This window comes from Pipistrellus hanaki (assembly GCF_964339955.1).
Source record: "Pipistrellus hanaki genome assembly, chromosome: 5".
In the NCBI taxonomy this organism is placed as follows: domain Eukaryota; kingdom Metazoa; phylum Chordata; class Mammalia; order Chiroptera; family Vespertilionidae; genus Pipistrellus; species Pipistrellus hanaki.
In genome coordinates this window covers 27,904,023-28,018,430 of record NC_140507.1, presented here as the reverse complement: position 1 = coordinate 28,018,430, position 114,408 = coordinate 27,904,023, and the positions used below count along the sequence as shown (strand labels likewise).

The 114,408-nt window shown below is 38.1% G+C and overlaps 3 protein-coding genes and 1 pseudogene across 14 annotated transcripts; 3 read left to right on the top strand and 1 right to left on the bottom strand.

Annotated features, from left to right (window-relative positions):
- Positions 1-3,428: 3,428 nt before the first annotated feature.
- On the top strand, positions 3,429-20,595 carry MYOT (myotilin). Of its 5 annotated transcripts, XM_084884541.1 has the most exons (11): positions 3,431-3,562; positions 6,160-6,232; positions 6,593-6,723; positions 11,534-11,708; positions 12,573-12,677; positions 14,609-14,655; positions 15,908-16,040; positions 17,257-17,464; positions 19,024-19,189; positions 19,624-19,757; positions 19,966-20,595. In XM_084884541.1, the coding sequence occupies exons 5-11, from the start codon at positions 12,594-12,596 to the stop codon at positions 20,136-20,138; spliced, it is 945 nt and encodes a 314-aa protein (XP_084740667.1). In that variant the 5' UTR covers positions 3,431-3,562; positions 6,160-6,232; positions 6,593-6,723; positions 11,534-11,708; positions 12,573-12,593; the 3' UTR covers positions 20,139-20,595. The 5 variants fall into 5 exon arrangements, with proteins under 5 accessions (XP_084740666.1, XP_084740665.1, XP_084740667.1 ...); XM_084884540.1 differs by having other exon boundaries at positions 3,429-3,562; positions 6,160-6,723; XM_084884539.1 differs by having other exon boundaries at positions 3,429-3,562; positions 6,160-6,723; positions 14,606-14,655.
- Positions 20,596-25,320: 4,725 nt separating this feature from the next.
- Positions 25,321-52,743, top strand: PKD2L2 (polycystin 2 like 2, transient receptor potential cation channel). The gene is made up of 13 exons (XM_084883898.1): positions 25,321-25,479; positions 27,476-27,732; positions 29,355-29,576; positions 31,612-31,840; positions 34,329-34,499; positions 34,778-34,959; positions 38,053-38,173; positions 38,529-38,630; positions 39,047-39,151; positions 40,893-41,068; positions 41,880-41,934; positions 50,801-50,913; positions 51,501-52,743. Exons 1-13 carry the CDS (start codon positions 25,357-25,359, stop codon positions 51,595-51,597), a joined length of 1,953 nt encoding a protein of 650 aa, XP_084740024.1. The 5' UTR covers positions 25,321-25,356; the 3' UTR covers positions 51,598-52,743.
- Positions 52,744-52,883: 140 nt separating this feature from the next.
- Positions 52,884-112,200, bottom strand: FAM13B (family with sequence similarity 13 member B). Of its 7 annotated transcripts, XM_084884517.1 has the most exons (24): positions 111,883-112,200; positions 100,959-101,125; positions 99,045-99,235; positions 98,169-98,381; positions 94,258-94,435; positions 93,823-93,964; positions 88,555-88,715; positions 87,641-87,682; positions 86,699-86,851; positions 85,084-85,216; positions 81,694-81,758; positions 78,863-78,911; positions 78,311-78,455; positions 73,900-73,965; positions 72,269-72,479; positions 71,539-71,668; positions 70,696-70,777; positions 68,291-68,520; positions 66,314-66,397; positions 65,983-66,078; positions 58,812-58,895; positions 58,553-58,716; positions 57,173-57,274; positions 52,884-55,187 (listed from the first exon to the last, which is right to left on the bottom strand). In XM_084884517.1, the coding sequence occupies exons 3-24, from the start codon at positions 99,199-99,201 to the stop codon at positions 55,064-55,066; spliced, it is 2,811 nt and encodes a 936-aa protein (XP_084740643.1). In that variant the 5' UTR covers positions 99,202-99,235; positions 100,959-101,125; positions 111,883-112,200; the 3' UTR covers positions 52,884-55,063. The 7 variants fall into 7 exon arrangements, with proteins under 7 accessions (XP_084740643.1, XP_084740644.1, XP_084740645.1 ...); XM_084884518.1 differs by lacking the exon at positions 73,900-73,965; XM_084884519.1 differs by lacking the exon at positions 86,699-86,851.
- Positions 57,283-58,223, top strand: LOC311622987 (elongation factor 1-beta-like; annotated as a pseudogene). Its single transcript has one exon. The product of its transcript is annotated as an elongation factor 1-beta-like (transcript).
- Positions 112,201-114,408: the final 2,208 nt, after the last annotated feature.

Below are 114,408 nucleotides of genomic sequence, written 5' to 3'. Positions count from 1 at the left end.
ACTTTTGTTTGTTAATTTGAGACACCCAAATATTCTGGTCATGTTGAATCTCTTCCCTTTTCAGAGGAAGTCTGCACCTTGATTATTACAGAAGTATTTCCTGAAGACTCTGGGGAATTCAAGTGCATTGCAGAAAACGAGGTTGGGTCTGCAGTCTCCACAGCAAGACTCATGGTTTCCCCAGGTAATTATTCTCAGGATCTCCTTGATCCTTTTCAACCCTGAGCCAAGAGGAAGGTCCTCTGCTCTATCTGAACTGGTGACTAATTATGCTTTTCAGAAGGAAAAGAAGTGGAAAAATCAGAGAATTCTCCAAAGTTATTGATCAGGAAATGTTCTCCAAAACTGGCCTCCTTTCCTTGGAGCAGTAACAGCTACAAAAAGAACAAAAATCCAGACAATGCCTTAATAAGCCATATGCCAACTACTCCTGAAACAGCCAGTCCCGCTGAATATGAGATTCAGATTCCAAAGGAGAATTTCTGCACCATCGATGAAAATTCCTCTGAGCTACCACCACTATGGTAAGGCCAGAGAGACCTAACATTCACTCATTCAACAGATGTTCTCGGTTCTGTAGCTAGAACAGTAAACATTATAAAGCTCCTGCCCTCAGGTAGCTTGCATGCCAGATGAATCACTTTTTATTTTATTTTATTTTATTTTATTTTATTTTATTTTATTTTATACTGTACTAGGATAGCATGGACCACCTCAGTAGCTTCTGAGGCTAATTCATTTCTATCACAATTACTTTAGCAAACCTGGTTCCCCTTACTTCTGCAACATCATGCAGTCAGTGACCAAGTTCCCACTAGGATGAATCATTTTAACTGTCATTTCTCTCTTGCCCTCCATCACCATGGATGCAATAGTAAGTCATGTGTTTTGATTCATATTTAAGCGTTTGTTACAGAAACTTAATGGGGGGGAAATCAACAATGCTCAAATGGCACAAGATTTTGAAGAAGTGGAATCTTTTTCCAAAACAGAATTCAGTGTCATATCTCAATATAAATAGGTGCACAGGTTTCTTCACGGTCAGTCTCAGAATAAAGACAGAATTGTCCTATATTGTATTGAGAGAACAAATGTATAAATGTAAAGAAAATTAAGTAAGTGAATTTGCCAGTCAGGTTATGTTTAAAACAACACCATCTACTACCATCCCTACCCCTCAAACAAATTATTGATTAAAAAACAACCTAAGGTCTAGCCAGCATGGTTCAGTGGTTGAGCATCAACCTATGAACCAAAAGATCATGTCTCAATCCCCAGTAGGGGGCATGTAGGAAGCAGTTGATCAATGATTCTCATCATTGATGTTTCTATCTCTTTCCCTCTCACTTCCTCTCTGAAACCAATAAAAATATATTTAAAAACAAAAACAAAAAAAGACCTAAGCCCTGGCCAGTGTTTCTGTGTTCTCAGTGGTTAGAGCATTGGCCCATATACCAAGGGGTCGCAGGTTTATTCCTGATCAACTTACCTGGGTTGCAGGTTCAACCCTTGGCCCCGGTTGGAGCATATACAGGAGGCAGCCAACTGATGTGTCTCTCTCACTTTGATATCCCTATCTCTCTCTCTCTCTCTCTCTCTCTCTCTCTCTCTCTCTCTCTCTCTCTCTCTCCCCCCCCCCCCAAAAAAAAAACAATGGAGGATTAACGGGGGGGTAGGGGGACCCTAAAAATTGATACTTAAAAGTCGTTTAATTTTTTTTTTTTTAAGAATGCCTAACATAGTCCACTAAGTATTTTATCAGCATGGTTAATTTTAGGTAAATTTAGATTAAATACCTTTAATAAAACTTAAACAGCATCCTTAACTAGATACCTAGTACTACTAAATATAGTCTGTTAATTACAAAATAAAAGGATATTGGAATCTCTTTTAAGATGAGATTTCTTGCATAATATTTGGGTCTATGAAGTGAGAGAAATATATCATGTTAGAGATGGAAGGAATCATAGGTCATCTACTGTGTTTCCCCGAAAATAAGACATCCTCCAAAAATAAGACCTAGCGCATGGAAAGATAAGACATCCCCTAAAAATAAGACCTAGCACAACTTTGGGAGAAAAAATTAATATAAGACACTGTCTTATTTTCGGGGAAACAGGGTACATAAAGTTCCTCATTCTGCAAATGACTAAATTATAGATGGTCGGCTCACATTGTTAAGGGATGGTTCTTCATGCTTCCAAGACCTTGGATACTTCCAAGAGTTTCTTGCAATGATGAGAGTGAGGAAAAGAGTTTAGACTTAACAGACCTGGAACAATATATGTGAATTACATAGTAGGAATTCAATAAATAGTAGCTAGCACTTCCCTGCATTGCTTTTTTGTCAGGCTCAGTATATCTCCAATATGTTTATGACTGTGATTTCTGTTGGTTTCCTGGAATCCCTTTAAGCTTCTAGGATCACTAGTTGCCTGATCAGTAGTTACCTCTATAAATAAATATTTCTCATGGGATCAAGTAAGAATGGGTGTGTAGGGCAATAAATAACACTGCAACTTATTCAACAAACATTTGTTAAACACTTTCTATGTGTTCATCAGTTTCTGTGCTGGACTTGTCTTGGGAAGATGGCCAATACTGATATCTAAATTTTTTCTACATGAGTACTTTTTTAGCTATGAGCCTTTAGGTCTTAAAAAGACCTTGAATTTGTAATATATTACTTTTCATAGGAGTTTACCAACTTTATCATTAACAACATCTTTTGTGGGGAAAATTACTGGGTAAAAGTTCCATAAAAGTTAAGTTTTTATAGGGTCTATTCTGAGCTACACTGTCCTAGGCAAGATAAATAATAAACAGTCCCTCCTACATTAGGTTAACAGGAAAAAGGTTAACCTAATGTAGGAGATATATCACAATATAGTCCACTGTATGATTTCCCATTTCATTTGAGTCTCTCAGCAACCTCTGATTTAGATTAGTATAGCAGATACTATCTTTGTTTGCCATTTAATTATTAAAGCTCAGAGAGTTTAAGCAGCTTGTCTAAGGTTACTCAGTAAGTAGGTGGTAGAGTGGGCATTAAAAATAAGGCTCATTCATCACTGGCCTTGTTTCTAGAGAAGCCTTACAAGATAGAACGTCAGCCTTAAAATCTATGAAGAGGGGATTTAGTCCTTCTTTCTTCAACAGGGAAGATTCACAAAGCCCCCACCATGAAAAAAAATTGAGTTTTCTTTATACTTTTCTATTTCCAAATTCATTGCTCTTCCCTGTATAGGAGTTTGCTAAAGATCATAGTCAACATTCACATCTAAAATAAAGAGGCCCGAGAGAAAAGCTCATGTAATCCCACTCCTTAAATATCACTAAGACATCTGAGATATTGTTTAGATTGTGGACTCTTACTTTGACATGCCAGCATAGGTAGATGGACAGACAAGCACATCAGATGTCACTGTTTGGCAGCTGATAAAAGTCAGTGGTGCTATAATACTAAGCACAGAGCCACTAGATTAGTCTGTGAGGGAAGGGGATGCCTCTTCCTTCCCTGCAATAGGGGGTTAAACCCAGCTGGCAACCTCCAGAATTACGGGTAAGTCCCTTCTTTATTCCTGCTGCCGTTTTGGGTATTGTTTTTGTTTTTTGTCCAAATCAGAGGAGCATGTACAGAAGTGATCTTCAGATAAAAGTTTGAAAGCCACAATGGTATTACAAAGATTTGAAGAGAAAGTGCTCTATTCATTCCACTGAAACTGGCAGAGATTAGAGAAAGGGTAGAAGAAAAAGTAGTTATGTGTTATTATTTTTAAGACATGATTTTTCCTTGAAAGGAGACACTTGAACTGACTAACTGTGGTGATATGCTTCAAAATATCCTCAATCAGTTTTTTCTGCAAGTTTGTGCTGTACTAGAGATAAGGAAAAATGTTAAGATTTTTTAAAATAGGAGACTAATATTTTATTTATGAAATATTTTATATTTATTTAACATAATTTAGAATAAAATGATAACTTTCATGTAATAGAATAGATTCTAGAATTGAATTGTTGAACAGTAATTACAAACATGAAGAAAAAGCCTTTTAGAATTACCTGTGGAAACATCTGTATAAAATGTAGTGAGATATAAACAAAATAAAACTTTTGAAAGGAAAAAATTGAGCTTAAAAAAATAAGTAATTTTTAACTGTATAGACTGATACAAAAATAAACAAGATAGTTGACATTAAGAAATATATATGAAGAAAAATAGGGGACTTTTTGGAAAAAACCTGCTGGCTATTAAACAGTTTATTCTTTGCTATTTGAAATGAATCTGAATCACGTGCCTGCCCAAAAAGGAGTTTAGAAATCAAACTGGATTCAATTCTGCAAGGTAATAAATAAATCGATAACTACAAAACTACTTACCTTGAAATAGCCTCGTATTTTCTTTTTTTGAAAATCTAATTAAAGCCTCCTTTGGGTGTTTTTCTTCAACAATTTAAAGGCCTAATATAGTTAATTACTAAAATGGAATTTAGTTTAATATACTTGTGTTCAGAAACTTGAAGTTAAGGAATATATGAAATTTTAAGTCTTTTCAATAGGATCTTTCTCTTAGCTGTGTAGTTGCATTTTTGTTCTTTCCCAAAACTGCTAGTTTTAATTTAAATTATATACACAATTAGGATGACGTTGTCTGGAATTTTTTCATTAAAAATACTTTTTTCAAGATAGGAAATTAAATAAGATTTTGTTTCAATAATGACAATTTGGCTAATTTTTAATCAGCTAAAGTTTGATTTAGCATTATCTCAGTATTGGTTTAAACTATGTGAAACAAACTAAATGTGTTTTGAACTAAATTACCTGATATTTTTAGTGAAAACAGAATTAATGCTACAATTTACAGGACTAGTCTTTGTAATGTCTATATATAGTCTTGCTTAGATATACCATACTAATGGAAGAAATCAGAGGCAAATATAATTCCTTAAGGTGATTTTAGTGACAAATAATTTCTCTAAGCCTTAGAGTCTAAGGAAAAATGGGGATCTACTATAGAAAGTCAGGTGAACCATCGTAGAGCTAAGAGAAATAGCACCTATCTTTTTTTGGTAAGGTAGAGGCTAGCTTCACAGTTGTCTAACTTCCTTCTGTACATCCTGTTTATCATTTCTAAAAAAAATAAAAGGAGCTAAAAATAATGTTTAAATTAATCTAAAATACATATTAAACAGGTAAAAAAATAAAAAGTAAAAATAAACAATTAAAAGAACATCAAGCCGAGACCGGTTTGGCTCAATGGATAGAGTCTCGGCTTGGGGACTGAAGGGTCCCAGGTTCGATTCCGGTCAAGGGCATGTACCTTGGTTGCGGGCATATCCCCAGTAGGGGGTGTGCAAGAGGCAGCTGATCGATGACTCTCTCTCATCGATGTTTCTAACTCTTTATCTCTCTCCCTTCCTCTCTGAACAAAATCAATAAAAAATAAAAAAATATATTTAAAAAAAAGAACATCAAGATCAATAACTAGATAGAATAATCTGAAAATAACAGAAAAAATCACAAATGGCTTTGAAATGCAGTTAGTGACATATATTATATACATACAAAGAGACACAAACACGTAGTAACTCCCTAATTATTGTCTACTTTGTACAATGGTCAATTTGAAATCAAGGGAAGAAAAAGAGGCAGTGAATTGTAAGGTTAAAAAAATCACTCAAAGTTGTTAATAGTGAATTATAGATGTTCACTCTACATTGTGAAATTGTGAAAGGGCAAAGGAATAAATATGGACATTAGACTAACATTCTTACAAAATAAGCATACAGTTCCCTTCGATTTACCAAGACATCATTCATCCCAGATCACCAGGATATGAATTAACTGGTGTATCATTGGTTTTGATGAGCAATGGGAAGGATTCAAACTGAATGAAAGCTGCCATGCTATATATTTAACTGCTAATAATTTTTAAATAATTAATTTCTGTGGTTAATGAAACAGTAACCTCTGGACAATAAATAATCATGAGACATGGGAAAAGTCATTTGTGCAATGACAGAGAAAAAGGAAGTGTAGAAACCAGGAAAGTTCTACTCAGAGATAACCTTGAAAAGCACATAAGCTTCTAAAGATGTTAAATAAACAGTACTGTTCTTTATGCAAATATTGTAACTGAATTATTTTCTCCTTTTGAAGGAAAGACATTCTTCAAGAGAAGGCCCCTCCATCAAAGCCAGGAACACAATATTCCCAGGATCTCATCAAGAAGGTGCAGACCAAGGTTGCTTCTGATTCCTTGCAACCTTCTATAATTCCAGGCTTACAGTCCCAAATTCAGGACCCCAACTCTTCAGGAGCAAATCATCATAGTAATAAATTGCCTTCGTCTCCCGTAAACCAACTAAGCATGTTTAACTACGAACGGCCAAAACACTTCATCCAATCCCAAAATCCATGTGGCTCCAGACTGCAGCCTCCTGGACCGGAAACCTCCAGCTACTCTAGCCAGACCAAACAGTCTTCCATTATCATCCAGCCCCGCCAGTGCACAGAGCAAAGATTTTCTGCTTCATCATCAGTGAGCTCTCACATCACCATGTCCTCTGCTTTCCCTGCTTCTCCCCAGCAGCCTGCTGGCTTCAACCCGGGCCAAAGGGTTACAGCCACATATAACCAGTCCCCAGCCAGCTTCCTCAGCTCCATATTACCATCACAGCCTGATTACAGTAGCAGTAAAATCCCTTCCACTGTGGACTCCAAGTAAGTGAGTTTTTTAAATATATGCATATGGATATATACTGCATATACAGTGTCCAAAGATGGTGGGGGCAGAGGAAAGTAATGTAGTCATTCTTCACTATCTAAAAAGGCAATGTGACCTCAATGTCTCATCCCAAAATTCTCCTAGAACACCTTGAACCAGGGTACTGGCAATAAGAGGTCACCTGACCCATTATGCAGTGTCCAGGCTGAGCTGAATCAAATCATCTATGAACCCATACAATTACCCATTATTTTCCACCTTCAAAAAATATTTCTAATATATCAACCACAGTGACTATTGCCCCATCCTAAGCTAAGTTCCTTATGCTGCAAATTTAATTGCTCTGGTTCTGGGCTCAGCTGAGATGAACACCTGCCTGCTCATCTTCAGATAGGATTTCCTCTCATATAAGCAAAGGCTATTAAATTTCTTCTCAGTATCTATCTTTCTTCCTATCCATTTTCCCCTCTGTTGAATATTCAATTGGCTAAAAAGAAAATCTGGGATTCAGACACTAAAATGTATGACTTTTCCTTATTATGATCAGAAAAAAAGGCTTGAATAGATACAAGTTTACAACCTTAAGGTTTCCTTAGATGATTAAAACCACACTTTGTTCAAATTGGTTAGGCTGATCTAAACACAGGGAAGAATACCTGCAGCCTTATGCAAGCATGTACTATTTTCACAGTCCTAAAACTGTAGTAGAACCTGATACGAAGGACATAGTGGTTGTGCTTTTTTTAAAACATGAACTGAATACTTTGTGCTTATGTAAAGTTAGGGCTATCAGTTTTCCTATTCCTTGGCTGGCTAGAACATTAGAGAATTAAATCAGAGGCATCTGAAAAAATTGTCTGATGGAATGTGTTTGTTGCAGGCTTACTGGCAAATTTGCAGACACTCTTGCTAATTTCTCTCAGTAGAGGCTAATTTTTTTCCTAGATATTCCTATTGTTGATGACTATTCTGGAAACCTAGTTGAACTGACTATAGCATTCAATCTGCAAATAAAACTTTTTAATATTTTTAAGAATAAAAACCAAAAATATTTGTTAAAATCCTGTCTACTAGGCTGAACTATTTGAAATGGCTAATAGTCTGTTTTAACCTACAAAAATGGTGTGTCATATGTTTGATCTAATATATTTATTTATTTTAGTGTGGGGGGGGAGAAATATCAATTTATTGTTCCACTCATGTATGCATTCATTGGTTGCTTCCTGTATGTGCCCTAACTGGGAATTGAACCCACAAATTGGTGTTATTAGGATGATGCTCTAACCAACTGATAATCTATCCAGCCAGGGCTCAACCTAATAATTTTAAAAGGTGTATTCAAGAATTAAAAGCCCTTTCTTTCTTTTCCCTATCAAATTTCCAATATGTCAATTATAACATATGGTAGATTTTCCTTGGTAATATTTTATCCAGATTATCTTTTTCCATCTAACTTTCAGTGATTTCCACATTTCTTATATGAGCATTTTAAAATCTGAAATAATCTTTTCCAACTATATTTTTCTTAATAAAGTCCTATTCCAAATTCCTGCCCAGAAAAGAAAGCCATCAAATAAATATTACTGAGCCTCAACCATGTGTTCAAAACAAGAGACAAAGAAAGGCAAAAATGGAGAGGATAAGAAATAAAATATAGGAGGTCCCCAAACCAGAGATCAAAGATCCAGCTTTAGCTGTTCCATTTTCAGCAACCACAGATAACCCTTTTAATCTGCCCACAGCCACTTGATACTCATTCTATGCCCAGCTGCACGGGGTGGAAAGCTCTGGGCCTTTGAACATTTGTGCGCAACTCCCTCATTGTTATGCTGTGCTTAAGTTTGCCATGTCTTCTAAAATAATCTCTTGGATTCTGACCTAGAGAAGTTTGAAAGTTTTACTTAGCTTTTCATCAGTAGGAAACCCTTAAGTTGATCAAACCACCAACTAGAAACTGAGAGGAACTCTTGAATTCTAATTATTCCTTCCAAAAACTATGCTGTGTGATATTCAGCAACTTTACCTTACCCACTCAGTGATTCAATTTTCTGATTCATAACAAAATTAAGGATTTGGGTGATAACAATAGGAAAAAAGACCTATACAGCAGTGTGCAAGTATAAATTTATAAATATAAGTAAATATAAAATCCTAACACTTAAGCCATCTGAACTGGTAATAATGGATGTATTCAGTGAATAAAGTGACTGATTCTCGGGCTTGGTTTTGATAATCCCTCAAGATTTCTCAGAGATATTATATGATGAGAGTCTGAAAAAAGAATTATTTAATATTAATTCACTCTAACAAATGTGTGACTTGTATAAAAATGATAGGTTAGCATTTTTAAAAAATAGGCTATTTTAACTTCATACATGGGAGGAACAGATCTATAAAACCAAAGGAATTTTACTACTGCAACCTGAGAATTCAATCACAAAACAAACAAATGAACAAAGAACAAAAACAAAAACACTATTTATTTAAACACTTGGTTTGGCTATTTACTTTTCTTTAATTAAGGATTAATATAGACAACCTTAAAGATCTGAAATGTAAGAAGGGGAAATATGTACCACCAACTTTCATTAGAGCATCTTGAATACAATGAAAAATATTCATTCATTCAACTGATAATATTACCTACTGTATACCCAAGCTCTGTTAGTGGATATAAATGATACGATAATGAGCAATAAGACTTTTTTTTTCAGTTATGTTTACAATATAGAGATTACTAACCAAGTTCCCAAAGCCTACAAAAATTAAAATTATGGCTCCATTCAGAGAAGATACATTTCCACTTAGCTTACAAATTCTTTGTTTTTCTTTTTGTTAATCCTCCGACTAGGATATTTTTTCCATTGTTTTTCAGAGAGAGGTAAAAGGGAAGATGGAAGGGGAGAGAGAGAATGAGAGAAACATCAATGTGAGAAAGATACATCGACTGGTTGCCTCCTGAAGGCACCCCTACCAGGGGTGGGGAGTGAACAAGCAACCCTGATATGTGCCCTTGACCAGGAATCCAACTGGCCACCCTTCAGTGTAAGGGCTAATACTCCAACCACTGAACTATACCCGGCCAGGGCACAAATTCTTTTAATGATCATTGAGAATATTTGAATAAGAATATGCCACAAAATAGAGCAAGTTTGCCTCATCTGGGTACTTGGAGAATGTTTATTATACTAATGGTAAACATTCATTGAAGGCTGTTTTTCCCACATTAAATAGATATAAGATAGCACTTATATGGCCCTAAGTGAATAAACTATGTGAAATATGAACATAGCACTGTGAAAACTGTACCTAACAATCTAATAATATAGAAGTCTCTAAATACTACCTCTGCTCTCCATCAGAATCAACAAGGGAACTCTCGGAGAAGCAAGAACATCTTAGAAGGAAATTTAGGATCAGAACTTAAAATAAGAATTTAAACCAAACTCTTCAACTGCTATTCAAATTTGCTTGCTTCCTTTTTCTCCAAATCTCCCCCTTTTTTATCTTACATTTCTTTCTCCTTCCTCCCCTAGTCATTCCTTTCTTTCTCCAAATATCATTTCAGCAACATTAAAGAAACTGTCATTACTGTAGAAACTATTTGTTATATAGTGCCATATTTGCATTTTCTAGAATAAGAAATTAATAGGAGTCCTGGCCAGTGTGGATTTGTTGTTTGGGCATCATCCCATGCACTGAAAGGTCACCGGTTCAATTCCAGGTCAGGGCACATACATGCCTGGGTTGCTGGTTTGCTTCCCAATAGAGAGCATGCAAGAGACAACCAATCGAAGTTGCATTCTCACATGGATGTTTCTTCCTCTCTCTTCCTCTCTAAAAATCGATTTTAAAAAATATTTAAAAAAAGAAAGAAATAGGAATTGGAAATTAATAGGAAATAGGAAATCCAATGGCTATGTAAACTGTACCCTCCATTTAGCAACAGAATAGTCACTAAAGATCAGTGGTTATACTGGTAAATGTGTAACAGTGAGCTGGAGGAAAGAGCCATTATCTGTGGTACTTACCAATTTCCCTGGTGTAGATATTCCCACAACCACTAATTCAACCACATCATGAGATCACAGGGAGCTGGGAAGAGATGCTAAAAATCAGCCCTCTTGAGCCCATATGAGTCAAGCACATCAATGCTTAATATCCACCTATAAATCAAATTTAGGAAATTCAGTTTGAAGATTAGAAGTACTCTCAAGTTACAAGTAACTACTTACTCTCACTTCTTAGGGAAGATCTTCAAGGAAGGACATGCTCCTTGCATCTAATCTAAATTATCCTTTCTGCTACTTAATTTTCTTGCCAAAACTTAAAGAAACAAAAAAGCTGGTAACAACTCTTATAAAATCCTTCTTGTTACTAGGGGAATTGGTGTTTGTATTAACACTAGTAGTACTAAGTGGTAGATTCAATGTATTTAAAGGTAACTGACAAAATAAGGCCAAATCTTTTTTAGATACACCTCTTCCCCCCCCCCCCCATCTCTCTCTCTCTCTCTCAGTAATGTATTTTGAAGGGAATAAACAAAAACAAAAACAAGCCGCATAGACAACAGTACGACATTACTAGAGGGAAATGGGGTGGTGGGAAGCAGGAGAGAGTAAAGGAGGAATAAATGGTGATGGAGAGACATGAATTGGGATAGTACAATATACAGATGATGTATTATAGAATTATAAACCTTAAACGTATATAGTTTTATTAACCAATGTAATCCAAATAATTCAATTTTAAAAATACACATCTTAAATATTTTCTTTTTTAAAAAATATTTTTTTATTTTTAAAGCTATCAACAACCCTCAGTTGGCCAATCTGTGAATGCTAAGCCATACCAAAGTACAAATGCTAAGCCCACACCAAGGACTCCTGACCACGAAATACAAGGATCAAAAGAAGCTCTGATTCAAGATTTGGAAAGAAAGCTAAAATGCAAGGACAGCCTTCTTCATAATGGAAATCAAGTGAGCAAGAAGTCTATTTTATACAAAAAGCCAATTAAACTAAAAAATCTAATCTCAATAAGAAAGGTCTTTCTGTCTCACATATCTATGACTGTATAAGCAGCAAGAAATAGGATAATCTTTTTTTTAAGAAATATTTGGGTCTTATTTAATATTTCTGTGCATGAAATCACCTCTTTGGTGTGTAGTAGTAAAAAATGAAGCAAATGAAAAATCAATCTGAATGATTTAATAAATATTTTCTGTTTTAAGCATTACCTCTCATAAAATATGTCTAATGACCAAAAAGGAAATACTATCAACCTGACTTCTTCATATATTTAGTATATATTATTGATGGACAAATAGGTATAATTTTTTATTACGTAACTCTTACTGTGTACATTGTATTTAGTTGCCTATCTTTGAAACAGTACTATATGCCTTTAACCCAAACACATTTAACATACCAGTTGCACTGTTTTCAGCCAGAAGTTAGTAAGTCAAATATTCAGTGTTCACTTAATACAAGTTATTTCTGAAAGTGAGGACATGCAGTACTATATTCAAAGACAGAGATGATTGGAACATACACAAGAAGGAAGGGAAAGAATTTCCCTTGCCTTGGGAGAGCCATATTCAAGAGTGATTATGCCTGCTGTTCCAAGGAGCAAAAAGAAAAGCGAATATCACAGATAAGAGAAGTGGCACTAGAGTAAAAGGAAAGGCTTTGAATGAAAGAAAATACTTTTTAAATCATAGCATCTACTTATAATTCTAAACACAGAACTACAGTTTTTTGGTAAAATTAGTAGTGGATTTAAATTAAACAAACAACTTATATTAAATCTCATTGCCATTCTCCTTAATGACATTTCTTTAAAGAGGCTAACATATGAGGAGAAGATGGCTCGCAGATTGCTAGGACCACAGAATGCAGCTGCTGTGTTTCAAGCTCAAAATGACAGTGAGGCACAAGATTCACCACAGGTAAATTAAAATAATCTTTATCTAACTGGAGTCCTTTTTGTGTGTATGATTTTTCAATATCTGCTTTCTAAATGTTTATAAATAGCATTCAAAGTAAAAATGGGAGAGGCCGTGATAGGCTAAATATATGTATCAAGTTTTAATTTTCCCCATTTTCTGGTGATTCTAATATCTCCACAAGAAATGTCACATGCCCAGCCGGCATGGCTCAGTGATTGAGTGTCGACCTGTGAACCGGGAGGTCACGGTTCAATTCCCATTCAGAGCACATGCCTAGGTTGCGAGCTCAATCCCCATTAGGAGGAGTACAGGAGACAGCTGACCAATGATTCCTTCTCAGCATTGCTGTTTCTATCTCTCTCTCCCTCTCCCTTTCTCTCTCTGAAATCAATAAAAATATATTTGTTTTAAAAACACTTTAAAATGAAGGTGGTGGTACCAAAAAAAAGAGACAGCAGCAAAATATATCATTATGAAATCAGAAAATACAAATCCTACATTTTTGTACACTTCAAACAAAATATCATCAAACTATGTATAATTGAAGTATAGCATCTACAAATACAAATATATACATATTCAAACCATCTTAAAAGGACAAAGTAAAAAACTTACTAAAATGTTTTCAGCTTAAAAATGTAATACTTATAAACCCCTCAAGCTCCCACATACCTTTAAAAAAAACAAACAAAAAAAAACTATGTGAATATTCTAATGTCAGAGATGATGACCCAAATTTTTGGAAATTTTGAATTTAACTAAATTATTTCTTAAAATTTTTACAAAAAAAATAGTTGATTTGCTTGATCACTGAATTGTTTTGATATTTTGCTTAGAAAATCTTACACCCAGCCAAAAATTATGAGTTTTAAGAATTTTGTTTTAAAATGACAAAATACATTAAACATATTCATCCAAAAATAAATTATTTGTAATGATCTGCTGTGTGTGCAGATGTTTTTCATATTTTTGAGTAGAAACTATATTTTTCACTTCTTTGTATCTCCCACTATGAACAGTGAAATATACAAATAGGCATGAAATATTTAATCAATTTATTAATTCTATTTTAATTTTCATCAATTCCTAACTTTACTTTCAAATAGAAGTAATCTTCTGGTGCTCAGACAATAAATTCTAAAAGATGTTTGTTAAATATATCTTTATTAAGCAGGAAGGGAAGTAACTAATATTGTTTTTCAAAGACTTTTCATAGCTCTACACATGTCTTCCATGATGTCCATCAGGATTTTGTGTCATGAGCTAAAAAGAGAAGTATTTTCCAGTCTAATATGTGTTTACTGCTGTTGGTGCCACTTTCGAGCAGCAGGTATAATACCCTGCATCCACTGCCAACAAAACTGACTTCATGTCTATTCTTGTTTTACTAAAGGACAATCTGTACTATGTGCTCCCATTTCAAATATACCAGAGGGACACATCATCCTTTGTCAAAAAAATAGTCATCTAGCCTAGCTGGCATGGCTCAGTGGTTGAGTGTCGACCTATGAACCAGGAGGTAACAGATCAATTCCTGATCAGGGCATTGCCTGGGTTGCAGGCTCAATCCCCAGGCAGCCAATCAATGAGTCTCTCCCATCCTTGGTGTTTCTCTCTCTCTCTCCCTTCCTCTTTGAAATCCATAAAAAATATTTATTTAAATAGTCTTCTGAAAAATGAACCACTATCAACTCAGTCTCATAAATCATGCCTGTGGAACAGTCTTATTAATTCTTGGGATTTCTTGCTAGAATATTATAAGGTTAGTGCAGTATGTTTTAAACGTTTAAAAGCTAAATATATAGAACTGACCATAACTGTAAAAATACAGCCAACAGAGAAATGTTCCTCTCAACTACAACTATTTAGTTCTGCTTCATTTCAAGCTAACAATTGTATGTTAACATTATCACTCTTTTAATTTCAAGCAGCACAATTCAGAACATGCACGGTTGCAGGTTCCTACATCACATGTAAGGTAAAAAATAATTTAATTTTAAATATATTATTTGCTATCGAAAATTTTTTAGCTTAAAAATGTAATACTTGCCTAATCCGGTTTGGCTCAGTGGATAGAGCATCAGCCTGTGGGCTGAAGGGTCCCGGGTTCGATTCTGGTCAAGGGCATGTACATTGGTTGTGGGCACATCTCCAGTAGGGGGCGTGCAGGAGGCAGCTGATTGATGACTCTCATCAATGTTTCTAGCTCTCTATTCCTCTCCCTTCCTCTCTGAGAAGAATCAATAAAATATATTTTTAAAAAATGTAATACTTATCAAGGTCTCAAGCTTCTCACTTATCTTTTATAAAAACAATATGAATTTTCTAATGTCAGAGATGGTGACCAAAATTTTATCTGGTCTTGGCCGATGTGCTCAATGATTAGAGCATCAGTCCATACACCAAATGGTCATGGGCTCAATTCTCAGTCAAGGGCATACTCCTGGGTTGCAGGTTCGATCCCCAGCCCCTGTTGGGGTTCATGTGGGAGGCAATCAATGGACTTGTCTCTCTCACATCAATGTCCCTCCCCCTCTATCTCCCTCTCTCATTCTTTCTCCTTCTCTCTCCCTTTTCCTCCCTTCCACTCTCCAAAAACCAATGAAAAAATATCCTTGGGTGAGGATTAACAACAACAACAACAACATTTTTTTATCTGTTAAGGCCCTGGCTGGGTAGCTTAGGCAGCCATTGCCAACCGGTGCTCCGCAGACCACTGGTGGTCCATTAGGTCCGAAAGGTTGGTGACCGCTGGTTTAGAGCATCATCCTGATATGCCAAGTTTGCAGGTTCCATCACCATTCATGGTACTAATTACTAGAACTATCTTAGAGGACGTTTTAAAATGTTTTCGTCAAATAAGCCATGACCATGTTTCCATGTTAAACAACTTTTTCATGATAATGGAAACCCAATTCTAACAATCTTTGCATGTGATAAGAATTATCCATGGGGTACTCTGTTTTTTAGTAAACCAGTTTCTTCACCAATTCATGCCACTATAAAAAAGAAAGAGTGCAATTTGTACCAAATGTTTCTAAACTGCTACCATTTCTAACAGTTATCAAATATTCCTCAGCTAAATACAGCCCTAAGGCCTTTCTCCATTGTTATTATACTATCAAACAGTATAGACTCTGGGGTTTCAAATTTGTTGGCTAAACTATGTTTGTGTGAAAGTAAGAACAATGACAACTTCTTACATAGTAGTTATTAAAATACTTTTGTAGAAGTAGATCATCTTCAAGGGGAGGCGTGAATGATGAGGATGCAATCCAGGAGAAATTTTACCCGCCTCGTTTCATTCAAGTGCCAGAGAATATGTCAATTGAAGAAGGAAGATTCTGCAGAATGGACTTCAAAGTAAGTTTCAAACTATTGGAAGAAAATTAACAATGGGATACTAAGTTTTTAAAAATGTTCTCTTCCTCTTCATAGCTTACTACACAGCTTGAGAAATAGTATGTATAATGGATAAGAACACAGTGCTGGAGCCAAGCTTACCTGGGTTTGAATCCTGGCTCTGCCACTTTTCAGCTATGTAACCTTAGACAAGTCATTTAACCTCTCTGTGCTTTTGCCTCATCTGTAAAATGAGAATAACAAATGTACCTACTTCATAAAGTTGTTTGAGTATTAACTAAGTAACCAGGTATAAGGTATTCACAATAGTGCCAACCACCTAATGAATACTCTAAGTGAATCTATAATAATAGGATTTCAAGTGTAGAGTGCCTCTTTAGTTCTCCATTAAGAAATTCTAGCAAACCTGCTTTCTCTCTGCCAAGAAGAGTTCTTCAAGCTAGACCAGCTTTCCTACAATTTCATTATCCTCATTTTGGAGAATTTTTTCTTATGTTTTTCTGGATTGAAAAACATTTTATAAGAATGAAAGTCAGACGAAACCGGTTTGACTCAGTGGATAGAGCATCGGCCTGTGGACTGAAGGGTCCCGGGTTTGATTCCGGTCAAGGGCATGTACTACCTTGGTTGCGGGCACATCCCCAGTAGCGAGTGTGCAAGAGGCAACTGATCGATGATTCTGTCTCATGGATGTTTCTAACTCTCTATCCCTCTCTGTAAAAAATCAATAAAATATATTTAAAAAATTTAAAAAAAGAGTGAAAGTCAGTGTGTAGACTTAATTGTTAAGGCTTATATAAGAACACTTAACAAACTGCCACTCATATACCAGTAGTACAGCTCGAGAACACCTTTTTGGAAAGGTTATTCATTAGATCAGCAAGCCTCACATATATGTGCTTCTGGGACTGCTTTTGCAGTCACTATTAGCCAGAAAAGACATATGACTTCCATATTCTTTAATTAAAAGATCTTAAAGAGCCTGAGGTTGCACATGAAAGAACTAGATGTGGTTTAAGATATTCATAAAATACTATATTAATTTGAAGAGTTTTCATTTATACTGTTCTATTAAAAATATTGAAAGTAAATACCTTTTTAAGCTCTTGTTTAGCATCTTCAATCATAAACCCACTCGGGTTAAAATTCATAGACAAATGGGTTCCAATGATGCTATCATTTAAAATTGCTGTCTCCCTTACATTTTCATTTCTAGGTGAGCGGACTGCCAGCTCCTGATGTGTCATGGTATCTGAATGGAAGGCCAGTTCAATCAGATGAATTTCATAAAATGATAGTGTCTGAGAAGGGTTTTCATTCACTCATCTTTGAAGTGGTCAGAGTTTCAGATGCAGGGGCTTATGTGTGTGTGGCTAAGAACAGAGCAGGAGAAGCCACCTTTACTGTGCAGCTGGACGTCCTAGGTAAGCCCTCTGAGAGATCACAAAGTGTCTTTAAACCTGCAGTATTAAAAAAGAAAGTATTAAAAAGAAAATCCTAGAGGACTTCGTAGTTAAGGTTAATGTCCACACTATACAATCCAGTAGAACCCCAGTTTTTTACCCAAAAGCCACGAATGAGGTGGAAGTATGAGGAGGGGATAATATTCTTGAGGAAAACTCAGTGAAATTAGAATAATAGATCTACCACCAGAGCTTTTCTGGAAAAGAAATAAAGAAGTGGTATAATTTCAGACAGACCAAATAAGATAGTAGAAGCATTTCTCTAGATGTAACTAACAGGTTTTAAAGTGAAAAATGTTAGTCTAATCATTTGTCTGGTCTACAATCTAAAATAATCAATCTGACACATTTTCACAGAATTGTCATAATCATGCATAGCTTAAAACTGAAGAGTAAATATCAACTTTTACCTTAGACTGTGTTCCTTTTACTAGGACACTCAATTTGTAATTATGATAACAAAAACATGCCTACCAGTTTTAGAAAACATATATGGCAAAACTCCTATCTTAAATGTTCTTTGTAAGGCTGTTCTCATAAAGTTGATGTTCTATTTTAAATTATTATAATTTAAGTGCTTTAAATATATCACATTTGTAATGGTTTGAGCCATGGTTTATCACTTAGAAGAATTTGCTATTACTCATTTTTTTGTTATATAAAAGCTTGACAACTTGAAAATTTTTTTTTCAGTTTGTATTCTACCCAGATCAATGAAAACTCTATAAAATTATTCTATGATATAATAAGGGACCTCAGTCTAAGAGAAAAAATGGGTGATCTTGAAATCAAAAAGCAAAAAGTCAAGTGATTAAGTTTTGAGCAAATCTTCCTTGTGCTAATAGTTCCAGAAATACCATAATGTTAGAGCTGAAAGAGACCTTAGCAGGCATCTGTCCAATCTCCTCATTTCTCCTTCAGAAAAACTAGGGTTGTGGTATTATAGTATCATTTCCTCTTATCCCTCAGGTATTTGAAGAAAAGACTTATTAATTATTGACATTTGTATATTATTTTATTGTTTACAAAGTGCTTCTTCACTCATTATCTTAATTGATCCTCACAATAATTTTGTATGGTAGCACAGCAGTCACTATTACTTGGGTATTGTATTATTTTACAATAGATAACACTGAGCCTCAGAGAAACTAAACAAAATTTTTCAGAAGTTGGCACAGCTAGTGGAGCAAATAGAGAATTTGAACCCAAGTTGATGGTACTCTTTTGTACCACTCATGCTGCCTCTCTATAGGTGACATGATAAAAAACAATAAGAGTTAAATTCTTTGAATGAAACATGATTATAAATTCAATGCATCATTACCTTATTATTTTAGAACTCTGAATTGTATAATACAATGGTATTGTATATTATTTTAGCTAAAGCTAAAACATGAAGCTTCCAATCCTTTCTACTTTTAAAAACTTTCATTTCAACATACAAGTTTCATAATACTTTGGCTTGACTTAATATCTTTTTTATAATATTTGAAATATTTGTTTTTTTAATTAATATTTAGCAAAAGAACATAGAAGAGCACCAATGTTTATCTATAAACCACAGAGCAAAAAAGTTTTTGAGGGAGACTCAGTGAAGCTAGAATGCCAAGTCTCAGCTGTACCTCCACCAAAACTTTTCTGGAAAAGAAATAATGAAATGGTACAATTCAACACTGATCGAATAAGGTAGGATAAGTATTTCAAGATTTAACTGTAATTTACTTTAGTCAATCCAGTTATACTTTGAAAAGCATTATAAATGGCATGAATGTGATCTCAATTTGTCTCGTTTTTAAAACATCTATAGAAATATAAACTTTATTAAGCCATAATCCACTAATTAGAAATTTAAAGCATAAAGTAAGCTAGTATTTACCTTGTTACTAACAATAAACAAAGATGGCTCAAAGAAATAGATGATATAAATAAGATTTGCTGTGGGGATATTTAATTCAAGAAAACTTAGCTATTAATAGCTATTTGGCAAAGACTAAATATAGCCTCAGAATTCCCAAAAGCTTCTTTTTCTTATTAGTCTGACTTTATAGATCATGAACATCATAAATAAAACATTCACAGGAAAATTAACTCCTATATTTTCATTCTTTGTTTCTTTTCAGTTTATATCATGATAACTCTGGAAGAATTACTTTACTGATAAAAGATGTAAACAAGAAAGATGCTGGGTGGTATACTGTGTCTGCAGTTAATGAAGCCGGAGTGATCACATGTAACACAAGATTAGATGTTACAGGTATGCCACACTGATATAAAGCATTAAATCAAGTGTTATAAATGACTTTACCCGGAAGTCACAAATCCCAGCACAGCTCAAAATCTGAGGGATTTTTCCTATATGTAATCAGTTTTGGTTTCTTTTTCTTTTCCTAGTCTGATGTGAATGCCTGGTGCAACCCATTTGTTTAGATTTTCTAAATTAATTTTTATTTGCTCTATTTTAGCCCGTCCAAACCAAACTCTTCCAGCTCCTAAACAGTTACGTGTTCGGCCAACTTTCAGCAAGTATTTAGCACTTAATGGAAAAGGTTTGGATGTGAAACAAGCTTTTAACCCTGAAGGAGAGTTTCAGCGTCTGGCAGCTCAATCTGGACTCTATGAAAGTGAAGAACTTTAGTGACTTCACCAACATGGGAAAGCACAGCTACACTATTAGTAATATATTCAATTAAAGTTTTGAAATAAATCCATAGCTGTATTAACAGATTATGGCTTTCATTAGGCAATAAAACTAATATACATTTATAATATTATTTATCCTTTGACTCTTCCACATTCTATCTACTTCTCTGGCTTGTGAAGCCAACAGAAAATCCGGGTACATGGTTTCTAATTGTAGAAGACTATCTTAAAATGTGGGATTTTAAACATTTGAGTCATACATTTAACAATTATAGGTTATGAATTAATATCAACTTTTTAGACACAACTATTGCTAATAATAAGATTTACTGGTACTTCTTTCTAAATACTGTTTTACCCATTTTCTCTTCTATGAATACTAACATGGTATTAGATTATCTGAGTGTTCCAAAGTTTTATGTCAAAAAGAATAAAATTTCAATTACTTAAAACGGACTGTCTTCTCTTCACAAAAAGTCTAGAACTTTAACATAAAACTTCTGGTTTTTTATTTATCAAACAACTAGCAAACCTTAAGAATAACAAGTTCCAAAAGAACAACATTATATTCCAGAATGGTGTGTCTTCTTGGTAAAAACTCACGGCTCAATTTTTCCTGAAACGGGGCTAGATTTTCCAAGGCTTTACACTTCAAAAGCATGAGGAAATCTCTCCTGAAATTCTCACTGTTTTAACCAAATAAGTAGCTAATTCTTCAAGATCTTTGAGACTACTGAACTCAATAGAATAAGAACAGTTTGTAGTCAGCTGCTTAATTCTTATATTTAATGAAAATCTGTATAGCTGTATTTTGAGTGGTATTATTTTTTCCTCCTACATTTCAAGTTCAGATAACCTGTTACATTAAAAAGCATACTTCTGTAAGCATCTGAGTTTAGTCTAAGCACAGGAAAGGGCAAATCCTTTCATCAAACTATACCTAAGCTAGGACAGCAGCCTTTTCTTTCTCAGGCCCCTGTCCACGGCTGTCAGGCCTCCCCTGATCCTTTTATCATCCGTAGCCTCTGACCCTCCCCGCTGTGTGGCCTAGTTTTGCTTTTTATCTGCACATAAAACAGCGTTTATCAACATCAGACTACATCTCTTTCAGGAAAATAACAAACAAAAAAAATGGCTTTATTTCTTTACTTTCAAAACAGCTAGCTGGTTTTCTTTGCTGGCTGCCCTAGGGCCCTTCACCTGACTTCCGTCGTGTTTTCCTTTTACCCACGTGAGAGTCCTGTCCCTTCGGTCTCACAGCCCGCTGGCTTTGGACGCCTTCATTTACAGCCACATCTGTGTGGCCTTTTCTACAGCTGGTTTTCAAAGCGTCCACATCTTTGCAAAGCTTCAGGGACAGGTGTGAGTCTGGGCTCCCAAGGAGTACTGTTTTCTGGCCTTCTACATGATCACTGCAAAGCTGGGTTGTTATTATTAATTTGTTTATTTATTTTAACGTTCCGTTTAGCCATGCCGAGAGGGAAAGGAGGGTGGAAGCTATTTCTGGCAACATCTCTCGGCTAATTCTTTCCAAACATTGGGACTTTTTAAAAACGCTTCAGGACGCGGGACAAATTGTTAAAAATCGGGACGCCTGGTCACCTTAGCTAAGAAATGCCGTTTCTAACGGGAGCAGCGGCAGCAGGGGGTCGTGGTTCTGCATGGGGCCCAGGCGTAGGGACCTGGCCCTGCCTGCACTTTGGGGAACTGGCCTCTCAGCACCCGCGGTTTCCTCAGACCTAAAACGAGGACGAAACACCTACCTTTCAAGAAGGGGTGTGTGAAGGCCAAACGAGCCAATAAACACTAAAAAGTATTCAACAAGGAGTAGCCCGTTACAATTAGTTACTTCTACTTTTAGGACTAGCCGCGGGAGCCAGGTTGGCCCCGGCAGTCGCCCTCCCGCTGGAGGCGAACGGCGCGGCCTCCGACCCCCGCCTCGGCCGAAGCCCTTCCAGAAGGTCCTCGGCGCGCACGCGCGCTGCCCACCCGGAGCGCGGCCGGCGCCCCCCGCGGAGCTGCCGGCTCGCGCAGGCGCAGGAGCGAGGCGGCTCGCGCAGGCGCGGCGGGCCGGGGAGGTTGGGCCGGCGCCTCTCCCGGGTCCGCCATGCCTGTGGCATCGCGTTGGCACCGAGGCGGTGAGGGATGCTTCTGCGGGGGGGGGGGTTTGTAACTCCGTATCTGTTCCTGGGAGAGAGGTGACCCCCAGCACGTTTAGCGCTCACGCCCTCCACTGAAGCGGATGGGGACGGAGGGCCCATGTTACAGGCTGGGAAACGGAAACGCCGCAGGGGCCGGGCGCTCGCCCCTTGCGGGGTCCCGGCGCTGGATTCCGGCATTTGCTGTACCAGGACCGTCGCCACAACAGCTGGGAGTCGTGATCTTGGCTGAATCCCAGGCCGAGTCCTCTTCCCTCCCAGGCTTCCCAAGAAACTGGTGGAGGAAACAATTAAGGGCAGATATGGGGGTTTTATTTTCTATTTTGCTTTTTTTCATTTTACAACAGGACTGGTCTTTTCCTGTACATCCGTTTTATGTTATAAAATTCATGAGTATAGAGTCACAAAATGACTGCCCACTTTACCCCCAAGGGAAAATGTTAGAAATGATTGCTCCCTTATAAAAAGTGGGGAGAAACACATAATCAGAAGCCACAGACCCTGTCCTTCACACAGCATAGAATTAAAAGTGGCTGGTTTTATATCATTGATATCTATACACATTAGGAAGTACATAATAATGTAAGGAAATTTTTGTTTTATATTTCACAGGGACTCCAAAACATAACCTGCATTTCAGAAATGAAGTACAACAAAGTAGAGGCATACTTCTGGAGTTATTAATCTACCTTATTTTTTTAATAATCCTATGTATATGTAAGTACACAGATGTAGATAAAATGCTACTTGAACTAAAGTTATGTGGAGATGAGAAATAAAACGTGGACTTTATAAGCCAGAGGCTTTCAGAATACTAAAACACACTAGTGACGTTTCAGACTATCTCAAATTCATTTACATTGGCACTATTTCCAATTCTTAAGGGACAAAACTTTAGATCACAGAAGTAAAGCTTTCATAGTCAGCATTGACTGAGTTAGTTATTCCTTTCAGTTGGCATTTCTGTTTTGAATGTAAATTGAGTTGGCAATCCTAACTTCATTTCTTTTAGAGCCATGTAGATACACTAAAAGCCTGGTGCTTGAAAATCGTGTCCTGGAAGGTGGAGGGGAGGGTCCCCTCAGCCTGGCCCGTGCCCTCTTGCAGTCCAGGAGCCCTTAGGGGATGTCCAACTGACAGCTTAGGCCTGCTTTGAGTTGGCCTAAGCTGGCAATCGGACATCCTTAGCGCTGCCACAGAGGCAGAGAGGCTCCCGCCACCACTGCCCTCGCCAGCCATGAGCCAGGCTTCTGCTGAGCAGTGGGCTCCAATGACCACCAGGGAGCAGCTCCTGTATTGAGTGTCTGCCCCCTGGTGGTCGGTCAGTGCACATCATCATAGTGACTGGTGGTTCTGTCATTCAATCGATTTGTATGTTAGCCTTTTATTATATATTATAAGTCAAACTACAAATGAGGCCAAAGGAGTTAATTTTAGTCTCTGCTTTGTTCTTTTCCCTGTTCTGTTGCACAATTAATAGTAAAAAATGCTTGTGCTGAGTCACAAAACTTGGATCAATACAGATCTGTTAAGGACTGAGAAAACTTCTCAACCTACATTCCTCCTATGTAGGTCAATGTCATTGATTTCAGTTATAAAGAACATTTTTTTAAAATTTATTTATTTGTTTGTTTGTTTATTTGAGAGAGGGGAGAAACTTCTAATCTGCTGCCTCCTTCATTACCCCCATAACCCAGATGTGTACTGACTGGGAATTGAACCGGTGATCTCTTGGTTCATGGACTGACACTCAACCACTGAGCCACACCAGCATTTTGTCTTTAAAGTGCCTAACATAGAGTAGATGTAATCTCACCGGCCTGACTGACTTCATTTTGGTATGGACTAACACTGGTAATCATATATCAATTAATTAATAGGTTTGTAGGTGTGAGCTTGACTTGCTTGGATCTTGATTTAAAAGGCAACTACAGCCAACCTTATAAATTAAGATGTCTTAGGCTTTTTTTTTTTTTTAAACTTCCACATTTAGGGAACAGAAAAATATAAAAATATAATTCCATTATTCAGGGATCAAAAACCTTTATATAATTAGAATTGAAAACAATTTAAGTCTCCATCAATGGAAGATTTATTTAACATTACAGTGAAATAATGCAACATTAAAGAAAGGCATAGGCTCATGTGTGCTATGGAATGATGTTGAAGATACATGATCTGTAAAAACTAAAGGGCTTATAGCAAAAAAAAAAAAAAAAAAAAAAAAAAAAAAAAAAAAAAAAAAAAAATTCCACACTCCACTCTAAAACGCACCCACCCACCCCTAGAAAGAGAAAAAATTCTAGTTAATACTTGTTAAAATTCTTACGAAGTGCCATAACATAGTTTTAAATGTTCCACATGCATTTTCTCACTTCTCATAACAAAACTATGAGGTAAGAAATACTATTTCTATGATAGGACTCAAACCATTTGTCTATAGTCAAAGCCTATAGTCTTTTTTTTTAATAGTTTTTTTTTATTATTATTATTGATTTCAGAGAGGAAGGGAGAGAGAGAAACATCAATGAGAAAGAATCGTTAATTGGCCAGCTCCTGCACGCCCCTCCACAGCCCAAGCATGTGTACTCAACCGACATAAAACCCAGGACCCTTCAGTCCACAGGCCAACACTGTATCTACTGAGCTGAACCAGCCAGGGCCAAGTCCATAGTCTTGACTACTCGCCATAGTATACTGCCTGCTGTCAATATACGTAGAAAAAAAAAAAAAAGCCAAATTGCAGAATAGTATGTATAATGAGGTCTCATTTTTATAAAAATAATTTTCTTTATAAATGTGTGTGTATAGAAAAATCTGGAGAGTATATGCTGAATCTAACTCTAGCAGTGGGAGTACAGGAATCTTCTTCCTGCTTTATATGTTTTTATTTTAGCTTTATTATTATTATTACTTTTATAATTAGACAAAAATTAAAATTGAATTTAAAAAAAAATTGGGGACAAATTATAAATGCATATTTAATCCAGATAAACTCAGTTTTTAAAAATAAGTTTTAAAACAAAAAATTTCTTCTTCTTAGTGACTTTTGGGATGGTGAACCCACATATGTATTACTTAAACAAACTTATGTCATCTGTATTTTTGGACACTTCTGTGCCTGGTGAAGAAAGGACCAGCTTTAAGTCTATTTGCAGCATCCCTGATTTTTGGAAGGTAAGGTAGCATGTGATTGTGGATAAAGTAGCGTTAGGTAATGCATAAACCTTTGGCACATGTAGTAGGCACTTGATACAGTGCATATTTGATGAAGGAATGAGTAAAAGTTAATGTAATTTCTTTATATTACAGTCAACCAACCAGTGAGTGTTTATTGAGGAGTTATGTTCCCAGCGTGAGTGCTTATAATTAAAAAATAATAATAATAATTACTGTCCTAGCCAGTTTGGCTTAGTGGATAGAGTGTCGACCCCCAGACTGAAGGGTCCTGGGTTCAATTCCCAGTAAAAGGCACGTACTTGGATTGCAGGCTTGATCTCTGGCCCTGGTGGGGGCACCTGTAGGAGGCAACCAATCAATGTATCTCTCTCACACTGATGTTTCTCTCTCTGTCTCTCCCTCTCCCGTCCACTCTCTCTAAAGGTCAATGGAAAAATATCCTCAAATGAGGATTAAAAAAATTTTTTTTAATGTCTTATTTATTGCATTTAGAAAATAAAAAACTTGCTTCTTATGTGGTAGGATCCAAAGTCAGTCTATAATTGTGTATAGTGAAAATTGCTCTTTTTAAAAATCCTTAAATTGCCCATAAAATGAAACATATGCCATGTGGGTATACTATACAACCCTATACTGTGTGAGAGTTACAGTAGCATACAGTATATAATAAAGAGTATATATAGCCGAGACCAGTTTGGCTCAGTGGATAGAGCGTCGGTCTGTGGACTGAAGGGTCCCAGGTTCGATTCCGGTGAAGGGCATGGACATTGGTTGCAGGGACAAACCCAGTGGGGGGTGTGCAGGAGGCAGCTGATTGATGACTCTCTCTCATCGATGTTTCTAATTCTCTATCCCTCTCCTTTCCTCTATGTGAAAAATCAATAAAATATATATTAAAAAAAGTATATATATATATATATATATATATATATACACACAAAATATAATTTTATAGTGTTTTTAATTGCATAAGAGAATCATTGCTTCAACATTTGAAAGATTTATCTTTTTTCTTTTTATTTATTTATTTTTAAATAAATCTTTATTGCTCAGATTATTACAATTGTTTCTCCTTTTTCCCCTCATAGCTCCCTTCCACCCGGTTCCAGCCCCCCCGTCTGCCCTTACCTCCCCTTCACCCCCCACCCCCCGCCATTGTCCCCATCCATAGGTGTACGATTTTAATCCAGTCTCTTTCTGCACCCCCCACACCCCTAGATTTGTTTTGTTTTTTTCATTACACTTAGCAAAATGCTTACATTGTGAGGAAAGAACAACTAAGAAAACAGTAGTTTCAGGTTCCCATGTCATAACCATTGGAGCATGCTCGAAGAGGTAGGAGAGGTTTTCAAGAGGTGATGACTAATCATTTGAGCTTTAAAGGATTAGGAACGCAAGGGCATTCTAGGAAGAATTTTCTTTGAAAATTCTACATATGGGGCTATATTTGACATTAGAGGCAAACTAGAGGCCCAGTGCACAAAACTCGTGTACTTGGAGAAGTCCCTCAGAACTGCCTGTGCTCTGTCCCAGTCCGGGAGCCCTTGAGAGATAACTGACTGCTGGCTCACCAGCCATGAGCCCAGCTTCTGGCTGAGCAGCACTCCCCCTATGGGAGCACACTGACCACCAGGGGCAGCTCCTATGATGAGCATCTGTCCCTGGTGGTCAGTGCACATCATAACAACTGATCATTTGGCTATTTGTTCTATTTGCATATTAGCCTTTTATTTTATAGGATAGAAGATGAGGTAGAAAAGGCCAAACTATGAATTAGGTCAAATCATGAAAGCCATGCTAGGAATTTGGATCTTATCAAAGAGACAAGGTCATCATTATCATTAATATTAATGTTGGCTTAGTCAATAATTTTCATCCTCATCCTCAAAATCACTGGTTTTTATATTCTGATGGGTAACATTATGAATGTAGAGTCTGTTATACAGTTGACATGAAAATACTTTTCCCATAACATTTGTTTTTCCATGTGAAGTTTATGAAAGGACCCCTTTTGGAAGGTCTATACTGGGACTCATGGTACAGTAACAGCCAGTTGTATAATTCAAAGAACAGCAGCCGCATCTACTCTGAGAACATACTCTTAGGAGTCCCCAGAGTCCGTCAACTAAAAGTCCGAAACAACACATGCAAGGTCTATTCATCCCTTCAGTTTCTGATGAGGGAATGTTATGCCAAATACACTTCTAAAAATGAAGACATGTCTGATTTTGGGCTTCAGGTTGAGACTGAGTAAGTAGTATAAAATTACACATAACATTTTCTAGCAGCTAACCATTGTATCTTTAAACAGTTGTGAAAATATGTGTATTTTCCAAATAATACCAACAGGGGCCTTGTTCCAATAATAGTATCAAAGGACAACTCAGCATTGCAGTGTATAAAAAAAGAAAGAGCTGAACCTGTTATTTGTTTTGTCTGCCAAATGGCATATGAAGTGCTAACTCATTGGACACAAGGGAAAGTGTCCATTTTTGCTCTTACAAGACTCAATGAGCTCTTCTGGCAATGGCCAGGCTCACTTCAAACACATCCCAAATGCTTCTTGGGATCCTACGGAGTATCCTAGGTGTCCTGGGCAACCTTCCTTCTTTCCCACTGCAGCTTACTTCAGTGATGTCTCTATTGTTGCTAACATAAAAAAGGGACAGTTATGCTCTAGGGGTACTGCATCCGCTGATGCCTGCCAAAGATGTTATGACCATTGTTCTTTAAAACGGCTGAGGCTACTGCTGGTGTAGACTCCTGTTTATATATAAAAAATGTGTGCCCTAGCTGGTTTGGCTCAGTGAACAGAGCGTTGGTCTATGGACCAAAAGGTCCCGGGTTCAACTCCAGTCAAGGGCACACACCTTGGTTGAAGGCTCCTCCCCCCGCCCAGGCCCTGTTTTCTCTGTCCCTCTCTTCCACTCTCTCTAAAAATCAATGGACAAATATGCTCAGGAGAGAATTAAAAAAAAAACAACAAAAAAAAAACACACACACACACACAATCCAAACCCAGTGATACTACCTCCCGTTAGCACAAAAGCTGCTGGCATCATTGCTTTTAGGGTCCTATGAAAATGTTAGGGGGCAGATAATCTTTTCTGTGGAATTTTCATTAAATATGAGTATTTTTTTTCTTAGTGGTGTCATTTTTATCCCCCTATAAACAAACATAGTATCATAAATAGAAATACAATTTAAGTGGTACAATTTTGGATAATCGTTTCAATCTATTTTGGGTAGATAGAATGACTAAAATAAGGAATCAAGGCTTTATTATTATTATTTTTAAATATTTTACAATTAAGTTAAAAGAAAAAGTGGAAATAAAATTTAGTTACACACATTTTACTTTGATATATGTAATTTCATTAAAATAACATACCTATATAACAATATTTACATTATAACAAAGTCCTATGTACTGGGTGTTTTATAAATGGTGTACGACCTTTAGAAGACACACCATGAAGCACCTTTTTTTCCCATGCTGAGACAGGTATTTCTGAATCAAAACCTTTGGTATTCTTGTTCTAGTCAAAGACTTAAGAGCTAATACAACAAGAATAAAGTCAGTCATAGTTTTCCAGTGTTTAAGCTCCTTGAGGCAAAAATAGATTTAAAAATATTTTATGGTAGTCCAGTGTCTTGTCCACAATAAGCATTAAAAAATGAAAACATATTTAATATTAATTCTTTTAACTTCATCCTCAACTCATTGTTTTGCTTCAAAATTACTATAATACTTATGAACTTAGTGCTATTCTTTTAACAACTACTTCTGAACCAAAGTTTAGCTGAAATTCTTAGAATGCTTCCAATTCAGGTCCTTCTCATCTCTCCACTATTCTTTTTATATCTAACAGATGGAAGTATTCTACTCCTACTAGCAACGCCCCTTGGCACTGGGGATTTGTTGGTGTTTACAGAAATGGGGGATATATTTTCACTTTATCAAAATCAAAATCTGAAACCAAAGACAAGTTCAGTAACCTTCAAAAGAACGACTGGATCACTAGAGGGACTCGAGTTGTTTTTATTGATTTTACGTTATACAATGCTAACGTAAACCTGTTTTGCATCATCAGGTGAGTGATTCAAAACCTGTTAAGAAATTTAAAAAACATCCAGAGCCCTGGCCAGGTGGCTCAGTTGTTTAGAGCATGGTCCCATGTACAAAAGATTGCAGGTTTGATTCCAGTTGGCATGTACAGGAGACAATCAATCAATGTTTTTCTCTAAAAAAATAAAATAAACGAAAAACATTCAGAACTCTTATTAGGGTTTCCAGTTTTTGCATGACTGTACTGAGATTAAAATTATAAGCTTAAAAATATAACGTCATTTTGCTAATAATGAAAAAGAAGATTAAGCAACATCAGAGAATATATTCAAGAACTTGGAGAATTACATACAATATGTTGGTTTTATATTACTAAAGGATATATAATTTTATTGTCACCCTGCAAGTCAGAGGTCTAACATTTAGTCTTGATGATTTCTTCTTCTATTCCAGTCATTCAAATAGTTACAGTGAAACACAATCATGGCCTTTAAAACTTGTAAAAATGAATAAAGCAAGTGAATTACCTTAAGCAGCCAATGGATAGTATACCTATTATTTTACAGTTCTTCTCTTTAAGGAATCAGAGGTGTTGGGTTTTTTTTGTTGTTTTTTTTTTTTTTTTTTTTAATATGTGTATGTGGTTTTTTTTTAGAGAGTGAGGGAGGAAAAGGAAGAGAGGAGAAATAAAAACATCAATGAGAGAGTAACATCAATAGGCTGCCTCCAGCAGGACCACTGCTGGGCATCGAGCCGACAACCTGGGCATGTGCCCTGACCAGGAATATAACCAGATGACAATCAACCAAGCCACACGAGCTGATCAAGGAATCAAGAGCTTTTTTATCACCATTGTTCACCTTTCCTACTAGTCCTTATCAGGATAAAGTGAAGAGTACAAATCACTTCTATGTCCTAAACAAGAGTAGAAACATTGGAGTAATTGCCTTAAAGGCATATGAAGAACTCTGTAATACTAGATTAAATCCAGATTTCCTTTCTCTAGGTTTAATGCTTATTCCTTGTTATCTTTTAAAATGTTATTTTTTTAAAAACCAGCAATCAGTAGTTGTATGTTACTTTCACCAAGACCTCACCTACTTGTTTTCTTTTTTGTACACTGTGTCTGGAAAAGTAAATGCAGTCCTTTTTCTCTCTTTTTGCTTCTCTGTTTACACTTCAGATCAAAATACTGAGATTCTTTCACTGATTCACTTATCCAACACTGCACATCTACTATATGCAAAGTGGAACCAATAGTTCTCCTTTCCACTTGTTAACTGGCTATTTTGTTTTTGTTCTTGTTTTGGCAGCATCTTATTCCAGTACCAATAAGACATGCTAATATCTTTAGGTAGAAATAATGACTTTGTGACATGGTGATAGAGATGCTTGTTCCTTAAAGTACTGCCAATTCTTAATTATCTGAAGTTGTGGCGAACATTAGAAGTACCGTGAACAACCTCAAAATCATATTATATTTAGTGATGGAATTCATTTTAATACTTATATTTACATAATAGATCTTCATATCCAACATCAGTGCCGAAAGTAAACATACACTTGCTTTAGTAGAATATGTGATCTTGACATTTAGAAACAAGAACTATCTCTGATAAGGTAAAGAAAGAGAGTGTATTTCCCTTCTCTGAAGTATTCAAGAATTACGTATTTTGGGGTGAGTCCTGACTAATAATAGTACATAACTGACAGTATAGTATTTTCTTGAACATCATCTCATTCTCCTGTGGAGATAAATTAGTATTCCCAGTTGTGAACAAACAATCTATACGTAGCATAAAATGAATGTCTGGCTAAAATCACATCTCATTTTCTTATTTATCTATTGGAAATATGCAAAGTACATAAAGAGTACAGTCATTAAAAAAATAAGTAAATCCACTAGAAATTTCTCAAATTGAATCCATGACCTCAAGAAAACATATTTTGTATAAAATAATTGGTTATCACTAAATTACACATCAGCACCAATTAGAAATTTCACATTGAGTTACGTACTGAAATATAAATGCCTGAAATGCACAAATCTAATTTTACAGGTTGGTGGCAGAATTCCCTGCAACTGGAGGAATACTTACTTCATGGCAGATTTACTCAGTGAAATTCCTCAGATATGTTAGCAACTATGATTATTTTATTGCTGCCTGTCAAATCGCATTTTTAATTTTTTTTATTATCTTCATAATACAAGAAGGCATAAAAATGATAAAATTTAAGTTTGCCTATTTCAAAAGTATTGGGAACTGGCTAGAATTACTACTTTTGGTGGTAAGTATATATTCAAATGTATCGTTGAAGGAACTCACATATGAATCAATAAGAGGTGCAAAAAGCAGAAATTTTTATTCATTGGGACTTATTTTAAAAACTTAAAATATCAAATCATAAAATGAACAGTTACAGTACATTCTAATGGTGTGCTTCCAAAAGGGAATAGTCTTTTTTTTTTTTTTTCCTTGTTTGATTCTTGGACCAGGGTAAACCTAGAGGAATAGTAATTCCATAGGTATTAGGATTTAATATGCACAATAGGTCTCACCTACCCCCACTCAAAAATCTATTTTTTACAATCATGTTGAAAATCATGGATCTTTTCTCCGTTGCCTAAATCTGCTTTCCTCCTCGCATTGAATTTTGAAAGAATAGCTAAAAGACAAGCCTACACAAATACTGAAGGGGGAGGAGGTTTGAACAGCCAGAGGGTAGCCTGTGGGCACAGAGGACACCAGTATGCAGAAACAGTCTCTGAAAGAAACTCCAAAGACTGCCAGTCCTGGTCACTAGAACATCCTACCTAATAAAAGAGTAATATGCAAATTAAACATCAATCCACTACACCTATGAGCCATGCCCACCATCCACACCCACCAGCCAATCAGAGTATACAAATAGACCCAACAAGATGGCCACAGAGAACAGGAAGGAGGCTTGGGTTTCCCAGGCAATGGAAGAAGCCAAGCTTTCCGCCTGCCCTAGCCAGCCTAAGCCTCCACTCAAGGCTACAAAGTTTCAATTATAGAAGGTAAACAGATCCAAACAGAAACGGCAGCAGCCACGGAGCAAGCAGAAGGCTTGGCTCCACTCCAGGCTACAAAGTTTCAATTGTAGAAGGTAAATTCCAGATACCAGGGCCTCCGCTTGGGTCACCAGGAGGCGTGACTGGCCTACAAACCACCAAAGGCCTCTCGCTCAGGCCATCCCGCGCCCCAAGGGAACCTCCACCCTGATCCGGGACACCCTTCAGGGCAAACCAGCTGGCCCCCACCCATGCACCAGGCCTCTATCCTATCTAATAATCTAATAAAAGAGTAATATGCAGATTGACCATCACTCCAACACACAATAGCTGCTCCCATGTAGTCAAAGATTCTGCCCCCAGGTGGACACAAGATGCCCACCACAGGATGGCCAGCAAGGGAGAGCAGTTGGGAGGCACCAGGCCTTCAAAGGAGGGCAGTTGAGAGGGACCAGGCCTGCAAGGGCAGTTGGAGGCAATCAACCCTGCAGGGGAGGGCAGTTAGGGGTGATCAGGCAGGCAGAGGATGGAAGTTGGGGGCAAACAGGATGGCAGGGGAGCAGTTAGACATCAATAAGGCTGGAATGGGAATGGTTAGGGGTGATAGGCTGGCAGGCAGAAGCGGTTAGGGGCAATCAGGAAGGCAGGCAGGCGAGCAGTTGGGAGCCAGGCAGTCGGACATCCCTCAAGGGGTCCCAGATTGGAGAAGGTGCAGGCTGGGCTGAGAGACACCTCCCCTCCCCACCCTGTGCACGAATTTCGTGCACCAGGTCTCTAGTAATAAAATAAACAGGGATGTAGGTAGGGTGTGGCAAGTGGTAAGAGCATGGTTTAGGAACAATGAACAAACACTTCTGATGCATACAACCTGATTTTTCACCCCTATTGACCAAGTTAATAGATAAGCCTTATTTCCCAAAACCAGATTGAAAGTTTATGAGAGTCAGAAAGTGTGCCATCTACCTTTCTATATCCCTAATAATGTTTAACATATGGCAGGCATGGTGTTAAGTGTTTAATGATTTGACTATTTCAGGCAAGGGTAATCAAAAGGAAATTTTCATGATAGTTATAAAGCTCTGATATCTAGTCCTGAAATCTTCTAAAGAAGTGGCTAAAGGGTTCCAATGGGGCTTCTTTTTTTGAAACTGTAAAATTTTGTCCTTTTAGTGCTATATGGTGGAAATATAAAATTTTTAGGTATCATGCAGTTACATGAAGCAGAAATCCTTACAGCCTAGTCAGAATTATATAGGCATTGTATATATTTGTGTTTTAGGACTCAAAGAAACAAGCAGGCAGATAGATTAGGATGGTCAGGTTGATATTTTTTTAAAAATATATTTTATTGATTTTTTTACAGAGAGGAAAGGAGAGGGACAGAGAGCTAGAAACATCGATGAGAGAGAATCATTGATCAGCTGCCTCCTGCACACCTCCCACCGGGGATGCGCCGGCAACCCAAGTACATGCCCCCGACCGGAATCCAACCCGGACCCTTCAGTCTACAGGCTGACGCTCTATCCTCTGAGCCAAACCGGTTTCGGCAATATTTTTCTACATTATGATTAAACATCTATAAATTGAGGCTTACTTCCACTTACTGAAACCCTACGTTTTATCTCTCCCTCCCTTTTGTTGAACTTTTGATTAACTTTTCCATGTGCTTCTTCATAGAGTGCAGGAGATTTAGAGGTAGAAATAGCCTCTAATTTAACTCTTCTTTTTCCCCCCATATAGTTGTATTTCTTTACAATTTTCTTCAACTTATACAGTAAAATGAAAATTTCCCTCATACTTGAACAGCTGTTAAAACGTACTGACCAATATTCAGACTTCTATTTGCTCACATATTGGCTCATTTTTTACAACAATATACTTGCTATTACCGTCTTTTTTGCATGGATAAAGGTATTTATATTTTATTATATTAGATACAACAGAATAGATATATTTTTATATTAGATATCAAAATGGAAACTTAAACTACAAAGCATGAAAAAATAAAAGGATATTCTTAACTATAAAATAATTTTAAAAGTAGTTTGGCCATGTAATGATTGCTGACACATCCTTAAATATCCCTATCATTAAGCATCTCTTTGAAATTAAATCAGATTTCTTCTGAAGTTATTTTAAGTAATTATAATCTTTAATATTCTATTTCAATTAATTTTGTTCTTTTTCAGATATTAAAATTCATAAGCTTTAATAACACAATGTCTCAGCTGTCATCAACCTTATCCTGCTGTATCAAAGACATAGTAGGATTTACCATCATGTTTTTTATAATACTCCTTGCTTATGCAAAGTTAGGATTTCTTCTTTTTGGATCACAGGTTGACGACTTCTCTACTTTTCAAAATTCCATGTAAGCTCTTAGTATAAATGTAATTATATTTCCAGTTTATAACAAAAAAAAATCACAAAAAGATCTATGGTAAGTAGTAACATAAGCTCTAATAACTTTAAACTTGGTTTTATATTTTCACTATTAGCTAAGTATGTCACACTCAAAGCATGGTTAGGCATTGAAGGATCCAAATGGATGGTGATATCAGTTTTTTAAGAGTTACCAGGAAAAGTTGGAAAATAAATTTCATTTCTCACTAGAAGTGAAAATTTTATCTAAGATAAAAGAAATTGGCTTCATGTCTCTGAGCAAAAGAAATCGTGTTTTCTTTAGAGGTCTCCATCTTTAGAATCCTTTTGTTATTGACCTGATTGCCCTTTGCTACTCTGGTAAAGCTGTGTTTTAAAAAATAATAATAATTAATTAAAATAGCTTTATACATATAAAGCAATCAGCAGGTAACAAGCTTATAAAACTAATTAGAATCCCTAAAAAAGTATTCAGGCTTTTTTTTAAAAGTTAATAATTTTAATAAATTTACTCCCCTTTTCAAGTAGGTAAGCAAGCTCTGTCTGTATAAGTAAACTATGATATTGTAAAATAGCAATTTTCAAAACACACCCTGTGGACTCTAGACCAAGATTGTCTGGGGGGAAATGGCCTCAGATTTAAGTAAGATTGGGAAATTTTGCAGTGCATAGTAATATATGGCTATGAGAGAAAAAAAACATATTAACTTTCTTTAGTTAAGAACATATTTGTCCTTGACCCTTTTTGTTGATTTTGGGGACATCTGGTCTAAAAAATTGTCTTAGGTTGCCCTCTTTTCACCATCCACATCTAGAGAATTGAAATACCAATGTTATAAAATGTAATGACATTTTTCTGAAATAAACCTTTACTAAGTCAGTAGTGGGAAGAGTAGACTAGGAACCAAGAGGATTTGACTCTACTTTTCCAATTCTACCATTTGCTATTTGTCATTTCTAGACCCTAATTTCTTTATCTATAAATGAAGGGAATGAACTAAATCACTTCCAAAGGTCCTCAACTTCAAACAACCTATAATTTAAGAAGTCTAATTAGCCCGACCAGTGTGGCTCAATGGTTGGGTGTCAATCCATGAACCAGGAGATCTCTTTGCAATCAGCATTTCACTTTTTACCTTGTGTAGAAGAGGATTACAAACCAGTATTAAAAGTTGGATAAATACATGACTTAATAAGGTTTTGGGCACTAGGAATGAAATTCTAGTCCCAGTCCTAGGACTCTAAATAGCCGATTTCTTCAAAAGCATTTTCTTCCTTCTTGGTGGATAGCCCTATGCTCCTTTGTGTGATTGGCTAAAGCAACACGGAATAAGAAGCACTCTCCCTTTTGACTGACTGACCAATCATGCCAAATGTCTACATACTTTCAAAAATTCCTTAAAATTTCCCCCTTATAAAATAAAGAACTCACATAATTTATAACATACCCCTGATGTGTCTGGCAATGCCACTGCAAATTAATGATGAGAATAATAAGACCTCAGATTAAGAAATTCTAATTCTACAACTAGAGCTATTCGCATTCCAAACCTTAATTTCTTAATTTTCCATCTTTAATAAGTGCTCGCTTCGGCAGCACATATACTAAAATTGGAATGATACAGAGAAGATTATCACACTGTCAAACCTCAGAGGGAAGGTAGGGGAGGGTGAGGGTAAGAGGGTGAGATCAACCAAAGGACTTGTATGCATGCATGTAAGCCTAACCAATGGACACAGACACCAGGGGTGGGGGTAGAGGTTGGGGGGAATAATGAGGGAATGAGGACACATATGTAATGCCTTAATCAATAAAGAAATTAAAAATAAATAAATATAAAATTAAGAAATTGAAGACTTTAAAAATATTTCAAATGCTACCGTGTTTCCCCGAAAATAAAACATCCTCCGAAAATAAGACCTACTTACAGGTTTCCTTCTGAGTGAAATATAAGGAATCCCCCCAAAAATAAGGCCCCCCCTAGGCTAAACATGAGAAATTTGGTCCACTGATTCTGAAAGAAATGGAGGCACAAGAAATTCACCAGGAAATTCAGGAATTAGATTGTTATGATGATGTTCCAGAAGATGATGACATGATTGTCATTGAATAAATGAGTAAATTCTTGATACTGTAGGATTCACAGTTTGTCTGGTTTGTGTTGACAACTACTGTACTACCGTACCGTATGCAGGTAATAAATCTCCTTTATTTTCATTTAACAATAAATGTGTACCGTATTCTTCTTCATGGAAAAATAAGACATCCCCTGAAAATAAGACCTAGCGCATCTTTGGGAGCAAAAATTAATATAAGACACTGTCTTATTTTCGGGGAAACAGGATATTTCATATCAAAACCAAGTTTTTATTGTTATTGAAGAGAATAAACCTCAGGATCATGTTTGAGACTTAGCATTGACTAATTATTGGCTATTTTAAAAGAAGAGCAAAAATTAAACATATCATTGATATTAGAAGACATTGTATGGCTCTTGGGTCTAGGTACAGGTTGAAAATCACTTGAACAGCCCAAACTGGTTTGGCTCAGTGGTAGAGCGTCGGCCTGCAGACTGAAAGGTCCCGGGTTCGATTCCGGTCAAGGGCATGTACCTTGGTTGTGGGCGCATCCCCGGTGGGGGTGTGCAAGAGGCAACTGGTTGATGTTTCTCTCTCATCGACATTTCTAGTTCTCTATCCCTCTCTCTTCCTCTCTATAAAAAAAAAAGAAAGAAAGAAAGAAAGAAAGAAAGAAAGAAAGAAAGAAAGAAAGAAAGTCACTTGAACAAAGTGAAAGTATTTTAAGCTTTAGAAAGGCACAGGAATAGCTAAGGAGGCCACTGTGAAGATAGTTGGTAAAAAGGTAGCCTGGGAAAAGGTTCAGATCTTACAATTAAACATTGGGTTGACATTAGTTAAATAAATTGAAGCACATTACCTGTTCAGCTATTGAGGTACCTCAAGTCTTGCCTTCAGGGGAATTTTCTACATTCAGTTTTCTAGAACTCAACCTGTAACATAACTAAAGCCATACCGCATATGCCATAATATTGTCTAATCTTTTTCTTTCTTCTCATCAAAGATTTACACAGTTTCGAATTATTCTCGGGGATTTTAATTTTGCTGCTATTCAGCAAGCCAGTCCTATCTTGGGACCTATTTACTTCATCACCTTCATCTTATTCATATTCCTTGTCCTGCTGGTAAGAATAACCATATGTTTCCTTTTTTGTATACATATTTTTAAGTGAAAATTGAAATGAACAACTTAGAAGAAATTATAGTATCACTGTTTAGCTGTCAGAACACTTTGCATATATAAGTAACCACTCATATGCACTATTTAAAATTTTATTTTCCATAAACATGTCTGCCTAGTTCTACAAACTACACATTACCCAGTCTGCTGTATTTTAGTCTTCAGAGCAATTTCTCTATTACTATATGAGTTACTTTTAAAATTTAAATCTAATTTTACAAATCCCAGCACTTGCCAAAATCACTAACATTTATACTAAGTTTTTATTGAAATAATTTATTTTGAATATTTCTGTCCAGAACATGTTCTTGGCAATAATTATTTTTACCTATTCGGAAGTGCAAGATGATTATTCAATAGGCAGAAGATCATCGTTTAAACTTTGTAAACCGATTAAGGAGGTATGTCAAATTATTTTCCTAATTAGAATTCTAAGACAAATGTTGCTCAGTTTATACACTTGTAGTTTGAATAACACTTAAACCCAAAAGTGGGTTCTGGTTTGGGTGTGATTTTGAGGGGAGTGCGTGTGTTTTTTCATTTTGGCCCAGTGAAAATCATTTTTGTATTATTTCACTACCAGGGCAGTGAAATAAACTCTCTGGCTTTTTAAAAAAGCGTGACCAAAATTATTTCAGAGTTTAATGTATCAAGTAGTAATTGGGCTATTTACTAAATGCAAAGTACTGAATAAACTTTTCTCTTCAAAAGTTTTCCATTTAGATGCCAGCTAATTTCTAGAAACAATCTAAACTCAGAATCCCATGTCTTACCTTCCTCACTTTCCTATTCCCATTAATGACTACACTCTTCTCAGGTGCCCCGGGCTCAAATATCTTGGACTTATTTCCTCGTCCCTTATACAATCTGCTGCCAAGGTTTGTCTAAAGTTTTTGTTCATGCGTGTGGAACTCAAGGACACTCTTAATTCTGTCACCTTATCAGGGCCCTCAGTACTTTCCACCCAGCCTTTTGTATAGTAGCACCTTACCTGTTCTAGCCTCTTTCCTGTGCCAGGCCAGCTCTGAGCATATTATTTCTCTGCTCAAAATTCTTCAGTTCCCCTGGGCCTATCAAAATAAGTTCAAATTTTTACTATTCTTTTTATTAACCTTCACCCAAGAATATTTTCCCATTGATTTTTAGAGAGTGAAAGAAATGAAGACACAGAGAAACGTCAATGAGAGAGAGACATCAACTGGTTGCTTCCTACATGCGCCCTGACCTGGCAGGAATCGAGCCTGCAGCCCAGGTATCTGCCCCTGACCAGAACCAAATCTGCGACTGCTTCAGTCCATAGGCCGATGCTCTAGCCACTGAACCAAAGGGGCCAGGGCTAAGTTCAAATTCTTTACTCAAACATTCAGGGCCCTTCTAAAGTCTCACAGCCCCAAATTATCTTTCTTTACTATCATCTAACTATCGCATTTTTACCTCCTATGCCTCCATTTCCAGCATGGTAGGGCCCAATGTTGTAAGCACAGTGCTGTTTACCACGCTTCCTCTCACTCTCTCCTCTGCTCATGTCATTCTCTGACCCCAAGTATATGCCCTGTGCTCTCTCACCAGCATTCTATTTTTTCCAACAAAGGAATCTTCTTTGTCCTCTATTTCTTTTTAAAATATGTTTTTATTGGTTTTTAGAGAGGGAGAGGGAAACATCAATGAGAAGCATCATTGATCGGCTACCTCCTGCATGGCCCCCAACTAGGGATCAAGCCCACAACCTGGGCATGTACTATGACTGGGAATTGAACCATGACCTCTTGGTTCCTGGGTCAATGCTCAACCTCTAAGCCACACAAGCCGGGCCTTCTCTGTCCTTTTGACACCACCTCACTTTGGATGGTAGCAACGTCACGTGTGTACAGATCATCTTGCCTACCTCTGCTTAGCCATACCTTTAACTAAGACACTTAACATGGAAAAGGTCCTAATAGCTGTAGGGTTAGTGGGATTTAAGATCTGTATCCAAGAACTTATATGTAAAATAAAACTATTAATATATCCACCATTGAACTTCCTGTTGTTTCATCATTTATCTTATGATATTGGTTATATGCATTAAAGTGTTAACTTTTTTTTTATTATTATTGATTTGAGAGAAAAAGAGGGAGAGAAATATTGACTGGCTGCCTCCTGCATGCCCCCTCCTGGGGATCGAGCCTGAAACCCAGGCATGTGCCCTGACCAGGAACCAAACAGGCATTTTTATTGTTGACACCATTACAGATGTTTGCCTTTCCTCCCCTTTGCCCACCTATCTCCCAGTCCCACCGTTGTCTGTGACCATGGGCTATGCATATATGTTCTTTGTTAATAGTACTTTTTAAAGAAGTTTTTTTTTTCCAAGTGCAGGTCTGATGTCCACAGGAGAACCTTTTTCTTTGCACCAACAGGCAGAAACCATAGTGCTGACAAACTGAAACCGTATCATTTGCCTCTACCTTTCTTTAGTGTAGCAATTCCTAGAGACAAGCATTCCATATTTCTGTTACCTGGACCAAAAATTAACAAAACAGGTGCCAAAACCGGTTTGGCTCAGTGGATAGAGCGTCGGTCTGTGGACTGAATGGTCCCAGGTTCAATTCTGGTCAAGGGCATGTACCTTGGTTGTGGGCACATCCCCAGTAGGGGGTGTGCAGGAGGCAGCTGGTTGATGTTTCTCTCTCATCGATGTTTCTAGCTCTCTATCCCTCTCCATTCCTCTCTGTAAAAAGTCCATAAAATATATTTTAAAAATACAGGTGTTTTTAATTTTTAATTATATCCAGATTTGCAATAATATTCTTGAAAAACTCAAGCTAAAGAAACCTCAAGAAGGTGAAGACGATAAAAGGTAAGATGATTTAAAATTTTTAATTTACAATTTAAAATCTCTATATTGTACGAGAAACTTATGGGTAAGGTTTTGATAGCAAAACCACTACCATCCAAAGTGCTGACTCTAAATATGTTAATAAACCCAGTAGTGCTTAACTTCTAAGAGTGTCTTGAAACTCTAAGCTAATCTAAAAGTAATATAAGGTATGCCATACCACTAATAAAACAGAAGCTGGACAGGAGGGTGAAATTCCTCTATAAAGATAGGAAACAATTTTAGTCTACATTTAATGCATTTATTTAGCTATTGAAATAAAAAACATTTACACAAAACATTAATACACATACATTTATTGAGTAACTTTGTCATTAAAATGCTTTCCAAACCCATACCTCTTGACAATGGGACATAAACACTTTTTTATAGTTAGAAATGTAATTCTCTGGGTAACTTTTTTTTTAAAATATATTTTATTGTTTTTTTACAGAGAGGAAGAGACAGGGATAGAGAGTTAGAAACATCGATGAGAGAGAATCATTGATCAGTTGCCTCTTGCACACCCCCTACTGAGGATGTTCCCGCAACCAAGGTATATGCCCTTGACCGGAATCGAACCCGGTACCTTTCAGTCCCTAGGCTGACGCTCTATCCACTGAGCCAAACCGGTTTCGGCTCTGGGTAACTTCTTAATGACATTTTCCAAAAAGTCAAATATCAGAAAGAATAGAAATGCAATTCAGAACCTTTATATAAACCTGCTTATATTTTATGCTGGCATTTCCCTATTTACTGACATGTGCCTCTAATTTTTCTTTTATATTTCCAGTAAGAAAAACAAAGATTTGGCTGAAGAAGCCAGAAAAAAAGGCTTCGACGAAAATGTAAGATTTTAATTTTCTCATAAAGAAGTTATAGCTTTATTAGAAATACGATAACATAAATGTCCCAATTTAGAAATGAAATGATTTTTTTCAGAGCAGTAGTTGCTGCCTCCAAATATTTCTCCCAGAATCTATGCTCTTATTTAGGACAAATCATTTGGATTCCAAATGCACCCTCTTTCTTATTGGTGCTCTCAGCCAGATACCCTGGTCCCATAGCTGTGCTCTCACTATGGGATAATTACGAGAGGTTTAGTATACTCAATTGAGATGATTATGTAATCATCTAGTAATCAATATGAGAAATCACTTTAATGATTTTTTATATTTCAGAACTATAACATATTCAATAAATAGCTCAGTATATATACACGTATGCTTAAGAAATAATTATAGAGCATACAATATATGCAAGGAAAGAAAATGTAAGTCAAGGATTTTTATATCTACCAAAATGCTCTCAAAGAGTTTTGAACATGGAGGAATTCAGGTAATACTGTTGTATTCCTGAGGATTCTACAAGGATCAGCTTCTGCCAACCAAGAGATGATGGAGAAATTTTGGAAAAAGGAAGGAGGGACAGAGAAGGAATAAGCAGAAAAAGCTGACTGACTGGTTCACATACTAGTGTAATAGTTGAAATTATCTTTTAGAGTTAACCAAGAAGAAAACACTTTAGCATATTTAAGAGTACAATAGTGAATAAGAAAAATTGTTTTAATTATTTTAAAGCTCCTTTATCACATTTTAATATCTCTGAAATCAAGATGTGCCTTATGGTTGACATAGTGTCATTCTTTAATTGGCAGCATTTTTCATAAGTGGTACATTAAAAAAAAAGGATGTCTTACAGTAGACTCCACTTCTCAAATACAAGGAAATATAGAAACATAATTTAAAATGTAACTTGGCAGTAGAGAGGAAGAAGATGAGGAAGAAATTACAAGTTAATTTTCTTCTCAAACTTGTTTAATTCCTTATAGAGGAAACCAAAGCAAGAAAGTGAAGTCTCAGGGTGTATAAAAAGTTACATGACTAAAAACAAACCACTGAGCCCAGCCAGCATGGCTCAGTGGCTGAGTGTCAATCTTTGAACCAGGAAGTTACGGTTTGATTCCTGGTGAGGGCACATGCCTGGGCTGCAGGCTCAATCCCCAGTGTGAAGGCTCCCCAGTATGGGGCATGCAGGAGGCAGCTGATTAATGATCTCTCACCCTCTCCCTTCCTCTCTGAAATCAACAAAAATATAGTAAAAACATACACTGAAACAAAAATACCTAAATGGCAAAAGTACAAAACCAAAAAAGAGAACAGAAAATATAACACATGGCAAAAGATTTAAAATATAACCCTAAGACACATGTGTCAAACACAAGGCCCGCGGGCCAAATCCAGCCCGCCAGGCCTTGCAATGTGGCCAGCACCGCGGTGTCATCACTGCACTCCGCTGTCAGTTTATGACATTGTCAATTTATGACTGTTCAGTAAACCATTCGGCCCGCGATTTAGGCTGGATTTTAGATTTTGGCCCCTTCTCTGATTGAGTTCGACACCCCTACGCCTAAGACAATATAATTGTGACCAAATATAACACACCTATCAGTAATGGCAAAAAGTATAATCTAGTTAAAAAGAAAAAGAACATTTTTTCAGATTGAATCACAAAGCAATACCCAATTCTATGCTATATCCTAAAATATACACCTAAAATAAAGTAATTCAGAAAAGTTAAACATAAAAACATGAACTAAAGTATAATAGGCAAGGAAAAGATATAACGGAACACAATTTAACTAAAGATAGAATTTAAGACAAAAAGCTCTGAATGAGATGAAGGGCTTTATAAAGCTAAGATTAGCTCTAATAGTCATGATTATCGATGCACCAGATAGCATGTCATCAACTTCCATAAAACTACTGGACTTAGGTAATAGGAACACACAAAAAATAGACAACAGATCAAGAAAAATAAAAGGATTTTTAAAAGACAATATAGCCAAAACCAGTTTGGCTCAGTGGATAGAGTGTCGGCCTGCAGACTGGGGGGTCCCGGGTTCGATTCGGGTCAAGGGCATGTACCTTGGCTGCGGGCACATCCCCAGTGCAGGATGTGCAGGAGGCAGCTGATAGATGCTTCTCTCTCATCGATGTTTCTAACTCTCTGTCCCTCTCCCTTCCTCTCTATGAAAAATCAATAAAATATAAAAATAAATAAAATAAAAAGACAGCATAATAAACAGGCAATATTACAGTTATGTATTAAATTCTGTACTCTCAGAAGATATTTTTCAAAAACCCATTCATTAAAACTGATCATATATTGGGCCACAAAGAAAAGCTCAATAAATTTCAAAAAGTAGTTAATACAGAAAAATCTTCTTGCCCTGGCCTGTGTAGCTCGGTTTGTTGAAAGTTATAGTTTTCAAAACAGTATGGTACTGGTATAAAGACAACTAGACTAATGATCAGAATTGAGAACCCAAAAATCAACCAATTTTCATTCTCACATCGATGTTTCTCTCTTTCCCTATCCCTTCCTCTTTCTCTAAAATCAGTAAAAACATTTTATTGATAAAAAGAAAAAAAATCTGAAAACTACATAAAAATATATTAATGAAATTATAAAATAAAAATTATTTAACCTAGAAAAAATGTAATTATTAGTAAACAATTTTTAATCAAAGAGAAAATACAAAATGAAATTGTAGACTTCCCAGAAAACAAAATGATAAAAACACTATATAACAGAATCTATAAGATAAAGTCAAATTATTTACCCAGAGGGAAAATTAATAGCCTTAAGTTTATCAATAAAAATCAAAGACAGAAAACATATTAATTTTAGCATGTGACTCAAAAAGTTAGAAAATAGACAATAAGAAATAAAGATAAAAGCAGAATTGAGTTACAAACAAAAATTAGTATACTAATAAATAAAAGGCTGGTTCTTTGAAAAGATCGGTGAAAAGAAGTCACTAAACAACAAATGGAATAAGAGGGAGAAAGCATAAACATACAAAGTAAAAAACAACAATGTGGAAATAATCAAGAAACAAAAGAAATTTTTAAATTTCACCAAAAGAAATAGAAGATAACACAAACAAATGGGAAGACATTCTGTGCTCATGGAGTGGAAAATTAATATTGTTAAAATGTCCCCACCACATGAACCCATAAACAGATTCAATGCAATCCATATTAAAATTCCAATGGCACTTATTATAGAAATAAAAAAAATTCTTAAATTTGTATGAAATCACAACAGACCCTGAATAGCCAAAACAATTTTGAGGAAGAACGGAATCATGCTCCTTGATTTCAAACTATTACAAAGCTATAATTTTCAAAACAGAATATACTTGCAAGTCATATATCTGGTAAGGGGTTAATCTCCAAAATATATACAGAACTCATATAACTCAATAACAACAACAACAATAAATAAATGGGCAGAAGACCTGCATAAACATTTTTCATGTAAGACATACAGATGGTCATCAGCAGGTAATAATAAAGATGCTCACATAATCATCAGAAAGTTGCAAATCAAAACCACAGTGAGATTGCACCTCACACCTGTGAGAATGGCTATCATAAAACAACAAGAAATAACAAGTGTTGGCAAGGATTTGGAGAAAAGGGAACCCTTGTGCACTCCAAGGGGGGCAATGTAAACTGCTTCAGTCATGAAAAATATGAAACTTCCTCAAAAATTAAAAATAGAACTACCATATGATTTGGCAATTCGACTTCTGGGATTTTATCTGAAGGAAATGAAAGCACTAACTCAAAAAGATACCTGCACCCACAAATCCACTGCAGCATTTTCAATAGCCAATACATGGAAGTGTCCATCAACGGAAAAATGGGTAAAGAAATGTGGTTTATATACACAATGGAATATTACTCATCCATAAAAAAAAGAAAATCCTGCCATTTGTGACAACGTTGATAGCATTATGTTAAGTGAAATAAGTCAAAGAGAAGTACTACATGGTTTCACTTGTATGTGGAATATGTTTTTAAAAATTCACAGATACAGAGAACAGATTGGTGTTTGCCAGGGTGTGGGTGGGGGGTCAGCTAAATGGGTAAATGTGGTCAAAAGGTACAAACTTCCAGTTTTAAGACATGGGGATATAATATTCAGCAGGGTGGCTATAGTTAATAACTGTGCTGTATATTTGAAAGCTGCTAAGAGATCTTAAAAGTTCTTATCACAATAAAAAAAATCTGTAACGGTATGTTTGAGGGATGTTAACTAAACTTATTGTGATCATTTCACAATATGTGAAGAGTGAAGCAAAATAAGTTTACCATTGTGAGTGCACAAAACAGTTTATTCACTTTTTTTTTTTTTTTTTTTAATCCTCACCAAAGGACATGCTTTTATTGATTTGAGAGAGAGAGCAAAGGAGAGGGAAAGAGAAACATTGACCGGTTACTTCCTACATATGCCCTGACCAGTAATCGACCCCACTCCTGCCAGGGCTACAGAGTTTACTCTTATTATTTTTTTATACAAACAACTATAAACCTATTTTTGCCTCACCCTGATTTATCAAATTATTATGTTGTACACCTGAAATAAGTCACTAAGAGATTTTTATTAAAATTTCATGCAAATAACATGAAATTTTAATAACAAGTTAATTTCAAAACTATTTGTAAAAACTGAATGTAATGAATTTTTCTATAACTTGATCAAAACTGAGCATAGAAGAGACTTTTTTTAAATATGTATTTTATTGATTTTACACAGAGAGGAATTGAGAGAGATAGAGAGTTAGAAACATCGATGAGAGAGAAACATCGATCAGCTGCCTCTTGTACACCCCCCAGTGGGGATGTGCCCACAACCAAGGTATGTGCCCTTGACCGGAATCGAACCCGGGACCTTCCAGTCCGCAGGCCGACGCTCTATCCACTGAGCCAAACCGGTTTCGGCAGAAGAGACTTTTTAAAGCCTAAACAAATCTCTACTGTAGAAGAAATCAAGTCATCAAAGAGCTACCTTCAAAAGAAATCAGGCCCACTGGGTTTCACAAGGGAATTTTACCAGATTTTTAAAAATTGATTTTTAGGGAAAGAAGGGAGAGAAACATCGAAGTAAGAACAGAACATCATTGCCCGGCCAACATGGCTCCGTAACTGTGCATCAACCCATGAGCCAGGACACAGGTGGATTCTCGGTCAGGGTACATGCCTGGGCTGCAGGCTCAATCCCCAGTAGAAGGCGTACAATATGCAACCAATTGATGATTCTCTCTCATCATTGACAGTTCTCTCTCCCTCTCCTTTCCTCTCTGAAATCAATAAGAATGTATATTTTTAAAAAGAGCAGAACATCAATTGGCTGCCTCTGTCTGACCCCCACTGAGAATCAAGCCTGAAATATGGGTATGTGCCCTGACCAAGAATTGAACTGGAAACCTTTTGGTGCATGGGATAATGTTGAACCAACCAGGGTGTATTTTACGGAACAAGTTAATTTCAAAACTATTTAAGTTGTTCCAGAGCAAATGGAAAACATTCAAATTATTTTTACAAAGTGTTTATATAGTGATTCTAAAATCTGGCAAAGATCATACCAAAAATAAATAAATAGTAATAATAAAATTTATCACATAAATAATAAATTTATCACCTAAATAATATATTATCAAACAATCTAACAGAACAAAATTATGTATCACTAGAGGCCCAGAGCACGCATTCGTGCACCACTGGGGGTCCCTTGGCCTGGCCTGCACCCTCTCGCAATCCAGGACCCGTCAGGGGATGCCAGAGTGCCAGTTTCGGCCCGATCCCCAAAGGTCTCTACTATGCATATACAATCTTTGGTTAATCTCTTCCTGCCCTCACCCGCCCCCATTCCCTTTAAGATTCATCAGTCTATTCCATGTTTCCATGCCTGTGCATTGAGCATCTGCCCCCTGGTGGTCAGTGCATGTCATAGCTATCGGTCCAATAGTCGAACAGTTGCTTAGGCTTTTATATATACCGATGATTTTGACAGAATTTATTCTAAGATGGAATGATATTTCAAAATTGGGTAATAATTCATTCTATTAATAGACTCTAAAAGGAAAATTACATGATCATTTTCCATAGATGTTGGATATTTGATAAGTTTCAACATTCAATCTTGAGGGGGAAAATAAAGCAAAATAGGAAGCAATGGATACTTCCTTGATATAATAAAAACATATTGGGAGGAAGGGGGGGGGGAAACATATTTATTCACCCCTAATCTAGCACTTTGCTTAACTCGGAGAAACACTGGACCTATCAGAAACAAGACAAAGAGGTACTGGAGGGATCAGCCAAAACAATTAATAAATTAGAAGAATAAAAATTACCTCTTTGATTCCCTTAAGTTTTCTAGATATACAAATGAACTGAAAATTTATAACAAATTCCATAAAGTAGTAGGAAAAATGGTTCACATACATACAACCATGTTATATATGTAAATATCAATTGTTTGTTTAAAAAATGTAATAGAAGACTTCATTTATAAAAGCAACAATGTAGAAAATGCCAAGGAATTACTAAAAAGTGTTTAAAACCAAAATGAGGGAAAATTTTAAACATTCCTTAAAGACACAAAAATTCACTTAAAAAAATGAAAATATATACTTACTAATGTATCAGTCACGACCTAGTAAGGAAAATGGAAATCACATTATATATTTCAAATACAGAAAATTTACCACAGGGAATTTGGTTAAGGAAGTACTGGAAGACAAAAAAGGTAAAAACATGAGGCAATAAATAACCACTGTAGGATGATGCTACCTCTCCAGGGTGAAGGTACAAAGGTGGGGTTATCAGAACCTACTATCATAGGTGTTGCTCAGACCTCTAACCGCACCCAGCCCACTCTGAGGGGTGTGGAGTCTTATTCTGGATATGCCAAAAAGTGCTAGTAGCAAGTCTGGGAATGAGTTTCAAAGCCTAAGACAAAGCATCACAGAGAATAGTATGAGGATTAAGTTTTTAGTTGGGCAACTTTAGCTAAATAGTTGGCACAGTTCATCCTACAGGCTGTTTAGTTACACACATTTGAATTTCCATAAAACAACAGTAAATACTTCAAGCTTCCATCTGATAAGATGAAACTATCCTTTATACAAATAAAGGTACTTTTATCCTCACTCCCAAAAGGGAGAAGCAAAGTCCCAAACGTAATTGTATCCATCCTGTTAGTGACTTTAAGGCCTTTTTTTAATTCAAATCAAAATCCCTTAAAAATATGATTAAACTACAAAGCTTATTTTGGGACATGTTAGTATTGAAAGCACTTGTCCACTCAAGAATTCCTAGGCCCCAAGGATAGCCCTCTCGGCTCTCATTTTGTAGTTGCAACAAATTTCCTCTTGATAATTAGGATCAATCACCAAAGTCAGTTGAATCTTTGCCTAAAGGATTCCAAATGGCCAGGTGGAAGGCTCAAATTCTCGTCACTTGTTGTGTCCCTTGATGGAAGCATGCTGTTTAGACCTCCCCTGACACCAACTACTCAATGGTTAGGATCCAATCAGAAAAATAGAAACACACTAGGTAGTTCAAAAGGAGGTTTACTACAGAGAATTCATTTCTGAGCTTTTAGGATGACTATAAGAATTAATGTGGAACACCAAATTAATCCAGAAACAACTATAAAGGGCAGCTACCACGTACAGGGAAGAGGTGGGATGACCAAAACCTAGGAACTTGGAGGAAATGTCCCTACTGAGTTGCTGCTCTGCCTTTGATTTCCCTCTGACAAGGAAGGCTGCATGGGAAAAAGTGATGGCTGAGACGGGTTTTTTGAAAGGTGAGTCAAGTTTATCGGGCATAGTCTATTTAACCCATATTACTAATATCTCCACATTATTATAGGCCTGGTCACTTAGAAATAGTTATGGGACCTACCACTTTTTAAACAACACATCAAAAGCATTTAGTAAATATGTCAAAACGTGGGTGCTGTCCTGTGGCCAAAATAAAACTAGAAATATTAAAAGCAATCCTTTCCTACTTCAAATACTATCTGATAAGTTTCTCTAACCAGAACAGCACACATTTATTAGGTGAACAGTGCATAAACATACACAGGCATCATCATTCTAAGGAAGGTAATCAAGAACCCTTGTAACAGAGATCCACTTTGCTACTTACTGATATTGCTGGAGCGGGACAAAATCATACTCATTTACTGACAAGTATTTGAGTCACAGCTAAACGCATTTTCCTCTTTTTCTAGAGCTGTCCTTATTTTCCACAATGTACAAGGAAGTTTTCCCAAAGTTTGGGAAAAGGCATTTGCACACTAAAGGAAAGTGGGTGGTAGTGAGGACAAAGCACAGGAGGGACTCCTTAGAATCAGAGGATGTAGCAACAGGAACTTGCGGGTACGAGGAACTAGTAGACAGACTGGAGTACACAAATTGATGCAATAATTATGAAGAGGGGATTGGGATGGTTATGTAAGGCTGCAGGAATGTGGCTGAGAAGCAGCTGTGCAGGCAAAGAATACACACAGATATACTTTGAAGTATAGTTGCAAGAACAGAGGTACAAAAATATCTCAGCTTTGGCCAAGTGAAGAATGAAGAAAATCATGAGGGGGAAAAATGAGCTGGAGATGCAGTGTGGAAGAGGCAATGGAATAAGTTGAGAATTTTAATTTAAAAATTCCCCAACTCTACCAACAGTTCTAACACTAGGTCCTCTGAAGTACCCTAATGCAAAGAACTAAAACTGCCAAGGCAAAAAGGCAGTGGGGCTCACACCTCAACCCTGTGATGCTTGTAAGACAAAGACTTGAAATGGAGAAAAACTTAAGATTGCAGACTAGGCTTTTCCTCTAACTTGACAGGAGATTCAAAGTGCAGAGCAGATGAAGAAATGGAAAGAGAGGCTTGAGAAAAAGTATTATTCTACAGAAATTCAAGATGACTACCAGCCTGTCACTCAACAAGAATTTAAAGAGTAAGTATTTGTTCCCACCAGGGTACGACGGGATTATCATGACATGGGGGTTGGGGACATGGGTTACACACATTATTTTCCCGAACCCAAAACCTATTCTGCTAAGATGTCACTTTTTCCCAATTTCTTTTACCCAAATTTACCTTGCATTTCTTTTTTCTTTTTTTTTTAATATATTTTATTGATTTTTTTACAGAGAGGAAGGGAGAGAGATAGAGAGTTAGAAACATCGATGAGAGAGAAACATCGAATAGTTGCCTCTTGCACACCCCCTACTGGGGATGTGCCCGCCGGAATCGAACCTGGGACCTTTCAGTCCGCAGACAGATGCTCTACCACTGAGCCAAACCGGTTTCGGCTATCCTTGCATTTCTAAAAAGGAACTGCCATTTATACTTTATGTGTAGCAGATACTGTTCATTCTCCACACAGCTTTAGATTAGATGCATAACTGACCATACTAAACATGTTTTAGTTTAAATAATCCCTCACTCAAAGAACTTCACAATAAGCACTAATAATTGGCTCTCTTTATGCACAAAAGTGTTACTAATTCATTCTCTACTGCCTTCTAAATTATCTCATAGCCTCTTTTTATATACTGTGGAGCTGGAGAAAGAATTACACTACATCAGTTTAAAACTAAACCGAGTGATGAGAAAAATTTCAGCGCTATCCTACTGAGACAAGTGGAGGTGAGAATCTGTGATGCAATCATTGTACATTTCTAACGAAGATTCATTTCTGTATTGAATTATTTCCTAAACTTGTCCCCATTTCCAATATACTTTAAAAGCACTAAACCACCTATCATCCAACGATTGCCAGAGTCAATGATAATCATCAAATGATTTCTGGAACTTAAGTGCCCAATATGCCTCCAAAGTATATACACACTGGTTCACATAGAGAATTCTATATTATTATTATTAAATTCTATGAATGTGAAAGGAGAAGTACAACTAATGCTGCTTATAGTTCATGGTGCAGGTCTCTAATTAACAGTTCAGTAAGTAGGTAAAGGTGGTTTCTCAATGTTCCACAACTATAAGAACTGCTGGTGCTCTCATCATGTACCATGTTCCAACTTCCTCTAACCAGATAATAAACACATAGTACTCTGCAAAGCTATCACACAATGGCTCAAGTAAAATAATCTCTCATCTCCATTCTTCCCAATTTGAAATCTCCTATAAAAAGCTAAAGTGTTAAAGAATAAACTTTCTAACCACCTATAGAAATTTTACTAATACTTTTTCAGACTAGAAACTCATCTAAACAATTTCTATAGCGACAGCTTAGTTTCCCAAAAGTGCTTCCTCAACTACTTTAAAAAGCAAAATACACTTTAAAAAATAAAAAGTGAAGTAGGAGTATACGGTGATAAAGTCACGTTTGAAAAGCGTAAACGAGGGTACTCCCAAAGCCCTGTTTGGATGGTTGCAAAGTTTTGTGTGGCTGACAATTTGGAAACTAGAAGGAAACTCCTCTAATTTGTTTAGATTACATAAACCCTCACAGAAAAACCTTTTGTTCTCTTAGCCCAAGCAACAGCATTTTGACCATAGTACTCAACTTCCACATTGCTACTCGATAGTCCCTGGATTTTAAAATCTGAATAAAGGACATTTTAAATCTACCCACATTCTTCGGGCCAACCTCGCCACGTTTTCTTAATAGGATAATTCACTGCAACAAGAAATGCTGACTATTCTCTCTGCATCTTCTCCCTACAGTCCCACAAGGGAATCAACAACATGGCCTTTCCCTGTTTTACCACTTCTCAGAGCTGTAGCCAACCAGACAGTTCACTAACCCTGTTGTGTGTCCCCCGCCCCCATATGATCCCGGGTTAGGGTAATTCAAAGCCTCAGAACATTAAGACAAGGGAACACTTGAGATCTCTCTTTTTCACTTTTCAACATCTGGTAGGGGTGGAGGGGGGGGAAGCAAACAACATTTACAATGACTTAGAACATCAAAGTTCTTTTATTACAAAAGTCTATACAATGAAGTGCCAGACACAGCAATGCAATTATATGGGTAGTCATGTATATATCTATATATTGTTTATATATAGATATACAGTTTTAACTTGTGCCAAAGTAAAACTATGACAAACTGCCTTATTCTACCACCTACAGCTCAACTATGACACACAATATTGTCACACATCATAAGTGCTGCCATGCCACTTTTATCTATTCTATTCACAGCCAAACAGTAACAGCGAATAACCAATATCATGAAGCAGCTGTTAATTTTAAAATGAAACCAGTCAGGCCACTGACTTATAAAAATATGGTACTCATATAGATTTAGCATTACAAAGAAGGAATATATTATTTAAAACATTTAAATAGTGCATATGGACATTTTTGCATGTGGTATATAAAACATTCATATAAAATATACAGTGCACATTAAATTAGATGTTTGGATATACTCCTGTCTGGGGAGTGGTAGAAATTAACTAAATGCACACTGCATGATGGATTCAAATCAAAGGGATCTTTTGGCATTCTCAATTTCTCTTGTCTAGGTATACATTATGAATGAATAACCTAGCTGTATCAAAAGGAAAGGACATGCAAAGGGCAGGATTTAGTGTAGTCCTTAACTACCAATGAATATTCCCTCCCTGCAAAAAAGGCATTGCACACAAAGGTGAAATATGAAGCACTAGAAATGCTACTTATTATCAAGCTACTTCATGGGCTTACTATGCAATAGTGCCAGCAGACTGAGGTCCATGCTTCCCTCATCTTATTAAAGGATGTTGCAAAAGTCCATTTTTGTATGGAACAAATTTTTAATATTAACTAGTTAAGAAAACCTAGCACGAGTCATTACATGCAAAACATGGGCACAATCAAAGTGAGATATTCATCATTCCAAAAAAGCACCAGAAAAAAAAAAAAGAACACTTAGATTGAGCCTGACCAGAAGATGCTATTAATGACTGTTACAATATTAGCACAAATAAAGTCCATTCTGTGAAAATGATTAGCAGAATGATACCTCGTGGGTACCCAAAGAAAAAGCCATGCAAAGACAAAGAAAACAAGATATGCTTAGAGTATGTGACTTGGGGCATACCACTATACATCTTTTGACCAGCGCTTTAAACAACATGTGATTAAGCAAAAAGTAGTCCTTTTAAAAGATGTTTTCTTTATGGATTTTGATTAAGAGAAAAAAGGATGCAATCTCCTAAAGGTACATGTAAAAATGCAGTGGTATAGCCCTTGTTAAGAAAAGATTTACTTCAGGCATAATGATTCTTTTGCCAATTTAGGCTCATTTAATTGAACACACAAATCTGAGTACCATCAGAGTTCCTACATACTGACATGGCTCTTTACTCATATTATCTGGAGGTCGGTGGGGAGAAAAAATGGAGGATCTGATCCAGACAAATCACATCATCACCAGTTGATGAACAGTAGCTGAGAAAACAAACAGTAATTTAAGTCCCATAGGCAGCATGTGGTATGATTCAGTTGTGTGTGTTTTCACTATATGAATGAGCAAAGTCACTTTTTGGTCTAACCTCTCTTATCTTGATCCAGGAGCTGTGTGACCACTGAATTGCAAAATTTTGTTAACATACTACCTGTGAAAAAGGGAATTAAACAGAAATATGTTCCACAGAAGGACTTGAAATTTCAGTTTTCGGAGAAAACAGAACATAAGAGTATATGTGCACAGTTATATGCTTTTCTTTCAAATTTTCTGTCATTCTGTAAGAAAAAGACAACCAAAATAATTCAATGTGAAGATTTTCCTCTTAATTTTCTTCAGTAATGAAAAAAACAATAAAGTTGGTAGTAACAAAAAGCTTGTACTTCCAAAGTCCTTGAGGTTGAAAGGATAAAATACCAGTCTTTTACTAATAGGATGTATCTGAAGTATAAAACAATGAAGAAACGGGGTGTTTGGTAAAGGTGGCGCGGACAGTCTGGTTAATATGGAACATTGTGCTCCCTATAGAGGGTCTACTTACCCTACCCCATCATTTCTCTAGTGGCACCACAACCAAATTACAAAATGAGACTGAGTGCCTGACAAAAAGAACTCAAGAACCAGCCAAGTACACATGATAATAGTTTTAGGGAATACAACTGATTTTATGATGTCTCAAGCATTTTTATATGGATTTTGAAGAATCTTGCTTGCTGATAAGAACTTCAAGAAGCCTAAGCTTGGCTTTAATTTTCTTGTACTCCCTGTACTCCTCAAGTACTGGAACACGATCCTCTTTCTGGGCATTCCTAGGGGAGAAAAAAAACATGTAATATTCTAGAGATCATCTGGAAATAAAGTTCCAGAGTTATCCTAATGTGAAACAGTGTTACCAAATATAAATTCAAACAAAAAATTGCTCCGTAAGGAAAATGTATTATTGGATTAATTCCTCCATCCCCAAGGAACATTCCTGAAATACTTCTATTTTTTTATGGATTTTTCTATTGATAGATTAAATGATACTGTACTTACCAATGATCACTGTAAATAACTAGAGATAATCTTTGTTTTACTTTTTTATAGGTAATATTTTAATAAGACATACACTGCTAATCTCTTTCAGGTCTGGAGTGTACATATTAAGTGCCAAAGGGCTACAATGAGTCATTTCAGACATAACTCTGGCTTCAGTGAATTGAGATGTAAAAGCAAAACATCTTACTTACAGTAGCAAATAAGTAAATTACTAACTTTATATCCTATATAATAAAAACCCAATATGCTAAGTGTCTAGTCATCCATTCAACCAATTAAAGCATAATATGCTAATGATATGCTAAGGCCACTCAACTGCTTGCTATGACATGCACTGACCACCAAGCGGCAGATGCTCCAATCAATAGGTTACCTTGTTGCTGGGGTCTGGCCAAGTGAGACAGGCTGGACACACCCTGGAGCCCTCCTGTGGCCCCTCCCCAGCTCCAATTGTGCACCAGTGGGGTCCCTCGGCCTGACCTGCGCCCTCTCACAATCCGGGACCCCTTAGGAGATATCAGAGAGCCAATTTTGGCTCGATCTTGCATGAATTCATGCACCTGGCTCTAATTATTAATGACCCAATACAATCCAGGCAAAGCACTCGATATAATAATTATAAGCAAAATTTACTTCCAATAAGACAAAGAATGAAAGGATACTTGGAAAATTCATTCTTGTACTTGAGATTTTTTTTTTAAACTATTTTTGCTAACCTGTATAGAGAACTCTCAAATTATTTAAAGTAAACACATTTTAGCCCTAGCCAGTTTTGCTCAATGGATAGTGCACCGGCCTGCAGAATGAAGGGTCCCAGGTTTGATTCTGGTCAAGAGCATGTACCCTGATTGCAGGCACATCCCCAGTAGGGGGTGTGCAGGAGGCAGCTGATTGACCCTTGCCCTTCCTCTCTGTAAAAAATCAATAAAATATATTTATAAAGTAAACACATTTTACAATTTGTAATATATGCATTGGCTGGTAAGACCACCGTTACATGGTAAGACTTTCTGAAACTTGAGATAGCCCTCATTTCTGGGTACCATTTGAATTAGGATGTATTTTTCTTACTCGAAAAAGAGTCTGAGTCAACTGCACATTATGCAGTTAAATAAAGCCAACTGTCATATTGAATTACAGGAGCCACATGACTGCCACCCTGTGACAACCTTGGAATGGGCAGCCTGGAAGGAACATGCAACCTAAGCAACAATGGCTTCAATGTAAGAAGCCAAACCAACTGCAGATGCCACTCATGTTCTAATACATCTTGTTTCACCAACACTTCCAAAGGGTGAGAGTGTAGTATAAAAGAACAAAAAATTGACACTCAACCAAGCCTCTCTAGGACAACATTAGATGTTTATTCCAGCTTTTTTTTTATTTTAATTTTTTTTATAATATGTATTTTCACTGGTCTCAGAGAGGAAGGGAGAGGGAGAATCACTGATCGGCTGCCTCCTGCATAATCCCCACTGGGGATCAAGCCCACAACCCTGTGCCCTTGACTGGAATTGAACCCAGGACCCCCCACAGGCTGACGCTCTATTCACTGAGCCAAACCAGCTAGAGCCCTCTGACATTTACTTGCCATTATGTATAAAAAAATGTTCTCAGGGCTTCAATGTATTAAAAAAAAGTTTACTTTTATTGTCAGTGCTAATATCCTTATATGCACAATTTATTTCTGATCCTCTATATTTAACGTGAGCACTTGCGAGTTTAAAAAGGCTCAATTTTGTGATGCTCAACAAACCTTCCGTTTTGTTGATAAAATGCTTCTTCAAATTCCCGTAATGTTTTACGTAGTTTCTTTTTTTCAGCTCTGGCTTTCCAAAGTTGTTCCAGTAATTCAGGCCTAAATTGAAATAGGAAGAAAACATTACTAAAAGGACACTGTTGATTCTTATGTTTTCAACAGTGGTTTGAACCCTGGCTTCATCCCAGACCAACTAAATCAGAATAGTTGCCGGTAGGGCTCTGCAGCAATAGTTAAAACATTATATATTTATATAATCTCCTGCCCTTTCTTTCCTCTTAGCCCTAGCTAGCAATAGCCCGAGGCCCAGCTCCCGGGTCAGCCAACACCATGGGCTTTGGAGACCTGAAAAGCCCTTCCAGCCTCCAGGTGCTCAACAACCACCTGGAGGACAAGAGCTAAATCGAGGGGTATGTACCATCACAAGCAGATGTGGCTGTATCTGAAGCAGTCTCCAGCCAACCACCTGCCAACTTGTACCATGCCCTTCGTTGGTACAATCACATCAAGTCTTACAAAAAGGAGCAGGCCAGCCTGCCCGTAGTGAAGAAAAGCTTTGGACAAGGATGGCCCTACTAATGTGGAAGACACCACAGGAGTGGAGCTACTGATAGTAAAGACAATGACTATGACATTGATCTCTTTGGGTCTGATGAGGAGGAGGAAAGCAAAGAGGCTAAGAGAATGCCTTGCACAGTATTAAAGAAAGGCAAAAAACCTACACTTGTTGACAAGTCTTCCATCTTCTTAAATATGAAACCTTGGGATGATGAGACAAGTATGGCAAAACTAGAGGAATGTGTCAGGAGCATTCAAGCAGATGGCTTGATCTGGGGCTCTTCTAAACTGGTTCCAGTGGGGTATGGAATTAAAAAACTTAAATAGTGTGTAGTGGGAGATGATAAAATTGGAACAGACATGCTGGAGGAGCAGTTCACTGCTTTTGAGGACTATGTGTAGTCCATGGACATGCTGCTTTCAACAAGATCTAAAATCCATCCTGAATCAGTGCCCTTTAAATAAAAGCTTGAAAGATTAAAAAAAAAAATCCTCCCAGGTGACCCTAAGAACCAAAGTCAGACACCATATCAGGTAAGAAGCTGACAGAGAACTTAACAAATAACTATCAGCTGTTTCTGGCACTTTGTTAGGAAGCAAATATAGAATTTTAGTTTTTAAATTTTTCAACACACTAATATTTCATTTAAAAATTGTGAACTGGACAACATGTATTTGTAAATCACGTTTTTTTTTAAAGGATGTATCTCCTAAGTACTGTATTAATTCCTGCCAAGTGCTCAATTATTTAACATTACATTTCTTGTCATATAATTTTTATTATACCAATAGGCTAAAATCACAAACTAGCCGACATACATAGATGCTGCTCGAGTACTTGACAATCGGAGATCCAGAGCCAGTTTTTCTTGATTTTCCTCCACATCAGATTCTGAGTTTTCTAATGAAGACTGTGCCTGTACAGCAGTTTGCAATATATCAGTTAACTCAGAGGACAGACTAACACCATCTTCTTCTTCTTCCTAAAAAGATATTCAAAAACAAGGAATCAAACAGGTATGACTTTCAACTTTTCTTTTAGAAAAGAGATCAGAGAATAATTTCTTTTAAAGATTACCTTGATTTCTTCAAAAAAATGTGCAGTTTCGCCTTCTATGATTGGCTGTAACATCTGACCCCTTCGCTTGGTGGATGGAGATCCCTGCAACAATCAACATACAAATGATTAAATTTTAAATATTTATTCATTGAGGCTTCACTTAATAATGGTGAACTTTATTTTCAAAATCCTAATCATTTATGCTATTAATTATTTAGGAATTTCTTAGTAAAGGAAATGTTCTTGCTTATATTTATTTTCTAGTTGTGTGTACACAACAGTGACAAATTATATTTTATGTACAAATAATTATAGCCTTAACCAGTCAGCTCCAGTCAAGGACACACACCTGGGTTGCAGTTTCCTCCCCAGCTTGGGCCCTGGTCAGGGTGTCTGTGGGAGGCAACCAATCGATGTATTTCTTTCTTTTCTTTTTTTAAAAATATATTTTGATTTTTTAGAGAGAGAGATAGAAACATCGATGAGAGAGAATCATTGATGAGAGAGAATCATCGATCAGCTGCCTCTTGCACACCCCCTACTGGGGATGTGCCCGCAACCAAGGTACATGCCCTTGACCGGAATCAAACCCAGGACCCTTCAGTCCACAGGCCAACGCTCTATCCACTGAGCCAAACCGGTTTCCGCTCAATGTATTTCTTTCACATCAGTATTTCTATTTTTCCCTCTCTCTTCCACTCTCTCTAAAAATTAATGGGCCCGAAACCAGTTTGGCTCAGTGGATAGAGCGTCGGCCTGCAGACTGAAAGGTCCCGGGTTCGATTCTGGTCAAGGGCATGTACCTTGGTTGCGGGCACATCCCTGGTGGGGGGTGTGCAAGAGGCAGCTGATAGATGATTCTCTCTCATCGATGTTTCTAACTCTCTTCCTCTCTGTAAAAAATCAATGGAAAAAATATCCTTGGGTGAGGATTAAAACAAAATAAATAATTCTAAAAAGGGCTCATTCACACGGACACCGGTTTGGCTCAGTGGATAGAGCGTCAGTTTGCGGACTGAAGGGTCCAAGGTTCGATTCCGGTCAAGTGCATGTACATTGATAGCGGGCACATCCCCAGTGTGGGTTGTGCAGGAGGCAGGTGATCGATGTTTCTCTCTCATCGATGTTTCTGGCTATCTGTCCCTCTCTCTTCCTCTCTGTGAAAAATCAATAAAATATATATTTTTTTAAGAAGGGCTCATTCAGTAAATACTTTAAAAATTCTAAGTAAAAGAAATGACAATTTATTAGAAAAATGATCCTTTATAAGAATAGCTGTTAACCATTTTGGTCTGAGGAACACTTCATACTTCTTTTAAAAAGCAACAGCTTTAGCCGTAGTCTGTATGTCTCATTGCCTAGAGCAGTGGTCGGCAAACTCATTAGTCAACAGAGCCAAATATCAACAGTACAGCAATTAAAATTTCTTTTGAGAGCCAAAAAAATTTTTTAATACATTTTATTATTTTTTTAAAAGAGAGGAAGGGAGAGGGATAGAAAGTCAGAAACATCAAAGAGAGAGAAACATCGATCAGCTGCCTCCTGCACACACCCCACTGGGGATATGCCCGCAACTGAGGTACATGCCCTTGACCGGAATCGAACCCAGCACCCTTCAGTCCGCAGGCCAACACTCTATCCACTGAGCCAAACCAGTTTTGACAAGAGCCAAATTTTTTAAACTTAAACTTGTTTTTTTTTTTGTTTTTTTTTTTAAATATATTTTATTAATATTTTACAGAGAGGAAGGGAGAGAGATAGAGAGCTAGAAATGTCGATGAGAGAGAAACATCGACCAGCTGCCTCTTACACACCCCCTACCGGGGATGTGCCCGCAACCAAGGTACATGCCCTTGACCGGAATCGAACCCGGGACCTTATAGTCCGCAGACCGACGCTCTACCAGAGCCAAACCGGTTTTGGCCTAAACTTAAACTTGTAACACCATTTCTTCAAAATAGACTCGCCCAGGCCGTGGTATTTTGTAGAAGAGCTACACTCAAGGGGCCAAAGAGCCGTATGTGACTCGAGCTTCAGTTTGCAGACCTCGGGCCTAGAGCTCAGGTTTGATTCAGGTCAAGGGCATGTACCTCGGTTACAGGCTCGAATCCCAGAGCATACAGAAGGCAACCAATGGGTGTATGTCGCTTATATCGATGTTTCTCTCTATCTCCAACCCCTCACCCCCCACCTCTCTCTAAGGCAATGGAAAAAATATATTCTCAAGTAAGGATTAACAACAACAAAAACATTAAAAAGTAACAGTGTCAGCGTAAACTAGGAGATCATGGTTCCAGGTTGCAGGCTCAATCCCCAGAAGGTGATGTTTCAATCTCTCCTTCTCCCTATTTCTCTCAAATCAATAAAAATATATTTTTGAGAGGAGAAACCAGCATGGCAGCATAAGATATACACCTGTACATGCTGCCTCTCACAACCAGATCAAAACTACAACTAAAAGACAAAATCACTATCATCCAGAACCATGGGAAGTTCTACAACTAAAAGGGCAAGAAAAAAGCGCATTGAGACTGGTTAAGAGGTGCAGAGGAAAAGCAAAGGTACAGAGACACACGAACTGGGCTGGCAACTGGGTGAGCTGTTTTTTTCAATTGGAAGGGAGTTCACGTCCCAACTGCTCTAAACTCCAGTTTCCGGTGAGACTCTGGGGACCCAGACTCCTAACATCGGATCAGAAAGTGAGGGTGGCTTTCACACAGAGGTGCTCACAGGGATTTGTTATTGTGTGGGGATGCAAGACATGATGACACAGAGATGCGGGGACACTGAGACACAGAGATGGCTGACTGGCAGCCATCACTGATTGCTCTGCCCTGGTGACTCCCTAAGCCCTGCCCCACCCAATTTTCAACCCTACCCAAGCTGTGTGCAGCGGCTTTTGCATATAAATAGCCTGTCCTTTCGCTGCCTAATCTAACAAACTGCAGCTGGGTCAGAGAGCCCCAAAAATTCCAAACCCCAAACAAAGAGGAGAAATCTACAGATTTTGCCATAGCTCCTGCTGGATGGCCTCAGGTAGTGGTTGACTTTGCACTCCTTGGAGATCCAGGAGCCAGTGTACCAGTGGTCAGTGTGAGATGATACCAGATTGCAACTCCTCATATCCATAAGATACACACTCAAGAGGTAGACCCAGTAAGCACCAAAGCCCCACTGAAGCAAGTCCAGCCCCATAAGGGTGTCTCCTGCACAACAGTTCTTCCATTTTAGACACAGTGGGTCCTCACAGCCAATTAGCCTGCAGGTCAATTCCTCCCAGTGTACCAACAGCAATCAAGGTTTCACTACAAGAAGACTGTATCCAGCCCACAAAGGGGTGTATCAAGAGTGTCCACCTCAGGTGATTGGGGAGGCTGAACCACTATGTCCTATAGGACACCTACCACACAAGGTCTTCTATTAATACAGAGAAGCAGCCAAAATGCGGAGACAAATATGTCACGAATGAAAGAAATGAAGAAAACTACTATAGAGTTCAAAACCACATTTATAAGGTTACTCAAGAATATTCTAGAAACCTCAGAGGACCTTAGTGAGAATTTCAAGGATCTTAATGAGAATGCCAAATATATGGAAAAGAACGAGTCAGAAATTAAGCATACACTGTCTGAAATAAAGAATAATATATCGAAATTCAACAGTAGACCAGAGGATCCCAAGAATCATGTCAAAGATTTGAAATACGAGGAAGCAAAAAACACCCAACCAGAAAAGCAAAAAGCAAAAAGAATCCAAAAATATGAACATAGTGTAAGGAGCCTCTGGGACAACTTCAAGCGTACCAACATCAGAATTATGGGAGTGCCAGAAGAAGAGAGAGAGCAAGATACTGAAAACCTATTTGAAGAAATAATGACAGAAAACTTCCCCTACCTGGTGAAAGAAATAGACTTACAAGTCCAGGAAATGCAGAGACTCCCAAACAAGAGGAATCCAAAAAGAACCACACCAAAACACAACATAATGAAAATACCAAGGGCAAAAGACAAAGAGAGAATCATAAAAGCACCAAGAGAAAAATAGTCAGTTACATACAAGAGAGTTCCCATATGACTGTCAGCTGATTTCTCAACAGAAACTATGCCGGCCAAATGGGAGTGGCAAGAAATATTCAAAGTGATGAATAGCAAGAACCTACAACCAAGATTACTTGACCCAGCAAAGCCATCATTCAGAATTGAAGATCAGATAAAGAGCTTCACAGATAAGAAAAAGCTAAAGGAGTTCAGCACCACCAAACCTCAATTATATGAAATGCTGAAGGGTATTCTTTAAGAAGCAGAAGAAGAAAAAGGTAAAGATAAAAATTATGAATAACCAAGTGACAACAAATACAGATCTATCAACAAGTGAATCCAAAAATCAAGTGAATAAAAAAATCTGATGAACAGAATAAACTGGTGAATATACTAGAATCAGGAACATAGAAAGGGAGTGGACCGACAATTCTCAAGGGGAAGGGGGAGTGAGGGATACAGGAAGAGATTGGACAAAAATCTTACTCCTATGGATGAGGACAGTGACAGGGGTAAGGGCATGGGGTGGAGGGGGAAACCGGGTAGAAGGGAGCTATGGGGGTGAAAAAAGAGGAACATCTGTAATAATCTGAATAAAGATTTATTTAAAAAAAAAAAAAATATATATATATATATATTTATTTATTTATAAAAAAGTAACAGCTTCATTATGTCACATACCATAAAATTCACCCTTTTTTAAGTGAGTTTTAGTATACTGAATTAACAAGTTGTACAATCATCACCACTAGAACATTTCATCACTACCCTTAACCCCCAAAATCGTATGTTCATCAGCTGTTATTCAGATGCCCTCTACCCGAAACCCTTGGCAAACACTAATCTACATTCTGTACCTATGAGCTGGCCTATTCTAGATATTTCATATAAATAGAATCATATAATTTGTGGCCTTTTGAATTTGGCTTCTTTTATTTTGCATAAATATTTTCAAGGTTCATCCATGTTGTTTTATGTACAAGTACTCCATTCCTTTTAATGGCTAAGTAATATTCCATCAACTGGATACACTTATTTTTAAAATCCTCACCCAAAGGATAGGTTATTGACTTTAGAGACGAAGGGGAAGAGAGAAACAGACAGAGAAACTCAATTGGTTGCCTCCCATCCACACCCCAACTAGGGATAGAACACACAATTTAGGTATGTCCCATGACCGAAAATCAAACTGGCAACCTTTTGATGTCACAGGACTACACTCCAGCCAACTAAGCAGTCAGTCAGGGCGATACAATACTTCTGTTTATTCATCAGTCACTGGACAATTTGAGTTGTATTAAATATACTTATATGGCCCTAGTTGATGTGGCTCAGTTGGTTGGAATATCATCCCATAGACAAAAGGTGGCAAGTTCGGTTCTCAGTGAAGGCACATACCCAGGTTTCAGGTTCAGTCCTCAGTTGGGACTCGTACAAGAGGCCACCTATCGATGTTTCTTAATCTCTATCTCTTTAAAAAAAAAATCAGTAATAATTAAATTAACTTTTATATACAAAGAATATAAACTGTATAAGTTTTTCCCACCTTGTTGAAAGAAAGCTGACTATCTACACCACATGTGTCAAACACAAGGCCCGCGGGCCAAATCCAGCCTGCCAGGCCTTGCAATGTGGCCCGCACCGCGCTGTCATCACTGCACTCCGCTGTCAGTTTATGACATTGTCAGTTTATGACTGTTCAGTAAACCATTCGGCCCGCGATTTAGGCTGGATTTTAGATTTTGGCCCCTTCTCTGATTGAGTTCGACACCCCTAATCTACACCGATAAAAGAGATACAAATTGACCATACGTTCGCAACACCCACCAACCAATCAGGAGTGTGTGTGCAAATTAACCCAACAAAGATTGCAGGTTAATTTGCGTACACATGGGCGGAGCTGCTGGGGGTGGGGCGGGATGCAGGCATTTTGCCCCAACCCAGCAGCCCTGGGCGTCTGGGCAGCATGGGAAGGCAGAAAGGTGGCTTCGGGACAGAGTGAAGAGGGTGCTGGCAGCCAGGGTAAAGAAGGCCCCATTCTTGCACGAATCTTCATGCATTGGGCCTCTAGTATCTAAATAAAAGTGTTGAGATGACCAACTTGAAAACAACAACAGCAGCCAATTCAAAAAGAATCAGGGCCACCTAGCCAGTGGTTAGTGTCATCCTGATATGCCAAGTTAAGGGTTTAATCTCTAGTCAGGGCACAAACAAGAAGTAATCAATGAATGTGTAAGTAAACAGAACAAAAAATTGATGTTTATGTCTCTCTTTCCCTTCCCTCTAAGTATAAAAAAAAAAAAAAATTTAAATTACAAAAGAATCAGTTTCTATGAAGGCTAAATAAAAAGTGGTCAGAAGACGAATGTGAACCTTCTAATGAGTAGTCAGGGGGCGAGAGCCTGAAGGAAACCACCATGAAAGCGGCTACCACCATAAAAATGGCCTGCAAGCCTAAGCAAATCATAAGCTCTGGTAAATTAATTCCTATGAGATGATACATAATGGGCTAGGTGCTGTTTTCCACTTGAGCCTGAGAGAAATCTAAAGCCATACTATCTAATGGTTAATTTGGGAATAACACTTAATTTACACATTAGTATTAGAGTTACAATCCTCTAAAATTGGACATGAATATAAATAAGCATTATTTTAGCAAACTTTTTCATTTAAAAAGATAAACTTAAAAAAATCAGTTGATATTATTGTGCAAATAAAAAAAAACATAATCATGATGGACATCCCAAAACTAATGTAATTTCAAAGACATTAAATTAAATGGGGGAAAAAACTAGGTAAGAGTTTGAAATATAGATTAATTTCACAAAGTAGGTGGCCCTGGGCATATCGCTCCTGAGCCTCAGTTTCATCATCTGTGAAATGAGGATATAAGGCTATCTTCTGTTACCTGTTGAAATTTCTCAGGATGTAATGATATAATCATGCATAAAAATGCTTTACAAAAATGACTAGTAGTAGGAGATAATAGTAAGTACTTCTTATTAATTTCCTAATTTTTTTAAAGCAGTAACCACCTTACAATATATAATTCATGCTACCAAGCCTGTGTCTTTCTCCCACATATTACCATAACTTTTTAAGAGTAGGTCTTGGCAAAATTAATTAGATAAATTTTTGCATATTTTACTTACAAGGATAGGAGTGATGCTAGCTCTTGTCAACATCTGTTTTACAAGTCTGTATCTATCATAGAGAGGTTTAACAATGTGCCTTTCTTCCCTGGTCACCTGAAGCAAAAACAATGGAAATTATCTGGTCATAAGAAATCTAAAATGTCCACAATATTAAGCATACTGTCTTTCCCCCCAATTCTTAAAAGTTATTTTAAATAAGTAGTTAATTTCCCAAGTGAAGGGAACAATGCTCTATAATATAGCTCTGAAGATGTGGGCCACAAATGTGGTTCATCCTCTTTTTTAAGATAGATATCAACTTTATTTTTTTAAGCAAGAGAAGCATTACCGGCCTTCCATGTTGACTTTCATAGTAAAGAAGACTTTTCTGGAGAGAAGTTTTCTCTTCTGCCAAATGATCTTTTGTCATTTTCTAGGAAAAAACAAAAACAAAACAAAACACTCCCTTTTGTACCATCATTACTGTCCTCACTCCCAATGTAAATAATTAGAGTGAAAGGGCAGCTCATCACCTCTCTAACCGAGGCTAATAAGAATACATCTTTGCATGTGAATTTATAGCAACATTTCTCAATCACCTGCAGAATCTGGTCTCCTGATATTTAGGTATCAGTCTTCTTTGGTGGTTTAATTTATATTTTATCTTAATAAGTTATGAACACCAGCTTAGTGGTCTTATTTTATTTAATCTCTTTTTGTTCAATATCTTAATCTATAAAAGGGGAAACTTCACCTGTCTCATAGGGCTCTAATAAGTTAGTATGCTGTAAAGGTATACAATAAGCACACATAAATGCCTATTAATTTATTTAAATTTACATAGTTTTATTGACATTTAACTATATATAGGCCTTATAATCTAATATTTCTCCTAAAAAAAAAAAAAAAAATCTAGAAGCAGATCAGTGGAAAGAATGTGAATAAAAACAATGTCAATTTGTGACTTGAGACTTTACAACCTCCGTATCTCTTCATCTGGAACTTACTTTTCACTATAATCCTCTTGTCATAACTTTTAGTACTCTAAATTATACTAGAGTAGGCAAGACACCCCAAATTTATTTGCCTATAGAACCTTCCAGCTTTGTTCCATAGGATCTTTTAACGTATCAGCAAACTAACGTATCAGTTCCACAGACTACCCTTTAACACCACACCAAATAAACTCTCTACTTAATCCCAGAAAGTTGATACTATATATCCTGATTCTCACCAGAGTAAAATTAGAGGTAAAAAAAAAAAACTCCACTGGATATCTTCCTCTAACAAATTATCACTTTAGATTATATGCTTTTTGTAGAGGACAGCTGGGTATAGACTCTATAATAATATGAACAATGTAATTTCAACCTCAAGCCTAATTTTTAAACCTGAATGTGAAAAGCTAATCCAATCAAAATAACTTAAAGGGCGTTGGTTGGTCTAACACAAGACCAAAAAAACTAAAGTTGGAGAAAAGGAGCAATTAGAATTCTAAACCAGCTCTGTTCAAAGGAAAGCAACTCCAATACTTATATAATGAAAGAGAAATAATTCTTTTGTCAAGGTAGTGTGGACAAAAGTTCACTTGGGACCATCTATTATCTCTGTACTCTCCCAGCAATTCTCATGATAAATAATTTGGGTTGCCAAGTGGTTTGACCAGGACAGCCTGAGGCATGAGCTTAGTAAGTAATGGTTTGCTTCAAAAAATCCTTTCATTTAGCCCTAACAGGTTTGGCTCAGTGGATAGAGCGTCTGCCTGCGGACTGAAGGGTCCCAGGTTTGATTCCGATCAAGGGCATATACCTTGGTTGCAGGCACATCCCCAGTGGGGAGTGTGCAGGAGGCAGCTGATTGATGTTTCTCTCTCATTGATGTTTCTAACGCTCTATACTTCTCCCTTCCTTTCTGTAAAAAAAAAATTCATTCATTTAATCCTTATAATAACCCTTAGTATTTTAATGGGCATCATCATATCCATGTAAGTTATAGGGCTAAGACAACCTATACACATACTATAATCAGTCAGGGCCATGCATAAAAATTCAATACATATAAGTGTTAAGATACAAAGCCAAAATTCAAACTGAGATTGTTTCATGCTCTTTACTCATCTTACCAACTGCCTCCAATATAAATGAACAGATCCCTAAATGATCGGGCACTTTTGGTGTGCTGATAAAAACATATATCTATATCTGAAAACTTGGGGAGCAGACTCTGGCCAGTCAGACTACCTAGATATATCTATGTCACTGTGGTAATTACTTTGTTTTAAAGACTCTAAAGTCTAGTCTAGGCAAACACCATAGATCAAGATTACTTTGATATCTTCTGGAAGACACCTCTCAACACGTTTTTCCTTCAGTCTTTTCATAATAAGTTCCAGTGTTGCTTCCTTAGATGGCTTCTTCTCCTTATGAATGACCCTGGATTCATCTTCATTCTCTTCATCCTCATGGTCTAGAGAAGAGCCAAAGCTTTTTGGAAGAGTATTACTACGTGGACGTGTCTGAGGTACCAATTCTCCATCAGAGCTTCTGTGTTTTGCATCTACATTTCAGAACCAAGAAGACAGATCAGAGATTTTAACTAAAATGCAACTAAGTCAAAAGAGTAAGCAATAAACAAGATATAAAAAGAGGAAAATATACATTAACAGCACCCAGGCTCAGATATTTCAAGGTTACATGACATATTTAAATTATATATAGCAACCAATATTCACAGACATTGTAAGATGCTCTTACTATAATTTAAGATACTCTGATAAGAATTAGAAAAACACATATGTCCCTATTTTCATGTAGCATATAATTCGGGAAGGAAAAACAAAAACTTAGTAATCAAATTCATAAACCAAATAATTTCAGAGTGCTAAGTGCTATAAAGAAGACAAGATAGCCGAAACCGGTTTGGCTCAGTGGACAGAGCGTCAGCCTGCGGACTGAAAAGTCTCAGGTTCGATTCCGTTCAAGGGAATGTACCTCGGTTGCAGGCACATCCCCATTGGGGGGTGTGCAAGAGGCAGCTGATCGATGACTCTCTTTCATCAATGTTTCTAACTCTCTATCCCTCTCTATAAAAAAATCAATAAAATATATTTTTTTTAAAGAAAAAAGACAAGATAGGATGGTTTCACAGTGCTGAAAGGAACAGAGCAGTGATTGTGGAAGAACAGCTACATTGGATGGGATTGACAATGAAGACCTTTCTGAGATAGTGACATCCTCGTTGAACATGGAAAAAGATAACCTAGTATAAAAGATTTAGGGGAGAACATTCCTTCCCAATTGAGGCAATAGCCAACAGTGCATAGGCCCTAAAGTGTGCCATGTGCAAGGAACAGAAAATGAGAAAAGAAAGTGACAAAATGAGCAGAGTATGCAAGGCTATGAAACCCATGGCAAGAAATCTGGACTTTATCTAAGTGGGAAAGAAAGCCTAATGGAGGGCTTTGAACAAGATTAGTAACAGTTTTTGAAAAGATAATTCTGGCTGCTATGAAGAGAATGGACTATAGGACAAGAGTGGGGGGGAAATTAAAAATTACTTGGAAAACGCCGAAACGGGTTTGGCTCAGTAATAGAGCATTGGCTTGCGGAGTGAAAGGTCCCGGGTTCGATTCCGGTCAAGGGCATGTACCTTGGTTGAGGGCACATCCCCAGTGCAGGAGGCAGCTAATCGATGTTTCTCTTTCATCGATGTTTCTAACTCTCTATCCCTCTCTCTTCCTCTCTGTGAAAAATGAATAAAATATATATTTTTAAAATTACTTGGAAATCAATTTTCCTTATTTAAAGTCAATATGGTTAGAAATTGGCATTAAACAAGGAAATGCTTAACAGAGTTGTAGGAAACAATTCTAATGAAGAGATATGAGAACTTATTGACAAAAATGTAAACTCAATGACAATAGGGACACTATCTTGTTCCATGCTATAACCTCACGTCTACAAGTACTTTCTACCTAAAGATACTAAAAATTTGGTTGAATTCAAATGAATAAACCAAAACATGATAGTCCAGGTTATAAGCCTTTACTTGGTACAGATAAAATTCTTAAGTATTAACAATTATTTTAAAACATGCCAACTACCCTGACCAAACTTGACTTTAACAATTGGTTAAAGTCAAGTTTGTGGGTCCGATCTCAGATCAGGCACGTACAAGAAACAACCAATGAATGCATAAGCAAGTGGAACAACAAATCAATGTCTCTGTCTCTCTCTCTCTCTCTGTCCCCTTCTTCTCCCTTCTTAAAATCAATAAATGAAAAAAAAAAAAATTTAAACATGCTCATAAACATACAAAGTAATTATATCTTAGCAACTGCTATTCTGGGTTAACAGTAACACAACACCTAGTTTTGGACTCAAGACTTAGTTTTTGTAGTAAAAACAGTTTACTGATTAAATATTCTTAGTCTAAGATGAAATACCAGACACCAAAACTGCTTAGTGTTTGAAATACACTTCAGATAAACTTTATAATATCACCTATGAATTTACAATCAAGGGCACCTTTCCAAAGAACACTACTCATTAAAACAGGAAAGACATTTGGAAGAACTGTATAGTGCCATAACTGACCATAATAAGAAAACTTTTACTTTGGTGATTAGTGTCCAAGATTTAAAATTATCAAAATTATAACTATAATTCTCATAAACATTATAAAGAATATTTTAAAAATGAAAATATATTACAGAAGTGACACATTTAATACCTTTAATTTGCTTCCGCAGTTTAGTAAGCTCTGTCATCCATTTTAATACCTTTGGGTTAGCTGCAATATCACTGTAAGAAGGCTGGAAAATTAAGAAACAGAATCACTGACACTTTTGTGGTAAACAATAGTTACATTAATTTATGCCAAAGTAATATTTTATAGTTTCCACAGCAGAGATTTCACTCGATTTTTCAGTTTATTTTAAGAGGATATGAAAGCTCTCACAACAGTATTTTGCAACTGGCAGGAGCCAGATTTAAATATGGATCTTCTTTCCACTTCACATTCTGATTATTAAATTAAATTTTATTATATTTAAAATTATTAAACTCTCTCTCCACTTCCTACCCTTGGTACTTGTGGTTTTGGAGGGGGAACAGAAATAATATTAACGTGATTTGTCAATGTAAAGTATTTACTTTAAAAATTCTATAGCCCAGCTGGCATGGCGCAGTGGTTGAACGTCGACCTATGTACCAGGAGGTCACAGTTTGATTCTCAAACAGGGCATATGCCTGGGTTGCGGGATTCAACCCCAGTGTGGGACATGCAGGAGGCAGCTGATCAATGATTCTTTCTCACCAGTGATATTTCTCTCTCTCTCTGTCCCTTTTCTGAAATCAATAAAAATATGTATTTTTTTAAAAACTCCATAAGCTATTTTGCCAATGGAAATATCTGGCATGAAAACCAGGACACTAAGGATCTACATAATTTCAGATCTGTATGATGTCTGGGCATCTCAGATTCTCTTTCCCAGGAAGAGATGGACTAATGCTCTCCAAATACATTCTCCCAGTTCCAATAGATGTACCTCACATGGAAATATTACAAACTTACCTTGCTATTTCTTTCCCTTTCAAACTGTTCTTCAAATTGTCTGATTTTTTTCTGAAGTTTCCTGACTAACTGATATGGTGTTCTGTCTTCTCTTTTTTCATCTTTTGAACTAAAGGATGATCTTCGAATCCTGAATTAAAACAAGAGGCAAACACAGTGTTTTAAAATTTTAAGTTAACACCTAATCTCTTATTGCCCTTATAAAAATGATACTATAACCAAGAAGTATATCCCTAATACTAAAAAACAGAAAAAGAAACTTACGCTGTAGTGTTCTAGGCCATAAAATTAGCTAATGCAAGCATTGATTAAAACAATTTTAAATCATTCAAAAGTTGTTTGGGCAAAGGCAAAACAAAGATACTTGGCAGCTCAAAGCTCTCTTTGTGTTCTGCAAAGGAAAGACTTTGACATTAACAATCACTTAAAAAAAAAAAAAAGAATTTAATGCAAAATTTTGACAAGCTCTGTTTGCTGCTTCCCTTCCAGGTATCTGTATTTCAACTATAAATGATTAAATGAATAAATACACCGTGAGAAAATTTCTATTAGAGAACAAATCCCAAATGGTATTCCCCAATGAATCCAGAATTTAGGAATCCAAAAAATTAAGTTACAAAAATGTGCTTCATGATATATGAGAGAAAGCTTTGAACTTCACTGCCTGAGTTTCAAAGGACCAGGGTAAATAATAGGAATCACCTCTCATAAGTACATAAAAATCATATACCTAGCAAAAGACATTGCTTTAGATGAGGAAGTCAATGTTTCTGGATCATGTAAGAAACGCTGGCTTTGCCCAAAATCTAAACTACGGTGTGATAATACTGGAGGACAGTCCTCTTCCAGGGGGTGATGATTCATTCTTCCAGCTTGTGGAGAAAGTTGAGCTTCCCCAGACTCAGAGTCTTCCTGCCAAGACTTAAAAGCAGGAAATGGCTCTGTAAAACAAACACAAAGAACAGTGCCATGGGTCTCTTGGTTCCACATGGAAAAGAAGTCACACAACATCAGCTATATGTCTTTTAGATCAGATCATTATGTGGTGATTCATATAATATTTATGATAGTTTAAAAAAAACAAGGAATACTAGTATCTTCATAAAGCCTACTGTGGTTTAAAATTGCCTGAGTTTCATTTTTAAGCCTAGAGTTCTATTTTCATATAAGGAATCATACTTTAAATTTTTGAACCCAGTCACAAAGTAAGAAAGGACACTGTAAAGCTCATTAAAATTACAGAAATGTTATTTTTCAAGTATGGCAAAGTCTTCATTTAGAAACACTCAGAAGTCCTCAGGCAGGAATTTATCTTAGCCAAATGCTGCCAGGTGAATACACTGTCCCTCACTGTGCCAAGCGGCTAGGTGAAGAAGTGGAAGCTATTCCCCAAGCTATACAGAACACTCCCCAAATGGAGTTCTCGGACTCCAAATGAATTCTAACATTTCCAAACAAGCAGCTAACTCACCTAATAGCACCTAGCCTAATATTAAACTGTGGTGGCTATTTTCTGTTACAGGATTCCGATGCATAATATATATTTTAATAATTAAACACCCAACAGTATTATCAAGACATAATTTAATAGCACTAGTCTTTCTTAATCGCATGTATTTTATTGGTTACCCAGTGTTTTCAAATAAAACTACAATGACATTTAATATCTTTGCATATATAAGGCTTAATAACATATAAATACAGAGATAAATATACGGTCCATAAATATATTACAAATATAAAATCAACTTTCAAGTATTACTGAAATCTGTGGGGAAGGGGAGATACTTTTCTATCTACACATTAACTTCATTTAAAACTACAATCTAAAACTTTTATGCCATGGTTATTAACAACAACGAGTTTTAAAGTATTTTGGGATGCAAAGATGGCTTGACAGTGTCAAAAATCAAGAATGACGTTTTCTTTTTCTTCACTCAATAGCTAAGGATTGCTATTTTAGTAATTTAGTTTCTAATTTTATGTATTAGCAATTTAAAGCATTACAGTTTTTTCAGGGCAATAAAAACATAATTTTGTTAGTTTTTAAAGCTAAGATCAACCTGATCACTAAAAAGATACAAAGTGTGCCTTTCCACAAGAAACCCAGCAATTAAGTGATTTTCAAAACAACCCTTGTACCTGCTTCCCAGCATATAAGAAACTGGCAAACATTTTACAGGAAATCTCCTATTTTAAGAAAAGATAGAAATAATAGAAACCATTTTTTCTGGGTACCATTTTTAACCCAGAACCGTTTTTCCAACCATATGGGGGCAGCAGGAGAAGGGCTAATAAAAAAGGCAAACAAAGTGAACCATAAAAAGGCATAAAAACTAAACTATGGTGAACCATACTTACCCTCCCCATCTCTCTGCAGATGCATTGTTTTGAAATCAATGAGGGGGAAAGTGATAGGGCATGACGCTAATAAAATGGAAAAAAAATGGCAAAAAATACTAAAGTGAACACAGCACAGTCAGAACAAACCATACACATAACTAACACAAGCCAAAGATACTAAAAATATTTCCCTAAAACCAGTTAGGCATTCCATTCAAAAACTTTATCCAAAGAAATTACTAACCAAACTTTAAAAACAAACACAAACATACATTTGCATTTCAGCAAGCAAGGCAAAAAAAATCAAAGAGTACTGTTTAATTAAAACTCAAACATAAAACTCTTAACCAGGTACTATTTGAAGCTTTTTTTAGTATAATTGATTTAATACAAAAAATATCTTTGATTGCTGTTTTCCACTCAAGAGTTAGCTGAAGAGAATCTAAAGGAAAAATGTTATCCACTTCCATTAAAAGCCAAGACCTTTTGAACAGCTGCTACAAATTCATACCAGTGGGTAGATATGTGCTACCTCTTACCAGCTGCATTCTGTTGACTATACATACTTGGAGCAATACAAAAAAGAAACACACACACAGGAAGAGGTGGACTTCTATCTGAAGTCACCCCACTTCTCTATTAAGAGTTACACTAGCCGGGACCGGTTTGGCTCAGTGGATAGAGCGTCGGCCTGCGGACTGAAAGGTCCCGGGTTCGATTCCGGGCAAGGGCATGTACCTTGGTTGCAGGCACATCCCCAGTGGGGGGTGTGCAAGAGGCAGCTGATCGATGATTCTCTCTCATCGATGTTTCTAACTCTCTATCTCTCTCTTCCTCTCTGTGAAAAATCAATAAAAAATATATTAAAAAAAAAAAAAAAGTTACACTAGACAAGGTTTGTCTCTGATTCTAAGGTTTCTAGGGTCTAAAATAATTCCGCCTCTTCACAAAGACATTTAGAACTAGAGGCCTGGTGCACAAATTTTTACACCAGTGGGGTCCCTCAGCCTGGCCTGTGAGATCAGGCCGAAACCAGCTCTCTGACATCCTCCTAGGATTCCTGGATTGCAAGAGGGTGCAGGCCAGGCTGAGGGACCTCACTGGTGTGTGATTGGGGCTAGGGAGGGACTCGGGATGTTGGCCAGCAGGTGAGGGACTATGGGGGGGCTCCGGGGCATGTCTGGCCTTTCTCACTCGGCCGGACCCCAGCAGCAAGCTAACCTACTGGTCGGAGCATCTGCCCCCTGGTATCAATGCACATCATAGCGAGCAGTTGAGTGGCCTTAGCATATAATTAGCATATTACACTTTGATTGGTTGAACGTCCTACCGGCCAACCAAACATTTAGCATAGCCAACTGGACATTTAGCATATTAGGCTTTTATTATAGTCCTTGGGTTATGTCAGACTCTACATATGTCATTTCGTGGTTATGTCACCATCTCCCATTTATTTGTAAAAAAAAAAAAAAAAAAAAAAAAAAAAAAGTTCCATCATTTTGATATATGTACATATGTGCTTTACGTTTTTATTATTTATTTACCACAAGTAAAGGTCAGGAATTGTTATCTTTCTTTTAAATTTTTTTTTTATTGTTTCACTTCATTACTGCTGTGTATGTGCTCCATATGAGTGACGTAGGTGCTTATGTAGGTGGGTTCCGACGGCGAAAATCACATTACATAGTGCCGTAGGAACTCCGACGTAACCCAAGGACCTACTGTATAGGATATCCTAACTTTACACAGAAAATCAATCTTTGTGTTGGTGGCAAAGTTGGAAAAAACAACATGGTGTGCTAATGGCCACTCTTCCAAGTACATACAGGGTTCATAAATGAGACGTTCACTCAGATATCTGAAAAATCACTGACTCCTATTCCTGGAAGTGCCAGGAGGAGAACTACATAGATTTCTCAAGGCTATAACTCAGGTAGATAATAGGGCACCTTGGGCACTGAAAATCGGGGATCGGTAGTCCATATGTTACCCCCCTTCCATAACACCAGCTGTTAAGCGGCAGATTCTGACACAGAAACAAAAAGAGGCCAGCATTAGGTTTTCTTTGGGAAATCCCCAGGTAGTAGCTGAAGCTAGACAATGTCCTATTTCTTCAGATGATGAAAAATAATTGCTCTTTTATGCTTAATACTTAAGAGGAGGACCTTCAGCATTGGATTGTAAAGGGCTGCATTCTCCATGAGGAAGAAGCCTAAGTCGCGTGTCAGAATCCCAGGCTCATCTTTCAGAGACTCCTTTCCTACTGTGGCTTGTGGGATGCTCTACTGACCATCAATCCATTTCAGTGACTATGCCAGGATAAGTAACTAAGAAAGACATTTGATTTTCACTGCCACCAGGATGCTAACATATCCCCTAACTCTGAGGAACATCTTCATAAATTCTAAACATCCTGAATAACCCAGAATATAGCAAATGAAAGACAACTTCCCTATTTGTGTATTAGTCTAAGTTAAGAAACATAATGTACCACTGGGGGGCATACAAAACATCTAAACAAAAAAATAAGAAGGGGAGTGGGAGACAGCAGTAAAAGTTGGCACAGACAATGACGTGGCTGGGGCTTTAAAAATTGGCTATATCTTAAAAATAAATACATAAAAACACTCCAAATGTGATCAGGTGAATTGACTTGAGGAGGCAAAAGGATTGGTAAAGGCATTGCAATTCCTCTTGTCATTGCCACTGTATGTTATTAGCTAACTTGCCAAAGGTGAGATAACCAAGTGATCTTCATCCAAGTGAACAAATATGTAACTTTATTTAAGATTTTTGAGTTGTCTCACTGTCTCTTTATCAAGGAAGGTGTATGATCCAAAAGGACTCCTGGATCCAAAATTGTTGCTTGCTAGCACTCCCCACCCCAATATTTTATTTTAAAGTTTACAAATATACAGTCAAGTTTGAAGAATTTTACAATGAACACCCATATCAATTACCTAGATTCCACCATTAGCATTTGACTATATATGCTTTATATCATTTATCTACCCCATTAACCATCTTATTTTTTCATGAATGTCAAAGTAAAATGCAAATATTAGTGTATATCCCCTTAAACATGCAAATCAATCATTTGAATTCCATATTAACTTTTGCTTTTTTTTTTTTAATAAAAAAACAAACTCATATATAATGAAATAGAAGTACCCAGATGTTTTGTTTTTTTAATTTAAATTCAAACTTTTCCCCTTTATAAAAATTGCTGGGGCCCTAACTGGTTTGTATCCGTAGATAGAGCATTGGCCTGTGGACTGAAAGGTCAAGGGCATGTACCTTGGTTATAGGTACATCCCCAGTTAGGGGGTGTTCAGGAGGCAGATGATCAATATTTCTCTCTCATTGATGTTTCTAACTTTCTATTCCTTTCCCTTCCTCTCTGTAGAAAAATCAATAAAATATATATATTTTAAAATTGCTAGGACCTAGCTCCCGAACTTTATAACCAAACTTAACAGGGATATGGTACAGTATTTGCACAGAAATGCCCTTGAAGATTTTTTTTTTAATGATCATAAAGAACAGGAAGCCATATATATATATATATATATATATATATATATATATATATATATATAATACCCCCCTCTTTAATATGGCGAAATTCCCCAAGACCTCAAGATACTGGGCTTTAAGACTGGTCAATATTATCTAATTTAACAATTAACAAAAGCCTATTCTGAGTGATTTTATATTTTTCACTCTGTTTTAACATTTATCTTCAAAGCTAATGGATCAGATAAGATTGTCTAGCTCAGTGGTGGTCAGCAAACTCATTAGTCAACAGAGCCAAATATCAACAGTAAAACGATTGAAATTTCTTTTGAGAGCCAAATTTTTTATTTTTAAAAAATATATATTTTATTGATTTTTTTACAGAGAGAAAGGGAGAGGGATAAAGAGTCAGAAACATCGATGAGAGAGAAACACTGATCAGCCGCTGCCTGCACGCCCCCACTGGGTATGTGCCCGCAACCAAGGTACATGCCCCTGACCAGAATCGAATCTGGGACCCTGGTCTGCAGGCCGATGCTCTATCCACTGTGCCAAACCAGTTAGGGTGAGAGCCAAATTTTTTAAACTTAAACTTCTTCTAATGCCACTTCTTCAAAATAGACTTGCCAGGCCGTGGTATTTTGTGGAGGAGCCACACTCAAGGGGCCAAAGAGCCGCATTTGGCTCGTGAGCTGCAGTTTGCCGACCACTGGTCTAGCTCATAAGAGATAGTTGCCCCATAATCTCATTAATGCATCTGAGTAAAACCATTCACTCTTCTTATATGAAAAAGAAAACAGAAAATAAAAATCAATAAGATTGTCCAGAAAAATGCTAGTAATCTCATAACTGCTTGGAAAACTTCATTTACAAAGAACATTATCAGAAAAATAATTAGTGTGGGTAAAATTACCTTCCCATTTATCACCATCAGAAATATTCTTCAGATCTAAATGTGGAATTTGGACACATGCTGCTTCTCCTTGAACACCACTTTGATTTCCTGGCACTTCTGATTCAGTGTTGGCATTCAAATCACATATCTTGCTACAAGAGTCCTATATTTTAAAATAAAGAACACATTTCTCATCTAGGAAGCTTTTTATACCCAGCTTACAGACAACCAGCATATATCCTGTGTAATATTCATTAGTTTACTGTGCTTATACAATAAGCTGCCCCATTCCCACCATCCACAATATTTTCAAATATAAATTGGCAGTTTTATATGTCTTACTGGGAAACAATGTTTGGACCCCAAATTCAGGAAAGTATTTTCATAACTAAGTTTCTTATAACCAAAAGTGGCATATTAAGTGCTACTTTAACTGTAAAACATTTGGTCAGAGTATATTTTAAATCTCCTTGAAATCTATACAACTCAAAAGTTAAAAGCCAGATATAATAACTGGTAGCTTAAGCCTAGTCAAATTTCTAAGAAACATAAAAGAAAAAGAATTCTTACCAGAATTAAGTGCGACAATTTATCACTGTCAAATGACAAATGTTCTTTCCTAAAAATACAAATAAAGTTATTAGTCTTTTAAGAATAAATAGGTTACTATCACTGCATATTTCTTACCTAGATTCATCTCTTCCCCATAGAGTTAGCATTTACAATGTGACAGAAGAATGACAACTAGACACATTCCCATTCTTTGGAGCCCTATATCTGAAAATCACACACTACTGAAAAGATCCACAGAATCACTTCAGGTTAGAATAATTAAGTAACACTCACCACCTTCCCATACAACCACACATACCCCCCAAAATTTCTTTTAAACTTAAAAGAAAAATAAGCCTGGTCAGAGTGGCTTAGTTGATTGAGCGTATTTTGTGCACCAAAGGGCTGCCGTTCAGGGCACATGCCTGGACTGTGGGTTTGATCCCCAGCGGGAGCACATGTGGAAAGCAACTAACCAATCAATGTTTCTCTCTCTGTCTTCCTCTCTCTCAGCATGTCCTCTGGTGAGGATTAAAAAAAAGAAAGAAAGAAAATCCAAAATATTAGGACTAAATGTATAATACAAAAGATTTTGTAAAATAAATATTAGTTTTAACCAAACAGCTCTATATTCCCTCACTCTGAGATATATTTTTCTTTTAAAGATGATTTTTGAAAGGTATAGCTATGTCCTATTTTAAGTCTGATTATGTTCTATCACAATGAAAACTTCTAAACCTCTCCTTCCTAAAAATATCATAACATTTAATAGGAAATTTTATTTCAATTCACTTCTTATTTCCCCACAAAAACCACCCCTATTTAGAACAAGTGTAACAGCAAACTATCACAAATGACCTCTACCTAAATAACCTGTCAACAGAGCAACTAGTATCGTACTAGGTTAAAAATATAGTTACTGAGGGAAAGTTCTTCTCCCCAAAGACACTGTGGCAATTTACAATGATATGCAAAGGTGCTACTTCTACCCTGCCATACCAGGGTAAGCACTCAGAAAACAGGTCTTGATCTAAATATGGCAAGTCATCTCCTCATATACCTAATTAATTTCCTTATTCTTGCTGAACATGTAAACAACTAAATTCCCTGGCAAGCTCAAAGGCCTTCCTTTGCTTAGAGTGGGAACAAGTGGTAGGATAAGCTAAATTCTACCCTAACAGACTAAATTCGAGAAACATGTGTTAAACATACAGAATGTAAAATCCACCTAACCAAGAAACTCTTTGATCTAAAAACAAGTTTGCTAACCTATACACAAGTTGAAGAGGAAAGAGCTTTTTCCAAAAAGATTGAGTCCTCACTAAATGGATCCTTATTGTTCTACCAAATCCAGATGTCATCATTCTGGGGATGCCTGTCAATGCTGTTAATCTTATATCTTCAGCCCATAGCTCCAATACTCCCTGGGCTGGAAGAGGATCATTCCTGCCTCCTGAAAGGAAGCACAAGGAACTGCTGTAAGCAGGAAATCTGTGGACCTTCAGAGTATGGGGACACTCCAGAGACATGGCTCCAAAGAATTTACTTACCCTCAGAGAACAGGTTTCCTACTCACAATTAAAAGAGACAATGGCATTAAGTTTTTCCTTGCCAACAGGCTATCACCAAATTAATAATGCTATTTGGAATTTCTCAGTATTTACAATCTAGTCTGCATCTTTATTACTGATTTGTTTTCAGAATATCAATTATCTTTCCTAAGAAAGTTATAATACACTTCTTAGCAACATCTTAAAGAATCACAAAAAGGGTAACAAAATCCAAAACCTATGTGGTGACTTAAAACATTCTAGAAATCTTCTTTCTGTTCAAAGAGCCTCTTATGGATTATTCTGGAGACTACATTTGGCTGAAATATTCACTGCCTCAAGGAATCCCCTTCCCATTACTGCTAGTAAACAAGGAGGGAAACAAGCACCAACTGCATGAAATGGTTAAGCTAAGTGAAGTAAGTCAGATGAAAAAGATCCCCCCCAAAAATATAATTCAAACAACTAACAAAACAACCTAAGACAGACTCATAGATAGAAAGAACAGAATGGTGGCTACCAGAGGGGAAGGAGGGTGGGGGACAGCAAATTAGGTAAAGGGGTCAAATATCGGTATACAGATACTGAATTATATAATATTATACACCTGAATCTTATATATTAATGATGTTATCTCGGTATGTTATTTATTTATTTATTTTTTAAAGAGACAGTCCTGGGCCCTGGCTGCTTTGGCTCAGTGAATAGAGTGTCAGCCTGTGGACTGAAAGGTCCTGGGTTCGGTTCCGGTCAAGGGCACATGCCCAGGCTGCGGGCTCAATCCCCAGTGGGGGATGTGCAAGAGGCAGCCAATCAATGATTCCCTGTCATCATTAATGTTTCTATCTCTCTCTCCCTCTCCCTTCCTCCCTGAAATCAACAAAAATATGTAAAAAAATAAAAGAGATAGTCCTGGGACACACCAAGGAGAAGAGGAACAAAAACATCCTAAACGTATTTGTTGAAGCAAATATACTACAATCTTTCAGTTAGAGATGCATAGTTACAAGACTATGATACACTGAAAGGTATATTCAGAGTATCAATAAATTCCTAATTGTTCTACAAATCAACTGAGTTTTAAGTTTCTCTAAGGTGGCTTTATTCATTCCTCTGAATGTTTCCCAAGTTATAACTGTCTGAACCTATACCCCTTACCATTAAAATAAGAAGCTTGGTTCTTTAGATTATCTAAAATATATGATACAAAAGAGTCATCTAAAAATTCCACCCACAAATTTAAGAACTCCAAATCTCAAAATGATTAATTAATTAGCAACAATAAGAAAAAATGCTTACCTCTCAAGACAGCCATCTTCACTATCACCATGGTCACCACATGGCTCTAACAGTATACCTACAGACTGATAAAAAAGAAGACCACCACTGTATTAATGGAGCTCGCAATTGGAGTTTCCAATCTTAAGAGTAATAGACACAAGTTAGTCAAATGCCCCTCTTTAGCTCAGTACCTTATTATGGAATTAATAGGTACTACTACCACCATCACAATCCTTTTCCTTCCTTATAATTCTCTCCTCCAAAAAAGATGATTTTGTGGTCCCACTTGCCAACTCTGCTTCTCCTGAGTCTCAAATATAGAAGTTGGTATTTGAAATACAACTGTGAATCTCAAAAACGTAAGAACAATCCTCCATTTCCTAATGGGTTTAGTGACACCATCCCATTCCTATTACTTCCCATAATAAATATCTACCAAGTCTAACCCAAATGTCCTGTGCATTCCTACAAATTATGTAAACTTCCTAGTGTTTTTTATCACCACCTCTGAAATCAACAAAAGGTTCAATTCAAGTTTCTTAAGAAACTGACCCAATTTTGTTTAATATGAAAGACAGTCCATAATTATCTGAAAGAGCTATTAAAATAGTTATCCTTTTCCAACTACTTATCTCTGTAAGGCTAAATTGTCTTCATACACCTCATATAAAAGAATTTATAGCAACAACCATGACACTCCTCAAAATAAAAAAATTTAAATAGCTGCTTATCATTAAGGAAAAAAAAGTAATTTTCTTACTTATGTTACCTTGAATGAGTGTATTATTGTTTTGTTCGAGTTAAGAAACATTTTTATATTTCTGTTTTAATTTCTAATATACTAAATACTGATAAATATACCTATGTAAGTAATAGCTTTATGGGATCCTCAATAACTTTTTGTTATTGTTGTTAATCCTTACCAGAGGATTTATTCCCATTGATAATTAGAGAATGAAAGAGGGGAGGACATCAATGTGAGAGAGACACATCAATTGATTGCCTCCCACACGTACCCCAACCTGGGGTGGGGATCGAACCTACAACCTAGGTACATGCCCTTAACTGGGAATCAAGCCCTCAACCCTTCGGTCCTCAGGTCAACACTCTAACCACTGAACAAAATATTCCACTGAACCAAGGATCCTCAATAACATCTATAATAATAAAAGCCTAAGCAACCATCACAACCAAATGGATCGTATGGGGCAACTAGGCCAATCGTGGGGTTAGTGAGGGAACAACCAAATGACTGAGCGGCAGGCTGGGTGGGGCGACCAGGCCGGCAGGGGGGTTAGTAAGAGGCGACCGAACGACTGAGCGGCAGGCTGGATGGGGCGACCAGGCCAGCAGGCAGGTTAGTGAGGGGGTGACCAAACAACCAAACAGCAGGCTGGTGAGGGTGGGGGGAGAGAGTTGGGGGAGATCAAGAAGGCAGGCAGGTGAGCAGTTAGGAGCCAGTGGTCCCGGATTGTGAGAGGCATGTCCAACTGCCGGTTTAGGCCCAATTCCCTCCCCACATGCACAAATTTTGTGCACCGGGCCTCTAGTCTATATAAAACCCTAATCCTATCTAATAAAAGAGTAATACGCAAATTAACCATCATTCCAACACATAAGATGGCCATAAGGTCTAAGATGGCCACCCCCATGTGGACACAAGATGGACGCCACAAGATGGCCGGCAGGGGTTGGCAGTTGTGGGTGATCAGGCCATCAGGGGAGGGCAGCTGGGAGGGATGAAGCCTGCAGAGAAGGACAGTTAGGGGGTACAAGGCCATCAGGGGAGGGCAGTTAGGGGTCACTAGGCTGGCAAGGGAGTGCAGTTAGGGGCAATCAGGCTGGCAGGGAAGCTGTTAGGTATCAATCAGGCTAATAGGAGAGTGGTTAGGGGGTGATCGGGCTGGCAGGCAGCAGTTAGGGACAATCAGGCAGGTGAGCAGCTGGAAGCCAGCAGTCCTGGATTGTGAGAGGGATGTCAGGCAGCCAGACATCCCATGAGGGATCCCAGATTAGAGAGGGTGCAGACTGGGCTGAGGGACCACCCCCCACATGCACAAATTTCAATATGCAAATAAACCGAATGGTGGAACAACTGAACAGGTTAGTATGACATGCACTGACCACCAGGGGGCGTGTGCAGAACAAGGTGGGCATCGGCAGCATAAAACATGGTGGGCATCAGCCATGGCGGGATGGTGGAGCAGGTGAGCAGGGGTGCCAGACCAAGGCAGGGCACCGCACCAGTCGCTGTCATTGGGGCAAGCCTCTGGTAGGGCAAGCCTAATGAAAATTCTTTGCTCCCATACACTACAGTCCTGCCCGGTGCTCTCACCTGCTGCTGGTGCTGGTTCTGATTACCCCTCAGGGCTTCTCCACCTCCCCCCTGCTCCTGAGGGGCAATTGGGGCCGGCAACCACCTCTCACACCTGCTGCCAGCGCCAGAGCCACTGCTCACACCCACTGCCGGCGCCGGCCCCACTCACACCTACAGCCATTGCCAGAGCTGCTGCTCGCACCCACTGCCAGCGCCCGGTGCTGGTCCTGATCACTCAGCACTGTCAGCAGATGCAAGCAACAGCTGCTGGCCCCGATTGCCCTGAAGGCTTCTCTTAACTCCCCTTGCTCCTGAGGGGCAATCGGAGGCCACCATGAGGGGCCGGGCAGAGACACAGAATATGGGCCGAGACCTGCCTCTGTGCCCACTGCAGCCTTGTGGCCCAGTTTCTTTCAAGATGCACAAATTCATGCACTGGACCCCTAGTCAGTATAAATAAAAGTCTAAGCAACCAGCCAGCTGGTAGCTATGACACGCACTGACCACCAGGGGGCATACAATGCATGAGTAGAAACCACAAGCATGGAAACATGGAACAGACTGATGAATCTCAGAGGGAAGGAAGGATGGGGGAGAGTTGGAAGAGATTAACCAAACATCTTAAATGCATACTAGAGGCCAGTGGCCTGAGCCCTCTAGCAATCTGGGAGCCCTCGGGGAATGTCGGAGAACCTGTTTTGGCCCCACCAGTACACTAATCCATGCACCAGACCTCTAGTGTAAGAATATAAAGAGGTCCTGAGATCCAAAGTGTGAGAAGCACTGATCTATAAACAGACTTCAGCAACCTTTGTTTTCTAAAACATGATGAAATCATTTAATTGGATCCTGACAAGACATTAAGGGTGAGTTAATTAAATTTTTGACCAAATATAGCAGGTTAATTTTTAAGTTGAAAATTTTGTATGGCCCTCAAATGATGTTATAAATATCCAAATGGCCCTTGGCAGAAAAAAAGATTCCCTACCCCTGCTCTAGATGGCTTCTGCTATCAAAGGAATAATGAAACAATCAGAATTGTATGTTTACCACACCTAACAATTTATTTTTTAAGTCTTTGCATTTCTTACCTGGTTATTTTCTTCATCATCAAATACAAAATCTTGCTGCATAACTTCATTGTCTAAATTAGTGCTGGCCACAGGTTCTGAGCAGTCTCTGCTTCTTTCACTGGCATTAATAACATCATCAGCAATATTAACCCTAGAAATGAAGATTAAAAAATCAGATCAGGTCAAATGTTGAATATGTAATGCCTTTAAAATAAACAATGATCTGAAACTTTTACTTATTAAAGAAAATACACCCTTTCCATAAAAATCCACTCTCTTTATCCTGCCCAAATTTCATTAAATGCTGAGCTTTTGTCTCTCCATGAGATGTTGTAAGGAATCTACCTTGTTTGTTATCCCTTTTGAAAATGAATGGTGCCCTTGCCAGTGTGGCTCATTTGGTAGGAGCATTGTTTCATGCACCTAAAGGTCACAGATTCAATTCCTGGTCAATGATCACATGCACAAGGACTGATATCAACCTCCTATCTCTGTAACCTATCTGTCTAGATCTCTGCTTGTTTCTCCTGGTGTGATCCTGCTGCAAAGAGGTCTAACTTTTTAAAAGTATTTTTCATGTAACATAGTCTGTAAAGGTAAGCTAACTACTTTATCTGATGTTCTGGGAGGAAAACCTGGCTGTGTTGGACTTAATAAACAATTTCAGAGATTTTCTATGTACATACATATATATAATACTAGAGACCCTGTGCCAAAATTCGTGCACAGTCCCTAGGCCTGGCTGGCAATCAAAGCACGAGCATCTGGCATGGAAGGGCAGGTCCATCTGACCTCTGGGCCCTGGGCAGCACCTGGGCCCCCACACACCTCCCTCCTCCTGAGTCCCCACACAGAGAAGCGGTGAGCATGACCGGCCACAGGACAGGGTTCAGTGTGGGCCTCTTGGCCACCCAGCAGCACCGCACAGAAGCCGCGAGGGCAGTGCACTCTCTCCCATCTGGCCTCGCAGACCAGCTACTGTGTGAACCCACGGGAGGCAGCGGCGGTCCAGCTCACCCAGAAGAGGCCACGCGGGTGCAGGGCGGGCTCCTCATGGGCGCCCAGCACCTGAGCACGGAGGTTCCCCAGTGCGCAAGGCCTGGCATCCAGAGGAGAGTAGCAGGTGCAGTGAGAGCGAGCTAGGCAGACAGCCTGTATTCTCACCACACCTCCGTCCCGTCACCCCACCCCCAGGTAGCTGGTGAGAGGTTGCAGCCCCCAGCCCAGACACTGCAGGAGGTTGGTCACTGCCACCCACCCCAGTTCCCTGTCCTAGCCTGGGGCCCAGCCCCGATCAGGCAATCAGGGCCTGTCGGCCTGGGGAAGGACTGGAAAGTTGCCCAGCAGGCCCCATCCGGCAATCAGGGCCTGCGGGCCAGAAGCTCCTGCTTTAAGCGTCTGCTCCCTAGTGGTTAGTGTGTGTCATAGCAACCAGTCATACTGTCTAACAGTCGCTTAGGGTTTTATATGTACTAGTATAGACTAGTATAGATAATTTACATACAGTCACTTTTCACACAAACTTCCAGAAATCTCTATGATAAGACCCCATTATTTAAATACAGTTTTTTAAAGATAACAAAACAACTTTATAACTCATAATAGCAGTAAAATGTTTTTTAAAATTTCTTACTGGTTATTAGATCCTTCCCCATCACAATTAATACTTCCTGCTTCATTATTACACACCATACTTTGCTGTTGTAAATTAAGATCATGATCTATGCTGCTCTGCAGATCAAAAAGGTGCTTTTCCACAGCTGTTCTAATTGTTCTGTCTAAAATGCTACAAAACAGAGCACATTTTAGTGAGATGCAGTCATCCTAACTACATATTTCATCACATAAACATAAATGTTAATGTGACCATTAAAACAAATTATTATGAATTTTAATGAGTAAGCAAGAGTGTAAAAAGAAATACATAGAAGGAATAAACAACATAGGATCAAATTTTAAAATGAACTTTGCCCAAATAGATATTATACAGGTCAATCTTAATGTCACTATTACCACTGAGGTGGGAAGGACCAGTGTCAATAATTTATCCTCACTACTATATAGTCACTTAAATAGACTTTTCAAAACTATGTTTATAAAGCAAAATAATTTACCTTGCTCAGTTAAATAAAAGAAAATGTAAGGGAATTGTTCCTATTTTTTATGTGAAGTCTATTTCTTTTTTTTTTCTTTTTTCTTTTTTCTTTTTTTTTTTTAAACACTGATTTGTTGTTCCACTTATTTATGCACTCATTGGCTGATTCTTATATGTTCCCTGAATGGGGATTGAACCTGCAACCTTGGTGTTCCAGATGATGCTCTAACCAACTGAGCTTACCTGGCTAGGGCCAAAGTCTACTTCCTCAAGAAAATAATAAAAAAGCTCTAACAGTTTTCTATCTTAGTGCCTTCTTCATTTGTTTCTACTACAGTACATAAACTACTAACTAGTTTCATTGTGTTATGTACAATCCTTCCTCTAAAGGAAGCACAATAAATACATGATTTTCATTTCTACAATTCAGCAATTTCTTTTTTAACTTTTGAATTGTCTTCTTTAAGTATAACTACTTACTCTGCAGAGGCTGGTAAGACGCTGGTGGGAGATATACGGGCACTGTAATCAAAGAAAGAAATTAGCTATAAAATTTTAAAATACTAAATGACTTCAAAATATGCTGAAAACTGCCACATTTGTACTACATTGACACAACCAGAAGAGCATGCAGTTAGTTTTATGTTCATCTCTAGCAGAGTATGATACTAAAAGATCCTTAAAAACATTCTCCTTCCTGTGTGTGTGTGGGGGGGGGGGGGGGGGAGGGAGGGGGGGGGGAGATGCCAGCTACTTCATCTGATACTCACTTGGAGAAACACTGACTTATTCCAAATCTTGAGGAAAAATTGACTACTGGCCCAATAAAAGTACCCATGTAGGATAGTGTGATGGTCTCAATACTGGCCCTATACACCTTGCCAGAAGTAATAGTATTTGCTATTTCTCAGAGGATGTTCTCAAGCAACAATCAGGAAAGGCAAAACCTAGCCGTTTTTACCTAAGTGGTTATCGAGTGTCGGCTCTCGGACTGAAGGGTTCTAAGTGTGATTCCGGTCAAGGGCATGTACCTTGGTTGCAGACTCGATCCCTGGCCCCAGTTGGGGCATTTGCAGGAAGCAACCAATGGATGTCTTTCTCATATCGATGTTTCTCTGTGTGTGTGTCTCTCCCTCTCCCTTGCAATTGTTAAAAAAAAAAAAAAAAAAAAAAAAAAATCCTCTAGTGAGGAATAATAAAAATAAATAAATTTGTGTTTTTAAAAAGAAATATATGTAAGAGGTTGCATTTTTTTTAAAAAAAGGTATCTATGCTGTAACTGAAATTTTCTTAGCAAGATTATTTTAAGTTTTCTTGTTTGATTTCATGGTTGAGTGAATCTACATCTAGAATAAAATGCTCAAAAGCTAAAGTTCTTTCAAATGAAATACTACCTTGTTGATGATGTAACACTATTTGTTTCCAGGATGTTTTCAGTCATCCTTAATTGTACCACCTCTGGCATGTCATTCGATTTTTCTGCTCCCTCTTCTGGAAGTTCTTCTATATGTTCCAGCTTTTCATCTTCCTCTTCCTCCTCAGAAAGTTCATTAACCTATAAAAGGAAACAGAGAATTAAAATTTCATGAAACTAGAAAAGAATAAAAAAGAAAATAAAAATTCATGAAACTGTTAATTAACATTATCTAAGATGTACTATTCTAAGAAAATTTTAAACAAAACTCACTTTTTACTTCATTTCCTAGGGCCAAAGATCAATGGAAAAATCCTTTGGTAGGGATTCACAAAAAAAAGCTTTCTCTCACCCCACACTTAACCTCAAAAGTTCTTCTGATTCTTGCCTTGTCAATTTGACCTTCCACTTATCAAGAGTCTATTCTGTTCATAAGTTATTCTGAACCTGCCCAATATATATGCAGCTACTTCGACTCCACTTAAGGAAAACCCTCGTCCATACTTCCGTCTCTTCTTTCTTTGACTGCTATCATTCCCCTCTCTCGGGTCTTATGAAATGCCTGCTCTCCATACTCCGGCTTATGGAGAATGCTGCTCCCTGCCTTCCCAAATGTATACAGAAACATAATTATCACCTACATCTTCAAAGCATTCTACTGGATTCGCATTCATTTAAGGACCCCACGTCTACTGACTCTGGGCCATTTTTCAAATACACCCTATTCATCATATCCAGTCCTCTCTTCTCTCTCTCTCTCTCTCTCGTCTCATACTATTACTAAAAGTATCTACTACGTTAAAAAGACTCTAACAGCCAACTAGTTTCATTAATAGGCTGAAACTCCAAAAGAAGAGAGCACTAGACAAACTTTCTTCCTTCCCTCTTTTCCTCCTTCCCCTCTTTCTCTCTCTCTCCCACACCCACATCTCTCTTAAAAAAAAAAAAAAAAAACTGCCCCAGCTGGTTTGGCTCAGTGGATAGAGTTGGCCTGGGGACTGAGAAGGCCTGGGTTCAATTTCAACCAAGGGCACATGCCCAAGTTGCAGGCTCAATGCCCAGTAGGGGCATGCAGGAGGCAGCCAATCAATTATTCTCTCTCACCACTGATGTTCCTATTGCTTCCCTCTCTCCTTTCCTCTCTGAAATCAATAAAAATATATTTTAAAACTTTTTTAATCAATAAATATATTTTTAAAAATACAAAAATACTAATGCCATACATGTGAGATAGATATATTTCAGTATACATTAGGAAACTGCAGAAAAGAAATATCAGAGAACTACCCTATATAATAAAAGCCTAATATGCTAAGTGTCCAGTCGTCCAATCAGCCATTCAACCAATCAAAGTGTAATATGCAAATGATATGCTAATGTCGCTCAACAGCTCCTAATGACGTGCACTGACCACCAGGGGGCAGACAACCAGTCAATCAGTTGTTATGACGGGCATTGACCACCAGGGGGGCAGACACTGATGATTGGGACTGAGCGAGACAGGCCAGACACACCCTGGAGCCCTCCCACAGTCCCTCTCCAGCTGGCCAACCTCCCAACTGACCACCATGGGGCAGATGCTCAACGCAGGAGCTGCACTCTACTTTGGTGGTTAGTGCACTCCCACAGCCAACCTTCTGTGATCTCGTGCCCCCACCCTCCCACTCCCAGGCAGTCCCCTGATAGGCCTCAATTGCTGATCAGGCCAAGGGACCCCACATGTACAAATTCATGCACCAGGCCTCTAGTACCACAATATAGAGCATAATTAAGGATACCCTGAAGACTTCATAGTCAAGATAAACATTAGGTCAAATTGGCATCATCTTTTATTGATTGGAGAGAGAGAGAGAGAGAGGAGGGATAGAGAGAGAGAGAAACATCAATTTATTCCACATATTTATGCATTCATTCATTCATTCTCATATATCCCTAACTGGGGGGTCAAACCCGCAACCTTAGCATATTCTAATTAACTGAACTATCCAGCCATCATATCACATCAATGTTTCTCTCTCTCCCTTCCTCTCTAACATTCAACAAAAATATTCACCCTGGCTGGTGTTCTCAACAGTTAAGAGCATAGGGCATAGGCCATGCACTGAAGGGTCACAGGTTCCACTATCTGAGTTGCAGATTTGATCCCTGTCTTGGTCAGGGCATGTGAGAGGGGGAACCAATTGATATGTCTGTCTCTCTCTCCCCCCATCCTTACCTCCCTTTTACTCTCTCTGAAAATCAATGGAAAAAACACTCGGGTGAGTTTTAACAAAAAATAATTATTTTTTTAAAACTTTTTAAAGAGTCTTGGTTCTTTAAAAAAAAAAATGCTTACATGAAAAAAACATGAAAAACTAAGGAAAATATAAACCCCAAATATTAATTAAACTTATCCATAAAAGCTCACAAAAGTATAGGAACTCTTTTAAATAAAAGCTGGGCTAAAATAAAATTCCTAATTCATAAGAAAATGAGAGACATCTGTAATACTGTTAACAATAAAATAAAATTTAAAAGTTAAATAAAAACAGAACAAAACAAGCATCTTAATTCATATAATCAGAGCCAAGACCTATAAAAATTAATGAAAATCTGTATGATTTTCAAGAGATGCTGCTTGCCCTAGCTAGTTTGGCTGAGTGGATAGAGTGTCAGCCTGCATATTGAAGGGTCCCAGGTTCGATTTCAATCAAGGGCAATGCCCCAGTTGTGGGCTTGATTCCCAGTAAGGGATATACAGGAGGCAGCTGATCAATGATTCTCTCTTATCATTGATGTTTCTATTTCTCTCTCCCTCTCCAAAATCAATAAAATGTTTTGTTTTTAAATAAATGCTTCTTTATAATCTAAGAGCAAATAGAACAACCCAAATGTTCACCATGGGTGGGAAGTTATCAACCACAGACCTTGTATGCATAGATACATAAGCCATGGACCCAGACAACAGGGTGGTGAAGAACTGGGGCGGGGGCAGCCAGGGGCTGGCTGGAGGGGGTCAATGGGGGAAACAGGGAACTTATTGTACTTTCAACAGTAAGGAATTACTTTTTTAAAAATAATGATCCTATATAATAAAAAGCTAACATGCAAATTGAACAAAGGGCAGAATGACCAGTCGCTATGACATGCACTGTCCACCAGGGTGCAGGAGTTCAATGCAAACGCTGCCCCCGGTGGTCAGTGCGCTGCCCGGGGGGTGGGGGGGAGTTGGCACTGCTCAGCCAGAAGCTGGGCTCATGCTGGTGAGTGCAGCGGTGGTGGCAGGAGCATCTCCCATCTCTGCAGCAGCGCTAAGGATGTCCAAGGGCTCCTGGACTGCAACAGAGCACAGGCTGGGCTGAGGGGGACAACCGCCCCCCCCTGCTAGTGCACAATTTTCGTGCACCAGGCCTCTAGTAATAAATGAAAATAATGTGACCATATAATTTATTATCTAATCCTGGATATATTAATAAAACTAAAAATAATAAAATGAAATAAACTTGAATATATTTTAAAGTAAAAAGAGAAGCTACTAAATAATATTACATCAGAAAGCAGATATAAACCAGGACTATTCTGAAAAAACTGGGATGTACAGTCACCTTTGAAGTGGGCACTGGCACTATAAGTCAAATATGATATCTTATATACTCACACAATAGGAAAGTACACAGATATAAAAAATATATATATGTTCTCTATATTCCAATAGAAAAGATCTCCAAGGTATACTGTTATCTAGTTCAAAAAACCAAAAAACCAACAAGGTACAGAATAGTGTGTATGGTATGCTACTTTCCTGTTTAAAAAAACTGCAAAATAAAAATATTTACTTATATTTGCATGAAGAAATTCTGGAAAAATACTTTTTTTTTTTAAATGAGGGAAAGGGGCTGAAACCGGTTTGGCTCAATGGATAGAGCGTCGGCTTGGGGACTGAAAGGTCCCGAGTTCGATTCCGGTCAAGGGCATGTACCTTGGTTGCGGGCATATCCCCAGTAGGGGGTGTGCAAGAGGCAGCTGATCGATGACTCTCTCTCATCGATGTTTCTAACTCTCTATTCCTCTCTCTTCCTCTCTGTACAAAATCAATAAAAATATATTTTTTAAAAAAATAAATAAATGAGGGAAAGGGGTGAGTATGGGTTAGAGAAATATATTTTACTTTTTTTTTTTAACCAATTGGACAATTATTCATTGAAAAAAAATATATATATAACAGCCCCAACCCATACCCAAATAACTTAATAAAGGCTTGCTTAATAAATAATTTCACTGAAATGCAAAAGAAAAATTTCCACATAGAATTAAATAATAAATTCTAAATCTAAGTCTGAATTAATGTGACTTTAAAATAAATTACAATTACTCAGCATCGATATTCTCATTTCATAAAGGAGAAAGATATTTGTACAATCTCAACCAAGGCATAGCAGTAACAACAAAATAAAAGGTAGCCTGAGAAACAGATTTTAATGTTCAAGTTACAAACAAAGTAAAAAATTTATCTGCAACCTAAACTTACTCTAACGCTTCTCAATGACAATGATTGTACTGCTATACTGAGTTGCTACTTTAACCAAGAAAAACTTTATTTACTTAAGAGTTTGAATGAACTTTGTATTGAATCTTTGTCTACCTTCTACTTCTTACCCTCTGCCTACATTCCTCTATGCTAGCAGTTTCTTTGCAAAGACAAACACACACACACACACACACACACACACACACACACAAAACCATTATTCTTACAAAATACACAAAGCTTAAGTTAACAGAAGAAAAAACACAAAGAAAAAATAAACATACAAAATCTCTATATATTCTGGTTTCAATGCCTTTCCCATATTACCCAAATTAAGAACAAGTTGTTCAGAAAAAATATCACATTCAGCTATTACTTAGATGTAGATGATTCCATATAATAACCAAGTGCAGATCTTCCAATTTAGTCCTTAAAATTCCACCAGCCCTAACCAGTTTGGCTCAGTGGATAGAGCGTAGGCCTGCAGACTCAAGGGTCCCAGGTTCAATTCTGGTCAAGGGCATGTACCTTGAATGCGGGCACATACCCAGTAGGGAGTGTGTAGGAGGCAGCTGATCAATGTTTCTCTTTCATTGATGTTTCTAACTCTCTATCCCTTTCCCTTCCTCTCTGTAAGAAATAAAATTTTAAAAAATTCCACCAAAGTTTGTACCAAGCCTTTGAGAGCAATTATTTTTTTTAAAATTCTTCCTCCAAGTAGAATATTTAAAATATTCTTACCTGTTCAGTAATTGAACTCAAATCATTAGATGAAAAGTCTTCCTCTTCATTTTCAAAAAACTCATAGTAATTTTCCAGAAGTCCAGCCATTATCCTGCTCATTATTTCTTGTTCTTTCAGATCTTCCACATCTGTGTAAATGCTAAGAATAAAAGTCCAAACTGAATTGAGAGTTCTTAAATCAATCACAGGTAAAAAGTCAGAAGACAACCAATGAGTCATTTTATAATCTTGAGCAATGTCATCATTCTGTGCCTCAGTTTTCCCATCTGTAAAGCCTACCTAATTTGTACCCTGTTCAAAAAATGCTAGGAAGATTAACCAGATCTAGTATAAAAATAATGGTGCATCAAGCAACCCATGATTCTTGGGAGACAGCATAATGATTCTATTCCACAAACTTTTTAATTAAACAAAAATGATGAAAGAACTTACTGGAAGACATCTGGACCAAAGACAGCAGCCAAAGAGTTTGCAGACCAAATTTCTTCATGATGTGATGCTACATTGGCTAAAAATCTACACAGAAACTTTAACAAACTGTAATTAACAGATGGAAGCTGTTGCAAGAGGAACCTCAACTTTCTTCCAAATTCATCTTCGTTATTATAATCTATAAAACATAATGACAGGTGTTTTCAATGAAGCAAAAGCAACGCTCAAACACTGTGCCAGGTTCACATTACTCCACCCACATCACCTTTTTTCTGTTAACAATTCAAAACCTCTTCACTTCCTCTACTAGAGGCCAAATGCCCTCAGGGTTTGCATTTCACTTATTAAGTGGAAAAGAGGAGTGGAGAAGGAACTCAAGCCTTTAATTGTTGAAGGATGTTTTCCTCATCTATTACTCACTGGCCCCAATTCTCTAATTTTTTTTTAATTCTCATCATATTGTCTCTTGCATGGCTGTACCAATATTTCCAAACTAGTGTCAATTATAAATCAAAATACACTGACCAATACCAGTCAAGTACTAGTGAGTACTAGTCAAGTACTAGTGAGCAAAGAGAAGCAATTTAACCCTAGCTGGTTTGGCTCAGTGGATAGAGTGTTAGTCTGTGGAATGAAGGGTTCCAGGCTCAATTTCGGTCAAGGGCACACGTCCAGATTGCAAGTGCGATGCACACAGGAGACAGTCAATCAATGATTATCTCTCTCTCTCTCTCCCTCTGCTTTTCTTTCTGAAATCAATAAAATATATTTTTATTTTATAAAAAGAGAGAAGCAATCTAACCCGATGATAATGTCATACTTTTGACTTGAACAAACGGGGAAACAAAGGAGTGACTTTCTTCTCCCTTGACATCCCAAAATGAACAATCAACATCTTTGGGAACACTAACAGAACTAAATAAAAAGGAATTCCATTTCTCATGTGTTTTTCTCCTCTGAGCTGGTGTTGGTTTCTGTTATGCAAGTGAATTTTCAACTAACAGAAGTAGGCCGTTTTTATCATGTCAAACATGCCAGGGTTGCGGGCTTGTTGCCTGATGTGGGTGGGGCATGCAAAATGCAGCTGATCAATGGTTCTCTCTCATCATTAATGATTCTGTCTCTCTCTCCCTCTCCCTTACTCTATGAAATCCATAAAAGTTCATATTTTTAAAGTAAATAAAAATAAACCCAATTTAAAAAAATATTTTTCTTCAGGTTAAAATTAATTTTAAAATTCTTGGTTGAAAAACTCTTAATAGGTTATGATCACGATAGCAATTCTGTGGGGTGATTGATCACAGGGGCCCCAGATCGATAGCCTGCAGAGGGAGGCCCTACCCACCTGCCACAGTGCTGCCAGCCAGGTGGCCTGGGCCTCCCCCTGCGGGATGATCGTGGGGCGATGGTTGGGCCCCCCAACCAATCACATCACACCTGCCGTGGCTGGCCTGGTGCCAATGTATGTCATAGTGTGGTCATCTGGAAGATCGTCCAGATGGTCGTTCTGCTGTTTGGTCGTTCAGTTGATTGCATATTATACTTTTATTATTATAAATGTTACTGTCATACTTTTAAATGAATATCAATTAAAATGACAATCCTAGTGACAAACAGCCTCTGATAGTCTCAATGAGTCAATGACTGTATTACCATTTATGATGGGGTCTCTCTTTTCCCAATCCAACAAGGAAAGAGAGATGATCCGGTTCTTCGAGTAGAGGGGCTGGGGATTGAGGAAATATGAAAGAAAGAAACAAGATACAAAATGGAAGGGAAAAGCTGAGAACCGGGTAGATGGCAGTCTTCTGAGGGAAAGACAGAGACCCAGAGCCCATACAGCTCTGGGTCATTTATATCCCAAACACCAAAAGATAAAGGGAGCTTGGGTGGACCCAGGTCCTATTGACTCCCTCATTCCTGATGCTAGCCTAAATTTACATATCAAAGTCCACTCATAAAGGTAAGAGTCAGTGCTGATAACACATCTGCCTTTTTGCTAAGATGTGTATCCAAGATGTGGCTTTGCCTGTCGCCAGGGTTTCAGCTGACAATAATTAAAGAATGCCCATGTGCCTTTCCAGGGGGCCCTCTGCACCATTAAATTTCATTCCAATTATTCTTTTATAAATTTTCATTCAAGACTTAATATTATCTGATTCTTGAAACTTTGAAGACTTGTTTACAATTCAACTAAAACAGGGAACATAAAACCCTATCACTATAAAGCAAAAATGACTCTGAAGTCATAAAAAGAGCTTAGAAAATTCTTAACACATCAGTCACGAAGGATAATATTTTCTTCCTTTTTACAGCAGAATAATATTCCATTGTGTAAATGTACCACAGCTTTTTTTATCCACTCATCTAGTATTTATAACTTCTTTTGTTTTGTTTTTTTGTTTTGTTAATCCTCACCCAAAGATGTTTTTTCATTGATTTTTAGGGCGAGTGGAAGAGAGGGGAAAAACAGAAACATCGATGTGAGAGAAACACATTGCTTAGTTGCCTCCTGTGCACACCCCGACCAAGGCCCAGGCCAGGGAGGAGCCTGCAACCAAGGTATATGCCCTTGACTAGAATCAAACCCGGGACCCTTTGGTCCAACAGGCTCTATCCACTGAGCCAAATCAGCTATGGCTATAATTTCTTAACATCACAGAATTTCTGTAGAAGCTCCAATTCTAAGAAATAAAGAGATTCCATTACACAGAGAGAAAAGCCAGAAAAAATTTTTTTTAATATTCAAGAAATATATAATACTAAATGCCATCTTTATAAAGTTTCCTATATAACCAAACATATCACTCATTATGTACACATGAATACCGCTTGGCTATAGGAACACAAGCATTTCCTCACTTCTTGGTTCTTTTACCTTTCTGCCTATCACCACCTTTACTTTTCTTGTCCCTATTCCTTTCCAGCTGGGCCCTACTTTTAGTCACCACCAAAAAACGCACCCAACAAGCACAAATTTTTTTTTCTTTATTTAGCTTGGAGCCTAATGTACAATTTGGTATTTTCTTTCTTTCAGGCATATTTTAAACCTAGAATCAAAGTTGTCTTCTGATTTTTGCTAGAAAGTTCTTTTTTTTTTTTTTTTTAATATATTTTATTGATTTTTTACAGAAAGGGAGAGAGAGAGAGCTAGAAAGGTCAATGAGAGAGAAACATCGACCAGCTGCCTCTTGCACACCCCCTACCGGGATGTGCCCGCAGTCAATGTACATGCCCTTGACCGGAATCGAACCTGAGACCTTTCAGTCCGCAGACCGACGCTCTACCACTGAGCCAAACCGGTTTCGGCAAGATTTTTGCTAGAAAGTTCTATCAAGCCAGGAATAAATATCCTGTAATAACATCACCATTAAGCAATACCACTGGCTATTATTGGACACTCTGCTACACTTATCACCTTAAATGTTATTTTTTCTTTCTTCTTTCCCTATCCTCTTACTCCTTGTTCTTATCTCCTGCCTTTCCTCCTCTTAAACCAGGGGTCCTCAAACTTTTTAAAGTGGGGGCCAGATCACGGTCCCTCAGAGAGCTGGAGGGCCAGACTATATGAACTACTAATTCCTACGGTAACACCTCGGCTGCGCTCACTGCCCAAAAAACCTGGCGGGCCGGATCAGACTCCTCTGCGGGCCGCATGTGGCCAGCGGGCCGTAGTTTGAAGACCCCTGTCTTAAACCATTATCTTAGACCAATTATAAAAAGTAAATGTTCCACGGGAATCTGATAAGTTGCCATTCTTGACTAGACCAAAAAGCCCACATCCCCAAATGGGCACATAAGAAATGAATCTTAGAACTACTATAATTACTGCTTATACATCAAGATTTCTAAAGATAAGGACTTTGAAATTAATGTTAAATGGCTGGTTGATAAGAATCAAATTTTGTTACCTTGAGAAAGCTGCATCAAGTGAATATGCAAACTGCCAGGGATAACAGGTTCAGGAAGTTCTTGAAGGAAAAACCTAAGAAGACTAATAGCTGAGGGAACATCTGCTTCCTTAACCAAATCCACTTCTTCTCCACTGTCGTATCTCTGCCGAAGCCACTCCACTGTCTCAGCATTTCCATTGACTTGAAAAAGTCCTCGTTGCTCCAGACCTCCTACATTAGTTCAAGACAAAATTAAATAAGCTTCAACTTCAATTACTTGATCATATATTCTCCAATCAACTGAAAATATTCAGACTTTTGGAAAGCCATTCTCTTAGCTCCCCTGACTGGGCTAAACCCCTTCAAATTATACACCTAGAAACATACTAACTTTGTCTGTCCTGAGGGATATTCTACTTCATCCCACCCCCTATTTTCTTAATATAATTTTATTGACTTCAGAGAGGAAGGGAGAGGGAGAGATAGAAACATCAATGATGAAAGAGAATCATTGATCGACTTCGTCCTTCACGCTCCCTAGTGGGGATCAAACTCCCAACCCAGGCATGTGCCCTAATCTCCTGATTCATAGGTCAAAGCTCAAAAATTGAGCCACACCAGCTGGGCTATCCCACCCGATATCCATTAAAAATATTCCTAATATTTCCCACACACTAAAATGCTCTATATTGGGCATTTCTGAGTATAAAACACACTAAAATATTTTTTTTAAAAAAAAACAAAACAAAAAACAAAAAAAAAACTTCTATTGTTTTTCCTCATTATATTTTGGACTTTCTATGCTAAAAAAAAAAAAAAAAAATTTCAAGATCAAAAAGGGATAAGTTGTGTTTATTAAAACAAGGCTAGCCCTCAAAGTAAGGAAATGTATACCATGTTCCTCAATATAGTCCACAACGTGGCGGACTATGAATGGAACCTCATTGTCTGGATGTCCTCCCTGCTGCAGCTCATCAAGTGGAATTCCAAATATTTTGTTAGCAAGAACGGAGTTGCAGTTACTCAAGGAAGGGGAGGAGCTCTTCCTCATATCTTTTTTGCAGCCAGAAATCAAGCTGTCTTTTCTGCCAAATGAAAAACAACAAAAAAGACTATAATGATTAAAAGGTGGCAATATGACTAAATACATTGAAGAAAAAGGCTTTACATCTCAGTGTGTTCTCATCTATTAAATATGTTTCAATTATCAGGCTCACACTAGTATGTTCTACAAATAAAGTTCAATATAATCACCTAAGCATTTTCTCTACTATGCAGGGTTAGGTCTAAATACTAGCACTTGCATATTTATCAAACAATGGCAAAGTTGGTCATTAAACTTAGCAAAGGACATTAATGTCCTAAAGAAGAATTAAAGGGCAAATTTGGGTCAAAGATGACCTTTACTAACCAAGTTTATTAATGTCACAGATAAGAAGCCAAATCCAATCATGTCTGGACTCTCTTATATGAAATTCATATAATCGATTCATTCATAAGCACCCAAATATAAGAGAATCACTTTTACAAGTGATTCTTTTACAAAAATCACTTTTGTAAGTAATGGGCTAATACAATAAAAACAAGATTAACCAGTTCTTATTTCTACATGACAGATAATGTCTTTATAAACACAGGAAATTTTTCAGTTCTAGACATTAACCTTCAATGAGAATATTATCAATCCTGTTTCATAATTACTCAAAAAATCTGCACAGCACAGAAAAACTAAGTTATTAGTCTTAACTTTGTAATTGTGATCAGTAAAGAGGCAGTAGGGAAAAAAAATGTTTCTAATATCTAAAACATCAAAAACCAATCCCAAGAAAAGTTCATTTTCTAAAAGAAACATATTACTATATGTGGGAAAGGAGTATTTTTAAAAGAAATAAGGGGGATAAGTGGTGATGGAGACTTGACTTGGGGTAGTGAACACACAGTACAGTGTACAGATGATGTGTTGTGAACTGTGCATCTAAAACCTGTACAATTTGGTTAACCAGTATCACCCACTAAGTTCAACAAAAAATGAAGGAAAAAAAGCTTTTTCAAAAGTTAATAATGAACAAAATGATACAAACTGGGCTTTTTCATCACCCCAGAGAAACAACTCCTTCTGTACTACAAGAGAATGATAACAAAGCAAAAAAATTTAGTCTGTTCAATACTCTGAATTTTTTAAACATTATATATATTTTTTTTTTTTAATTTATTTCAGAAAGGAAAGAAGAGAGAGATAGAAACATCAATGATGACAGAGAATCATTGATCGACTGCTCCTGCACACCCCCTACTGGGGATTGAGCCTGAAATCTGGGCAGGATCCTTGACCTCCTGGTTCATAGGTCGATGCTCAATCACTGAGCCACACCTGCCAAGGGATATTCTGAAGTTTTTACCAAAATCAAGTCCTTATATACAGTGAGTCCCTCCAAAATGTATACCCACTTTAACAGCTGATAGCTTAATTTTGAAAATAAAATGTCATTTAATAGACACTGCCTTTATAATTATTTAAAGTGTATACATACATTTTTGGGGGGACACCCTATTGATGTACCCACTGGATCAAGAAAGTGTCACAACATGACTAGGAAATGAATCCACCCAACATATAAGAACAGTAGACATTAACTTAGGAACAGCAAAATGCCGTAAATTTAAATAGTTTTAGACACATAAGATCCATTCTTCAACATATCTGGTACCAGCTAATGACTACAAAAACCTCAAATTAATAATCAAATAGCAGTAATAATAAGTAAACTCCAAAATCTCTGGGGATGATTACCATTTTGAAAAACTTACCTTTGAGTACTTAAACACCTAAGTTTAAAAAACGAATTCTGCACCAGCTACCCTCACTGAGCAAGCATTCTTTTGTCATTTATGGCTGTTTGAGATTATGGCAGAAGATCAGCCTGTAGTTCCTCATTGAAGAAACGCAGAACTCGATCAGTACTTCAGCAATTAATCTAGAAGAAAAAAAACAATTCTTTTAATTTCCTATAACATCTTTAACTGTGAGAAGAGACTAGAATAAGCTGTGAGGTTCGTTTAGGAAGGTTCCTATACTGAAAGGCATTCTTCTGCCTAAGAAATGTATCTGTGACCTATTTAGAGGCAAAATCTTGCACAAAGTTTAAAAGTATGATAGCTAACCAGGGTAAGAATGTTTCTGCTAAAAATAAAGGAACTGCACAGGAGAATCTTTGGCAGCACACATTTTCAGAGATTATACTGTTCAAATAATTCATTTTCCTCACTGGACCCACATTTGCATAGACACCCCACCCAGTTCCATTCCATCCATATATACTCAGAACAAAACATGGAAACATTTTCAGATCAAAAAATGAAAGATAATTTTAAGCTTGAAACTTCACTTTCTTACTTTATTCTTTTCTTTGTATACAACATTTTGTTAGCAAGAACTAGTTATTTGAGCTTTCTGATTTGGAGAGGTAATAGCACATGTTAGACAAGAGCAATTAATAGAACCAGAAGGGCATGCAGTCAAATATCAACTCCACCATTCTGTAGATGTGACCCTGAACAACTTCCATGTCCCTAAGCCTGGGTTTCCTTATATAACACTACACACTTGTTAAGTTTAACTGAGATAATGCATGCATGTAATACATAGAGAATCAGTTTCCATTCTCTTCTTTAAATAATATTAAAAGACTATAAAATAGGCTGGAGAGAGAGAGGAAGAAGGGAAAAACCTGTTTAGCAATGTTTAATCACCTGTGAATCCTCGTAATCTATTTTAAAATCTTTTAATAAGCTCAGTAAACTACACTGAAGCATTCTGCTTAAGAAACGTTCAGGGTTCAGGTAAAGCAGAAAAGCAGAAGAGTATTATCATTTAGTGCAGTTTTGAGGGGAAGGAAAACCACATTCCCACAACAAATCTTTTTTTTATATGTATTTTTATTTCAAGAGGAAAGAAGAAGGAATGATAGAAACATTGATGGGGGAGAATCATAAACTGGCTGCCTCCTCCTACACATCCCACACTGAGGATCAAGCCTGAAATCTGGGCATATGCTCCGACTGTGGATCAAACCATGACTTCATGGTTCATAGGTCAGCGCTCAACCACTGAGCAACACCAGCCAGGCTCACAACTAATCTTTAGTAGATGATTACTTCCAAAACTCCCTGAAATGCCTGCTAAAATGTGTAGTCTTATTCATCTGAGTAAACAACTTCAAAGTTTCAAAGTTACAATCATCCCTCCCTCAATATCGACAGGGAATTTGTTATTCCTCCTCAGATAGGAAATCTGAAGATGCTCAAGTCCCGTATATAAAACAAGAGGCCTGGTACACGAAATTCGTGCACAGATGCAGACCCTAGGCCTGGCTAGTGATCAAAGCACAAGTGTCTGATGTGGAAGGGCAGGTCCCAGTTGACTTCTGGGCCCTGGGGAGCACCTGGACCACTGAACCCCACACGCCCCCCTCTGCCTGAGTCAAAGCGCCCACACAGAGAAGCAGTAAGTACTACCGGATGCCGCGGGCCAGGGCACAACGTGGGCCTCTGGGCCTCGCAGTGGTGTTGCACGTAAACCGGCAGGCAGCACACACTCTCCCAGCAGGCCTCGGGCTCTGGTTCCTGCGCAAACCCATGGGGAGCCCGACCGGCCCCTGCGGTCCCAGTGACTGCAGCCGGGCCACCCAGAAGAGGCCACACAAGCTGTGATCGGAGCCTGCAGGCCAGAGGGGAGGGACCAAGAGATGGTCAATGTACCTCATGGAGATTGGTCACATGGTCGTTCTGGTCGATATGCTTATGGTTTGCTGGCCTTTTATTACATAGGATTGTTTAGGGAATAATGACAAGGAAAAAAGCCTGTACATATTCAGTACCAAGCATCATAAGCCTAACTATATGTTAAGTACATGGCAGCAACAAAAAAGTTTTCTCCTAAATACTTTCCATTCACATCTGGATTGAATGCATGAATGAGGAACCCACAGATAGAGAGGGTCAATTATATTGAAGATCCTTTAAAGAAGTTAACTTCAGAGACAAGCTGTTTAATGAACTTACAATTCAGCTTGATGCCATCATAACACAAAGAAAAGGGGGATTTGCTTGATGTACAATAAATGAAGACTCATTAGAAGAGTGTGTCAGAAGCAAATTACATATAATCACTAAAATGGCTACTCATTTAGTGTCCTTAGTGAAATCAGAAACCAGTTATCTCATCCTGTGTTCTCTACTACTCCCAGCCTCTAACTAGACAATGTGAAAAGCATCTTTCCTAAGGTGACACTGGATAGGAATCTATGAATTCGTCATTAAAAAGATCCTTACTACAAGAAAAACAAAAGCAGAAATTTTTCAGCTATTGAGTTTTTCTCCTGAAGAGCATTGACAATGAAGATGAAAACATAAGTAGCTAATATTAAATGAGCAGTTCCTGTGTGCCACACAGTTCATGCCCTTTACATGTATCACACAGCTCATGCACTTTACATGTATTAATCGGGTATTATTCTTTTAACCCTTATTTTAATGAGACATTGCTTAGAGATTTATCAATTTACCCACAGTAATCCCAACTGTTAAGGGTCAGAGGCAGAATCTGAACCCAGACAGTTTGAACTGGGTTCAAATTCTGGCTCTTAAAGTCCTTGTTCTTAATCACTATACAAGTTAAAGTACCATAGAATCTCACATTTTATCACTCAAACTGGCCACAAAACATTACATACATTTTAGGAGGTCACTTACCCTATCTTGCTGAAAGGTAATTTAATGAGTGCCATTAGTGGCAAGCCCTACTAGTCAATGATTATTCACTTGAGACCTTTATATAGAGCACACTATTGAGGGCATTCAGACTGCAGTGGCCCAAAATATTTCTTCAACTACAAAATAGTTTTTTACATTACTTAGTCCTGTTCCAGTCCCCTTTACAGAACTTAAATCATGTAAATATTCCTTCCACATCTGTAGTGAGTTGATTTTTAGTGGCCCCAAAAATCTCATGTCTACCTAGAACCTCAAATGTGACTATTTGGAAACAGGATATCTCTCTCTCTCTCTCTCTCTCTCTCTCTCTCTCTCTCTCTCTCTCTCTCTCTCTCTCTCTTTAATATATTTTATTGATTTTTTACAGAGAGGAAGGGAGAAGGATAGAAAGTCAGAAACATCAATCAGCCACCCCTACTGGGGATGTGCCTGCAACCAAGGTACGTGCCCTTGACCGAAATCGAACCCGGGACCCTTGAGTCTGCAGGCCAACGCTCTATCTACTGAGCCAAACCGGTTTCGGCTGGAAATAGGATCTTTTTATACGTAATTAATTATCTCAAAAATGAAATCATCCTAGTTTTAGGGTGAATCCTATATCCAATGACTGGTGTCCTTATAAGATGACAAGACACAAACAAAAAAGGAGGAAGAAAATTAAGTTCTTGAGAAACCAAGATGCCGGCATAAGTAAACACCTGAACTTGTTGCCTCACACAACCACTTCAAAACTACAACTAAAAGACAAAACGGACTTCATCCAGAATCACAGGAAGGCTGGCTGAGTGGAAATTCTACAATTAGAAGGAAAGAGAAAAGCACATTGAGATTGGGAGAAGGTATGGAAGTAAACTGCAGAGGTACAGAGGCCCGCACACACAGGAGAGGGCTAGCAACTGAGTACAGTTGTCTTTCTCAATCGAAGGGAGACACAAGCTCCCGACTGCTCTGAACTCCAGTACCAGGTGAGACTCTGGAGACTCAGACTCCAACGGGGAGAAACTGGACTGTCTGGCAGCAGGCGAAACTCTAGGGCAGCTTTCTCTCAGAGGTGTCTGCTGCGATTATCAAGGGACACTGAGACCCAGGGACTCCTAGGGCAGGGCTGAGGATCAGCTATTGATGTTTGCTCCACCTGTGGATTTCCTGAGATCCCTTCCTACCCAAGCTGTGTGCAGAGGCTTTTGCATATGAATGTCTTGGCCCTTTACAACCTAAAATTACCTAACAAACTGCAGGTGGGTCAGAGAGACCCAGAACATCCAAAAGAAGGCCCAAGGCCCCACAGCAGCTTGCACTGCTTCACAGCTGGGCCTCATCAGGGCACCTCCAAATCCCAAACAAAAAGGAATCTGCAGATCTCTCTGTACCTCCTGTTGGGTGGCCTCAGGCAGAGGCTAAATTAGCACCTCCTAAGAGATCCAAGAGCCAGTTACCCAATAGTCAGAGTGGGACCATCCAGCTTACAACTCCTCAGATCCATAAGAGACACACTCAGGGGGCAGACTCAGTGAGCACCAAAGCTCCACTGAAGCTAGTCTTGCCCCATGAGGGTGTCTCCAGCACAGAAGTTCTCCCATCATAAACACATCTGATTCTCACAGCCAACTGGCCTGGAGGTCAATTCCTCCCTGTGATACCAACAACAATCAAGGCTTAACTACAACAAGACTGTGCACACAAAGGGGTGCACCAAGAGTGTCCACCTCAGGTAACTGGAAAGGCTGAGCCACTGGCCCATATAGGACACCTAGCACACAAAGCCACTCTATCAACACAGGGAAGCAGCCAAAATGTAGAGACAAAGAAACAGGTCACGGAAGAAATGGAGGAAAGCAAACTACTGGATATAGAGTTCAAAACCATGGTTATAAGGTTTTTCAAGAATTTTCTAGAAATCACCAATAAATTTAGAGAGACCTTCGAGGATATGAAAAAGGACCAACTAGAAATTAAACATACACTGACTGAAATAAAGAATAATATACAGAGATCCAACAGCAGATTAGAGGATCGTAAGACTCAAGTCAAAGATTTAAAATATGAAGAAGCAAAAAACACCCAACCAGAAAAAAGAATCCAAAAAGTTGAAGATAGTGTAAGGAGTCTTTGGGACAACTTCAAATGAACCAACATCAGAATTATGGGGGTACCAGAAGGAGAGAGAGAACAAGATACTGAAAACCTATTTGAAGAAATAATGACAGAAAACTTCCCCCATCTGGTGAAAGAAATAGACTTACAAGTCCAGGAAGCACAGAGGACCATACCAAGACACATCATACCGGTAATTAAAATGCCAAGGGCAAAAGACAAAAAGAGAATCTTAAAAGCAGCAAGAAAAAAAAAGTCGATTATCATTTTATACATAAAGCAACCTATAATAAGACCAGTCAGTATCTGCCGCCCTAACCTATTTGGCTCAGGGGATAGAGTATCAGCCTACAGACTGAAGGGTCCCAGGTTCGATTCCAATTAGGGCATGTGCCTTGGTTGTTGTGGTCACATCCCCAGTAGGAGGTGTGCAGGACGCAGCTGATCAATGTTTCTCTCTCATTTATGTTTCTAATTCTCTAACCCTCTCCCTTCCTCTCTGTAAAAAAAAAAATCAATAAAATATATTGACTTTTTAAAAGATGGAATAGTTTGTCTCCCTCAATGTAGCCATTTATTCACATAAATGTCCATTAATTTAAAAAAAAGAACAGTATATGCCAAGATAAATGACATTTTCATGTGAAAAAGTTCTACCTTCAAACTCAATAGAAATAAAGTTGCTTTGTCCAAAATGCTTTTGACAAAATAGGATACAATTTACATAGAGAAGTTTAAAAGAGCTACCTCAAAATTGCTAAAGATGACCCCCCAAAAAAACTCTTATCACTAACATACAAAGAGAGAAGAGCCAAGAGGGAGCTAGGTCTCGAAGATGGTGAGCTGTGGGAACAGAGATTCAAGTTTGTAGACAAGTGCTGTGTCTAACTATAAATCAGTGAACCAAAGCTTAAGGAAAATAAATTTACCCCTGCTCCATACATTCAGCTTTTCATTGGTACCCTCTGAACAATGCGCCAAAGCAAATGAAAAGGCACCTCTTTCATTCTAACTGAATAAGGATGGTACTTCAAAAGTTGCCAATATGCTAAGTCGGTGGTTCCTTCCTGGCCTGAGAACTGTCAAGGCATTAATTTGTCTGAGATCCTTAACAGTACACCAAGCAAACAGAAAGGTTGAACACGTCTCAACAGCACATAAACTGATCTGTCAAGTGTTCATAGATGCTATTGGGTTAGGAAAACACAAGTCATTTAAATTATTATTAGACTCATATTTACTTTACTCTTAAGTAATTTATCAAAGTATAAGTAAGAATTCATTAGTAGAATGTTTTTAAATTAAAGAGAGCTCTAACACTCAAAAGTTTAGGAATGCCTTTGCCTAAAAAGAAAAAAGAAAGGAAGTATAAAGATTTCTTGCAAATCCTATGCCTGAGCATTTGTTCACTTAAACATACTATCTTTTTAATACATTTTTATTGATTTCAGAGGAAGGAAGAGGGAGAGATAGAAACATCAATGATGAGAGTCACTGATCGACTGCCTCCTGCAGTACTTTTACATTAAAAATAAACAGAAACATAAATTTCAATTTTCTCTCTCTCTCATCGACGTTTCTAGCTCTCTCCCTTCCTCTCTGTAAAAAATCAATAAAATATATTTAAAAAAAACAATTGTGAATACAGTAAACAGTTTATTCTTGGATTATTATTTATTAACTGTTGTATTATTCTTTATGTGAGAATAATACAATAATATAAACCTACTTTTGTCCCACCCTTTATAGAATGCAAAACCACAAGCATTCAGGTGACTGTAATACATACAAAATTTTAAGAACCTCTGGCATACAGGACAAACTCTAAACTCCATTGCATGGTCTATAAGTATGTCATCTACCAGTAAAATTTCCTTTCCTGCTATTCCTCCACCTGACTGGACTCTTCAGCAATAAATACTTAACTAGTTGAAGCTCAGACAGGTTTTGCACATACTGTTTTCTGTACTTGGAACCCTAACTCAACACCATGACCAACCCCATCTTGTTCAACAAACTTACACTGATCTTCAAAAGTCTCAACTCCAGGCCTCACGGATTTGGCTCAGTGACTAGAGCCTCAGCCTGAGGACTGAAGGGTCCCAGGTTCGATTCTGGTCATGGGCACATGTCTGGGTTGTGGGTAATACCCCCAGTGTGGGGCGTGCAGGAGGCAGCCAATCGATGATTCTCTCACAACACTGATGTTCCTACCTCTCCTCCCTCTCCCTTCCTCTCTGAAATTAATAAAAATATTTTTTAACTAAATTAATTTTTTTTAAAGTCTCAACTCCAACTTCCTGTCAAACCTTCCCTTACTTCCCGGGACAGACAGTTCTTTCACCTTTTCAGCGGTCACCTCACACAACAGAAGACAGGAGCCATGTCATTTCACATTGTATCACCAAAGCCCTCACACAATGCCTGACACATGATTTAAATTTTTTAACATGTGCTGAATGAAGACGTAAGTGAGAGGCAAATAATGTTGGCTATTCAATGTACAGTATGTAATACTTTCAACAATGAAGATTAAAAGGACAAGTAAACAGGTTAAAAAAAGAATGCTAGAAGCAGGCACTAGTCCCCTTTTACATGTATTGTAAGTCTCAAATCACTTGGCTAAACTTCAAAATTTGAAATGGTTATGCTAGAATGTGCCACTGGATCTAACTGCAAATCTTTCTAATGAAAGTCTTTAAAAACCAGAAGATTAATATAAGCATCATTACAGGGCAAAATATTTACTCACATTTGCTTAGAAACCAGCCATAATTCTGATTCAAAAAGCCAAGGACAACATGTGGTACCTGGGGTTAGCCTCCAAAATTAGATAAAAGAAATTTCCTCAAAGGATGACCTCCTGAGATATCCGTCAGATCTAGAGTTCTACATGGTTCACATATCAGTACATTAAAAAACAAAATAAAAAACAGGAAAAAGTTTACTCTTGTCTCCTGATTAAGGGGCAAACCTATAATGTTCTATGGCTAGATGACCCCCAAAGATTCCCTTTCACCACTTAATATCACTGGTCTGCTAATTTAGCATTATTTTCTATTAAGTCAAAGTGAATATCTGCTAAATTAGCTCTTCCCACTAGGTATTAGCACAACGAGGATCCTTTTTTTAAAGTACACGATTTTATATGCATAATAGAGAACACATTATTATGTTAAGTGTGTGCATAATCGTACTTTTTACAAATGTACTCTTCAAGACTCCTCTATTCTAGTAACCTTTCACCTCTTCTCCATTGAAAGCATGCACATCAAGGGCCCGCTTAGCCCCGTGGTCAGCAAACTGCGGCCACATGCAGCTCTTTGGCCCCTTGAGTGTGGCTCTTCCACAAAATACCATGGCCTGGGCGAGTTTATTATGAAGAAGTAGCGTTAGAAGAAGTTTAAGTTTAAAATTTTTGGCTCTTAAAAGAAATTTCAATCGTTGTACTATTGATATTTGGCTCTATTGACTAATGAGTTTGCCGATCACTGGCTTAGCCCAATGAGTAATGTCTTAAGGGACCAGTTTATCATTTCTTATAGCTCACTAATACAAAACTACGATGAACTTCATTTTATAAGGGATATTAAGGGTAATTGAACAATTTGTTCTAGCCAAATGAATCCCTTTAAATCAGAACATTTCTCTTTTTGCACAGATGTATAAAACCTGCTCTGGGGAAAGGGAAGGAAGCTGGAACATGAACAAAAAAATATTACACTTATTTGTATATCTGTCTTCTCCACTAGATTGTGAACTTTGAGTTCAAAAAAGTATAGCTATAGCAGTTTATACTATTTCTCCAATACTGAAGTTAGTGGACAATAAAGAGGGAAGCCATACAGACTAAGATTATTCATAAATGATCAAAGTAGTCATTTTATTGGAGAAAAACATTTCCACCATTTTCTCTGTCCTAAAACAATGGCATTCTAATAAAAATAAAAATAAAAAATTTATGCTGAAACCGGTTTGGCTCAGTGGATAGAGCCTGCAGACTCAAGGGTCCCAGGTTCGATTCCGGTCAAGAGCATGTACCTTGGTTGCAGGCACATCCCCAGTAGAGGGTGTGCAAGAGGCAGCTGATCGATGATTCTCTCTCATCGATGTTTCTAACTCTCTACCCCTCTCTCTTCCTCTCTGTAAAAAATCAATAAAAAAATACTAAAAATAAATAAAAGTAAAAAAATAAAAAATTTACTTCACCCAATGAAGAATTTTATGACACTGTGATATACCTTCCTACATCTTCCCAAGGACTGAAACTGTCACAGATCCCTAATTAGTGACACAACCCTTTGCACTCCGCTGTCCCCTCTCAGGGGACATCAGAATTCTAGCATATCACTCGGATGTCCCCTCTCAGGGGACATAGCAGTTTATTAGTGATTACGGGGAATTGAGTTAATTCAACGCACGTTTCGCAAAGTAGCATCGAGTAGCTGGTAGCCAATGTCCAGAATGGTTCGGAGTGCAAAGGGTTAAACTGGAGAAAATACCCAGTTTATAGGGGTAGGAGTATTTATTTTATTTGTTGATGTGAGAAAGAGAGAGAGAGACAGACAGACAGACATCGATTTGTTGTTCCACTTATTTACACATTCACTAATCAATTCTTGTATGTGCCCAGACCAGGCTTCAACCTGCAAGGGGATCCAACTGCAACCTTGGGAGTATCAGGACCTGGCTCTAACCAACTCAACTACCCAGCCAGGGCTCTGTCCCAGTTTTAAAAGCAGCTCAGATTAAGGAAGAAGGGGCTCCAGTGAATATAACAAATGATGACCAGTTCATTCAATTCCATTCAACAAGTACTAAATGCATAGGCCTGTGAGAACCCGGGCCAACAAGTACAAAAAGATAACAAAAAGGAAAGTTGACGACAAAAGTAGCCTCACATTAACCCAGAAAGTCACTTAATTCAGAACTATCCTTTCATGTCTGCCTTTTTAAAACTAAGTGCATCCCAGTTATTTAATGTTCACAGTCAGCAATACTGTGGTTCCGGTTGCCATTTCTACATTAGAACTTAAAAGTAAAATAAGGGCCCAATACTTTAATGGAGACTTTTTTTTCTTCTTCAAATATTAGACGGCCTAATGGGGAACCGAATGCAATTCTGCAACTTTCTAAAAGTTAACTTTGTTTTTAACTGATTAAAAACAAACAAACAAACAAACAAAAAGTTCACAAATTCCCACTGGGCAAGTGTGCCAACCGATTCAATTTTCTATAACCTTGTCTGGAAACCAGGCCCCCTCTGGCCTGACCTGTGCACGGGGCCTTCTACACAAGTCCGCGGGGCGCCGACAGCCTCACTCCGGCTATAGCCTCCGAGCGATTTAAGGAAGTCAGCAATCGCTCATCTCACGTGATCTTTATAAGGGGCGCAGTTGAGCCAGGAATGAGCCACACACTCTTTTCTGCATCAACTTCGCTGCCCGGCGCAGAGGAAGTGGGCCGGGGGGAGGCCCAGGGCCGGCGGGCAGGGGAAGCCAGCACACCGATGTGGGCCGCGGGGCCCTCTCCCATCTCGGAGGAGCTGGAAGGCGAGGCGGGCACACCGCTCGAGCGCACTGCAGCGGCCGAAGACCGAACGAGGGCTGCCCCGTACACACCCACTGCCGGGGGCACGGCTTCCCCGGCTTTCCCTCGAGGAGAAAGGGGGGGGGGGGCTCTCCAGGAAATGCCCCACCTGCAGGAACTGCCCAGGAGGTCCAGCACCCCGACCTGCACCGCCCCGGAGCCCGCGCGGGTGGGACTAGCGCGGGTGGGCGGCCGGGAAGGGGGGGTTGGGGGGAGTGAGCCGCGGTGACCGGAGGCCCGGCGCATGCGCAGACAGGGCACCCGCCCGTTCGCTTACCGTTGGAACCGCGACGCCCCGTTCCCCGGCCGCGGCCGCTTGTCCAGGACCCGCGGGGACGGGAGGAGGACGAGAACGGAGGCCTCGAGCGAGTCCGCGGCCGGCGAGCCTCTCTCGAAGACGGCCGCTGTGGAGGGCCTAAAGCGGCGGCTGAGGCACCGGGCCAGCCCGATAAGCGACCCCCGGATGTCCCCGGCGGTGGCGGTGGCGGAGACGCGGGAGAAGGGGCGGGAGCGGCGGCGGAGGCGGCAGCGGAGGCGCAGAGCCGCCCTAACGGCAAGCGGAGGAGAGCGGAGGGCGGAGGGCGGGCAGCTGCCGGGCCGGATGTGACGTACGCGCGGGGCGGGGCGGGGCGGGGCGGGGCGGCCCGCGGGAGGGGCGGAAGTGGGGGGCGCTGGCGAGCGCGCCTCGAGGGCGGGGATACCCCGGCCTCCAGCCGCAGGCTTGCAGTCTGCGGGCTTTGAGAACGCGTTGCTTCTCCCGAATTCAGGCCCCGGATTCGGGTGCGAGCAGCGGGGCGCGGGCCTGCGGGCGGTGTCTGGGGCTCCTCGGTCTGGGGAGGGGCTGTAGGAAGGATAAAGGACCGGCCGTCCGGAAGACCGAGGTCGCGCCCGGTTTCTGCGGAGGGGGTCGTGCCCCCCTGCACAGGCCTGAATGACCTGGGTGCCCTTGTCCACGTGAGGAGCGCCGAGCCCGTCACCGAAAACCGCGGGGCGGACGGAGGTGGTGACTCGGGTCCCGGTTCCCAGAACCCGGGGGGTTAGGTCGGCGACCGTGCCCGCCCCCCACCGCGCCTCTTCACCTAAGGCCATGGCCCAGACTCTAGCACAGATGCCTCTGATGCCCACAGTCTGAGAATATGACAGTCGATAGGCAACGTGTTCGCAGGGAGCTTTCTATACCAAACCAGAATTTGAGAGGCAGACCTGAAATAAGCACGGGGCGCTCTCTGAGCCTGCGGAGTCTGTACTTCGTTGCAGTTCCCACAGGCTCACAAAGGTTTGCATATTCGGCCAACCTGCTTTGCTTTTTAGTCTGTTTAGGCCTTTAGATGTTCCATAGAGGAGAACGCCGTGTTCTGCCTTTGGACTCCCTGCCAGTGGGTAGATCCACACCTACACAAAGAATTCTGGGTGTCTGTAGAAATATAAAGCACCACGATTCGCTTGTCCCCTACCTGCCTCAGCTGGAAGTCAGTAACCTGGAGGATGTAAAACAAAGTACCCTCATAGAACTTGAGACAAGATTAAAAAAAAAAAAAAAAAAAAAGTCACCCTATGAGATGATCTGTAAATGTGTTACAGAGGCCAGGGTGGTTGCCAACTTTCATCAGTCCCTACGTGTCATATGCCCAGGTGATGCTGTCATAAAAGAAGGGTGGGGTCCGTAAAGAGTCTAGAACCGAAGAATCTGAATAAGAATGCATTGTGAGCTCCCACTCTGTCCAGGAGAAAGGTTCCTGATTCTAATAACCAGGACCAATACTCATGATCAGGATGGTTAAAAAACTTAATTCGGATCCAGTCACACAATCAACAAATATTTACTGAGTGTTTACTGTGTTTTAGTCTCTTGGGATAATTTAGCAAATAAAATTCCTGCCTATTTGGGGTTTATCTCTAGCAAACTTAAATTCTGAATACTCTTTAAGAGCATATGATGGCCCCTACTGTGATTCCACACTCATCAAGTAGTCTTCCCATCGCTCAAGGGGTCTCAGAGTAAATTAGCACACCCAGAGAGAAACAACTGTCCAAGGCACGTGGCTGGTTCCAGTTGTACTAGCTACACAGTCTTTCTCAATAAATTCACATAATCAGGCTCTGTTCACTGGGTTGAATTATAGAGTTGTTTTATCCCAATTAATTTCCCAGAGCCTGATTAAGTTTGAGTGAAGTGAAATCTAAGTTACTGAATCTGCCAAACTGAGGACCAGACAGATCCTGGTTTCATAGAAGCCCAATCAGGATGCAGCCTATGCAGTCAGCTTTGCGTCTCTCTTTAAACATCTTAAATGGAAGCTTTACCTGTGATTTCATGCTTGAAGAACAGGAGCAAAATAATTGCTCCTATAGCTTAATCATAATCTAGTAAAAATCCCAAGAGAGTAAATTGTTAGCGTAAAAATCCTCCTGAAACTGCCCCGCCTATGGAACTTAGGCTCCTGCTGACATAACTGACTGTAATATGTACTTTATTCCGAGTGTGAAACCCAAGACTTTAATTTCCCGGAGAACAAGGCTCCCTCGCAATTATGTGTCCTACTCTCAACATATGGGATCTCAAAAAAAAAAAAAAAACAAATGAATTGCTTTAATGATCATTTTCCTTTATAAAACTCAACATGTTTTTGGAAGACATTTTTTTCCAGATCTTACTTTATAATAGGTAACCAGTATGTTTAACATACTGTTTTTAACTTTCAAAAACAAGACAGAATATGTTTTTATCTGTTGCCATCCCTTTAAAACCTGTGCAGGGGAAGTAGATCTGTCATACACCCAATTCAGTAATAGAAAGTCCTTG

What these genes read in the sequence shown, in the direction of transcription:
- MYOT (XM_084884539.1), top strand. Translation starts at nt 6,371, where the DNA reads ATGTTTAACTACGAACGGCCAAAACACTTCATCCAATCCCAAAATCCA. An exon ending in TCTGCAGAATGGACTTCAAA is followed by an intron (nt 16,041 to 17,256) that starts GTAAGTTTCAAA and finishes TTTCATTTCTAG; the next exon opens with GTGAGCGGACTGCCAGCTCC. An exon ending in TTCAACACTGATCGAATAAG is followed by an intron (nt 19,190 to 19,623) that starts GTAGGATAAGTA and finishes GTTTCTTTTCAG; the next exon opens with TTTATATCATGATAACTCTG.
- PKD2L2 (XM_084883898.1), top strand. Translation starts at nt 25,357, where the DNA reads ATGGTGAACCCACATATGTATTACTTAAACAAACTTATGTCATCTGTA. An exon ending in TCATATTCCTTGTCCTGCTG is followed by an intron (nt 38,174 to 38,528) that starts GTAAGAATAACC and finishes ATTTCTGTCCAG; the next exon opens with AACATGTTCTTGGCAATAAT. An exon ending in CGTGTGGAACTCAAGGACAC is followed by an intron (nt 39,152 to 40,892) that starts TCTTAATTCTGT and finishes GCTGGTTGATGT; the next exon opens with TTCTCTCTCATCGATGTTTC.
- FAM13B (XM_084884517.1), bottom strand. Translation starts at nt 99,201, where the DNA reads ATGAGGAAGAGCTCCTCCCCTTCCTTGAGTAACTGCAACTCCGTTCTT. An exon ending in TGAGTTCAATTACTGAACAG is followed by an intron (nt 88,716 to 93,822) that starts GTAAGAATATTT and finishes TTCCTTTTATAG; the next exon opens with GTTAATGAACTTTCTGAGGA. An exon ending in GGGGAAGGATCTAATAACCA is followed by an intron (nt 85,217 to 86,698) that starts GTAAGAAATTTT and finishes CTTCATTTCTAG; the next exon opens with GGTTAATATTGCTGATGATG.